Genomic DNA, 144,179 nt, shown 5'->3' with positions numbered 1-144,179 from the left:
CACGGTTGTCATCAGACTGGGGAGTAGCTGTGATCTCAGGTGGATGGGGAAGGTCCCGGAGTCTTACCGTAGATATCCCCCCTGCAGCTGGGAAGCATGGTGAGGGTCTGAGGCTGTGGGATGGATGTCATTGCTGAAGAAGAGAGAACACTATGATTGCTATTTGCTCTTAGAGACTCTGCCAGACAGCATCCCAGTGTTTCCTTTTTATATATAAAAATAGTATTTATTTATTTGTGTGTGAGTGTGTGCATTGGTGCATGCACATGGATGTGCACAGATGTCTCCACAGGAGCCTGAAGAAGGTACCAGAACTGGAGTTGACGTTACAGGCATTTATGGGACCCGGGAACTGAACTCCAGCCTCTGCAATAGCAGCAAGCCCTCTAAATCTCTAAGCCCTTGCCCCAATATTTCTTAATAAATATTTCCTATACTCATTTCCTTAATTATTTTCATACCTATTCTTAATAGTGATAAGTATGTTACAGGTGAGAAGACAGTAAATGAGCTATGAGGGCTAGAGAGGAAGAGAGAGAGAGAGAGAGAGAGAGAGAGAGAGAGAGAGAGAGAGAGAGAGAGAAAGACCCTGAAAATGTAGCAGGCAAACAGAGGCAGCGGTGAACCTGGTAAACCTGGAGGAGTCCACACCATGACAACTCGAGATCTACCCCGGATGCCCGGGTAAAAGCTGTGTGCAGTGCATTTCTGTAATCTCAGTACTGAGGCGGCAGAAAGAGGATCCCTGGGGGATGCTGGCCTGCTGGTCTACCCAAACCACTGAGTCCCTGGCTCAGTGGGAGGCGTGTCTCAAAATAAATAAATAAATAAATAAAATGGAGGGCTTGCAAAATGGTTCAGTGGGTAAACCCTGACAACCTTAGCTCAATCGCCAAAACACAGACACACACAAAAGTGCACAAATGAGTGCATACACACACACACATAAACACACATAAGCACAATCACATGCTCACACACACTCACATACACATATACATATTCATACACAAACACATACACAAAATCACGCACAGACACACACAGACATGCACTCACATAAACACAAACACACACAGACATGCACTCACATTCATAAGCATACTCATACACATATACTCACTTAGGTGCACACACACATGCACACTCACACACATACACAAATATACACATATACACACAAAATCACACACATGCACTCACACACACACACACACACACACACATATATATACAAATAAATACACACAGATAAGCACTCACTCACCCTCATACATACACACATACAAACATACACATGCACTCACACAGGTGCACACACACATACACTCACACAAGTGCACACACACATACACACACTCACACAGGTGCACATATACATACACACACTCACACAGGTGCACACACACTTACACAGGTGCACACACACACATACACACACATCAGAATGAACTTAGAGGAGAAATAAAAGTAAGCATGCTTTTCCTTATTCAGTAGCAGCAGAAACTTAAGATGAACTGTTCTGCCCCCTTTCCCACCACACGCACTGTCCCCAGTCTTTCCTCCTACAACATTTCTGACTCTTATCATGATCAAGAAGTCTGCGGCGGGAGAGCAGAAGCCGAGGGAAAGGTCAAGAAAAAGATGCTGCTCTCAAGCCTGACACAAGTCCTCCAAACAACAAGCCGAAAGGGAATGAATCGCTCTACCGTTTCTGCTTGAAGCAGGCTTTATACACCAGTTCCGCTGCCGGGCCTTTGACTAGAAGATGCTAAAGGACACTGGGACCTGTGTGTGGCCCTAACAGATGAACTTCCAAACTCTGGTATTTCTCAGCAGGCCCAGAGATTCCGAAGGTCTGATCACAAAGCTCTAGCATAGCTTCATTTGGGGCTCACTCAAAGCTGTAACGTTTCCTTTCTCAGAGGTGCTGAGAGAGGCTCGTGCGTGCTTCCTCCGTGTCCAGTTTCCCACACTATCATTTTCAACGCCGTTCATGTCTATCTAAACACCGCTCCCCTCCCCCGTCCTTAATGGCAAAGAAAATTAGCTGAGAGAGGCTGCTGAACTATTCACTTTTTAATTTCTACTTGGGAACTCATTTCATTGAATATGCCAGAAGCAGCAAAGCCTCAAAAATAAAATCCATTTCTTGTTTTAACCAAGTACTGCACTGGAAGGAACTAACTGTGAAATTATTAGATTTTTTTTTTTCTGGGAAATGACAGTGGCGGGGAAAGGGGTTGACATTTTTCAATGGGTATTGGAGATGCTTTGGTGCCCTTTACTATAAATCACATACTCCCCAAAGGCCCTGTAGTTTCCAAACAGACACCAGGAGACCTAGTATTAAACAAATTTATAACCAGCCCAAGAATGTGAATGCAGAATATCACACTCCCCTGCAGTTCTTTCACAGATGCTGGAAGATATTATGGGCATTACGGTAGCCAAACTCAAGATTCTGGGAGATATTACAGGTATTACGGTAGCCAAACTCAAGATACTGGGAGATATTACAGGCATTACGGTAGCCATACTCAAGATATATTTATTCAGGAAGGTTTTAAGAGCAGGGCTGAAATATAACTCCAATGGTCTGAGTCAAGGAGCATTTGGAACAACAAAGCAGAGAAGATATTTTATGGAACAGCAGAGCATAAACAGCTTACTTCCCAGACTCTGCAGTTAGATTCCTAAATCCAGAGTTAGAAAACTATCTGGTGTACTGATTTTGTTTCCATTGTCATGACAAACACTGTGACCAGCAGCAAACTTGAGGGGGAGAGGGTTTATTTCATCTTATTGGCCACAGGTCTTCATCGAGGGAACTCAGGGAAGACTCAAGCAGGAACCTGAGGCAGGAACTGAAGCAGAGACCATGGAGGTGTTCCTCACAGATTACTTGCTCTGTTTTCTTACACAACTCAAGGCCACTACGCAGGTGTGGTACCATATGTAGCAGGCTGGGCCCTTGCACATCAAGCACTAATTAAGAAAATGTCCCACTGGATTACACATAGACTAATCTAGTGGGGGCATTTGTCAACTGAGGCTCTCTCTTCCCTGATGATCAAGTTTGGCAAAAAAGCAGCAAACTGGGCTGTCAAAATTTCCATCTTTCTAGAAATTCAATGAGAAAAATCCTAAGGTAATTTGTACAACAAACAGTTCCTTAAGGTGTACATATCATTGGGACATCTTAGCTGAGCCATCAGAAAAGCAGACTAGAGTTTTTGACCCACAATATTCTGCAGCACTGGACCTAAAGCATACAGAAATTATTTTTTACCCATTTTTCTACAAGGTATAGTCCTGGAAATGTCCATGTCCTAGGAATTACAGATCTTGGAAGGCAATGGTCCAAGCTCATATTTTTGTTAAAGTCTTTTTTAATCTCTTGTGGAATTGTCATCTCAGAAGTTTACTGCCTCTGTCTGCTAACCTAGGCCTAGTCTTGAAAGCTTCTAGCCTCTGTAGAATCTAATCTAGGCCTGGAATGTTTTCAGCGTCTGAGACTTACTGCTCAATAAGCTCACCCTTTCTATTCTTTCTGGGCTCTGGCTGGCTGATTCAATTTGGCTGTTCTTGCTCAAACCCTTCTCCAAGCTGACTGATTCAATCTGGCTACTCTAGGCTTCCCCTGAATTGCTCATCTTGGCCTCAAATTAACCGACAATTTGTCCTAATTGTCTGGCTCCTTCTCATTGTCTGGCTCATTTTGTTTGCACCCTGTGTCTAACTTGTTCTCTCTTCAGCCTGTCTCTCTATCACTGTCCCGGTAAATCTCTCTCTCTCTCTCTCTCTCTCTCTCTCTCTCTCTCTCTCTCTCTCTCTCTCTCTCTCTCTCTTTCTCTCTCTCTCTCTCTCTCTCTCTCTATATATATATATATATATGTATATATATATATATGTCAAATCTTTCTCTGACTCATCACTTTGCCTGCTACTCCATTAGATATCACATTCAAACATGGCTGCTTCCTTCTATAAACTAACTTTACCTTCACTGTTTGGGATTAAAGGGGCATACTAAGGGGCATGTCTATGTTCCAGCCAGAGGGATTTAAAGTGTGTATTAAGGACTGAGTCACACAAAAACACAATCTCGGGGTTCACCGAGTGATTAAATATCCTGCACCATATCTTAATGATTCAATACTAACACACTGAAGGGACAATTTTCTATCAGATAGATATCTTCACAGAGAGCAATTACTGTTATGATTGTGTGTGTATGTGTTGTGTTGTATGTCTATGTGCACATGCATGTGCATGTTTGGGGGCCAGAGGTCAATGACAAGTATCTTTCTAAATCACTTTCCACCACTTTATTTTTTATAGATTGCTGTTACATTTGTGTGGGCAATTGCATGCGCAGGTGCCATGGTGCAGGTTTGAGACCAGAGGACAACCTACAGGAGTCGGTCCTCTCCTTCCCCTGTGTTTGTCTGTCAGGCTTGATGACAAAGGCCTTCATACTCACTGACCCACCTCAACGCCCCACCATGTACACATGTAGTATGACTTCCAACTCTACAGTGAGATAAGACTTGCACATTCTAATATCCTTGGATTCAAACACCAAATTCATTCATAAATGTGGAACTAAGCCAAGATCTGTCTTATAAGACCCATGCTTCCAAGCAGCCACTGAGTGCCTTCCACAGTGAGCTTCCAGATAGATTCCTATCTATTTTTCAATCTCCTATGTGCAAGAATATTGATTCATTCAGTTAATGTCTACTGAGAACATTCCATGTGCCAGCCTCTATATTCAGCACTAGAAACGCAAAAAGAAATAAAAAAAACAGTTTACCTGTTTGTAAGTAGGTCTCCACTGAGCAGGGGACAATGCAGGCAAAAAGCCAATCACATAAGTAGCAACACACATCACCCTCTAGGAAAGAAATAGAGGCCATCAAAGAAAGCTGGTACAGTGGCCACTGCCATAACCTCCTGTAGTGGACACACCTCTTGCTGCTAGGAGCCATACTAGGGTCAAACTCACGACCTCATCCCCTTCCCACTAGCAGCTCACACAGACTGAACCACACTGGAAAAAAAACCCATGATGTCCTAACACACACACACACACATGTTCACACAAACACAAACACATATTCACATATGTTCACACAAACACATGCAAGCACACACACACAACATTAGATCAAGACTGCATTGTAACACGCCTCAGTTTCCAAGCATCATGTAGGACTAGCTAAGTCTTTGCTATGACTGACTCTGCAATCCCTCCACCCACTTCCTACCCAGGAATAGTCAAATCTTTCTAAAGAAGGCGGGTAATAAATTTAGCCTTCACAAACCACAAAAAGTAAAGCTCTGTTCACAATATATTTTTCTTTTTTCGTAATTTTCTAAAAAGTTTATACATAACAAAAAATTCTCTCTTAGCTCCAAATCATCCACAAACAAGCTAGGGACCACCAAAAGTGGTTTGCTGAAGTCTCCTCCACACAAAATAGACTATGGCTGCTCGTCTCAGAAACAGCCCAATAAAAGCCTGTAAGCTAATCTCGGCCTAGAAGCTACCTCTGGGAGCCTGCCTGTCTGTGACAGAGGAAAGTCATGGTGATGGGCAGGTTCCTCAAAAGTTTGCTAGTCAGCAGTGGTGCTGACAATGATGAACTTGTCCTGAACCCTGCTGCCCTAGAAAATAAGAGGTAATTGTCTTTACTCCTTATCCCCCCCCCCAAAAAAAAATCTGTCTCCTTTATAGTGCTCCAAGAAAGAGTTTTCTGTAGTGAACCATTTCCTGAGATACCTGGACCAAAACTTCTTAAAGTTTGTTCATTCGTGACTCCTTCCCTCCTGAGAAACTTTTACATGACCTCAGGTATATAGGCACATAGCAAACAAACAAAATGTTGACTGATGGTCAGTTACAAACTTATTTTAAAGCAATTCTTTAGTATACATGTAATTCTATCATTTATTAAAGATTAACAATTTGCATACTGTCTTAGTGTTTTACTGCTATCTTCATGGTGCCAAACCTCAAATTCTTTGCATGACCACTTCAGTCCTAGACTGTCAACTGCAACTTAGGCTGTACCCACCAATGGCCTTCCCTGGCCTCTCACAGTGCCAAGCCTCAGTTGTTCTCCATGACCCCTTTTTGCCTTCAAACCAAGCACCACCTAGGTGACTCTTACACATTACTAAGTAGAGCTGTAGCAGGAGGCACAACCTTGGCTATCTCTGGAACACAGCTTCTTGGTGCTCTCAGAAAACATACCCCAGAATATTTCACCTCAGTAATGCTGGTTTCTTAATCACTGCTAATTTCTTAGCTCCAGCTGACCAGCATCAATTGTCCCAGCAGTCCCTTCCATTTATTACTCTAAAGCCAGAACCACATGGTTAGAGCTGCCATGTTCTGCTTCTTGCTGGGACTGAAACATGACCCCCCCCACACACACACACCCTCATTCTATTACCAGCTTTCTATTCTCCAATTCCTTTTCTGCTGAAGCTTGGGTGTCCTGGAACTTGCTCTGTAGACGACTTTGAACTCAGATATCTGCAAGCCTGTCCCCTAAGCACTGGGATTAAAGGTGTGGGCCACCATGTGTGGATCTAAATTTAGCTGGGAAGGATCTTTCCCCAAAGTCCTACTCCCTTAATCTGCTATAAGCTCCATTTCACTTCCTGGATCCCCTTTAATAAATGAACCATATATTTTATATTTTTTCCTTTCTCAGCTTGCTACACTTGCTTAAAATGCTCTTCATAAGGCTTAACCAGAGAATAAAGTCTATAATGTGTGTTTTTGAGACTTCCTTTGTCATTGCAATTAATCTGAGTCTCTTCACCTTAGCCTCAGACAGACTCTTCGGACAAGAGCAAAAAGTAGTCATATTCTTTACCAAAATATCACAAAAACAGTCTCTAGGTCACATATTGAAATTCTCCACTGAAACCTCTTGGGCCAGGTCTGCACAATTCAAATCACTCTCAGTAACAAAGTCTTCCATATTCCCACTAGGTTAGCCTATTAAGCCCCATTTAAAGCATTGCACTGCGTTCCAAATCCAAAGCCGAAAAACCCACATTCATTCCCAAAAATGCATGGTCAGGCCTATCACTGCAATACCTCACTTCTGGTACCAACTTCTGTCTTAGGGCTTTACTGCTGTGAACAGACACCATGACCAAGGAAACACTATACGGACAATATTTAATTAGGGCTGACTGACAGGTGCGGGGGTTCAGTCCATTATCATTAAGGTGAGAGCAGAGCATCATCCAGGCAGGGATGGCACAGGAGGAGCTGAGAGTTCTCCATATTCATTTGAAGGCTGCTAGCAGAAGACTGGCTTCTAGGCAGTTGAGATGAAGGTCTTAAAGCCCACCCTCAGTGATGCGCCTGCTCCAACAGGACCACACCTTCTAACAGTGCCACTCCCTGGACCCAGCATATACAAACCATCACACATACTAATGAGATGCAAGTGCTTGTTTAGCAACACAGGACAGCATGAAGATATGTTATACTTGCAGACCAAGGACTGATAGTAGCAAAATGTTGAAGTCCTCGTCCTCCATGATGACATTACTTTATAAAAGTTTAGGAAGCTTTACATGTATAACGGAAACCCTGCCGTCCCCGACATACCTCGATCTCTATTCTGAGCTGCATCTCAGGCAGTTTGTGTTGGTGTTGTGTGCCATGCTGGTGTTGTGTGGTGTGTTGGTGCTGTGTGGTGTGATGGTGTGCAGAGTACAAAGTACACATGCATGTTCACACCTAAAGCTGCCTGTTGTATGTTCAGACCTGAGGTTCCATTGATTCCCCGTGATGCAAGCGCAACAGCCACTACCAGAGACCCTTCCATTTATTTCGTGTTTTATTTTGAAATAATCTGGGGGCTCTGTGCCTCCAGAAACCTTTCACACTTGCCAAATTTTTACAACTCTGACATTCAGTTAAGCAACCCAAGATGGGGGTCATGACCCACAGTTAAAGAAGCTTTGAGTTCAGTAAGATATACAATTCAACTCTTTCCCCTTACTCTCCCCAGACATAGACAACTCTTTTTCCCTTATGGGTCACAAGGCCAGACACTGACGTTAACAACTCCCATTCTTTACCTCCTATGTGATAAGTTGTGAATCCCTGAACCCTAAAGAACACCAGCATGGCCCAGGGAATGAGCATCCCTTATTCATCTATCTGAAAGCCCTCTCTGATGACATAAACAACCATATCTGGCAAACCGTCCGAGCTGTAGCCTGTGTGCTCTTCCCTATCAAGTCTAAGGCAAAGCCTCCCTCCCAGAACATTCTGCCCCTCAGCTCTGGGCAGCTCACTCTAGGACCAATATTCTGGAAATTTCCCATTCGTTGTGTGTTCTGGTTTGCTCCTTGAATAGTCTGCAGACATAACTGCAGAAACATAGTGTACTGAGACAAGAGGTACCAAGGGTCAGATTGACCAAAAACACTGAGCACTTTGATGTTCTGGACACAGAGCTCTGGCCCCAGCCAGAGCTCAAGGGCTTTTAGGGTGGACAACAAAGATGAGAACCTTGCATACTGAAGTTAGCTTTTGATCTTTAAGCTGTGGTGTTTCTGCCTTCATCCCAGCCCTTCTTGAAGAATAAGCGATTTGGCCACCAGCAGAGAACAGGTCCTTCAAGGGAGGAAAAAAATAGATATTAAAGCTGTCACCAAAAAGAACACTGTACCCTAAGGTGGAAGCCTGTGGCTGACAAATCCTTAAAATCTTCAGGAAAAAAAAAATCAGAAAAAAACTGTATGTCCGCTAGTACATTTTTAACTCAATATTGACACTACAGTCTCTTTCCCAGGTGCTGGGATTACCGACGTGCACCGCTGTGCCTAGATACAAGATTTTCTTTAAAAGTTTAAAGAGTTCTGTAGAATTTGTGGATTTTAAGGATTTGCCAGGTGAGTACAGTGCATATTAAAGCAAGCACACCCTTTAGTGAATAGAAATGAGGACTTTTCTTATGATAATGTCACTCAGTTCTTTAAATCCTATTGCATGTTTTAAAGTTTTACTACAATCACTTACTGTGTACATGGGGGGTGGGATACATTTATGCCAAGCAACTGCACATATGTGGAGGTCAAAGGGCAACTCGGAGGAGGTCATTCTTTCTTCACCCTGTAGTTCCAGGAGTGACAAATTCTGGTTGTCAGGTTTAGCAACAATCACTTATTTTTACCCATTGAGCCATCTTTCCAACCTATGATTGTATTTTACACACACACACACAAATTTCTAAAATAATGTTAAATGTCAACTTTTCAGGACCCATTCTATTGCACTGACCACAAAAAAAAAAAAAAAAAAAAAATCGAAGCTGTCTTGATGTACAAGGTACTCTTATCCCATCGTTAAAATTAATATTCTAAGTTTAGAGCATGAAAAAAAAATCAGGACTCTTTCACACCCAGACTCATGCCTGTAACTCATTCACTCCTGACTTATTTAATCCAGTCTAAGCAGACTAAGAAGGAAGTAACTATAATATTGCATCTAATCTATCTTTGAAACACATCAAAATCCAGAAATATCAGGGTCAGCTTGCTCAACTAGTGGGAAAATAGACTAAGCACCTCATCTGTGCAAAACCAAACCATATTATTAAACCAAAAGCTAAATATGGGAGCTGGGGCAGGGGCAAAAGTGGTGAGGTTTAAGTTTTCGTCCATTAACTGCTTATTTATGCATACTTTCAGAAATACAAAATTCAGGACTGCTCAGATAATAGAAGCATGCACAAAGCCCTTGTGGGTCAACTTCATCACAATACAAAACTTCACTCACGAGGTAGAGATGGGGAATGAGAGGCCCAACAGCATTTTACTATAGAGTTTAAGGTGAACGAGAGACCCTGTCTTAATCAGACAAGAAATATTTTAAAAAATCATTCTGAAATAATCAGACCCTTTAATATTTACTAGAAGCCATCAAGACTAAGCATTTCATATCACATATAACATGATTTATCCATAGTCTGACAAATTGGAAAAAGCAAAAAAAAAAAAAAAATTTGCTTGTCTATGATGGACAGCTAGATTTAAAAGTGATTGATGATATGAGACTAGTCTCAAGTGATTAATGGTCCTTTGATCTTCGTTTTTCTTGGGTAAATCAGCAGTAGACCCAGAGCCAAAGTTGCTCTGCCTTTTATGACAGAAATTATATGAACTGCTAAAAGTATTTCATCTAGAAGTTAGCATATTTTTGTTAGCTGAAGTAGAAAGCATTCAATATTTTATAGATTAATAAAAACAGAGTAAATATTTTATAAAGTTGGGCATGGAAGCTGTGGCCTATAATCCCAGCACTAGGGAGACTGAGGCAGGAGGATTACCGTGAGTCCTCAGGGCAGCCTGGGATGTGGAGTAAGTAGCAGACAAAAAGAATGTATACCTTATGAAGCAGCTTAGAAGTAAATTTACTTGAGCAAAGGATGAATCCCATCTGGGAGAAATAAGATGTTTACCCACAGTTTGCAGATAGCAACCTTCAAAACCTTCATAGTTCCAATTTGAGCACCATGTAAAAACGTGTAAAAGAAGCGTTTAACAAACAGGAGATGAACTCCTGGTTTCAGTCCTTGACTCTTCATCTTGAGCAGTGAATATATTTGTGAATACCTTGGGAATTACTGACAAGAAGCCCTTAGTTTTTCCCAGAAGTCTTTGTTCTTAAGGTTCTCCTTCCTCCTCTCCTGCCCCTCCTCCCCTCTCCTTCTCCTCCACTTCTTCTTCCCCTTTTCCTGCTCCTCCCCTTCCGTCCTCTCTAAAACCTTTTTTTTTTTTTTTTTTTTTTTTTTTTTGCTGTTGTCATTTGTGTTTTGTTTTCTTTTGTTTTTGAGACAGGTCTGCACTAAAGGAGCCTTGGCTGACCTGGAATTCACTAGGCAGACAGACACCAGACGGGCCTCAAATTCCCAGACATCCACCTGCCTCCACCTCCCCAGTGCTGGGATTAAACACATGTGCCAATGCACCCATCATGCGCTCTCTTTAGAAAGGTGCATTCTACAATACTCAAAGCAGTGGAAGAGGCTCATTGGGGCCTGCACAGGCCCAGTTCAGAGCACAGACAACACTCGGGTGTTCTCAGGATCTAGAACTTTTGAAGATCTGAAGAAATGCACCTTAGTGGTGGTGGGGGCTGTGAAGAGGAAGGTCGAAACAGACAGTTTTCTTGAACAACGTGGGCTGTTCTTTGCAGACAGGACACAGGGAAAGTGTCATATGTAGAAATCAGGCCTCTAAGAATTATCTTTTACTTTTCTTCATAAACATAATTTTCATCCAGTCTGAACATTGATGCAGTCTGCCTTCTCTAAGGTGATCAGTCTGTCCCTGGGAGCTAGTCTTCTAATAGAGAGATGTGGAGATGACAAAGGGTGGGATGGGGTGGATAGGGTGGGGTGGGATGGGGTAATAGGAGAGGAGAGGAGGGAACAGGAAGGAAAAGGGTAGAGTAGGAGGGGAGGGGAGGAAGGAGGAAAAAAGGTGTGGGGTAGGAGGGGAGGAAAGAGGAAGGGAAGAGGAGAATAGGAGGGGAGGGAAGAGGAAAGGAAGGACTGGAATAGGAGGGGAGGGGAGGGAAGAGAAAGAGGTGGGATAGGAGGGGAGGGAAAAGGAGGGGATGGAGGTGGGAGAAGATTACTGGAGTCAGCAGCAGGAACATCGATTGCTGTTCGAACATAGCAAACAAAGACTGAGAAGCCTTCTGAAAATGTAAGTGAATATTCAGCTCGTTAGTAATAGTTCTCTTATTGATCAGCATTAGACCTGAGTATACAACAAATAAAGCAGATTTGCATGGAAAACTCAGTGGTGGAACGTGTCTCCACACCGACTGGAGTCAGTGCCCACCCTTTAGTTTTGTGTACTTGACGTTATCATTTGACTCAAGTATAGTAGGTCCTTTGTGAATTTTGTTCTTATCGTAGAAAAATATTATCAATTTGCCTGATATGTTTGCCTTGAATATCTCCCAAACGTTGCCTAATGAAGGATGTTAACAAATAATTCTGACCATTGATTAATCAACATGCTCTTGGAATGATTCTTTTTTTTTCTGTTATTAGAAATAGAATTTTTCCTCACACAATAAATTGTATTGTTCCCTTTCCTGTGCTCCCCTTATTTTCTATCCTCCCATTGGTCTTCACCCCCTTTCTGTTTCTCACCAGAAAATAAACATACTTCTAATGGATAGTAAACCATATAGTAAGAAGAAAAAAATAACTTCAGGTAAGACTGTGTCCCTTTATTGGAACAGTACAAGAGCATGCTTGTAATCCCAACACTGAGGAAGCAGAAAAGTGAATCCCTGGAACTCACTGCCTAGAGAACCTACCTCAGAAAGGACCCTGAGGAGCAACACATACACCACACACATGTACACACATGCACACACACACACACACACACACACATACACACAGGCACACATACACACACATGCCAGTTGAAAGTAGAAGGTGGAGGATAAAAGAGACCAGCAAGAGGGGACTGGGGGTAATCAGGACAAAGCATGAAGACACGTTTGAGAACTTGCCACATGAAGCTCTGGAGGCTAAGTTCATTTTTTTAAGCCTTTAAATATTGCTTTGTTTATTGCTTAGCTTTTTTTTACAAGAAAATAAAAGAGATTTAAAATAAAAATTTCAAGCAAATGTTTGCATTTTAGAATCATGTCTATTGAAGTAATTGGCATCTAGAGAGACATTTAAAATATTTTGTGCATGTAAAATAGGAAGGGGCCTCTTTTTTGGCTAATGATCTACCTAAGTTAGGTGACACATAACTTTATATCTTTCAAACTATCGTACATATGTATATAAAATTTTATATACATAAAATAAGTTATAAGAAGGAATCTGACTGTGAAACTGTTGAAGAAGAGTATGCATTATTCACATTAATGATGGTAAAACTTTAAGGAAAAGGAACAGGACAGCTTTGTACAGAAAAACCAAGCAGAAAAATTACTTGAGTGGTTTAATTTCCATTTTAAAAATTAATCTTGCAACATTTCCTACTGAATCTTATAATTGGTTCTATAGTTAATTAAAATTTCATTAGTGAGCAGATATGAAAAGCACTGCTTACTTAAAGTATTTATTAATCCTCCTCGGATGGCTAATGAATTAAAGCCTCAAGTGCCTCTGTTTGAAAGTAACCACCCTTCTCATCTACTCCCAGAGAGTAATAAGTTAAAACTACGAAGGTCCCATATATTTGGTACCACTATTTTTCAGAACTAAATTGCAAGGGTAAATTAATTCCATGGTACATTCTGAAAAATTAACTACTATTTCAGCTAACACCATTTGTTCTGTTCCAGTCACCTCGGTGATTAAGATTCTATTCCAATCTTATTTCCACTTAAGCATGTTAGACATTTTCCCCTTTGCCAATGGTCTAGACAAAGTCGTATCAACAGCATTCACCTTTTTGACCTTTAGGCTTTCCACAGAATGAGATGCTACGTCACTGTCTGGCATTCAGATCACGTTCCATGACCTGCCCTAAAACATTTCTATCCATCAGTAGAAAACTTGGTGCTTCTGAGGATACTTAGTGAAATGATTTGGGTCTGAAGCACTCACCACCGCCACTGCCTCTCCAGAGGTTCTACACCAAAGCTTTGGTTCCCAATGCAGCCCTGTAGAGAGGTGAGGTATTTGTGGCTGTTTGGCTCCTGAGGTTTTGAAATTATTATTAGGTTGATCCGGTTAGCGCAGTCATGTTTAATGGATTACTGGGAGGTGGTAGAAACCTTTGGAGATGGGCGGTCTTAGCTAAAGCAAGCAGATCATTGAGAGTGAGTCCTTAAAGAATTCACTCTCTCGTACTCTCTCGCTCTCTCGATCTAGCTCTTTGTCCCTCCCCCATCCCCCTTAGCCCTTTTAGTTTATCACACATCTCCTCACAGGCCCCAGAAACCACAGAATTGAGTAACCATGGACTGAAATACAAGCCGAACAAAGAAACTCTCCTTAGAGTTAATTCTAAAGTGTATTTCTTCACCAAAAACAAAAAGCAAATATTTTTCTTAATAGCACATGCCCTATTAAAATGGATTCAATCATCTGCAAAGGAAGAACAGGTAAGAGATGCTGATGAGCCCTATTTATAGTAGCCAGGATTTGGAGAGAATCCAGATGTCCTTCATCAGAGGAATGGATACAGAAAATGTGGTACATTTTCACAATGAAGTACTACTCAGCTATTAAAAATAATGGGTTCATGAAATTCTTAGGCAATTGGATGGATCTAGAAAATATCATCCTGAGTAAGTTAAATTAATCACAAAAATACACCCATGGTATGCACTCACTGATAAGCCCACAAGCTCGGAATACCCAAGATACAGTTCACAAATAACATGAAGCTCAAGAAAATAGGACGCCCGGAGAGCAGATGCTTCAGTCCTTAGAAGGGGGAACAAAAATATTCTCAGGAGGAAAGATGGAGACAAAACCTGGAGCTGAGACTGAAGGAAAGTCATCCAGAGACTGTCCCACCAGGGATCCAGCCCATATTCAGCCACCAAACCCAAACAGTATTGCTGATGCCAAGAAGTGCTTGCTGACAGGAGCCTGATATAGCTGCCTCCTGAGGGGCATGACAAATACAGAGGCAGATGCTTGAAGAAAACCATAGAACTGAGAACGGGATCCTTAATGGAGGAGTTAGAGAAAGAATTGAAGAAGTTGAAGGGGTTTGCAACCCCATAAGAACAACAATACCAACCAACCAGAGCTCCCATGGACTAAATCACCATCCAAAGAGGGACCCATGTCTCCAGCTGCACATGTAGCAGAGGATGGCCGTATTGGACATTAATGGGAAGAGAAGCCAATGGTCCTGCCAAGGCTTGATGCTGTAGTTTAGGGGAATTTCAGTGTGGAGAGGCGTGAGGAGGTGTGTGGGTGGGAGAACACTCTCACATAAGCAGGGGGAGGGGTGATGGGATAGGGCACATGAAGGGGAAACCAGAAAAGGGCATAACATTTGAAATGTAAATAAAATATATCCACTAAAATCAGTTTATAAAACGAATTTAAAAATAAAACAGAGATGCTGATGTTTTCACTAGTGCTGAGTTTTATTCAGAAAACCATGAGAAACATTCCTTACGGGCTTAAGTCTTTTCCTGTTGTGAATGCTTCTTACTGCTAATTAAAAGTCAATTTAGGGAGACTGCTGTAATTATGAGCATTAGAGCAGGCTTACTAAGCTTAATATAAGAAATGATTTTTCCCACCCAAAGTGGAAGTTAGACATTTTAGTGAAAGGCAAGTAGCTTTCCTGATACTCTACACACACATGCACATATTCAAACATATACTATAACCTCAAATTCTAGATCCATTTACAAGAACAATTCTTCCCCCCCCCCAAAAAAACCAATTTTATTGGAAATTTTCTGCATTTACATTTCAGATGTTATCTCTTTCCCACAATCCCATCCCCCCTGTCTCTCCCATTGCCTCCATGAAGGTGCTCCCTCTCCCAACCATGATCTCCCACCTCAGCACCTTGGCATTCCCCTACACTGGAAGAATGATCCTTTGCTGGACCAAAGGCCTCTGCTCTCATTGATGCCAGAGAATGCCATCCTCTGCTGCATATGCACCTGGAGCCATGGGTCTCTCCATGCGAACTCATGGTTGGTGTTTTAGTCCCTGGAAGCTGTGGTGGGTTTGGATAGTTGATAATTTTTTCTTCCCATGTAGTTGCAGACCATTTCAGCTCCTTCATTGGGGTCCCCGTGTTCAGTCCCATGGTTAGCTGCAAGCATCCTCTGTATCAGTATGGCTCTGGCAGAACCTCTGAAAAAGCATACATATCAGGTTCCTGCCAGTAAGTACTACTTGGTGTCAGCAATAGTGCATGGGTTTATTGGGTGCATATGGGGTGTATCTCCAGGTGAAGTTCGAAGTCTCTACACTGCTTCCTGTGGAAGGCTCTAGGGAGCTGTCACTGTCCAGCCAGATAGTCTGATCTGCTCTCTTTCCTATTATGAGCAGCTAATAAAACACTTTAAGAGAAAGGAGAATTAGCCTTCCAAGAATAATTTTGAAAAATTCCTACCTACAGGAAGGAGAAGAGGCAAATATGGTCAGAGTACATGATGTAGGAAGATGCCTTCTTAAAGACAATTACCAAAGACGATGAATGGACCACAAATGACTCCCACGATAAAATGGTTGTTGACCAAGCATGGGGACTTGAGTTCGAACCCTAGCACCCACACAGAAGGTCCTTGTGATAGTGCATGTCTGTAAACTTTAGTGGGGAGGCAGAGATTAAGGACCACCTGGAGCACTCTGACCAGCCTGCCTAGCCAAATTAGTGAGTTCCAGGCTCAGTGAAAAACCCTGTTTCAAAAACACAAACAGGAGAGCAATCAAGAAAGACAGCCAAGTGTTAGCTTCTGACCTCTGCATGCCCATATATGAACACCCACCTGCACACGTGTGCACACACACACTCAATAATGAAAAACATAAATTAAAATTCGCCAAAGCTTCTTAGAGGCATTACAGCATCACAAAAAGATACTGAAATCACGCATAATAAAACGCAGTGACTTCATCCAGTATCTGCACCTTTGGGTAGTCGCTATGGCCCCAAGAGAAATATTGTTGCCAAGGCAGCAGGATGACTCTTTAGCAAAGCCATCATAGGACTCAACCTCTTCAGTTCTGTCTCACCTCTCTTCACCGTGCCATTAAATAGAATTATTGCCTCACAGTGATATGACCAAAGCTCTCCAGTTCCTAAGCCTTAACTCTAGTCCCTTCACGCACATTTCCTCTCCCAACAGTCCATATTCTCAAGTTCCTTCCTGATAGAAAGTATGTGCGGTTGGCATATCAGAAGTATTTTAACCAGTGTCTACTTCCATTTCTCTCTCCGCCCATAGTTGTTTTACTCTTGACCTACCAGAAGTAGAAGGTCAAATGTCAGGTCTCATTTCTCAAGGCTGTTCCCATGTTTCTGCCACTTTCCAGACTAATGGAAACAAGTCTACAAAAAAAAAAAAAAAAAAAAAAAAAATCAGAAAAGGGAGTTGGAGCATCCAGAATGAGAGTGACATGAGCATTCTGGGTACAGAAATGAACTGTATCATCATCACAAAGAAACTCCCAGCAAATGCCCCACAAAGCACAGCTCAACCAAGAGCTTTAAAATGAAAATTACAGCTTATTTCCCTAACGGAAGCACACCGCTCCCAGACAGCACTCGTGAGAGCGCATCTTGATGGAAATAAAGCACCATCTTTAACTATGTGGGCTGCTCTCGGAATGCAGCAGTTACAGAATCCAGTGTAAAGCCTACAGGCTAGAGCATCTGGAGGTGATCTATGCCTGGGAGGTTCACTAGTCCTGTGAGTTGATGCTGTGTGAGTCCTCAAGGGGACAGTTCTGAAAGGAAACACCAAGTATGTGGTTTTGTCAGCCACTAAGAGCAGACGGGCTATTCAGAAATGCAAAGCACTCAAGTCATTATAGTTTGACGGGCAGGTAATTTACGTGGGAGGGAGTGGTTCGTACTGAAATCTAAAACAACGACAATAATTGCAAAATCACAAGTGTTCAAGCAATCTGCTCAAAAAACAGAGATGTTCAGAGAATTATACAATGTATTGGTAAGGTCGAGAGACAAACAGAATCTAAAACAAAACACGTTTCCCCTAAGGTCTTTGTGTTGGTATAATTAAGCTTTCATCTATCTGGACTTTACCTTGTCCATTTGTGTGAAATTGGAATCAAAATAAGTGTTCTTGCACACACAGAGCAATGGTGCCATGACCCTTATGCATACACTTAAGTCCTGGGTGTGCTTGTGTCTGTTTTGTCTTTCCGTTGCCCTTCCCATAAGTCCCTGTCACATGCTTCCAAAACTGTAGCACTACAGTGTTGTCATGGTTCTTTGCCGAAAGGTCAGGACCACCTCCATGTTGTTGCTTTCCACTCAGCTCCCTCTAGAACCTTTGTCAGAATTAGTTCTCAGTTAAATTGGAGCTCCGTTAAGTTATCACGTTTGGGGAAACTAACATTCTCACTGTGATCTCCGAAACATTGTATTACAGGAAGTAAAAACCTCTGCGACTCAATTTACTCACGTGAACCCTCGGAAGAATCACATTTATCACTAGCATACAAATAGCAAAAGTGAGTGAGTTTAAGGAATCTTTCTCCTCTTTTCTCATTTAATTGGATGCGTTCTGCATTTTATTTATTCTGAGAGAGTGACTCATGTTGCTTAGGCAGGGCTCAAACATGTACTCAAACATGTCTTCAGACATTTGAAGACTCGCCTCCACCTCTCCACTGACACACCTAGTATTATTGGAGACGGGGTGTCACAGCAAGGCTTCATTCATGACAGACTATGTGAGCTTGGAGCATTCTCAACAGCTAGAAACTGAGCCTGAGTCTGTTTGGTAGTAAGCCAGGATCTTAAATCCTTGTGGGAACCCCCTCTGCTGTGAAGAGTCGTCTGAAACCGTGGTCTCACATAGCCCCTGTGGCATCTCTGCACCCAAGCTGAGAGTAAGGTAAACATGCCTTCCCTCTCATTCCTTCATTGCCGGGTTTCCCACGGGTGAACCCAGGGTGCAGCATCCTTCCAGAAATGCACCCATGAGGAGAGTGGGTGGGTCTGAGGGGCACACAGGTTTTCGGCTCTCAGCAAAGGGCGGACTGCACTGTTCCTGGAACATTCAGATGGGAGTTTCAAAGACTCCATGACTTTGGAGACTGTATTTTTAGATAATTGACACATTTTAACATTTCCTTCCTAATGATTACACTAGAAAGGTTTTCTACATCTTTAGTGAATTTTAATACTTTGGCCTTCAGAAAGTTATTCCTGTCATTGAAATTTTCACGTCTGCTTCGATGTGCTGAAACCTCTTAGGATTTTATTCTCCGCTCTCCATTGCTAATTTCTCCTTCAGATTTCCAAGAGCACTCATATTCCTTTTTTTTTTTCAGTTTTTTTTTAATTCATTCATCATATTGGGATTCCATTTCCTAATTTTCTTATTTTTAATTTATACAGTTGTGCATATAGTACTCACACTGGTATCGTCTGAGACTTTTCTCGTTCCTGTTGCTGTTGTTGCATATTTTATTCCAATCTTCGAGATTTTTTAAAGACCTAGATGAATGAAAAACTCTTATTAAAATCATAATCTTAATGCCAATTTTACTTCTAAGAAACAGAGAATATCTCCTCAGTGGTCTCTGCCTTTCTGGAGACACCCATTACCCTGTATTTAATGGTTATCATTTTCACATTTTTAATTATCTTTATTTTTAACTGTGTGCATGTCTGTTTGCAGGTGTGCTCACATGAGTACGGGCATCCGCGAGCCCCTGAAGCTGCCAAAGCAGTATATACTTTTAACCACTGAGCTATCTCTCCAGCCCCTCATGATTTTTATCATTTAAACCGCTCTTGCTTAAGAATTTCCAGCAGAGACAACTTTTAAAAAGCATCCAAGGGCTGGAGAGAGATGGTTCAGTGGTTAAGAGCACTTCCGGAGGTCCTGAGTTCAATTCCCAACAACCACATGGTGACTCAACCATCTGTAATGGGATCTGATGTCCTCTTCTGGTGTGTCTGAGGACAGCTACAGTGTACTTCTATATAATTAATAAATAAATAAATAAATAAATAAATAAATAAATAAATAAATGAGTGAGTGAGTGAGTGAGTGAGTGAGTGAGTGAATGAATGAATGAATGAATGAATGAATGAATGAATCTTTACACACACACCCCCAAAAAGCATCCAAGCACAGGACACAGAACTGCAGCATTCTTACGGGCAGCTAAACGGCTATGAGAACCTCCGCCCTTCTTTGAGACGCCCGAGCTCACTGGTGAACTCTGCTCCCAATTCTTCCTGCAAAGCACACCGCAGTCCGTGTTCGAGGCCTGCCGGCGTCAGCTCACGTTCCCAGTCTTCCCGATCAGTAACGGGAAAGGTCTCCCTACAGCATTCGCTGCAGCTGACTGGAGAGGGAGAACAAGCATTATTTTATTTAACACACTCAGCTGAAGTGGGTTTTCAAAGAACGATGGTGAGAGTCTTCCAACAGACATAGATTTCCTTTGAAGCAAAAACATTCGAACATTACTTGCTACGTTACTCTGCATTAACTCCCACCAAAGCCCCGGGATTGAGAGGCACATCTCACTGAGTTAAAGAGCAGCCATTTTTCCATCGCGTCTCTGTCTGTGCTCTCTTTTTCTCCCTCACATTATCCTTGCACGCTTCTGTACCACTATCGATCCCACGTGAGGCTTCTGAAAGCTCGCAGAGCCTTCTGGTTCCACGTCACAGCCTTGCATCCAGAGCGTGGACGCAACTCCATAAAACAAAGAATAGCTGATAAAATAACCGTCATCAACGAGCCAGCCCGCGCTGTGCGGTGACGAATTCTTGGATGAGAAACCCCAGAGGCAGGCGTCCTCCTATTTGCAGCACTGTTTTCAAGCAAGTGCTTCTTCCCCGAATGTTTCCAGTAAGATGAGCCGTGGAGAGTAAAAGAAAGATTCATATTATATCGGGCTTTCGTATGTGAAGGAAGACAAGCGTTCTCTACGAGCAAAGCCAGAAGAATGAAACACTGCGACATTAAGATCTTTCAAAGAGAAGCGTTCCTAAGGATAAAATCCATAGGGAGTGATACAAATTTAAGTAAGGAGGAAAGGATGTAATCCTACCCAATGGTTTCTACTTTGAACATGCAAAGAATTCACTTCAGAAATCCAATGGCAGAATATCACAAAGAAGCCTTCTGAGATACATTGCAGGGTGCCCAATTGGGCAACCTGAAGGTCACATCCAGCCACCCAATAGTTTAACTCTTTATGTAACGAAACATAAAATCCTTTTAGCTTTTCCTGAAGAAATGTTCCCCCCCGCCAAAAAAAAAATCACCGAATGTACTTCACACTGAATAAACCAATTTGAAATTTTAGCACCTATGCACTTTACATTATATACTCACCATGCAGTTTGAAAATTTTGAATTCCCACAATTCTATAGGAACCAACCAACCAAATCCTACTGCCTACATTCCTCAGCTGGAGACCTGACTGATTCTGCTAACAAGCTAACATGCCCATAAGTCAGCTTAGCCAAAGCTGTCAGTACTGGATTAATCCTGAAGGTTCCAAAGTTCAACCCTCCATCTTACCACTCCAGTGATTTCCCAGGCAAGTTCCACCCCCTCAACTGTTACCAAGCCCACCCTGAATTCCCAAGGCCACCCGGGTTACCACCAAATCTTCAGCTTCTTACTGTCTATTGCTATTGTCCTTAGGTTCAACGCTGGATATATGCACACTGATTCCTTTAGTGATCAGATCCTCTCCACAAAGAGATTATACAATAAATGCAGCAACGGCAAAGCCTAGAATTGTAAAAGTATCTTTTCTTTGCCTGATGTAATTGCCATCTCAGGGATTTACTGTGATAGAAGCTCACCTTCTCTAGTTCTGAACTCTGGCTGGCTGGTTCAACTCAACTGTTCTGGCTTAAACTCCTCTCCAAGCTGACTGAATCAATGTGGATTCTCTCAGCTTCTCACTGAATTGTTCTGCTTGGCCTCAAATTAGCACTGGCAATTTGTTCTAATCTTCTGTCTCCTTCTTATTCTCTGGCTTCCATTGCCTCTGCTGACCTGCACTGAACTGCAACCGCATTTCATCATCTTCTGTTGGTGTTCCATGAGCTCTTCACTCTCATTTTCTGATACCCAAATATATTCAGACACCTTTGCTGCTGCCATGAAGTGTGACAGGGAGACAGACAGGGGAGGATCTGTTATCATGTTATATCTGTTATCTTCATGCCCACAAAATTCAGTTTCTCATTTTTAAAGTGTATCATTACTGTATTACCAAAATATACTGATGTGTTTTAAGATTGATATGAATAGCATGTTCTTTCCTTTATAAGCTAGTATTTTTGCTAAATCACAGTTTTGGATCCATCCATGGCTGCTTACTCTCAGAGTCCACTTATCTGAACTGCTGCGGAGTTTTCTGTGCTCACTTATAACCTATGAGCCATGAACAACTATTCTATAGACGGAAGGACACTTTGTACCCCACAGTTTGCAAGGACCTGTGATACCACAGTGCTCAGTTGTGCCTCTCTTTTTGCAAGAAAAGGAGAGTTGTCACATTGCACCTAAGGCTGTAAACAGCAGTGACAGGTAGAGCACATTCTCACCTTTGAATAATGCCAATTATTGCAAGCTGCATCGCTTCTGCTTTTGATAAGTTTTTTTTTTTTTTTGAAGGTTTTCTTGAGTTTTGGCCTATGTTTAGATTTCATTTGAGTATGTGATCTTTTGAAAAATAAGCACCTTTTCTTCATGAGTTGCAAAATTATATACCAAACTATGAACTCAATCAGGTTATTCAATATTTTATATTATACATATATATAAAATTATATATTGTACACATATATAATATTATATACATACACATACTATATATATATATAGTTGTATAATATATATATAACCATATTGTCTTCTAACCTGGAATTTGGGAGAGTGTTAAAGTCTCTGCTGTATTCTTTATTAGTGTGTAGGGGGGTGTGCATGCATGTGTGCTCATGTGCATGCATGTGTGCATATAGGCATTTGCATGGCATGGTACACATGTGGAAAGGAACTTGTGGAAGTTGATTCTCCTCTTCCATCATGTGTATCCTTTGTCTTCAGGCTTGACAGCAAGAGCCTTTACCAATTCAGTCATCTTGCTTACCCAAGCTCCCCTACTATTTTATTTGTGTGTTCCATTTTATACTTTTATTACATTAGGATACTTTGTTTCAACTTAAATGTATTTATTGACATTGTGAACTAACCATTTTGTTATAGTCTTTATTGTTACTTGCATATTGTGACTAATATCATCCTTGAGGTTTTTTTTTTTTTTTAAATTTGCCTCTGTTTAAGTTTATAATGATAAGTTCCTGCATGAAGAAGTTCTCTCAGCTAAAAAAAAAATTCCCCATTAGATGGAACTTTATTAATATGGAGATTTAATCCACTTACATTAACCATAATAATTGCTTTTTTTGCTTAGACTTCAACCAGGTTATTCTGTGCATTCTTTTCCTGGTTTTCTTATTATTCTCTGCAGAAATTATTTTAAAAGTCAGCTTGTTTCTAATGGTAAATCTGATAAAAGATTTGCAATGACCTATATTAAATTAACATCCACACTCATCAACAGAGTAATATGATTTTACTTTCCTTTTTGAAAAGTAAAAGCTCAAACACTTGAGTGTCTGTCCTTCTTCCCAATCCCTCTACAATTGACTAAGATTATTATTATTATTATTATTATTATTATTATTATTATTATTATTATTATACCACTGATAAAATGGCTATTTTTTGAATACCTACCTAACTTACAATGGTTGCTGTTAAGGACTTCATATGTTGTTCAGTTTACCCATACCACAATCCTACAAATTGTTATTCTCATTCCTAAATAAAATGGGAAAATCGTGCTGCAGAGAGTTTAGTTTGCCTTGCTATGAAACCTACTATGTGTCAGAGTCAGTCTTAGAACTAGTTACTTTGGAATCGGACCCACACACTTAACTACTACTCTGAAATGAGCCCATGGGATTTGGTAACCCATCGTTCTGTTTGATTGTCTAGATCATAAGGGAAAACTCAGTAATAATTTCATGTATTTAAACAGTTATTACAAGTAGCTTGATCAAACACCTCATTCATACTCCTAGTCAAATGCTACCATCACCTTCTCACCCTCGACTTTCATATCTAGGATAACAGATAGCATCATATATAATAGATAATAAAATAATAGTGTTCCACTAACCCTCTTTTCCCCTCCCACACTGAGATCATCTGTCACAGTTACCCTCATCTGCTTTTGCGTACAACATCCTTGATTATCTTCCCCATTCATCTTCTCCACTGGAAGGTAGGCTTCATGGGGAAGTGTGCTCACAGCTGTGTCCTAAGCACCTCAAACAATGCCCGAGACACAGTCTTCATGTGCAAACTCCGACTGAGTGATCAGCTCAGGGCTCTCGCTGTGGTTAGCGCATCACTCCCAAGCTTATGTCTGGTGCACTTTTTCCTCCTTCTTGCGGAGCTGAGGACCTCGGGTCCACAATGAAAATGTCGAGTTGTAACATTATTTAATGTACTTTTCCCTAGAACTGTGTATCTTTTTGCCATTATCTTCTAATAGGCACTGACATGGAGCCAAATTCTAAGGATAATTTTATTTTTATCTCCTTATATGCAATTATCAAAATCATGTTCATGCAAAATGGCTTTTTCAAAAGGAATATGTATCCTACCTAGAAATCTCCCATTACGATGGAGAACCAAATGTGGTGTTTGAGAAGTTCACCCACTGAGATGCAAATGGAGAAAAAAACAGAAATGAAATAGTTTAATTTTCATTCATGAGCAAATAAAAAAATTACCAATGGAACAAACCAAAAAAAATTAACTAAGGTAAGAAGCTAAATTTTTCTGTAAAAAAAAAAAAAAAAAAAAAAAAAAAAAAAAAAAGATTAGATTACAAACTAATTTGAAGGTGCTATTGCTTGTAACCCTTTACTTAACATTGATGACATCAGCGACCACAAGCAAGGTTTGCTGTCTGCATCGACTGTGACTGCACAGCAGAGCCTGTGACCATTTAATCAGTATGAATGCTACAGGGGACGCAAAACGACATCCAGCGCACAGGCAACCTCATACCAGGTTCCTGCAACGGCGACAACACTGAACCTTAACTGCACAGAGGTGGTCAAAAGTAGAGCTGCCTCCTCTCAGCGAAGAGAAGAGTTCCAGTTGCATGGACTCACCGTCTCTGTGCCTGCCAAGTTCCACCGACCAGATCTTCCAATGGCCTGCATGTATTGCCTTGGACTTCTGGAAGGGTTGGCAGGGCTGTGCTCCTTACAGGGGTTTGAGAGGAATCTACTTTCTGGTAGAGGCAGCCTGCTTCCCTGGGACCTCACCTCTGACTGACTGTATCGCCCAGTCTCCTCAGACTCAGCCCCTCACTCCCTCTTATCAGGACCCTCCATGTCATCTGCCTGTCAGGATAATTCAGAATGTTCTCCTTTTGGAAACCTTCAGTTGAGGGTCTGGGAGGCACCTCAGTTTGTAAAGTGTCTGCTATACAAGTATTAGGTCCTGAGTTCTATCCCCAGAATCCATGTAAAAAACAAACAAACAAACAAACAAAACACATATAGACAGGTATGGAAAGGTATGGTAGACTACATGTGTAACACCAGCACTGAGGCAGGGGGATGGATCCCTGGGGCTCGTTAACTAGCCAAGTTAGACGGCTCAGTGAGCTACAGGCCAGTGTGTGTGTGAGTGTGTGTGTGTGTGTGTGTGTGTGTGTGTGTGCGCGCGCGCGCGAGTATGAGAGAGAGAGAGAGAGCGAGAGAGAGAGAGAGAGAGAGAGAGAGAGAGAGCCTGAGAAATACACATGGACTCTCACACAGGTGCTCAAAGGAAAAGACGGTAATAAAGACTTAAAAATATTCCTGCGAAATATCATTTAAGAGAAAAAAATGATTACACATCCCAATCTAAGCCCCTGTGAGACTGAGGCCAGAGGGTCAAGAATTTGAAGTGAGAATGGCAGGATGGCTGGGTGGTTAAGGACACTGGTGGTTCTGCCAGAAAGCCTGGCTTTGGTTCTCAGCACCTAGAGTGACACTCAGGAGACAGTGCTCTCCTCTGGCCTCTAAATGCACCAGACACACATGTTTAGCAGACATACATGCAGGCAAAACTGCTTGCATACATGATATAAATGTTTTAAAGTATTTTTTAAGAGAATCCAAGATGACCTCTCAGCTCACAGTAACTTCAAGGCCAACTTGGGCTACACGAAGATCTGTCTTTTTAAAAAGGGAAAGAAAAAGGGAAAAAGTAAGAGCAGGGATGTCAAAATATTAGAACGGCAAGTCTAAACGAAACACACTAAAATTCATAAGATTTTGCTGAAAGTAATAGCTAAAAGAAAATATAGCTTTTTAAATCTTAAGAGGAAAGTCAGAGTTGGAAGAAGCAGAGACAGGAACATGTGGGAATAAGAAGAAAAGATCAGTACAAATTGATCAGCATACCTGAGCTGGAAGGGTCAGCACGCAGACTCTATCTATTCTCTCCAGACCAGGGATGGGACAACCCTCAGCTCTCACCCACCTCTGGCTTCTTCCTGGTTGGCTGAACATCTGGGCTAGAAGAGAGCTTTCTTCTCAAAAAGCCTTTAGCAGGAAGCCCCTGGTCAATAGGACAGGACTTCTGAGAGAACAGGAGTTGTCAGTTCAGAGGGAGCTGTTTCCAGATCTGGCATTTCCCACCTGCACTATTACCTCATCTGCGGACCCCTGTCCTGAGCCGGTGGCAGGGGTGACAACAAACATCCGGCCTCTTTGTTGCCTCTGAACATCTTGATTCCTCATGGTCGTGGTATTCCTTACTAAAGCTACAACCAGGCAAGACTCGAGACAGGGTGGGTGCGGTTTTTCACTTCAGTCCTATGTATCATAGACTGGTAACTATTTCCCAGAGGAAAACCCCAAGACCATTGACAAATACTAGGTCAGATAAAGCAAATCATCACTTAAAGGTCATTAAGAGTAGGACATGGCAATCCCAATACATGAGATGCTAAAGCAGGAATATCATGAGTTTGACACCAGCCAGAACTACATAGTAAAACCATGTCTCCAAATAATAATAATAATAATAATAATAATAATAATAATAATAATAATAATAATAATGGGGCTAGATCGACAAGCTCAGTAGTTAAGAGTATGTGCTGCCCTTGGGGGTGACCCAAGTTCAGTTCTCCACACCTACATCCAGCTCCTCACAACCATCTCAAGGGGATTTAACGACTTCTTCTGGTCTCCAAAGGTACCCACATGTGTACACACACATGAACACGCACATACCTATAGATACTTAATATAATACATTGTGTAAGTCATTTAGATAATGCCAAATATCCTCAACTGATCCTAACTGGAGAACTAAATGACATTGGTAACTATTTACAAAAACAGAACTTCTAATAAAGTAACAAAAATGGCCACACAGATGAAAACCATGAGACAAATATCAGTACTTGCTACATAGTATCACCTTGCCATAGAACGGTTGCCAAGATCTGTTACATTTTCAAAACTAATAGAGTCATAAGAATAGCCCAGAATCATTCAAAAATACACAAGCAAAAGCTTTCCTGTGAGGCAAGCACTGCTTTAGTTGCAAATTCTAAAAAGGAAATGCCAGAAAAAGTTTCTTAGACTAATCTTAAACATTCCAGAATAAAAATTGCCAGTGGTCCTGCTGGGACTTCAAATCAATGCACCACAGGGAAATTAATCAGTGTGACTCACCATTTTAGCAAAAAACATTGTTGACAAAAATTCAGTTCCAATATTGTCTAAAGGAAAAATTTCAAGAATCATTTTTAACTGACCTTCAAAGGGGATTGCTAGTTCAAGTTCTATGTTGGTTGCTAAGCACACACAGTCTGTGGGGTTAAGTTCCAGTAACACACACACACACACACACACACATACCACACACACTCACACACCACACACACTCAGACCACATACACACACACACATATACAACATACCACACACACACACACACACACACACAAGCACATATCACACACCACACATACACATACACACACACCACAGTTCAAGTTATATGTTAACATACTTAATACAGATTTATTTGAGTCATTTCTTTAAAACAAATCAATGAATGGAGAACTCAATCTTTCTACTATATACTAGGAATTGCTGTCAGATCATGTGATGATTTTTATAAGACTGCATTAGTATTGTTTTATTTTATGTATATGAGTATTCTATGTATGTTTGTGTATCACATGCTTGCAGTGATCACAGAGTCCAGAAGAGGACATCAGAACCCTTGGAGCTGGGCTTACAAGTGGTTATGAACTACCATGTGGATGGACACTACTCCTAACCATTGAGCCATCTCTCCAGCCTGCCCCCATGTGTTCACGGTTACTGTATTACTTACATGAGGGGACAAAGTGAGGGACACGCTTAAGAAGGACGATATAAATAAATCAGATCTTTAGCTAAGCTAGAGTGATAAGTTCTTAGAAAGACAAAGGCAGAATTCAAGCGATGGAACTATTAAGAGAAACAATAACCCACCAAGTTCTAAGTCGCAAATTGAATTGCATCTCTTTATGAAATGATCCATGGTTAGCATAGCTGAAGCTCTGAATGGGATTCACTGATAATAGATTCAACGTATCAAAACAATCAAATGTTCATTTAATTTAGGTCACCAGGTTTCGGGCTTTTGTTTTGAAACATGACAAAAAAGACTCAAAACCTGTCACCATACACTATAATCCTGCTTGGGAATGTTAAGTAGAGAGAATGCCAATATCCCATTGGCTGTTTTATAAAATAAATTAATGACAATAATGAATTATACTTATGACTTAATTTGTGGCATTGTTATGTAATGGGCTTCAACTGTTTTCTACTCAATCTAAACTGAATTCAAACTCCCACTTTATAGACAAGGAAATTAAGCACAGAAAGAGCAAAAGTCATTGTAGTTTGACTGTGAAATGTCCTCCAAAGAGTCCAGAGTTTGAACACTATCCCCAGCTGATGCTGTTTGGGGAGACTGCAGGTTTAGAGAAAGTGGGTCACTGGGCAGGGGTGGGGCTTGGAGGTCCACTTGTTTACTTTCTGAGTACGTATACCATGTGGTCAGCCACCTTCTGATTCTGCCTCCATGTCTTCCCTGCCTGTTGCATGCCTCCAGTCACGATGGGCTCTACCCCTCTGTAACTAAGCGAAGGTAAACCCTTCTCCCTTAAGTTGCTTGTGTCTGGGTATTTTATCACAGCAAAGATTTAAAAAATAATAGAAATTTGCCACCAAGAAATGGACCTGTGGTTGTGTGACAGGCTAGACCTTGTGGATCTTAGGCCTTTGGTTCTAGTTTGCTGGAAGAATGTGGATGGCTTCAGGAGTCTGGGCTAAAAGATCCTTGAAAGCCTGTAGTCTGACTAAGTGATACTTTTTTAGAATATCTATAAATTCTAGTCAGTCATGTGACTAAGAAAATACTTCATCTATGATTAGTATGTCAGTACCATGTGACAGAGGCTGAACTCAAATGACCTTTCAGGCATCCTCATATAAACTGGTAGTACCCCACTGCCCCCCAAAAAAGGACCAATGGCAAACTGACATCATCTCTGGGTATGCAACTGGGCTAAAGAATCCAAGACAGCATCGCTCCAATGTCAGTATGACAAATGTGACTAGAAGGCTAAGCACTATGGAGATAGTAGCAGAGCCTCTACATACAGCTTCTCCATCATGGATGCTTCAGGGAAAAGAGAAAAACCTCTTCCCCAACACAACACATTTCTTGACTTTTATCCTGAGGTCTAACAAATTCTTTGGGTATGTATGCTGATCTAATTCAGAAATCCTTCCCAAAAATCCAGCGCTTTGTTTGTTGATTTGGTTTTGCAGCTGTGTTACCTGCCCTGTTGACATTTAAGAAATTCTGAAGTCGTTGAAGCATCATTTATCCCACCTGCTTAGAGTAGTTGAGAAAGGAAACACCAGCTAATCTATGTGACCTGCATATAGAAGCCTAGAGAAGTCTAGCTAGGAGAGAGCATTTTGGGGGGAGTGGTGGTGTTAGATGCTCTTAGTATTTGAAAGTTATCAGAATTTTTGTAAAGAGGAAGCCAGAGGTGTCAGATTCCCTGAAAGTGTAGTTAGAGGAGGTATGTGGGCCTGGCATGGGTGGTGATGAGAATTAATCTCAGGTCCTCTACAGCTTCGTTAGACTCTCTTAACCACTGGGCCATACCTCCGCCTTGTGCTGTCTTTTACTGTTAATTCAATGACGTAAACCCTGGGCTGCAAGCTATCTGAGCAGCCGGTACTGCCAAAACAGCCCCAGAAATAAGAGTCAACACCGCAACCAGCCAAAGTTCGTGAAGAGCAGAGAAGGCAGAATTGAAGGGAAGAAAACAAAACCCACAGTCAAAAGGCAGCACCAAAGAAGGGCCCCGAGAAGCTTCCTGGCATCACGTAGATGTTTTTGTACAAGTGTCGTTCATTAGTGCCTCTAGTGTCTGTGTAAACATTTGAAGATAACTCCCATAGGTAACCATGATTTACTGTGGACTGCATTCTCAATAGTGAAGGTAGCTAAAGGCTCAGGAATCGTTTCGATATGCTGATTTTAAAACTGAAGTAAAAATCTCTGTCATCATGCTACTTATAAAAAAAAAAAAAAAAGAAGGGCCCTGTGCAAGCCTAGAGGCAAAGTGGTACACACACCAGAGCCGTCAGACTCCTCTCTCTAGAGGCACGTCTGGGATGTTCAAGGTGTTAGAGCTTCAACCCATAGGCAAACCTTGAAGTCTTAGCTTCAAGAGGCTCCAAGTGTGGTCACATTTGGAAATAAGGTTCTTGTAGATGCAATTTGTTCATGTGGGATAATACAGAAGTAGAGTGGGCTCCTTGCGCCATATTCCGCTGTCCTTCAGATGTCTGAGACGTCTTCAGCCTCCTGTGGGGAGGCTATGTTAAGGCAGAGTTGGTGTGATGCTTCCAGAACCAATAACTACTGTAGCAAGCCAGAGAGACAACAGAACAAGGTGAGCGCCACATCCTCACAGGCTGCAGGCAACCAACCCCGAATCCTCCAGAACACCGAGGCAATCAATTCTTGTTGTTTAAGCGGCTCAGCCTCTGTCACTTTGTGACAGCAGCGTTGGAAACTAATCTAACCCCACGTCCACAGGAGCTCATCAGACTGGCTTCCCGTTCCCTGAAAGCAATTGTAACGGGAATCTAAGCAAGCTGGCATCCACTCACTGCGCTCTGAGCCTAGGGAGCACCCTGCCAGAACCAGGCCTCTGCTCCGAGATTTATTTTTAATCTCCTCCGGGACAGAGATAAATGAACAGGCAAAGTTTAGAAGTTCTCTTCTAAGAACAGGATGAAAATAGTTTTAGCCCAAAAGAACTTTGAGAGCAGATAAAACCAAACGCCTGCCTTGGGGTAAGATATTCTCAACAAGGCATGTGCAGATGCCCAGTATTTCTCTGGAATAAAGTTTTCACCAGATGCATAAGTCATTTATCCATGGGTTTTCTGTCCACTGCCCCAATAAAAACTAGAGAACTCGTTTAAAAACATCTCTAATTTTAGACTACAGGGATAGATTACTTTTTCCCCAATAAATCGAACTAGCAAAGCTATGCTGTCTGCACATTTCAAACCTGGGTCTTTTGTCTTTGGTCCCAAGTATGTGCCTCCGGGCCACACTAAAGTTGTGCCCTCTGCCAACATCCAAAACCAGAGCAGACTGTTGCTCAGGCCACAGTGCCTGCAACAGCGTTTTCCCTTCCTCAGCCCCACAAATACAGCACACACCCTTCTGAAAGTCCTGTCTGTGAATCTTTAACCAATAGACCTCCTGACCTTGGGATTTCTCAGAGGCAGAAGTGAGTCTGCATGCTCAAGCCCCATCAAAGAGGGTTAAGTGACCATTTCACCTCTCTTTCCCACCGACTCCCCTGATGCATTCTGGGAAAGCCGAAACGCAGACTTTACTCAAATCTCAGTAAATGAAAGGGTGCAGGTGATATGACCCTAAGGGCATAATCAAGGGAGAGCTGGCTCCCCCTCACATCTGTCCTGAAGTGGAGTGGACATGGGGGTGATGCCCTCCTCCCCCCACCTTTTGCCACCTGCAGTAGTCAGGAGATCTGACCCCATGAGATCATGAGAGTGTGACAGGGGGCCCTGCCCATCACTTTCTCGGGAAAGTGGGTCCTGTACCTCACCTGGGCAACAGTGGAGCTGGCACTGACGGCAAAGGCCTGGGTAAGCCAGCCCAGAGGATGTAAGAGCAGAGCTGCCCCAGCCCCTGATCAGCCGCGGTACTTGGGAGAGTGGGCCCCAGATTCAAGAGGGAAGCACAGTGGAGGAGCCGGGGCTGGAGGCATAGATGCGGATGAGCCAGCTCCTAGGGCAAGGGAAGGGGGATGCTGGGGGGTGGGACTGACCCTGCGTCCTGCCAGCCATGACTTTGGGTGGCCTTGCCTGGACAGCACTGAAGAGCTCACTTTTGTGTTGCAGATCAGGAAGAATCACCCTGTCAACCAGTCCAGCTACTGCTCAGACCCTGCTCAGACCCAGATCCAAGGCTTTGAGTTGATCCACCTCAAAATCTACATCGTTTGGGAATTGTTGGGGCTCATAGAAGGGCCGGTCCTGCTGATCCAGAGCTGTAGGCTGTAGGGAGCCGTTTGTGCCGCACCCAAACATGGCGCCGGCTTCCCACCGAGAACTCAGCAAACAGCTGTTGCCCAGCCAAGAGACTTAATGCGCATGCGCCATATACATCACAGCCCGCTCTCGGGGCATACTATTGAGTTACTGGAGGGCGCACCAATCAGGTAGCGACACGAGTCTCCTGGGCATATATAAGCAATGCTTTTCTCTCCCACGTGGAGAAGTCCCCTGCTCAAAGGAGAAATCCCCTGCTCAAAGGAGAAGTCCCCTGCTCAAAGGAGAAGTCCCCTGCTCAGGGAGATCCCCTGCACAGAGTATTGTACAATAAAGGTTGTTCACAGAAGAATCCTATTGTTGCACGCCCTTTCCTGCCGGCGGGAAGTGGGGTGCATGACAGTAGGCTCTCCGTGACACAGAACAGCAACAGCAGGATAACCAGGAGGAGTCCCGATGAGGACCCAATATTGATGGTGTCACAGAAGCCAGAAACCTGAACCAGACCAGTGACTCATTTCGATGAATGTTTGGAAGTGAAGGTATGTGGACAGAGGGATATATTGTTGGACATACTGTGACAACTTCTACAATGGGAATTGTCATGCACATGCTTACACTATCATACACACACACACACACACACACACACACACACACTATCACTTTATAATTGTATACATTTAGTGTGTGCAATGTTTTTTACAGTTGTCTACTAATCTACCAACATGATGTATCTTTCTAATTTCACTCAGCAATGTTTTGCAGTTTTCTGCGTATATTTTGCAAATTTCCTGATAACCTTGTCCATAAGAATTTCATGAGTTTCCGTGCCACCGTGGATTATGGTTTTGATTTCATTTTCCGGTTGTTTTGGCTAGCATGTAGACACGTCACCCTGATAAACTAGAACTTAGCTCAATTTACTTCCAAACCACCTTCGTCCCTCTGGGCACTGTTCAGGGTTTTCTATGCTAAAAACAAAGTTGTCCAAGAGTAAGTAGCTTTGATTCCTTCCAACCTTGGCCCTCCTGCTGCCTGGCCTTGTTGCTCTGAGAAGCCTTCCAGCGCAGGGCAGAGCATAAATAACTGAGCAGATCTCCTCGCCTTGCTCCTGGTCCCATTAGAGAGGAACCCAGTCCTTCCCAGTTACACATGATGTTTACTGTGACTGTGCTTACCCCGGTAATGAGACAGATCGCTGCTTTTGTCCTAAAAACACTTTCATCCCTAATCCAAACATAGCCTGAATTGCCTGGCTTCTGTTGCTACTCTGAGCTCATGAGGCACCTCCCTATCAGCAGCAGGCTACATTGGTGTTTGGAGTTCAGATATGTCGTGCCCCACGACACATGCTCTATATTTATATTTGGCTGCTGCCAGAAGTATGATGCCAGAATAATAGGGCTCTCTCCCTCTGGTCTTCTCTTAAATGTCACCATATGACTGAGAGGCCTTTCTGAACACCTTAAAGAAAAGAAGCATACACACACACACACACACACACACACACACACACACTACAGATAAAAATAGTCACGTATTATTACAATGTCCCTGATTTGCTAGATGACTTATACACGCTGTGTCTGGGATGTAGAAACTGACAAGGTGCCATTTTCTGGCTCTTAATGCTCTGGGGACTGTGTGCAGTGCTAGGCTTCCAGCTGGTGGCACTGGTCAGAGCTTTGTGGTAGAGGCAGGCTGGGCTCTGAGAGTGTGTCTAAAAAGGGACTGGGAATCCTGATGCCCTTTTCTCTGCCTTTGTTTCCTAGCCTCCATGAGGTAAGAAGTTTTCTTGCCTCCAGTGACTTCACCATGACATCTGGCCCCACCATAGACCCCACAGCTACAGGGTCAAGTGACCATGGACTGAAACATTTGTTTATTTCAGGAGTTTTGTCAAAGGGACAGGAAGCCCATTGTCTGGTGTGGCTGAAGTCCCGGACTCTTGGAAAGAGAAGAAATAATATCAGGCTCAGAAGGATTTATTGAAGAGAAACCTGACTATCGTGGAAGCACAGAAGAGCAAGGGGTGGTGGTTTGAATGAGATGTCCCCCATAGAGTAGAGGTTACAAGGGTTAACACCACACACTTGCAGAAGAAACCTCCATCTTAGAAACTGCATCTTCATTGTTCCAACATTACATGCAATATAAATTTATTATGAAAATGAATGCACAAAGCGTTCTTACGCTGATAGAATTAAGTATTGAATGCAAGCTACTAACACTTTCTGATTATTACAATGATATGCAAAAGAGATTAACTAATCAGAAAATTAAAATAACCTTTTCCTTTGATAAAACTGCCCCTTTTTCTTAATCTTTTTTTCCTGGGGAAAAAAAAATGATAATTTACCAGCTGGTACAGTCAAAGCCATATCTTGAGAGTCGGTGTCCACACAAGATTACATACAGCAACATGGGATATTCTAGACAAAACCTTAGAAAATGTAGCATCTCACTTCATCCAAAACATGCAGATTCACAGTAGATCTTGGGAACTTGAAGGAATGTGGGGTGCAGCCAAGGTGTGGTATCATTTAGATGAGGGGTCTGAGCTAGCCAGCCGGAGCCAGGCTGACTTCATGACAGGCTGCGAACGGGCAGTTTGGGAGACTACGCCTAAAACTGGGAAAGAAAATAGATCAATTCCAGGGGGGAAAAAAAAAACACTATAACTCACTGGCAGCCAATCAGGAGATGCCCCACCACCTAGCTTAAGCCAACTATAGTTAATTAGCAAAAGTTCCCCAGATCCCCCAGAGCCTTAACCAATCACAAAGATACCTATGCCTCTGGAGATATAGCCAACCAATTCAAGGAAAGAAAGAAAAAGCCACCCACTGCTACCCTGTCAGGCTGCAAATTGACCCTGCGAAGTCCACACCTCTGTCTTCCATCCCAGTGTATGGTAGACCCTCATGCAGGCTCCCTGAAAAACAAATGCTCTTGGCTGTTGCAGACTATTTTTTCCTGGGGTATCATTCTTCACAAATCACTGACCCTTACAAAATAAATTGCAGTTATTAGCACTGTTCGTTAGAATGTGGTTGCCTACACTTGAATTCACGGTTACACTTCTAACGCTGGCTGTTATACGGATTAAGTCCCCGTTCTTTTAAAGACCTTTCTTCTGACAGGACTTAATCAATGCCCATGTTAAAAGTTTATCACATCTCCTCACTTGAAACTGCATATCAGCCAGGCACGGTCATTCACACCTATGACTTCTGCATTCAGGAGACCGGCACAGAAGGATTGTGAGTTTGGAGACAGCCTAAGCTATGTGTAAGAATCTGTTTCTAAACAAACAAAAAAAGAAAGAATGAATGAAATTAAGAAAGAAAGAAAGAGAAAGGAAGAAAGAAAGAAAGAAAGAAAGAGAGAAAGAAAGAAAGAAAGAAAGAAAGAAAGAAAGAAAGAAAGGAGAGAGAAAAATAAAAAAAGTTAAATTCAAGGCAAGGCAAGCCTAGGCAGCATAAAACCTGACACACACACACACACAAAGAGATAGACACACAGAGACACAGACACACACTAACAGACACACACACAGAAACATACACAGACACAGGCACACACAGAGATACACACACAGACACAGATACACAGACACAGATACAGACACACACACATAGACACACACACAGAGACACAGACACACACTAACAGACACACACACAGATACACACACAGACACATACAGAGAGACACATACAGACACACACACACATGCACATCTTTAGCTGGAAAACTAAAGCTTGTATAACAGGTAGACATTATTTATCTAAACTCAGAATACTGCCTTTCCATCATAGACAACCATTTGGCTACTGTTTTTATTGGGGTGCATGATCCATCTATGTTTATCACATTCTACAAAGAGTCAAAGCAGCAGTGAGAGCACTCTACATACTTACACAACGCAGAGGTGTTTGGGGTCCTGCTCTTGAGACCGGTTATTAGACAAAACAAATCTGGCAACCTTAACCAAATAATCAAAACCATTAAGCTCAATTCCCCCTAAATCTTGGGACTTAAAGCCCCGTCTTCACCTATGGAAGACAGCATGGTCTATGTAATCTCCAGTCAGTTACAGAAAACAAAATGATTTGATTTTTAAAAGCTATAAACAACTAATCCTGTCTTCAGCCAAGTCTTTGGTGATTATTTCCCTGAATTTACTTCCTTTCTTTCAGATTTTACTGCTTTATCTTTGGTGCATGGCTCTGGTCCAGATTGTCAGTCCTTATCACCTAAAATGATGAATACCAGTTCACCTATAGGGATTTTTTTTAAGCAGCAAACCCTCAGAGTACGTCATAAAACTTTTCACCCTTTATTGTACAACCATTTTAGTCAGTGCTCGAGAAAAATTCTGAACCAATTACGTTACAAGCATCGGGCAATCTGGACACCTGATACAGAGTCAGAATCCTAATTTAACCTCATCTAGTGTTTATACGATGACTAAAGAGCTCAAAATTAATCTAAAAAAAAATGTGCCCATTATTCATACCCAGTTGGTGCTCTGCTGACGCTGGAGAGAAAGTGATTGATTCATGGGAAGCAACAAGGTCAAGTTTATTTTGGAAACAACACCCTATGGCATTATGTTTATATTCGGTGACAGTTTAGACAGTGCCTATGCTCTGACTGGGCTACTTGGTAGAGCCAATGGGAGCCATACAATAACAAAAAAAGGTCACCGCCCAGTGACATTTTAAATACGTTATGAAAGGGAAAAAAATATTGTACATTTCTTTAGCATATTTTAAGAGCACAGTAATTTCTCCGTGTTAGTAGCCTGACCCGTGGGGGAAATACACTGTCATTTCCACTTCTAATCTCTCTCTATTTTCAAATAACCTTAGCATAACACAGCTTTAGCTCATTAACTATAGATATCCATCACTTTTCAAATTAGATATGCTTCATTGAATCTGGCCGCAGTGTGAATTTATACAGAATAAGGCTAGTTTTTTTTTTTTTTTTTTTTTCAGTGACCTCCCAAATATAATAGAAAAGTGATAACATTGAAAAGTTCTTTCCAGAAACTTTTGGCCCAAGAGAGGTAAAAGAGGAAGAGTTGGGCCACAAGAGACTCCCTTGGGGTAGAACCCTGCGTGGGTCTGTCTGTCTGTCATCAGCTTGAGAGCGATCTGCAGGACTGATGCTCTCTCTCTCCTCCAGTTCTCTAAGTGACGGGGTACTATGGGAGAAGGCTGGGCTAGAGGCTGTTTGCTGGAGTGGAACACTCCACTTCAGCTCCAGGTCTGTTTCACCCTCTGTATGAACCACCCCAGGCTGCCCCTGTGTAAATACCACCCCTGGCCACTGCAGTTGGTGGAGCTCTTTTGAGAGACTGCTGAACTTCCAGAAGGTAAAGACTTACTGGAGGAAGTAAGCCACCTTGTGCGTGTGCCCCCAAATCTACTCCATGTCCTCCCCGCAGTGAGGTGAGGAGGTAAGGATTCCCAGAAGCAAGCTCCTGCCAGCATGCAGTCTAAGCCATGATACCCTGTATCCTCTCATACTAGAAGACAAGATAAGCCGTCTGTCCCTCCAATGTCCTCTTGTCAGGTCTTCCAATGCAGCAATGAGGAAAGTCCTTCTGTGAAGCCCTCTCAAAACTCACCCACTAGACATGCGAGTGCTCAGTTCTTAAATGCTCAGCCCCGAAAACCAGGAAGACCTTATGTCCACAGATTTTTTTTTTAACAAAACAGAACTGACCTGGGTCATCTGGCTTCAAAATGTGGCCTGTAGCACAGAGAGGTTATTTATAGACTCAATTAATGCCAGTTTGGGTGAATATTCATATTTCTATGCCAAGCTATGAGTCTATTTGTACCCTAGAGAAACTTAGTAATTTGATTAAATTGCACATCTGTAAAAAATATGAGTAAAAAAATTTTAAGATCTATTTAGAAACTAATAAACCAGGAGTGCTGGCTTGTGCCTGTAATTTCAGCACACAGTAAACTGAGACATTGATACTCGCTGCAAGTTCAAGGCCAGTCTAGACTACAGCGTGAAACCCCATCCGGCAAGAGCAAACAATTAGCTGTGGGCATAGCTCTGTTGTAGAGTGACCAGCATAAATGAAGCCCTGGGTTCAATTCCCCACACAAGCCTGTAGAGGCAGCATTCATGAGGTGGAGACTCAGAAGTTCAATGTCATTCTCAACACCATAGCTCAAGATTTGAATGTCCGATGTACTTATACATATGGCCGAGTATATTTTTATCTTCTAGAAACTTACATTTTCTCTGCTGGGAAACCTTCAGGAATCTGAATTTTATGTATACTTTTTGAGTCTTCCACTAGTGATGACTGCTCAGAAGGAACCATGCTGAGTGTCTGGGTGGGTGAGCTCTAACCAAAGAAGCCTTCTACTGTGGTACTTGACACTTGGTATGACTGTGGAGGACACAGGTTTTCTTGGAAGAGAATTACTCACAGAAAGACAGAATACGTTACAAATATCCCGCTTCTTCACTTGAATTTTCTTCTATTTTCTGATACTTAGCTCATTCCAATTAGAAAACTCCTTCTTCTGTTTTCTTATTTACACCAACTTGCTCATTCCTTCCTAGAACTGTGCATCCCTCTGCTAAGTTCTCATGCGGCAAAACCCTTTCCATTTTCGAGCCTCTTTGGAAGCCTTCTGTTGTAGTTCATGTGCTTGGTTCTTTGGATTTTCTTTGTGCCTGCTGTCTGCGTACTCTTTCCTTCAAACTACGAGATATACTTATTAACACGTGTCCACGTTATCTTCAGGTGGGAGAACCCTTCTCCCCATGGAACAGCTAAGAGCAAGCAGATCAAACATTAGGGGGTGATTATTTGAATTACAGAAGACATCTTTAAAAGTGACTCCCTTGGTCACTTTAAGTGTTTATTACTTGACACCTGGACCTCTTTTAAGGAAAATGGTTAAGGTAGCCACTGAGAAATAAAGGTCACTCCTCAGAGAAATGCCCCCAGGACCATCAGGGTAGTCTTGGGAAAATGTCATTACAAGGCTAATAGTGTTCACCTCATCATTTAGACAAAGCAGAGCATTCTGGCAAGAGATAGCAGGGGCCCAGGGCATTGTAATTGATAAACACTCTACTGGCTACAGGTATAAAATAAACCTGCTATTTCTAATTAATTAAACAGCATCCACTAAAATACAGTTTAATTGTTACTAAGAATCTGGGGGAAAAGCAACTTTAATTAAACTCGGTGGGTAATGAAAATATTAAAAACAAAAACAATAATTAAAAGGGCAGGGAACTAGGAAGAGGACTGGGCAGACGGAAGCTCAGCAGAGTGGGGTAGAAATGACTGGGAAACAGAGCTGAATGTGATCAAGATGCACACGCACACAGGCAGGGAACTGTCAAAGTATCTTCAAGGACTAAAAACAACCACACAACGAGCCCATTCAACAGCTCAGTCACGGCTGGAAAGATGGCTCAGCAGGTCAGAGACCTTCTTACGCAATCATGAGAACGAGAGTTCAGGTTTCAGCACCTGCATAACAAGCCCTTGGCAGCCCATGTGTGCCTGTAACCACTCCCAGGCTTGCAGCGCAGCCAGGAAACATAGGGGGCAAGTTCAGTGAGAGACCCTGCTTCAAAGAAATAGAAAGAATGGGCTACATAAGGACACCCAACAACTTCTCTCTCATACACACAGAGACAAGGATGCAACACAGAAAGACAAATATTTTTAAAACTCTATAGAATACTGCAGTGTGTTTTTATGGGTCAAATTTAAAAAGGGTTTTCATTTAAAAAAAAACAAATTGATTTATTTTTTATTAGTGTGTATATATACATGCATGTGTGTTTGTGTGTCTGATTATGTGGGTGAAAGTATGTATGTGTGTTTTTATGTGTTTATGTGTGTGTGTGTGTGTGTGTGTGTGTGTGTACACGCGAGCTCACATGTGTGGACCATGCCATAGCATCCTTGTGGATAAAAAAGAACAATTCTGAGGAGTCCACTCTTTCTTTCCATAAGGTGAGTTCGGAGAATTTGAGCTTAGTTTGTGAGGTAAGTTTGTCTGCCTTTACCTGCAGAGCCATCCTACCAATCACAGCAGTTTCTTCAATATTTCTAATGATCCAACCTACCGCAAGGTCTACTGAAGTAATTGTCATAGATTCTTGCTCCACAAGGTGAGTAATAATTATCACCAGCTTTTATAACATATCATTTATCTCAGAGAACTAAGGTCACACTGACAAATGGATTCACTTCGTCCCAGAGATTAACGCATTTGTTAGAAAAACATGTTTAGTAACATGTTGCACACAAACGTGTTATACTGTGAATGTGGGGAAAGGAGATGTTTGTGACATTGCTCATCTGGCTTTCATGTCACTGGTTAGCTTCCAGAGTAACTGTGTAGGTTCTTAGAATGGGGCTGAGTAGGGACTGTGGCTGGGGGCAGAGCCATGGAGAGTGAATGAGTCTTAGCAGACTTTCAGTGGAAAGGAGACTCAGGAGCAGGGCATGAACCAATGAGGTGAGAAAAGACCACTCCAAGTTGCCCACTGAATATTTATTTTTAATACAGAAATATACCATTATTACTTCTCAGAGCTTTGAATTGTTTTTAGCAAAACAAAGATCAGACTCATGACTGGCTAGTTGGATCGACATTCAGGTTTTACTAACCAGAGACTCTAGCTGCTATAGGTCATTCATTTAGGTCCAAGGAACCTCAACTCTAAGGAGAAATTTCTAGATAGAGCAAACACAGAAGGAGTGACTGGGGCCCTGTTGATGTACCCCAAGGAAATACTGAGAGTGAGATAAATATTAATAGCTGATAGTATAAGAGAATTAACTGGAAGCCCTTTTATTGGGCTTGATTTCAGAAGCCAGAATCATCAGCGTCACTCTCGAAGTCTCTGGGAGGCTGTTTCACAACCGTAAAACCCTGGATACCAGCCTGCTGAGTCCCAGAAGTTTGCATAAGGAATCCATGCCTAGCGATAAGCACAGGAACAGATGTCCCTCTCTGTGTTTCTGTTAGAGGGAATGCTACCGAGAGCCATCCAGTCAGGAGAATTAGAATTGGTTAGGTCAATCAGAAAAAAAAAAAAAATGATAGCTTTACCCAAATTCCTTATTCGAAAGTTCCCAGTGTCATTGTGATAACTGAAGCCTGCATATACGTTGAACTTAGGAAGTCCATAAGAACCGAGGTGACGCTAAAGTTCTTTGGGATGAAACCTAAGAAATGTTTAAACCTTGAGTCGTCTGGGTGGCTGATGTCTACACAGAGGAAGACATAGCAATGTGAGTCCTGGCACAGCTCTGGGTGGGTGAGTGCTTTAGCAGGCACGGCGAATGGAGTGCATTCCAACAAGGCAGCAGGGATGTGTGGTGTTGCTTCTCTATTCCCGGTTGCAATGGTATGAAATGGTTGACACCGCCAAACCTACAGCTAGACAGGACAGTTATTTAGCAGGTAAACCTGTGGGTTAGCATCTTGGAGAAAACAACTTGGTAGTTGGGTCTTAACTGAGCTCACTCACATGTCTGGCAGTCCACTACAGGTCAGCAGATGCTCTGGAACCAGAGCAGCTCAGCTGTACCTCCTCTGCAACAAGCCAACATTTCTCAATGCAAGGTCAGAGCAGTAAAGGCAACAAAACCCAGGCAATGCGTCTTCCAGACTCTGTTTATACGGAATGTGCTAACCTCCCATTGCTCACAATCAAGTCTGATGGTTGCCTTGCTGTGCACTGAGTCTTTGAAGGCCGTCCTACAGGCAGACTTAAGAGGTGGTGATACGAACTATGCTTCATGAGTCAGAGGAAACACAGAGTAACATGCCTGGAGTGGCTGGTTATCTGTTATGTCTCCATCCAAAACCATCCCACACCTACAATGAAACAACCGCCATCTAACTCACTTCCTGTCCAGATGAGTCTTCTACGGCTCTTTCCCTAGCGCAGAAACACTCCTGCTGAGGCTAGGTCATCTCCAATGTTCTTACACAATGGCTGGCAGTTAGTTGGTCTCCTATCAGCAGGGTCATATATATGAATACACTAACCCAGGATGCCTTTGGTAAAAGATGGCAAGAACCAAGGCATAAAAAAACAAACAAACAAAAAAAAAAAAAAAAAAAAAAAACTATAGGACAAGCCCATGATCAGTGTTGGAGGAGATTGTTTTTTTTTTTTAACTTTATTTTAAAAAACAAAGATAAAAGAAAAAAATTTAAACATTTTTACATAAATGTATACAAATACATTTTTGTCAGTGCTTGGCTTTTTTTTTTCTTTTTTTTTAAGGTTTGATACTCTGCATTAAGGTCTTACTAGTTACAATGAGCAAAAATTACATGAAAAACAGGATGTAACCCGTAATTAGTCAACGTTTTCTTGGTGTGTAAGGATTGAGCATAATGTTTTATTTGTTTGTTTGTTTTCTTTTTTTCTTGAACTTCACACAGTCTATGAGTTGTTTCTGGGGCAGTCCGAGCCTCTGGGGTTAGCATCCCACTATCAGTGACTGCATATTATATCTGTTCTTTTGTGACTGGGTTATCTCACTCAGGATGATATTCTCTAGATGCAACCATTTTCTTAAGAATTTGGTTAAGTCATTGTTTCTGATAGCTGAGTAGTATTCCATTGTGTAAATGTACCACAATTTTTGTATCCATTCATCTATTGGAGAAGATTGTGCTAGCAAGGATACAGGAATGATTACTGATAATTATTAGTTTACTGAATTACAAATGATATAAAAGCAACCTAGGAGATCAGTCTAATGGCATTATCAATGCGATGGCTATCTCATAGAAGACAGGAGCTTGCAGACTCTCTGGTGTTGTTGTGTCTTACGGTATTTCGGTAAACAGTAATTTTAAAAATAACATTTAAGAAATTTTGTTCTAGACTGGAGAAATGGCTCCAAAGTAAAGAGTGTATACTGTTCTGGCCAAGAACTCAAGCTCAATTCCCAGCCCCCAGCTCGAGCAGTCTGTAACTGCCTTCAGCCTTGGTTCCAGGAAGTCTAATGCGCTCCTCTGATCTCCACGGGCATCGTGTTCACATACACGAACCCATGCACAGACATGCACATGTACTTAAAATTAGACAAGTAAATACATGTGGGGATCCTTTCACCTGTCAAATCACCAAGAAAATGATCAGATGAGGTAAGAATGAGAATCTAATTTCTAAAGTTTAAGCCTCACTTAGTGAGCCATCACTGGTTCATACTTCTAGAGTCAGACACCAGGCAGTTTATTTTAGCCATATTTAAGCATAGCCCAGTTTTGGAAAATGGTTTTCTGGTGATAATTAACCCAGTCCTGTGTGTAAAACAAAGCTTGAGACATGTTTATATTGAAACTCTTTACAAAGTTCATATGGCTTCTCCCAGGAAGATGGGAACCATTGACCCAGAAACAGTGTTCAAGATTTAGGGTCTAGGGATAATGACTAAGGTAAACATATGTCTGGCTTGGCTCGGTCCTGAGATAACACAGAAGTCAGTCAGGCTGTTCAGAGTACAAGAGACACATCTCATTAGGATGGTTTAATGAACTTCAGAGCAATGCTCACGACTCAAGTGGGGGCTCGAATTTGGAATAAGTACAACACAAATTCTGAGGGATATGGGTGAAGCCCGGCTCTACAGCCAGCAAAGCTTCCCTAGGTTGTAAACGACATCCCTTCTGAGCATTCCAAGAGGAAGAACAGTAGTACCTCCTTCCTTCGAAGGATGCTTGTGTGCTTAACGTTTTCTGTCCTCCCCAGTGCTTAAGCACAAGGACCTCCTGCTCTCTATAAAGACAACCTTTAAAAAGAAAAGTTTTGGTGAGATTTTACTAAATAATGTAATGTTTCCCCTCAATTAATATAGTTTTCAACACTGATAACATAAAGGATTTGGAGTGGTCTTCGTTAATCCAGTTAGAGGTAAATCTTTAGCTGCGGAAGATGTTTCTTGAGTCATGAATCATCCAGAGTTGGACTTTCAACATCTTCAGTTTCTATTCATTGCACACTGTTAGGCTGGTTTAAATGTGTGAAAATAACCAGCATTTTCAGTCATTTTTTTTCCCTGAAAGATGCATACAACCACAAAGCTCTAAAAACTAGTGTCTTCATGAAAACTAAGGAAAATACAGTAACCAAGTATTTCCAAGGCTGACTCCCAGATTTCACCATCATCTGGTTACAGCTGAGATAGAGTCTCCAAGGTCAAGTGTGAAACGAGATCTGTCTGCTTTGGCGTGTGGATGGACTGAGCAAAGACATCTGGCCTAAGACTCTCTCCATCCTGGGAAATCAGATTCTGAGAGGGGAATTCCGGAGTGGGAAGGCTGATAGTTGGAACTGAAGCAGGTGGCGCATGTCACTCCCCCTAAACTCTCTGACACCTGCCACCTTCCTGCCTACTTTACACTGGCTTGGATTTTATGAACATTTGCAGATTTTGTGTCCAACAACCCCTCTCCTCTCTTTCCCCTTCATAAACCAATTAGAAAAATCACATACATAGCAAACGGCACAGTGGCCACTGAGCACACCTTTCGGCGCTGAGACACTCACTTCTCTTGACAAGGCAGAGTGACAAATGCCTCCCAAACTACTCTGGGTGAAGGGAGCTGTCTCATGCTCTCCCTGGGGCACCATGGGCTATATTATTGTTTCGGGAAAAAAAAAAAAACCTGGGACGGCTATTTGGTGGCAAATTGATCTCTCTGAACTCTTCACTTCTCAAACATATAGCCACACTAAGTGGCCAGAATCGGTGCATATTTCAAGCATGAGATTCCATGCCTTGTTGGCAGATCTCAGACAGTCCTACTCTACAAAGACCTACGAGTATCTGGTCCCTTGGCACCTTCTTAATGCTCCGTGTGTTGAGGTGCATTTTCTAGAAGAGCATTACTGTCAGGGGCTACAACAGTGAGATCTTGTTGTGGTCCTAACTGTCCTGACAGAAGTGAAGCCAGTCTGCAGGGAGACACCCATGTCTTTTCATTCAGCTCTAATGGACTCCATTGAGTTGAGAGTTTCTCTCAGGAAGCTCATGGTAGCTGTTAGGAAAGACTGAAGCCCTGACAGCAAGAAAAGGAACTTGTGTCCAGGGAGGAAATTCCACATGGTTCTGACCCTTTACAACATAGACACAAAGAATTAATAATTAGGACCACATTTGACAAGGACTGACTAGCTGTGTCCACCTCTTCCCTTCATTTCAACCTCTCATGATCAGAATCCTAAAGACTTAGCTTGGAGTCTGCAGATCTCCACACTTGTCCACAACGATGAAGTCACCTCTTTCTGCTTTTCGTTACAACTTGTCTGTATAACTGGTGTACTGAGGGCAGGTGGGGGGTGCCTTGCTTGTCCAGCTTTCCAGGCCTACGCACATGCCCTGAAAGTATTGAACACTTCATCACAAGCTACATCACCAAAAGCTAGTAGGTTGATGGGGCAGCAGAGCCATCTCTGAAGGCACAGGCGAGGAAGCCGACAGAAGATGCTGTGAGGAGAGGGCCCGATTACTGAGGACACAGAAGCTGCACTAAAGCAGGGACACATGGGACACTAGAACATGGCAGCACACATGGCTCTGTCTACCATCCCTACCACAGACCACTTGGAGAAGGTCTGTGCTTCCTCGATACCAGGCTGGTCCCTGCTAGTATAGAAGACCTGGTCCTAAGAGTCTGAGTATATCTTACCGAGCAACCCAGACTCCGTGTCCCAAGGGACAGGCACCAGGAAAAGTGTTTTCCACGGAATGGAGCAACCCTAAGCTTTAGGAGGAAGCAGCTGTTTGCACATATTTGGATAGCAAGAGTACATCCACAGTGGACTATCTCCTAGATCTTACTTATCAGTTGAGAGTGTGCATGTGTATGTGTGTGTGATGTTTATGTTATGCACATATTTGCATCTAGGACGTGTACAATCAGAAGATACAAGATGCCTTCCTGTATAGATCCCCACATGACTTTGGGGGGCAGAGTCTTTCTCTCAACCTGGGGGATCATACTTTCATCTGGATTTGCTTACTTTCTATTAAGAGAAAGTGGGAGTGGCTCGAAGAAACACTATTGACTAGACAAGGCAGTTGATTGCATTTTGTCATAGAGTCCTGGAGGTTTGATAACCTGAGGTACTTGTGACTGCCTGAATTTGGCTGACTTGGGGCGGGGGATGTGGTTCCAAGTGCAGTTACTACGCCACCTCTTTCCTGGGCTGAAACTGGAAAGGTAAAAATAAACACTCCTTCCGTGTCCTTCTAGAAGCTCTCTGTGCACAGAGCACACATTAAAGCCAAGACAAGATGCTGTCACCAAAGCCCCACACCTCTTTTCTTCACCGATGGCGAACTCTGGGAAGGTGCTCTACAGATGTAACTGAAGGTCACCAGGTACATCGTAAATATGGGGACATGGTTTCTTTTGTTATTTTGTTTTTGTTTGAAAATGGCGGGATTACTGATGAATTATACAGAGGGCATTTCTCTTTATCCACAATTTGATCCACTATGGCAGGGAGGGAAGACAGGACAGAAGGAACAGTCATAAGCAGAAGGGAAGGGAGAAAGGAGATAAAGCTGTTACCATCATTCTCTCTGAAAGCAGAATTGCAGGATGTCCTTTTTCGTTCCTGAGTGTTCTGTGTTTACAAGAATTCTTTGTGGGAAATCAAATCAAGCATAAGAAAGGACTTACAATTTACTGGTGAGAAACACACAGGGAAGAACAGGTGGGTGTTACACTGAGGCCTCAGGGTTGCCTAAAATGAAAGAAGCTGGGTCATTATGAGGTCAAGTCACTCCATCCAAAGATGGAAAAGTTAATAGAAAACAGTCTTCATGGCTTCCCATCCAGCTGAGTCTGTTCTTCCTTGGTGAAATGCTGGACCAACTGTGTATCAGCCAAACTGATGGCATTCACAAGCACAGATTAGAAGTCTGACGGACAGTAAACCCATCCCTTTTATCAGAAATCGTCAGTGTCCATTTTAAAAAACGATTAACAACCAAGTCAATGCTGTCCTTAAGAGGCAAAATTTGGAAACCAATTTGCATAAAAGTTCCCGAAAAAAGAAAAAAGTCAAAGTAATTGGTCACCAAGCATGCTGCTGTCTCTGCCAACACATCTCTAGAGTTTATTTGACCAAATTGCATGCTCAATCTGCCCAGATATTTACAGCTTTTTATATATACAGCAAGTCATTGATGTGACCTTCCGAAATGAACTGACTACGTAATTGTCTTGGCATGAGACAGTCCCAGCCTCAAGTCTGTTTAAGGACAGAACTGTGATTTCAGCTTTATATTATTTACAATTTATCCCTCCACGCTATATTCCAAAATACACTTTTCCGTCTAATTCAGAAGAGGAAAAAAAATTATTAGAAACAAGCCCCAGCCTGTCAAGTAAAATTTGAGGTAGCTATCTTTGAGCTGTCCTTGGTTCCGAAGGGTGAATGAACCCAGAAGGTGACTGGATAATGAGAGCTTCCGATCCTGAGCTCATTTTTAAAAACACGAGCTGCTTGATGCTTGCTGATTGCCATCTCCAACATTCCGTTGTCCCCAGTACACACCTACGGTTTGTGAACTAAATTCTGCCTTGCCCCGGAGAACACTTAAGGAGCAAGACTCAGCAGCTGAGTTTCAGTTTCCAGGAAAACAAGAAGACACACCTCAAAATTAATTCTCAAAGACATATTTACAGTGTGCTCTCTTCCTATTCCAGAGATGAGTTTGGAATAGGAAATAGGTTTGAAATGAAAGAATCTTAATGAAGTGAAGAAGACGGTTGCTCCTGTGGACTATTTCATCTCAAATACACACCACACGGGTGTCCTGGGGAAAGGCTTCCCCCTTCCACAAGAGGTAATAAAAACAGAGGCAGTATTGTAACGATAGAGAAGTGGTCCTCAACTGAATCGCATCCTCTGGCACCATCTCCTTAACTGATGCTCCACGGTTAAGAGTTTGTGGGTAAAGCGCTGCTGTGCACACACAAGGACCTGAGTTCAATCTCTACAATCTGCAGAAAAATCTAAACATGGCAGTGTACAAATGCAAACTCGGGACTTTGAATTGGAAATGGGTTGATCCCTGAGGCTTCCTGGACCAGCCAACTAGCCAATCAGCAAATTCCAGATCCCAGTAAGAGAGCCATTTTTAAATCTCAGAGAACAAGGCCTGAGAAAAGATGTTTGAGACTTACCTCTGACCTTACACACACACACACACACAATTCACACACACACACACACACACACACACACACTCACATATGCACATGCACATGCACACACCATAGGAACACATACTTGGACATGCATAAATTAAAAAAATGTTCTGAAGTTTTCTTAGGATTGCAACTCTGCAATTTTGTGCTTGTTTTAGAAAAACCATAAATTTTTTATCTTCAATTTAAAATATAAAAACAGCAATACACTGCACTCTAAAGCTTGCTATGGTTGCCAGGAGCCATGTACAAACTCTCACCTTTTTCTCACCAAAGCAGAGAGCAACAATTTGGCAAGAGAAAGGACAGCTAGCCCAAAGTCTAGGTACTCGGAGAATGGAAAAGCTCAACTCAGGAAGGACTCTTCTGCAAAAACTAGACAATGAAGATGCTCCCGTATGCTTCAAGGTTATCTCTCCATCTCCTGGACCTCAGCTGTTTATCGCTTGTCACTTTGGAGATGCTCATTAATCAGAATACCTGTCTCTCCAGCCAATAAATAACCTACCGGCTTCTTAAAAACAGAACTAGCTACATCAATAAAGTGTGGCCATAGGAAAGGAAAATGGGCCATGCATCATAACCCGAGCGGCAGGAAGATGACTGGTGTGTAAAGTTGAGTGTGCAGGCATTGGTATCTCAAGTATAAGAGGTGGTAAGGAAACAAACACTTGAATCGATCCTTGAAAAGCACAGAGGGAGGCTGGGGAGATAACTCAACAGGTTAAAGTACTTGCCACACAAGTATTGGGAGATAATTTGATTCCCAACACCCATGTCAAAAGTGTGCACTTTTAATGTCACCGCTGGGGAGGCAGAGACAGAAGGATCCTTGGGGTTAGCTATCCAGAAATTCTAAGCTTGTCAGTAAGTTGCAACCTCAGTGATAAATGTTGATTTAAAAGCCAATGGGGTCAGGGATGCAGAGATGGCTCAGCAAGTAAGAGCACTGACTACTCTTCAGAGGATCTGAGTTCAACTCCCAGAGACCACTCTGGGCAGCTTGCAACCATCCGTTGTAACTCCATCTCCAGGAGATCCAATGCCTCTGGCCCCTGAGAACCTGAATTTCTATATGCAGAAACCTCCACATAGACATGCATGCATACACATAATTAAGGAGAATATATAATCTTTAAAAGAAATAAAACAAGGTGCATAGCTCTTGAGGAATCATCCATGACTAATCAAAGGTGTGCTCGGGTATAAACACAGATGTGTATCTACTTGCTACTCTAACAGCCCTGGTTCGTAGGGGTTTCACTGACAGAAACTCACTAGCCACATCTAGTACTATCAGATCTCTGTAGAGTTTTATTAACTTACTTTTTGCTGATCTAGCAGCTGGACTTAGTTCTTTAGAGCACAGAGGCATCCAATCATATCCAGTTCTCTAACATACTATCCAAACTCAAAAATAGATATCCCTACCAAGCTTGGTGGCTCAATCCTGTAGAATGCAAGATGATTTCTGTGCATTCAAGGCCAGCAGTTAAAGTGTGTGTGTGTGTGTGTGTGTGTGTGTGTGTGTGTGTGTGTGTGTGAATGAATGTGTATATGTGTATATCTAGTGTGTGTGTATGTGTATATGTGTATGTGTGTATGTCTAGTGTGTACGTGCACGTGTGCAAAGGTATATTGTAGGGTGTGTAGGTCTGTGTGTGTAATTGAAGGTTTTGTGGAAGGATAGATAGCAAAGGGTATGTGTGTTTCCTATGGTTTAGATTAATATTTATTTTATTCCAAAATATCCTCTCTCAGTGCATCTGTCAGTCTACCTCCTCCTCTGAGTCCTGGGCTTCTGCCGTGGTTAAACTCTAAGACCTTGACCTGGGTCCCTTTTCTCACCTAAAGTGATGAATTCATCAGATCTCTTGTGATGACGTTTACCTTGCTTTCCTAGAAAGTAGGAAAACAAGTTTATTTTCTCTTTACTTTTAAAAACCTGAAAGTAGGGGCGTAGGATATGATTCACTGAGTAAAGACTTCTTGCTATCAAATCTAAAGATATGAATTCAATCCCCATGACCCCATGGCCCACATAGTGGAAAGAGAAAGCTGACTCTCATGGGTTGTTCTCTGTCCCCTACATCTGCCCCATGGCATGCAAGTACCTACACACACACACACACACACACACACACACACACACACACACACACACATACACACACACATACACACACACACACACACACACACACACACACACACCAAATGTGTTTTTTTAAGAATATGCAAGTGTCACAAGAATACTAATGGGCAGCCTTAAAAACTGAACAAGATTCAAAAGTAGAAATGTCACCAGAAGCCCAAGACGACACCTCACACTGCCCGTCTACACTCTTCTCTCCTAGTCTTCTCTCCCAGCCTTCCTCAGAGAACAGCATCTTTTCAAGCCTATTGAACATCACTCTTTTCCTAATCGAGAATGTCTTTTTCTGAGACTTGTTTGCAAAAGTTATGATTTCAGGAGTCTGATTGAAAAAAATCTATATTTAAATGTTCCCTACATGGCTAAGAAAATGCAAAGAGCACCTTTCCTAAAAACAGTCTCGGAAATAAGAAAGAAGTGGATTTCTTGCTCATTTGCATCCTGACACAAGAGAGCGTGATTGACAGGGTCATTCGAGGTTGCCAAGTCACCAGAGAGTCCACTGTTCTGTCTCACTCAGGAAGAACCAAGAAGCACTTGCAAGCATTTTCCAGAATCTTACTCTTCTCAACAATGAGGACAGAAGTCTTCCACACTTACAATCCTTCATGCCCATCCTTTCTATGACGGTTGTGGGAATCTTTGTCTGGAAAAGTCTGTGGTTGTATTATCTGTCTGTCTGAAGAGGTAATGAAGACCACATTTGCTAAAACTGGAGCTACTCTCACAGCAGTCCAGAGATAAGAATGGAGAGGCTGGGTGGGGCGAGTGCTATGCCAACACAACATTGTGTCTGAAAAAATAAGATGAGTAGGTGCTTGGGATTGTCCTCTGTCCTCCACATGCATGCATGCCTATACGCATATGTGCCTCTACACAAGGGAAACACATACACACATACATGCATACAAAGAATTAAAGGTGCATAACAGACCTGTGTTCCCAGCATCAATAAAAGATTGTGTTTGTTTGTTTGTATACAGAAGTTAAAACTAAATGTGGCATGGGAGGCTGGAGTTGAGTTCCTTCCCAGTGGTGGTGACAGATTTGTGCTTGTTCATTTGCAATCTCTGCTTCTGTCTGTGGTGATCAATGGTACCCATTTGCAAGATGACAGTCCAGAGCCAACCTGTGGTCACGGAACTGAACAAAGTCAACTGGCCCGTGTGGAAATAGAATTAATGATGTGGCGCTGATAGGCACGGGACTCAGATGAGCTGAAATAACTGAACACGGGCTGTCATCATGAAGACACAGACTAAAGGCGATAAGACTCGGGGAAGAGCAATCTCTCTGTGTTCCTTTCATAAGCCCATTCATTAAAAGCTTGCAAGTAAAACTGGCTGACTTGATAGCCCATGCCTTCATGCTATAAACAAAATTAAGATGGATTCCAGCACACGCTGCACACATTCCCATTTCGTACCCCACTCAGAACCGTCAGACAAGGCACAGCACATGATTTCTCCCATAGCGCTGGTGGGTGTCCCTCTCCTCTGCAAAAAAAGCAGAAATGTTTGGGGTAGGGAAAAAGTAAATCTGATTGGAGACTCGAAGACTTCACATTTAACTAGCAGCCAGATGCCTTTTCCTATAACTGGACCAGAGTTTTCTATAACACAAAAGGAGCCAACAGAGGAGCTTCCTTCTCCTGCGGGTTATAAACCAGCCATTGAGAACTTGTAACATTAATTTTTTTTTCCACTTACTGGATCCATTTAGGGTGGTTAACACAAAGAATGTTTTGCTGTTAGGGACACACATCCTAAGTGTCTCTGGCACTAGCTACTCCCTTGCCCGGGTCTGAATTCAGTTCCAAATGTTGAGATTAAACCATGAAGTTAGGTGGATCAGAAAATTTTCCACCTTATGAAATAAGCCACAGAGCAGCGATTTAGATCCCTGAAGCAGTAGCTAAAATCCCACAGTTACTCACAGCCCTTCTAAGTCTGTTTGGTGGCTAAGCTGGGGAACTAATGGGCAAACTGGAGAACAGAAAAAGGGCCTCAGGGCTTTGATGAGTAGCTGGAAAACAGGGGTCGTTCTCAGCCCGGCTGTGTGCAGAATAGACCACAGGAGACAATGACAATTACAGAAGTGTTTTGATAAACATGCGAAATAGCTTCATGAGAGTAAGGCCTTCATCCTGCCTAGGCAAGAAAAAAAATACATACATGACTCAATTTTTTAATAAAAATCAGTTCTTTAATAGCTACAGGGATCATAAGCTAGAAAGGTTGAGAATAGAGAGCACAGTTCTTCCAGGAGCACTTGGTGTTCTTGCAAAGAACCTATGTTTCGTTCCCAAACCACCTCAGAGTCCTCACAACCACTCCAACTCCAGGGGACTCTGACACCCTCTTACAATCTCTGCAGGCATCTACTCACAGATGGCATCCTTGCATATAGACACACACACACACACACACACACACACACACACACTACATAAATAAACAATAAAAAAGATACTTGAAGTGAGTTTAGTCCTCTGAAAGTCCTACAGCCTTTTCCGGCCTTTATAGGCACCCACTCGAAGATGGCATCCTCACATGTAGACATACAGACACAGAGATACACACACGCACACACACAAACCCACAAACAACCAATACATAAAAATACAAGCATACTTGAAACAAGTTCACTCCTCTTAAAGTAGGGCAGACCTGTCTAGCGATGTGACATGTGGTCTGTCCTAGAACATGTCCCTGTAAGCATAGAATACAGACCGTGCTGCACGGGGTAGAATGTTCCTTGTATGTCTCTTAGGTCCGTTTGTCTACTATGTAGATCAGTCCTAGTCTTTCCTTATTGATTTTCTGCCTAGATGATCTATTGTAGATAGTATGGTATCAGCGTCTCCTGTTATTGCATTGCCATTTCCTTCCCCCTGTCATTATTTGCTTCTGACACACAGGCAATCTGATATTAGGCGCATGATAATTAGGTTCATAATATCAGATCCATAATAATTACAACTTCCTGTTGGATAGAACTTTTACCATTACATAATACCTTCATTGGCATTGGCGACAATCTCTGACTGTGTGTTTCGTCTAAATTTAGCCAGCCCTGCCTTCTGTTTCACCGAATATATTTTCCATCTGTTTTACCTACTCTTCTGTTGCTTTGACAAAATGCCATGGCCAAAAGCAATTTAATAAACAGGAGAATTTATTTGGGCTTCCGGTTCCAGAGGGAGAGTTCACCATCATGGCAGGGGGTCATGAGCAGGAAGCACAAAGATCACATTTCATCTGCACACAGGAAGCAGGGGGAGGAGGACAGGGGGGGCGGGACGGAGGCAGAGGCGGGGGAGGGAGAGAAAGAGGGAGAACAGGAAGTGAAGCCAGGCTATAATCCCTCAAAGTCCACACCCACTGATGTACTCCAGCAAGACCCAAATTCCTAGCGATTCCATTGCCTCCCTAAACAGCGCCACCAACTGGGGACCAGGTATTCAAACATATGCGCGTCTGGGGGACACTTCTCATTGAGACCTTAGCAACGAGTATGCTGAAGTCCAAGCTCAGGCATCTTCAACTTGACGGTTTGTTTGTTTGTTGTTGTTGTTGTTTTGTTTTTGTTTTTTTGTTTTTTTTTTTTGTTTTGTTTTTTTTTATCCACTCACCGATTCTACAGCTTTTGATAGGAGTGTTTGGTCCACATGTACTGAAAATAAGAATAGGTGGAGAATATTAGCATTCTTTTGTTTCCCGCTTTGGCATTCTTTCATCTCTTCCTGCTAACTTTCTATGATGACATCTTATAGGGTGGAGTTTGATTTTTTTTTTAATCTGTTGTTTACTATACATTTTTTTGTGGTTATTATGGACTCAACTTTCTTGTGGCTACCATGGGGCTCTAAGGTCAGATTTCACTTCTTTCTCGATTGTGTCTTCATTAACAAATCCCTACTGCTGTGTCCTGACTCGGTTGTCCTTTCCTTCCCCTGTTCAGTGGGCCTTAGATGCTGACCTTCCTGCCTTCTGCGCTGTGTCGTTATCTTTAGTGATGAGATTTATGCTTCCTTATGCTGCTTTTCCTTTCATATCCATCCGTTCTGATCTGAAAACTCTCTTTAGCTCCTCTGGTAAGACATGGTAAGTCTGAATTTCTGGAGAAAGTCATTTTATGGGTCTTTATTTTTTAAAAAGGTGTATTTGTCTTTATGCATATGAGTGACTGTCTGCCTGCCTATTTGTCTGTATGCACTGAAGTTCCAGACACTTGTGAGCTAGTGGATACTGGGAACAAACTCTGGCTCTTCTGCAAGAGCCGCTAAAGCTCGGAAGTTCTGAGCCACCTCTCTAACCCAGAATACCTTTTCATGTGGTCGTGGGCCTTTTAGTCTTGTTTGTCTATGCTGGGGAGTCAAACTCAGATCCCTGTACTTGCTAGCTGAGCTCTCTACCAATTACACTTAGTTCATCGCCAATACTGAATATCTGTTTTTGAAAGTTTTATTTAAATATTGGGTATTTTCTATAACTTTTCTGTGGTTGAAATCAAAAGAGGGCAGGCACAAGATAAAACAAGACCTGTGATTGGACAGTAAAAAGAAAGGCAGGGACAGAGTTTTGAAAAGGAGAGAGAAGCCAGGAGAGGAGGAAGAGGGGCAAGATGGAGGAAGACGAAGAAGATCAATCTCTGAGTGGCTTTAATTAACCGTAGGTACCAATGAATGTCTTGAAAGGGATGGATTATTAAAGTAAGTTTTTTTTTGACTAGGTGGGCAAATTATATCATGTTAATTGGATCTGAGTTTATTGTGTGGATGTGTTGTGGAGTGTTAATTTATTGAGATAAATCTGATTGTTAAATTACAAGCTTCTGGAGTTTTGATTTTGTTGGGCTGGTGAGAGTTGTGATGGTGACCTCAGGGGGCAGGTTCAGGGAATGTGACAGAGAGCTGCTGGGACCTCTAGAGTCATGATTTTACCGGGCTGCCGGGAATGTGAGCAGAGTTCCTGGTTGGCAGAGAGACAGCCTGGAGAGGGCAGCTAGCAATAGGGGCAGAGACCACCAGGATCAGAGTACCTGGGGGTAAGCATAGCATGGCGCCACGCTGGAACCCGTCTCGGCTTTGTTAATATCTAACACAGCACTTTCCCGTCTTTTCCAATCGTATCACTTTACTGAAGTTCAGACAGCAGAGCTTTAATTAGATGTCCATCTAGTAAAGACCTCGTCCATTCTTTGAGTTCACTATGTGGATCCTGTAAAGAATAGACCACCTCAGTATTAGCACAGTTAATTTATCACTTTTTCTCTTCACGGTCAGCTCCCAACACCAGCTACACTGGACTCCCTGTTATTCTTCACCCTAGGATCTTCTCACTCCTTTTCAAGTACACGCATACTCAAGTAGCCCACCCCCATCCTTTGTGATGCTTTGTTGAAATATGTCTTTTTGCAGCCAGAAAGATAGTTCACTGAGTAAGGGTGCTTGCCACCAATTCTGCCCTAATTTCAGTTCTCAGAATCTACATGGTAGAAAGAAAGAACTGGCTCCTGCAAATTTTTGTCCAATCTCCCTGTACATGCTATGGCATAAACGTACACACACACACACACACATACATCCTACACATCCACACACTGACAACAAATTGAGCTGAAGTGAAGATAACAAAGATTAGTAAAATAAAGCATGCCCTGTGAAGAACATCTTCCCTCGGGCTACCTTGTTCCTTTTTGGTTCCGCCTTTTCTCGCTGATGCTATTATTTATTGAATTCTGTTTTCATATCTCATCTTGAGTTCCTTGTTTCCTTCTTTTCTTTGGTTTTATTCTCTTGAAGTGTGTCCATGCCTTCTGCTTTCTAAATTCTTTTTCTGGAAGTTACCCCAGGTTGTTTTGTGTCATTATTGTGGGATAAGCAATGCTTTGGGTGAGACACATTGGTTTTGTGTTGTTATTGACTCTGTGCTGACACCTTGCAAGTCAGGAGAAGTTTATTGGTTGAGTTTTTCTTTCTTTGTCTTTGAATCTTTGTTCAGGTTGCCAAACATGTCTTCATGACTGAGGAAGGGAGAGTTGTTTATCTTTAAGAATCTGGCGACTGGTAAGTCCTCATGCTTCTGGAGATGACTCCATACCTGTGAACACTGGAAAACACTAACTGGATTCTGTGTGTTGAAATTAATTTTTTAATTTGTATAAAATGAAGATATGAAATTGGAAGGGTGGTGTAACAGGGGGTCCTGGGAGGAGGAGGAGAGACAGATATAATCAAGGTGCATTGTATACAGGCATGACATTTCAAAGGACAAATTAATTTTTTTAAAAAAGAAGAAAGAGCCAGGTGGTAGTGGTACATGCCTTTAATACTAACACTAGGGTGACAAAGGCTGGTAGATCTCTGAGTTCAAGGCTGGCCTGGTCTACAGAACAAGTTCCATAATAGCAGGGCTACTCAGAGAAATTCTTTCTCAAAAAACTAAAATTAAAAAAAAAGAAGAAAAAATTTAAATATATTTAGTTCAATTAAATGTCTCTTTTATTTCCTAGTCCCAAATTCAGGATTTACAAAACAACTACAGTAGCTAGAACATTTCAGACACATAGGAATTTTCTCTTCCTGTATATTTTCTGAGCCCTGCTTAGTTTCTGCTTATAAATAACGCATGCTGGGCTATTTTGGTTTGATGTGTGACTGTGTTGTGGATTTCTTTTATTCTTGTAACACATGAGCATTTACTGTAGGAAAGACACTTTAAATGGAATATAAGGAACTGTGATTGTCAAACTTCACAATAAAAATAAATGGATTTCTCCCTAGAGGGCAAATGACAGAACTATTGTGAGAAAGATCAACCTGACCCATTTCAAGCTCCTTTAGAAGTTATTGGATTCTGGTTGACACCAATACGATATCTAAAGGGCAGTTTGTGCTCTACCACTGACAATCAATACGCTGGAGATGTATAACATCAAACCATAACACGACCACATACAGAAATTCTGTTAGAGATAGATTCATGTAAGTTTCTTATTTTAAAATTTTATTTTCTATTTTTATCTGTATGGGTGTCTATGTGTGTGAGCGTGTGAGTATATGTGCCATGTGTGTGCAGGTAACTGTGGAAGCTGTAGAAGGGCATTAGATACCCTGGAGCTGGAGCTACAAGTCGTTGTGAGCTGCCCCATATATGTGGTGGGACCCAAACCCAAGTGGTCTGCAAGAGCAACACTTATTCTTTACCACTGAGCCATCTCTCCAGCCTCCTAAGTTCTTGGGCTTATATATATATATATATATATATATATATATATATATATATATATATATATATATATATATATATGTTGTATTTTGTGCAAGTATTAATGAATGTGCATGTAAACCACATGTGCCACGTCTTAGTCAGAGTTTCTATTCCTGCATAAACATTATGACTAAGAAGCAAGTTGGGGAGGAAAGAGTTCATTCAGCTTACACTTCCACATCGCTGTTTATTACCAGAGGAAGTCAGGACTGGACTCAAGCAGGTCAGGAAACAGGAGCTGATGCAGAGGCCATGGAGGGATGTTACTTACTGGCTTGCTTCCCCTGGCTTGCTCAGCCTGCTTTCTTATAGAACCCAGGTCTACCAGCCCAGGGATGGCACCACTACAATGGGCTGGGCCAGGGATGGCACCACCCACAATGGGCTGGGCCAGGGATGGCTCCACCCACAATGGGCTGGGCCCTCCCCCTTGATCACTAGATGAGAAAATGCCTTACAGCTGGATCTCATGGAGGCATTTCCCCAACTGAGGCTCCTTTATAATAGTTCCAGCTTGTGTCAAGTTGACACAAAACCAGGCAGGACACATGGGGAGGTCAGAGGACAACATGCCTACAGTTCTCTCTCTCTCTCTCTCCTCTCTCTCTCTCTCTCTCTCTCTCTCTCTCTCTCTCTCTCTCTCTCTCTCTCTCTCTCTCTCCTGTCTGCATCCCAAGAATCAAACTCAGCTTGTTGGGCTTGGTAACAAGCACCTTTACCCATTGAGCCATCCTGCCAGCTCCAATAGCAAAGTTCTTAAGTAACCCATTAATATATATGCCATATGATTTGTTTTTTATATTCTGACTCAGATTACTTTGGCTTTATTTATGTTCCATTATTTTCTCTTTTTTTTTTTTCAATTTTATTGGATACTCTCTGTATTTATATTTCAAATGTTATATATACCCCCCACTCCCCTCCCTCCTCCCCCTCAACTTGCTTCCATGAAGGTGCTCCCTCTCCCAGTCACCCTTTCCACCTCAGTACCTTATGCCACATGATTTTATACATACAATATATCCTCCAGTTCTCTTAGGAACAAAGTTTTTTTGTGTATGCATCTGTGTTCAGTACTTCAAATTGATCATTCTAGAAAATTAGTTTAGTAAATATTGACTCTAAGTAGCTTAGCTAGACAGGATATATCTATTCCCCCAAAGCATTGCCTATTGTATAACTATGTTTTCATCCACATGTCACCAACTGCAGTTACTTCCTGCATTTAGCTACTGCAATTGGCACTGCAAGATGCCAGCCGAAAGCACGAAGCTCTTGCCACATTGGAGCCAGAAATGTGCAAGTGAGATGCTTCTACTTTGAATCCCGGATTGAAGCAAGTTTGTCCACAAGCCCCCAGGTTCTCATTCTTCCATGTTCTAACCACTGTCAACACTCACGGTGAGTCATCACCGAATGAAAAGAAGAAAGACAGTTGTGAGCAAAGCCATTACCCTACAGAAATTCTAAAGTCACCAGAAGGAAGCTGGTAATTCTGCTAATGACCTTATCCTTCAGAAAGAACTTTACATGTCACATCTCCTTTGGTCTAGCCTGCTCTTCTGGTGTTTTTCACAGAGAGATTGTAAGTTGTTAACAGTCGATGAAGATCAAGATGGTTGAAACGTTTGAGTAAGGCACACTTGTACAGCAAAGAATGCATCAGATGCTGTTCAAAGGAGGGTGGAGGGGGAGGAAGATGGAAATTAGCTTTCATGTGTTGGTTTCCACAATGCCTCCCATACTGAAAGACTTTTAAATGTTCTTTTAGCCTGCACTTAACGGACCAAAATGGACCACTTAATATCCTGAGATAAAGGAAGGGCTGGAAGATAATCCAAGGACAAAGTGCTACTTTGGAAAAGAAACAGAATTTGATAATAAAAATTTATGCTAAGCTTTACAACCATGTGGGGCGGCTCATTCTTAACCAGCTACAAAATGGCTGTTGGGATCAATACCTGATTCTACAAACAAACAAGACATAATCCATCCAGTATTTCCATCCTGCTTCTTTTATTTCAAGGCTTTAAATCTTTCAAAGTGGGTGAGAGGCAGGGTGACAAGCAAAGCCAGCCAAATATTCTTATCCCAAATTGTGTTACCCAGCATGGGACGTGACCCATGAATCACGGTGACAAACTCAAGCAAGTGGCCCAGCTTTGTTCCTACCATGAGAATAGGCCATCTGCTCTTTGTCCTTGAGAGCTAAACTTCCCTCCAACGGATCTTTCATCCCAGCAGTGATATTTCACTTTGACCAGATTAGCATGTAGTTTGTCTCTTTACTATAAAGCTCCTATCTGGGCACCCAGATGCTGTTTCCTCTCTGGCTCCATGTGAACCTTCATCCCTCTTCGCATTCCAAGAACCTTTTGCGGTGCCAATTAGAAGAACAAACTGTAAGATGATAATGGCCTCTCACATCAGAAATCACACAAAGATTAGTTTCTTCCAGCTATTAGCCAATTACAAAGTAATTTGGGGAATCAAATTTCCTCCTCAGATTGCGAATGATCATCATGCCTAAGCCATATAAAATTTCCAAAATTCAATTATTTGACTTTTGAAAATGACAATTTCATATCACTGCATCGAATTGTACTAAGTCAGATAGGGCAACCCATTAGATTCTAAGGAAATGGCCTAGCTGTGTCTGGAGATTTCTAGCCATTTCAGATCTCAAGAGTATAAGACGTAAAGTTTTCTGTTGATCTTTTGTCTGCAGAATCCAAGTATAGTTTCCAAAAAATTAAACATGTCTCCCACACAAATACTAATGAACACATGTCAAAATTGTATTGCCTCATCAGCAGAGACCCAGCAGGATTGTAAAGCTGTTTCTGAGGCCACCCTGAGGACATTGCCTCTATAAAGCATTTGGATAGATGGGAGTGTAAGACCACAAACAAGATTGCTAGCTCAGATACAAATTTGATTGCTGTCCTGAAGGATAATAAAACTATGAACACTGGTTTTATCTTCTCTTTATCTCTTATCTCTTCCCTTTGAACAGAAACCTTCAAGTTAGCATGTGTCTGGCCTCCCAGAAAATAGCCAAGTCAGACACGTTGCCCTGGATCAAATACCCCTTGATTGGTTACCCATAATGCCTCAGTGTGACAATAAATGCACTATTGGCTTCTTCCCCACCCTGCTTATTCCCTAGGTTTGAGTAATGTTTCCCAGTGGTGACATCAAAGGGAAAGCATCATCATAGACGCTGGAAACAATGGCGTAGATGAAATGTTCCATGTTGCGGCTGTTGTTATTGATGCTGATGTTGTTGTTGATACTGTTGTTTAAACTCCAGTCTCTTCTTTCTGAGGATCTCTTTTTGATCCTGGCATCTCTGCACCAGCAAGCAGACTACTCTGTAAAAAGTCACCTTGACAAATTCAAAAGTTGAATACATTCATGTTCTTCCAAATGATCTGAGAGAGTCTTGTCTGTCCATTTGCTGAACTGGCTTATTACGATTTGTGCCTGTCCTCCCTGTCTTTTTAATACAAAGACAAAAACATGTGAAAATTATGTGAACTGTTTGATGCATTTATTTCCATGAATATGCCTAGTATTTTCAATACCATAAAATCTTCAAATGGAAGAAAAAGCTTTCAAATATCCCAGTCCCTTCTTTCTCTCTCACTTTTTATAAAAGAGTAACTTTTTCTCCAGTTTCTGGAGCAGAAACTTAGGAGATTAAGCATGCTAGGCAAATCCTGTCACTGAGCCATGTGCCCAGTCTCTTGTCTGTCTACCTATACAGTCTGTCACCATAGTCTTCACACAAAGAAAATATGGTTCACATTCTTATCCTGATGAAACTATAATCTCAGTCAGACATGGTGGTTCATGACTGTAATCCAAAAACTATGGAGGCCGAGGCAGGTAGATTGACATGAGCTCCAGGACAGCCTGGTTTACATAGTTAGAACTTATACAAGAAGAAATGGGAGGAGGGAGGACAAAAGGGAAGGAGAGGGGAAGGAAGGAAGTGGAATCACACAGACTCACAGGTTCAATATTCTTTGTAAGTTTGTTGCATTTAATATAAAAGTTTGTAATGCTGTTGACTACCTCAAGTTGACTGTTTCAAGTCCTCATCATCTAGAGACAAGGAGGCACTACAACATCCTTTCATGCAAATATTTCATTGTGAAATTTAATAGGCAGTTTTATTTTAATCTAAGAGAATGACCTATGTAATATATGTAATACATAAATACATATATGATATATACTATACAGCTCATTCAGTATATATACATATATGTGCATATATCATTTATATATACATATTATACAGCTCATTCATATATTAATAAGTGCTATAGACTCATTATATGTAATGTATATATGTATATGTGTATATTGTATTTTGTATATATACATGTGTATGTGTGCATATATGTATATGTGTATATATGTATATTGTATGTGTGCATATATGTATATGTGTATATGTGTATATATGTATATGTGTATATATGTATATGTGTATGTGTATATATGTATATGTGTATATGTATATATATGTGTGTATATATGTATATGTGTATATATATATATGTATGTGTATATGTGTATATATATGTATATGTGTATATATGTATATATAATGAGTCTATAGCACTTACTAGTGACCATCTTTGAACAAGGCCCTCACATCTGCCTGACACACTGTAAAGTATTTCTTGAAGAAGCTAAAGAATGAAATGGTGTCGCCTTCTGTTGATTCTGCCTTCGGTCCTGCCTTCACAGTAACCGAATTGCTTGTATAACGTGTTCAGTAAAGCAAATGTGAAGACCTTGTGCAAAGACAGGCACGCTCATCCAGTCTTGAGCTTCTGTTTCAAGCAGGTAGCTGCAAATAAAAACATGTAATAAGACTCTGCCTCTTATAAAAGGAATTATTTCAGCACACACAACATGACACGTCCAATTAAGCTGGGAGCTGAAGATCTTTTTTGACAGAGCTCCCAAGTCTGGCCCATGAGGGTAATAATATAGTAGCTATTATATATCTAGACTTCATAAGGGCTGAGTGGCCCAACATTTTTTTAATACCTCCAAGAAAATGACAGAGAGAGATTGAAGGCTGCACAGTGGGAAGGGTTCACAATGATCTGGAAAGCATTTGTTCAGGATGCTGATTAATGAAATGATGTCACCTTCTGTGGACTTTGCCTTCTGTTTTCACAGCAGTTTGAACAGAGACAGGAAATAGATGTGTGTGTTTCATTTGCAAGTAGGTCAAAGATTGTAAGGCTGGGTGATGGTATGCCAGCATCATGAGACAAAAAAGATCTTGACAGGCCTGAGAGATCAGCCAGACCTGACTAAATGAGATGTAACAGGAATGGATGTCAGTCAGTAAGACAACAACAACAAAAGAACCAGATGAAATATGCTATCCAAATGCATTCTGGGTAATGGCTCGTGGCAGTGGATGGAGTAAGGGCCAAACAAGGGAGCCCAGGAGCAGTAAGTGAAGCAAACGTTCTTAGGGGCTTTTGCTTTTGAGTCCAAAGGATGGAAACTCTCAACCTTGGTTTGACTGACAGCTGTCACCAAACCTGAGACTTCTTCCATAAGAAATGACAATGATCAATAAAATACTCCACAACACAGCCACATGCTGCCTTTTTAAAAAGATGTGTTTTGTTATTTTTGAATTATGAGTCTAAACAGAGGGTGTGCCTTCAGTGTTCCTGAAGCTCAAAAGGGACATATGAGTCCCCAGAGCAGGAGGAATGGATAGCTATGAGTTACCTAACATGGACATTAAGAACCAAACTCTGATCCTCCAAAAGATCAGTGCACACTCTTAATTGATGAACTGTCTTTCCAGACCCATTCTTTTTTAATTTAGGGTCTGTGTACTATTCTGTGTGTGTGTGTGTGTGTGTGTGTGTGTGTGTGTGTGTGTGTGTGTGTGTATTGCCTGAGTACATGATGTAGGTGTAATATCCAATGTGTCCTGCAGAGGGAGTCTGATTCTCTAAACCCAGAATTACAAGTGATTGTGAGCTACCACGTGGATGCCAGAAGCTGAACCCGGATCCTCATGAAAAGTGCTCTTAACCACTGAACCATCTCACCAGCCCCCTCCACTACTGCTTGATTAAATGCAAGCACAGAGTTCCAGTTTCCGAATTTCTAACATGCACTGAGCCTGTCCTTAAGTGCGGCACAGCATCTTTCCCCATATCATCTCACGGGAGGAGAAAGAGAAAGGGAAACACGAAGGAGCTAAAAGGAGATGGAAGAGAAGCTGCTTCAGAAATGGAAGAGGTTACACTATCTTAGCCAACTTGGTTGTCCAGACAAGGTTACACTGTGTGAATAAATCCACTCAATTCTCAGACCAAAATATAGGAAAGTGTCTCCATCTCTGACACAAGAAAGCTGAGACTGAGGAAGAGCACTCTCTCTGAAAGTCAAAGCACAGTAAGTAGGGACAGGAGAGAAAGCTCAGCAGTTAAGAGTGTGTACTGCTCTTGCAGAGGACACAGCTTTTGTTCCCAGCATCTACACTTGCTGCTCACAGTCGCCCATAACTCCAGTTCCAGGGGATCTGATGTCCTCTTTGGGGCATCACAGACACCTGCATTCATGTGCATATACACACAAACAGACACACACATACACACACACACACACACATGCACACACACACACACACACACAGAGAGAGAGAGAGAGAGAGAGAGAGAGAGAGAGAGAGAGAGAGAGAATTTGAATGTAAGTCTATAACAGTAGAAAAACTAGAACGTCTATCTGTACTTTCAAAGCAAGGTCCTTCCTACCTCCCATTCTCCCTCAACACCATCCTTACGGCTTCCGCAGTGAAAACATTATTATTCCATTAGCATAATTCCATCTTATCTTCATACTATTCAACTTGAAATATTGCTCTATTGTCACTTTCGCATTGTTATGAGGTTGGGTTTAACCTGTGAGAATTTACGTTGACAGATGAAAGTATGTGTGTGACTCAACTTGCCTGATTAAAGCAGTTCAGCCAGCAAAATGGCTGCTAGATAAGCAAGTGTCTATCTCGTAATCAGTAACCCTCACCATCACTGGTTCCTGAAAAGCTTTCTTTTCTGCGCCTAACTCTGCCCCCTTTGTATTTCAAGGCCATTTCCTTTTTATTTTCTGTCGCACCCAACCTGGATCAGCAAGGAAGACACGACCCGGGGAAGATCTTCTTCAAGCAATTTATTCAGGAACCTTGAACAAGCTTCTTCTTCAGCTTCTGCTTCTGACTCCACCCCCGGGGAACACCCACACAGGCTTAAATCTCCTTGTGCCTACCAACCCCTGTAAGCCACGTGGGCCCTGCAGATAGGCTGCTTCAATGTGGAAGCAGGCAAGCTGAACAGGCATAGCCACATTAGGCCTTGTTTACTACTCAGAGCCCTCATCATCAAGGAAGTGGAAGGCGGAAACCAGTGCCATCTTCAGGGCGCAGCACCTCGCAGCTCTCTACAGTTCACCCTTTTTTTATTTTTGGCCAAGAGAATGCCTGTCCTAGGTTGCCCCCTGTGGCAGTGCCCCTTACCCGTATTTGGGAGATGAACAGCATTGGTTCGATCCCTGTCTTAGGTTGGTGACACACCCAGGGGGTCTTACCCATCACTGACTACTTTTCTAGCATACCAATTTTATCCTTGGTGCATGACTGTAAACCATGCTTGGGGGGGACTGTCCTGCCTCAATGGCTATGAATGCCTGGACAACCATAGCTGCATGCCGTTTCTGAGCAACCTTATCCTGCAAAGGCACCACAGGCCCACAAAGGAGGCAAGCAACAAGAGGTCAGCCATGGCTCCCATTCCTGCCCACTCTTTTAGATGATTCATGGTGGCAGCAATCCAAGATGACAGTTCAGTAGCCAATCGCTAGAGCAATGGGGAGCCCACTTAGGCTGGCGGGGTACTGGCTCCTCAAGCGTACTTTTAGCAGGCCACCATCCACTCACCCAGGAAGCATTGACTTGGTACCTGGTATTAGTAGTAGGAACATAAAACCAAGCTGAAGAGTCATTATATAAGGATATGTACTTACTACTATCACTAATATTCCTTACCCTACAAAAACATAAGCTCCCTGTCAAACTAAAACTTCTATTTTCATTAATGCTAGCAAGCTCTCTATCTAAAAACAAGGACAAATCTAAACTCTTATTGGTACTAAAGAAGCGGGGATACACTTTTGCATATTGGCATGGATCTCGGGAACATGGACAGAATCCCCCATTGGGGCTCCACTTGAGTCTGCAGTTGATTCATGCTGAGTAGCATCAACCACAGTAGCATCTTCATTCTTGTTGTACTTCCTGGTTAGTCTCTCAGGAACCCACAGTGGATCTTGTTGGTCCTGGGGAAACACACAAACAGACCGTCTCGCCCACACCAACACAGGGTCTGGCCCGTGCCACAAACCTGTAATCACATGTTTCCATTTGATGTAGCCTTTCAACGTGCTCGCTTGACATTGATGTTGATCAGCGGCAGTGAGGCCATCATCATCCAAAATTTAAAAATTCAAAAAGGATTTGAAAGAATGGGCAGTGTACGCTGGGCCATTATTAGTTTTTAAGTGCTGGGGCTTTCCCCAGGCAGCCCAGGCTTCTAGGCAGTGTCCAATGACGTTACGTGCCTTTTCTCCACTCATGGGTGTAGCATGAATGATACCTGAGCAGGTATGTACAGAAACATGAACATATTTTAGAGTCCAAAAACTAGAAATATGAGTGACGTCCATTTGCCATACTTTGAGTGGCAAGAGACCTCTGGGATTAACTTCTATTCCAGGAGTGTGATGGGAGGTTGACATTCTAAGACAATTTGGCAAGCATCAACTCTAGATAACTTAAATTTCTGCTGTAAAGTCTTGGATGGTACATGAAATTGTTGATGAAACTGTCTTGCCTGATCAAGAGAGGAGCTAAGGAAAACATACTCTCTTCGGGTACATTTATCTACTTTATCATTTCCTGCACTCAGTGGTCCGGGCAGTCCAGTATGTGCTCTAACATGCTGAACAAAAAATTTCTGATCCCTATGCCAAATCAAATTTTGTAATTCCTGCAACAGGGCACTCACTGTGATGCTAGGTTTAATTGGCCCAGTCACTTCCAATATTTTAATACCATTAACAACATAGGCTGAATCTGAAATTAAATTAAAAGGAAAGGAACAATTCTTGAACACTTCTATTACAATCTTACACTCAACAACTTTCAGAGAACCCGGGTGATATTGGTATAACACAGACTCTTGTTGCTCTACCATGTAGGCCCCACAGCCTGTCTTAGATCCATCAGTAAAGATATTAGGGGCTCCACTAATGGGAACAGTGGAGGTAACCTTTGGAAAGATTACTGGATGTTCCTTGAAAAACATCAATAATGGATGTTTTGGATAATGGTTATCTATTTCTCCTGGGAATCCACAACGGAGAATGGCCCAGTCATCCACAGTGCCACATAGGACTTTCACCTGCTGGCTGGTATAAGGCACTATAATGGAGGCAGGAGTTGTGCCAAAAAATTGTATGCACTGTTGAACTCCACTCTGAGCCAACTCTGAGACAGATGTAGGGTAGTGCTCTACTGACTTACCTGGGGAAGTTTTTGGATATATCCAAAATAGAGGGCCATCCTGCCACAACAGCCCTGTAGGTTGCAAATAAGTGGCTAATATGCAGAGCTTAATATCCACACTCTCTTTCCATCGATTTAAGGTAGCGTTTTGTAACTTTTTTTCAACTTTCCTTAAAGCTTCCTTTGCTTCAGCAGTCAATTGCCTGGGAGAATCTAGAGCCGAATCTCCAGCCAAAACATTATACAATGGCTTTAATTCATAATTTGGTAATTTTAAATAACATCTAATCCAATTGATATCTCCCAATAATTTTTAGAAATCATTAAGCGTTTTAAGATTATCTTTTCTTATCTCCACCTTTTGCAAACGAAATCCATATCTTTCCTTAACTTATCCCAGCACGCCACAGTTAGGTTTCCTGAGACTGTGAACCAGGGTGCAACGGTATCGAATTCGCTCAAAAACCTTTCTAGGGTGCTCTTCTTCATTTTGAGGTTTACTTTGACAAGGGTAGCTCTTGAAGAGGCAGAAAAATTGGATGAGACTGAGAGGTTCCCATCCTAAATCTTTTAATTTCGGTTTGGTGCTGCAGGGAGAACCCTTTTACTTTTGGTTTGCTACTGTTGCAAACTTCCTCGCTCAATATGGGAGCCCTTACTGAGGGTTTTCTCCATGGTCCTTATTGTCCCAACTTACCTTGGAACTTTCCAGCACTGCCTTGACTGCAAGAAGTTCTGATCTTGAGCGGAGAATCCCGGATTCCGGCACCAGTTGTCGCACCCAACCTGGACCAGCAAGGAAGACACGACCCGGGAAAGATCTTCAAGCAGTTTATTCAGGATCCTTGAACAAGCTTCTGCTTCTGCTTCTGCCTCTGCCTCTGCCTCTGCCCCCAGGGGAATGTCAGCACAGGCTTAAATCCCCTTGTGTCCTCCAACCCCTGTAAACCACGTGGGCCCTGCAGATAAGCTGCTTCAATGCGGAAGCAGGCAAGCTGAACAGACACAGCCACATAAGGTCTTGTTTACTACTGAGAGCACTTACCATCAAGGAGGTGGAAGGCGGAAACCAGCGCCATCTTCAGGGCGCGGCACCTCACAGCTCTCTACAATTTTCCATGACTTCACACAAGCAAATCACAAGGCAAAACAGAAGCAGCTGCGGCACAAATACTTTCTATATAAACCAAAAGAGGAGAAAGGCAGAGGGGACGGGAGGCTTGGGCAAGAGTGTTAAACTGCAGTGTTGTGGATTTGCAGGTAGAACCTATGCAGGAATAGCTCAGAAAGAAGCTGGTAAATGAGTCCTAGCTGCCGACAGCATTAGGTGCTCTTGGACGGCTATGTTCCACTCAGGTCCCACCTACTTCCCTCTAGTGCTCACAGTGAGAATCACATTCCCTGTGACTTCCTGCCTAACCACATCACTGCCCCAGGTGAGACTGGGTCCTGGCTTCCCTTGCTGCAGTCCCCCTGTTATTCCTCTCACAAGGCACACATTATACCACAATGCAAATATTCGATGATGTAACCACATGCTGTGCTCCAATACAATGATGTTTTGTCATTTAAGAAATATTTTTAGGTACTTTACTAAAAACAATACTCGGATCCCTACATAATACTGGCAACATAAAACGGACAACCATGGAGTTAAAGGAGAGGTATTCTGGGCGGCTTTCTCTGCAATTTGTAGTTTACATTTCTTATCTCACTGTCATGGCAAATACTTGAGACAAAATAAGGCACGGGAAGTTTATTTTGGCTTACGGTGTAAAGGGATACAGTCCATCCTGGAATGGATGGCATAGCATTGTGGCATTAGTGTGGGGTTGCTGGTCACACTGCTCCTGAGACCAGGAAGCAAAGAGCAGACAGGAAGGAATAAGGCCAGTCTATCAAACCTCAAGGCCCATCCCCAGTGACTTACTTACTTCCTCCAGCAAGCTTCCACCTCCTGAATGTTTGGGGACAGGACCAGTAGCTCGGAACCTAGGATTCAAACATTCTGGTGGAAATTCCATCATCAAAACACAATAAAATTCCATCTTCCGGTACTGGGATACTCTTAGGCCTAACGAGGAAGTATCAGTGAGTTAATTTGTGAAGCTGAAAGCATGTCAGCCCTGAAGTAAAGAGGTGGCTGGTGTGTGACATCTGTACATGAAATCTGTGCTCAAGAGAAGTGGTATAATGAGGAATGAGAGCTACACTAATGGCAACACTGTTGCTGTTGCTAAGTAGGGAGGTTTGCAATGCCAGTCTGCAGAGAATAAGGATATTTTCCCAGCCAGCGCATCCTCACTTCAAAATGTACCTTTTAGAAAACACTCTAATTAGCTAATTTATTTTATGCATATGTGGTGTATGAGTGAATGTTATATGTACCATGTGAGTGCAGTGACCACGGAGGCCAGAAGAGGGCATCAAATTCCCTGGAACTGGAATAGCAGGCGGTTGTAAGCCTGCTAGTGTGAGTGCTGGAAACTAAGGGGCTGCTCCGCAAGAGTGTTGTGAAATTCTGAGCAAAGAGATGGAGGAACGGAGGCCTCCCCAGGAGAACAGCTTTCACATTCATATGCACACTTGATTAAACTATTTTTCTAGGGGGAGAAAATATCAGCTATAAGTACAGTGAGATAGATCTGTTGATCAATTTTGCTTTGTTGTCTCCTGTAATTACTAACTTTTGATTTTACTGGTTGTTTTAAAACCTTAATGTAGATTCTAATGATGCCTGCATGTAGAAGGAGGTAGGACCACTCTGGGGATGCAGTAAAGTCTTAGGTAAGCAATTATGATGGTCTCTTTGTCCTTCTTTCAAAGACTCCCAGAAACTTACAATAATGGGCAATGAAGCCCATGTACATTCAAGAGCATCATGCAGCCCACATGGCTATTTTTTTTTACTCTGGGTTTTCTGGGTAACACAAGAGCAGCATGCACTCTTATCCACAGACCCATCTCTCCAGCCCCAAGATGCTCTTCTTAAACCTCAAATTACCGCCCCTACACTGACAAAGTCGAGAGCCCCCCTCAATCTTTGTGGTGACTTGATTTCTCTAAATGATTTAGCATTTATTTCTTATTCAAACTCAAACCTCTCCTGGTCTCTGTCTCATTCTATAAGATAACATTCAATAAAACACAGTATAACATCATTCAGTTAGAGACTATGTGAGAAGGATGAGTTTTGATGTTGAGCAGATCTAAATTTGGTTTAGTGCAGTCGATAAGTGCTTGCTGAATGGAGAGTATTACCCGGGACTAACCTAGATTCTGGACATCAAGACTAAACAATGTAGACAAAGAATAGTGTCACACATAGAATGTTCTCACTGTCTTCATACTTTTCTCAGTGACACCAGTATCTAGCATTATTAAGATGAGAATATTAATTGTTAAATTACCCAAACATTGACGGGGGGTGGGACAATTTATTTGTGGAGAATAAAGCAAATTATGTGTACTGTCTATCAATTTTTTTCTTTTATTCTTTATTTACTTTTTTTTTGAGACAAGGTCTCCCTATAGAGCCCCTGAGAGTTTACCAAAATTGCTAGGCTAAGACTGTATACAGTGTTCTGTACCTGTAACCCATGTGGGGTTTGAATAAAAATGTTAGCAATAGGCCCATAGGGAGTGGCTCTATTAGGAGTGACCCTGTTGGAAGAAGTGTGTCACGAGGGGTGGACTTTGAGGTTTCAGAAGCTCAAATGAAGTCTCTTGGTTCACTGTCCTTTCCTGCTGCCTTCATATCCAGATGTAGAACATTCAGCTCCTTCCCAGCACCGTGTCTGCCTGGACGCCATCATACTTCCCGTCATGATGACAGTGGACTCAACTTTTGAAACCGTAAGCCAGCCCCAGTTAAATGTTCATCTTTATAAGAGGCGCCATGATCATGATGTCCCTTAACAACAATAGAAACCCTAAAACACCCCAACACCCGGGAGGCAGACTCAGGTGAACTACTGTGAGTTCTAGTCCAGCCTGATCTACATGATAAGTTCCAGGAGAGTCAGGGCTATGTAGAAAGATCCCATCAAGCACTTCATATTCCCATTTACCCATCACTGTCACCCACGCCCTGGTTACCCTTCCATTCCCTATGCTCTCATTATACCAATCCTACCATAACAACCTTCTATGAGATGCCTGCATTACCCAAGGATTTCCCTGCTCTGTCTTGCCTCATCTGTTTCCATCTCCCTAAGGGAGCTCATTCCTTCCCTTGGTATCAGCTACCACCCCCCTCACAATTGCTGCTCTGAGCTAAGCCTTCCAATGTGATCTCTATTTTTCCTGCAATGTTCCCATGCTACCTGTATCTGAGTGTCTAAAGATAAACTCGCCATACTTGGCACCTTCTGTTCTAGCATGCATGCCGCTCTTGCAAGTTAAGTGTATTAAATAAGTACTTACTGAGCACCTAGTATTTGTGTGACTTTTCTGGGGACGGGAACTCTTCAGACTATACTATCAAAAACTATTACACAAATTCTTTAAGACAGGGCCAGTATCCTTCACAGGCTGGGACTATTTACTCTTCAAAACCAAGGAACTGAAAAACAATCATTAAAAGATTCTTGTCTATAAATCAGTTGCTTATACCAAGGAAGGAGCCATATTAAGTTAGATGAATTCTACTTAAATTACTGGCATAAATACAGAAAGTCTTAAAGGGTAAATTGTACAAGGCATGATAAATTATACAGAAGCCTAGTATGAACCTATGTGAGAGGTGGGAGGTGAATCTGAAAAGACAGACTGAGATTCCAGATGCTATAGCAAAGAAGGCATGCCCAAGTGAAGAGTTGGGTGAACATGATTTTTAGTAGAGCTCCCCAACTGATAAGAATCAAGAGTCTATCAACTAAGAACCTGGAGATAAATGGGTTATAGCACAACCAGGGGCAACCATAGCCTGGAATACAATCAACAATACAAGGGAAAGCAGCTGCCTACAGAAATATGGACGGCAAATGACTCCATGTTACATTCTAGAAAAGTCAAAACTATGAGGCCTGGAAATGGATGCCAGGACACAAGACTTGGAAGAAGGTGTTGACTGAACAAGACAGTAATGTGAGGTTCTGGAAGTCATCTATACATGGATCATATTGGTGACTACATGATGTATACATTTGTCAAAACTCACTGAATTCTGTACTTTAAGAGAGAGTTTTATGCAGACTTCAAATCTTACCTTCTCAGAAAACTGGGGCAGGAGAATCACAAATTAAAGACCTGCCTGGTCTACGGTGTCAGTCCTAAGCCAACCTGTATAACCTAGTGACTGACTCAGAATAAAGAACAAAGAAGCAGATGGAGGGGGGCTGGGTGTATAGCTGACTGGTAAAGCACTTGACTAATATTTGGGAGCCCTGGGTTTAATCTTGAATAACCCACCCTCAGAAAAACTGAGGATGAAGTCTGTTCCCCTGGGCTTGAAAGACCCCCAGACTGGGTAAGGCCCTCACTCTAGTACCGGGAGAAGGCAAACCCAAGAACTCACCGAGATCCAATCTTGCTGCAATCAGGCAAGAGGTTTATTTAAGAGGGAGTGAGACCAGAGCTCTGGGGACGACACATATCTCACGCAGGAGATAGAGGAGTCGACCCCAAACTCAATTAGGGGGACATATTTATAGGGAAAATTACATAGGCAGTTAGCAACAGGCACATAACAATTTCATTGGTTCATTCAAAGTGGCACATTCTGACTGATTTTAGATATGATTCAACTCCAGACCACTCTGTTTTGGGGCACACTGACCTTCATACTAGTTTTTCTCAGAACTGCAGAGTCAGACCTTATCGAGACCAGGTGGTCTGCGGTATTTGTTCTCAGCCTTGAGACATACTTGTCCTCAAGGCAGGGTTTGTGGGGGCTAACTTGAAAATTTAACTCTTTCAGTCTCCTGTCCAGTTTCTTGAGCACCATTTTGTGTTGTAGGACATTTGATCACACTGTGAACCCCCAAGATTGTGTTATTTACTGACAAAATATGTTTTTAGTTGTAGTGTGACTCGGCCTCAGCACACACCCTTAATCAAGGAGCTTTCTGCCTGAATATTGTGAACAGGATTAAGTCAATAGTAGGACAAGAGGTGGAGCAAGCAACCAGTTGACAGGAAGTGAATATAGAAAAAAAAACAAGAGAGTAAGAAACATCTGGAGGATGGATGGAAATGTACAAGAAGTTTAAAGGAGGCACATTCAGTTTGAAGAAGTGTTGTTGTTTGTTTGTTGAGACAATTTGAGGGAAGAAATTCCTTCTGGGATGTCAGCTGAGGAGCAAGGTCAGCTGGGTGATTTCTCTGCTTTTCTGGGATAGCAGGCATTCCTCTGGCTTCCACGACTTTATTGGTAAAATCCAACTATTGAGATTTTATTTAAAAAAACAACACATGTGTTTTGGGATGAAGTCAATGTCACCATCTCATTATGACAGTCCATTCCCTCTTGACCAAACCCCTGTCAACTGTCCTAGACTTACAGCTGTGCTAGAGGACCACACAATGACAAAACTGTCCTAGACTAATAACTGTGCTCGAGCACCACACAAAGAAGTAGCATATAACCAGTCTCTCCATCTTTCAAGTTCACATGTTTTATTTCTACTCTATAAAATGCATCAACTTGTCTTCAACAGCATAGCTAACAACCTCACTTGGTACCTTAGTGCCTGCCATAGATACAGGGTTAGGGAAAGGATTAGGAACAGCACTTACCTATGTCCAGGAAAAGGAGGTGTCCAGTCTTGTTAGTAGGCAAACGTCAACACTAACCTCATACCAGCAATGCTACACTCGATAACTATTTGTGCCTGACTCTGATGACTCTTCTTACCATGTTTTTAATAAGCAAATTTAAAAAAAAAAAGAACTGGAAAAGATATTTGGTATGTTTCTCATCCTATTTGTGCAATTGTGAAACTTTCCCTCAAAAGAAAATAAGTAACTGATTTTTAAAGTATATGTTATTGAACAAAATTTATGCCTAGATAAACCTAACTTTAAAAAAAATTACTTTTATGTTGGGCATGGTAGTGGATACCTGTAATCCCAGTAATTAAGAGATTAAGTTAGGAGGACTGTGAATTTGCAAGTCAGTCCAGACTGCTCAGAAAGCCTCCAGGACAGCCTGTGCCACCTAGCAAAACCCTCTGTCTCAGAAATTTTCCTCAAAAGAATTCAAATTAAATCCAATGACCTATAAGTAGAAATAATGAAACTAATTCTCAAGGGGTAGCAAATTAACATCAGCAACAGTTGTTGAGAAAACTTATTCTGGAAACGTGGAAGAATTACTTCTTTAGCTCTTAATCGTCAACTTGCCACAAGCTAGAATCACCAGAGAAGAGAAACTCGACTGATATACCATCTGTCTCAAGTTGGCCTATAGGCATGTTGCTAGAGCAACTATCTTGCTTGGTAATTGATGTGCGAAGACTCGGTTCATCACGGGAGGCACCATTTCCTTGGAAGGGTGGCCTCAAGTAACTAGATGAGAGCAATCAGACCATGTGGGTGCATCCTTTCCTCTCCGTTCATGACTGTAAATTTGAAGTCAGTAATTGACTGAGTTCCTGCTTTGAATTTACAGAAATCACTCACTCTCTAACCTACAACTGATCACCTTAGGTGGTTTAACTAGGAATAGCCTCCACGGGCTATATTTGAATATTCATATATTTACATATGTTCAAAAATTCATAGAAAAGACTGAGGAGCTGATGTGGTTTACAACCCCATAAGAACAACATTACCAACCAACCAGAGCTCCCAGGGACTAAACCACCATCCAAAGAGTACCCATAGAAGGACCCATGACTCCAGCTGTATATGTAGCAGAGGATGGCCTTGTTGGGCATCAATGGGAGGAGAAGCCATTGGTCCTGCCAAAGCTCAATGCCCCCATGTAGAGGAATGTCTGGGCAGGGAGGCTGGAGGAAGTGGGGGGCACCCTTATAGAAGCAGGGGGAGGGGATAGGATAGAGGGTTTCTGGAGAAGAAAGGGGATAATATTTGAAATGTAAATAAAAATATCCAGTAAAAATAATTTCACTACAAAAAAATTCATATATTGTAATGCCCGGTCCTTAGGGATGACACTACCTAAGAGTGACTAAAAGGTGTGTCCTTGTTGAAGCAAGTGTTGCCTTGTTGGAAAAAGTGTGTCACAGGGGGTGGGCTTGGGGATTTCAAGAGCCCAAGCCAGGACTAGTGGTGTTCTCTCTTCCTGTTGCCTGCAGTTCAGGATGTAGAGCCCTCAAATCCCCAATATCATGTCTGCCTGCGTGCTGCCATGCTCCCCACCATGACAAGAGGCCACAGAGTCCTCTGAAACTGTAAGCCAGCCCCAGTTAAATACTTTGCTTTATATGACTCGAGAGGCCAAGGCGTCAAGGTGTCTATTGACAGCAAGAGGACTCTGGCTAAGCTACTGTCCCCGCAGGTGCTTTTGCTCAGGGTATGTGTCCTGTCAAGAGAAACAAAGCAATCAACTAGGCCAACACTCTACCCCTAACTCCATGCCAGACATTTCATTTATTTATTTATTTGTTTGTTTATTGGTTAGGTTTTATTTTATATTCTTGGTGTTTCTAGAGACTAAACACAGAGTCTGGTGAAGGTTCATCAAGTACATGGTAAATTCATCAGAAGAAATCAAGATGCCCAGTCAGGTAGGTTCGGGCCAGCCACATGTAAAAGTCGGGCAGTGGGTGAGAGGCAGAGGAGAGTAATTAAAACAGGAAGCAGAGTTGGCTATCAGTGATGTCCAAATAGTTTCCACATCACTTACATCTGTATTTGGGGAATTAAATGAGACTTAGTGACAATATGGACAATATGGAAAAGCTGCTGCATTTTGACCACCCACCATTAGGCAATACACGGAAAACAGGAAGCATCAGCTGATGCAGCAGTGCAAGCCTGTAAGCCAGCACCGGGGAGACTGAGGCAAGCAGATCAGAAACTCAAGTGGGTCAGCCTAAACAGGGAGCGAGAGGTCAGCCTGGACTCTGTGAGACTCTCTTTTATAAACACAAGCAGTATGATAGTGTGTGGATAGAGGACAGACAGAAAGACAGACAGATAACCTCTAATGTTTCATAGCCAAATATTTTAAAAGTCAAATGTTTAATCAATGTGGGTTCCAGCACTATCTGGGGATCTTAAGCAGTTATAATTTTGATGGGAAAGAAGGGTGAGAAGTTAGATAGTAAGACTTTAGGAGCAAAAGCTTTCAGTGATGTGAAAAGAGAAAAAGGTTCCTTTTGCTTTTGCAAACACTGAAATCAGCACAATGTATTTTTTTTCCTGATTGCCTAGAGACAGTCACTGATAATCTGTATTCTTGGCCAGCCAAAAAGGAATATGATAAAGAAAGAATAACTTTTAATACTCAAATACTTGTTTCTAGACTGCAAAATTTCAATCAGTCACTATCACGGCTAGAGAGAGGAATCAGTGATTAGGAGGGCACACTGCTCTTGAAAAGGGCCTGAATTTGGTTCCCAGAATCCACATGAGGCAGCTCATAGCTGTTTATAATCCCGGCTTGAAGAGATCCTGGGCTGGAGAGATGGCACTGACTGCTCTTCCAGAGGACCTGAGTTCATATTCCCAAGCAACTGCATGATGGCTCACAACCTTCTGAAATGAAATCCAATGCCCTCTTCTCATGTGTCTAAAGATAGCTACAGTGTACTTATATGTAATAAATAAATAAATGAATTTTTTAAGAAAAGAGATCCCACAACTTCTTTTAACCCCTGAAGGTACCTGTACACATACACACTCTCTCTCTCTCACACACACACACATACACACACCACATCATACCACACACACATACACACCACACCACACACACACATACACACCACACACATACACACACCACACCACACACACACACATACACACACCATACCACACACACACATACACATACATACATACATACATACACACACACACACACACACACACCTGTACACACACTTGTACACACACCTGTACACTGTGTACACAAAAAGGGGCAGAAAGGTAGAATTAAATTTTTTAAAAGAACAAATAAATATTTCTGGGTAAAGGGCTAAATATCAGCATTCAGTTACCTAGGGAGCACCAGACCCTGGGAGATGTTAGATTCTACGTTGATAACCCAAAGTCACATGAGATTAATTTATACCATAAGCCAATTAAATAATTGATAATCAAACATCCACTGTTTTATGTTGGCTCATCCTCACCATTAGTGTCCAGAAGAAACAAAAACACAAGGTTGAAACTACAATGTCTTCCTCACCTCCCTATCTTCCCTCTTTGGCATTGATTGAAAAACAAATTAGACACAGACACCATTGAAAACAGGATGCCTGTGTGCATGTGACTTTCTGACTGCTGCTTAAGCTGAACTAGATTTTGCAAGAATGAGACCCAGAAACCTGCACCAAGAGGAGTTTAATTTCAAAAGCAACGTGGTCATTGCCTTCATGCTGAGGGTCCCCTGAGCTCCCTAAGGAAGCCAAGGGCTGCTGCTTCCCACAAGCCAGGTCTGCTTATGTCTCACCATTTCTCCAGGACCAGCCCACCTCAGGGTGTGGTCAGACCCACATCTGCCCCAAGCTGTCTCTCTGATCCCTAGAGCCTGTCCATTGGAGCACTGAGAGGCGTGTCAGTGGTCTGCCCTTTCTCCTGCTTCCAGCAGCACATCAGAATCTTTGTTCTGCTGGTCACAACCTGGCCACAGCCCTCACTACCCAGTCACTGGGGCCTTGGCTGTGTTGTTACTATGTTCTTGGGGACACAGCGCAGACAGGGCAATGTCAGTGTTAACCTTCTCTGGGCTTGGCGTTTTCAGTTGTCACTGTGAGCATCTGCATAGCTGTGCAACCTCTGGCTTTCTCAGCCTAAGGCCCTATGAAATGATAGGATTATTTGTCTCACCTGAAAGGCAGCTCAGCTCCTGATAAAAAGAAACTATGGGCAAGTCCTGTGGCAGGCACCTGTGCTCATGCAAACACATATGCACACATGCACACATGCATGCACACACCTATGCACACACATGTGCACATACCCACATAAGACATGTTCATAATTAATATCTAGATATATTATGGGTCTTGAGACTCAACAAACACCTGTGTGCACATGCATGTGGAGGCCAGAAGTTACCATTCATTAAGTCTGCCTCAATCACTTCCCACCTTATTCTCTGAGGCAAGTTCGGTCAACTGAACTCAGAACTCTCCTGTCCAGCAGCCTAAATAGCCATCTTGCTGTGAGGTTGCCAATGCCGTTCTCTGAGCACCAGGACAGCAGACAGGCTGCCGCACGCACCTGAATTTACATGGGTGATGATCATCATCTCAGCCTCAAGTGAGTGGCAAGTAAGCTAGCTCCAACGCTCTTTGTAAAACATCATTTTGGGTTTACTTATTTTTGATCCTGAGTGTCTTTTCTATATGTGCTCACACCGTGTGTGGTCACTATGTGTGTGCCTGTTGCCTGTAAAGGCCAGAAGAGAGCTTTGGGTCCTCTGGGACCAGAGTTAAAGATGCTCAAGAGCCACAGTGGGATGCTGAAATTAAACTTAAGGCCTCTTCAAGAGCAATAAGAACTCTAAACTGGGGAGATCCAGGGACGCAGGCCTGGTGAGACTGTGCTGCAAATAGCCAGGACACAGAAAGGTCTGGGCTGAGCTCACAGAAAGCACACCCCACCATTGGTTCAGGGGAGCAGTAACTCTGACTTAGTGACTCGGTTTCCACCCAGAGGCCCCATGCATGCAGAAAAAATTCTCAGGCTATCTGCCACCAGGAGCAGTGGAGATCCAGGGACACAGGCAAGGTACATGGGAGACACAGGAGCCAATCACTAACAACAAGGTCATGTATAACCACAGACAACAAAATGACAAGAGGAAAGCAAAAGAACTTACCCAATGGAAACCAAGACAACCTGGCAACACCAGAACCCAATTTCCCCATCACAGCAAACAGCAGAATGCCAAACACTCCAGAAAAAAAAGACTCAGACATGAAATCCTACCACAAGATGATGATAAAGATTCTTAAACAAGAATGGGAGGAAAAGCATAAAGAAATAAAGGCTTTTAAAGAGGAAACAAGAAAAACACTCAAATCAAAGAAATAGAGGAAAACAGAACCAAAGAGTTGAAGAAATTGATGATGGAATTTAAAATGGAAATGGAAACAATAAAAAAAAAGAACACTAAAAGACACAAACCTGGAGGTAGAAAACCTAAAAAGGAAATCAGTAGTCACAAATGCAAGCATCTCAAACAGACTACAAAAGTCGGGAGAATCTCAGGGGCCAAAGACAACATGGAAAACATAGACAAAACAGTCAGAGAAGATACAAAAGCCAAAAAGCTCCTAACTAAAAATATCCAGGAGATCCAGGACACAATGAGAAGACTAAACCTAAGGATAATAGGAATAGAAGAGTACGAATAATATCAACTAAGAGGCACAATAAATATCTTCAACAAAATTGTAGAAGAGAACTTCCCTACCCTTAAGAATGAGATGACCATAAGCATAAAAGAAGCCTACAGAACTCCAAATAGAGTGGACCAGAAAAGAAATACCTCCCAACATATAATAGTCAAAATGCCAAGTGCCCAAAGCAAAGAAAGAATGCTAAAAGCAGTAAGGGGAAAAGCTCATGTAACATATAAAGGCAGACCAATCAGAATAACACCCGACTTCTCAACAGAGACTATGAAAGCTAGAAGATCCTGACAGACATCATGCAGAGGCCAAAAGAATACAAATTTCAGCCTAAGCTGCTATACCCAGCAAAACTCTCAATCACCATAGATGAAGAGACCAAGATATTACAGGACAAAACTAAATTTACAAGATATCTGACCACAAACTCAGCACTAAAATGAATTATAGGTGGAAAACCCAATACAAGGAGGGAAACTACATCCTAGTAAAAACAAGAAATACCTAAGCAAGGAAACCAAAAGAAGAAAGACACATAGGCACAATTCTACCCCAAAAGCAAAAATAGCAGGAAACAGCAACCACTATTCCTTAATATCTGTTAACATAAATGAATTCAATTCCGCAATAAAAAGACATAGGCTATCAGACTGGATACATAAACAGAATTCAGCATTTTGCTGCACACAGGAAGCTGATTTCAGAGACAAAGACAGACACTATCTCATAGTGAAAGGTTAGGAAAAAAAACTTCCAAGCAAACATCCCCAAGAAGCAAGCTGATGTGGTATTTCTAATATTGAATAAAGTAGATTTTCAACCAAAAGTTATCAAAAAATATAAAGAAGAACACTTCTTACTCATTACAGAAAAAATTTGTCAGGAGGAACTCTCAATCCTTAACATATATGCTCCAAATACAAAAGCACCCATATTCATAAAAGAAACCCTACTAAAGCTCAAAAAATACATTGCACCCCAAACAATAATAGTGGGAGATCTCAACACCCCACTCTCATCAATGGACAGATCACGGAAACAGAAACTGAACAAGGATGCAGTGAAACTAGCAGAGGTTATGAAACAATGGGAATTAAAAGACATCTACAGAACATTTCATCCTAAAACAAAAGAATACGCCTTCTTCTCAGCACCTTATAGCACCTTCTCCAAAACTGACCATATAATCAGTCACAGAACAAGCCTCAGTAAATATAAGGAGATTGAAATTCTTCCATGCATCCTATCAGACCTCCGTAGTCTAAGGCTCGTCTTTAATAACAACAAAGACAACAAAAAGCCCATATACACATGAAAACTAAACAATGAGCTATTAAACGAAAACAGGGTCAAAGAAGAAATAAAAAAAGAAATTAAGGATTTTCTAGAATTTAATGAAAATGAAAACACAATATACCCAAACCTATAAGATGCAAAGAAAGCACCAATGAAAGGAAAACTCATATCTCTGAGTGCTTCCAAAAAGAAAATGGAGAGAGCATACACTAGCAACTTGACAGCACAGTTGAAAGCTCTAGAACATAAGGAAGGAGATATACCCAAGAAGAGTAGACAGCAAGAAATTATCAAACTTAGAGCAGATATTGACCAAATAAAATCAAAAAGGACTATTCAAAGAATCAACAAAATGAAGAACTGGTTCTTTGAGAAAATTAACATGATTGATAAACCCTTAACCACACTAACTAGAGGGCAAAGAAAGAGTATCCAAATTAACAAAATCAGAAAGGAAAGTGGAGACATAACTGAAACTGAGTAATTTAAGAAATCATCAGATCCTACTACAAAAGCCTATACTCAACAAAGCTGGAAAATCTGGAGGAAATGGATGAATTCCTAGACAGATACCAAATACTAAAGTTAAACTAGGACCAGATAAACCATTTGAATAATCCCATAACATCTAAAGAAATAGAAGCAGTCATCAAAAGCCTCTCAAGCAAAAAAAAAGCCCAGGTCTAAATGGGTTTGGTGCAGAATTCTATCAGACATTTATTGACGACCTAATACCAATACTCTCCAAACTATTCCAAAATATAGAGTCAGATGGACCACTACCTAACTCATTTTTGAGGCCACAATAACCCTCATTCCTAAACCACACAAAGATCCTACAAGGAAAAAGAACTTCAGACCAATCTCCCTTATGAACATTGATGCAAAAATACTCAACAAAATCTTTGCAAACTGAATCCAAGAACACATCAAGATGATCATTTACCATGATCAAGTAGGCTTCATCCCTGGGATGCAGCGATGGTTTAATATATGGAAATCCATCAATGTAATCTACCATATAAACAAACTCAAAGAAAAAAACCACATGGTCATCTCACTAGATGTTGAGAAAGCATTTGACAAAATTCAACACCCCTTCATGTTAAAAGTCTTAGAAATAACAGGAATCCAAGGCCCATACCTAAACATAATAAAAGCAATATACAGCAAATCAATAGCCAACATCAAACTTAACGGTGAGAAAGTTGAAGCAATACCACTAAAATCAGGGACTAGACAAGGCTGCTCACTCTCCCACTACCTATTCAACATAGTACTGGAAGTCCTGGCCAGAGCAATTAGACAGCAAAAGGAAATCAAAGGGATAAAAATTGGAAAGGAAGAAGTAAAAGCATCACTGTTTGCAGATGACATGATAGTGTACGTAAGTGACCCCAAAAATTCCACCAGAGAAGTCCTACAGCTGAAAAACAAGGTCAGCAAAGTGGCTGGATATAAAATTAACTCAAACAAATCAGTAGCCTTCATCTATTCAAAGGACAAACATAAGGAGAAAGATATTAGGGGAAAGATACCCTTCACAATAGTAACAAACAATATGAAATACTTTGGTGTGACTCTAACTAAGCAAGTGAAGGACCTGGATGACAAGAACTTCAAATCTCTAAAAAAGGAAATCAAGGCAGATCTCAGAAAATGGAAAGATCTGCCATGATAATGGATTGGAAGGATCAACAGAGTAAAAATGTCCATCTTAACAAAAGCAATCTACAGATTCAATGAAATCCCCATCAAAATTCCAACCCAGTTCTTCATGGAGTTGGAAAGAGCAATGTATAATTTCATCTGGAATGACAAAAGACCTAGAATAGCGAAATCTATCCTCAACAATAAGAAAACATCTGCAGGAATCACCATCCCTGACCTCAAGCTACATTACAAGGCAATTATCTTAAACACTGGATGGTACTGGTACAGAGATAGGCATGTGGATCATTTGAATAGAATAGAAGATCCAGAAATGAGCCCTCACATATATGGTCACTTGATTTTTGACAAAGGAGCTGTAAACATTCAATGGAAAAAGGACAGCCTATTCACCAAATGGTGTTGGTCCAACTGGCACTCAGCATGCACAAGAATGAAAATAGACCCTTTCTTATCTCTTTGTACAAATCTCAAGTTCAAGTGGATCAAATATCTTTACATTAAACCAGGTACACTGAAACTATTAGAAGAGAAAATAGGGAAAACCTTAGAACACATAGGCACAGGAGAAAATTTCCTGAACAGAACACCAATGGCTCATGCTCTAAGGTCAAAGATTGAAAAATGGGACTTAATGAGATTTCAAAGTTTCTGTAAGGCTAAGGTCTCTGTCAAGAAAACAAAATGGCAGTCAACAGATTGGGAAAAGATCTTTACCAAACCCACCTCTGATAGAGGCCTAATATCCAAGGTATACAAAGAACTTAATAAGTTAGACACCAGAGAATCAAACAAACCTATTAAAAATGGGATACAGAGCTAAACAAAAAGTTCTCAATTGAGGAATATTGAATGGCAGTGAAGCATCTAAGGAAGTGTTTGACATCCTTAGCCATCAGGGAAATGCATATTAAAACAACCCAGAGATTCCACCTCACACCAGTCAGAATGGCTAAGATCAAAAATTTAGATGACAGTAGATGCTGGCAAGGATGGGAAGAACACTTCTCCAGTGTTGGTGGGGTTGTAAACTGGTACAACCACTCTGGAAATCAGTCTGGTGGTTCCACAGAAAATTGGACATAGTACTATCTTAAGAACCAATTATTCCACTTCTGGGCATATACCCCAGAGACACAACATACAACAAAGAAACATGCACCACAATGTTCATAGCTTCCCTATTTATTTATAATAGCCAGAAGCTGGAAAGAACCCAGATGTCCTTCAGTAGATGAATGGATACAAAAATTGTGGTATATTTACACAATGGAGATCTACTCAGCTATCAGAAACAATGACTTTATGAAATTATTAAGAAAATGGATGCATCTAGAGAATATCATCCTGAGTGAGATAATCCAGTCACAAAAGAACAGACATAATATGCATTCACTGATAATTGGATACTAACCCCAGAAAGCTCTGAACACCCCAGAAACAACTCACAGACTATATGAAGTTCAAGAAAAACAAAGGCCAAAAAAAAAAATGGAAAGTCATTATGCTTAGTTTTTCCAGACCAAGAAAACTTTGACTATTTTCAGGTTACATCTTGTTTTACATGTACTTTATGCTCATTGTAACTAGCAAGATTTCAAGCATACTATTATACCTTTAAAAAAATCAAGTACTGGCAAAAATGTATTCATATACTGTTATGCAACAATGCTTTAAAAAACTGTACATTTATCTTTGTTTTTAAAAATAAAGTTGTTAAATTTAAAAAAAAGAACTCTAAACTGGTGAGCCCCCAGCCATTTGTAATATGTCAGTTTCTTTGTGTATGTTATACACATGTGTTTGTGTGTGAGAACATGTGTGGAGGTGTATGCTTGTGTGTGCATAGGAATGAAGAAATCAGAGATCAGTCTCAAGTGTCTCTATCAATTAAACTTCTCTCCACCTCATTATTTGAGGCAATAATATCTTTTTGAGGTAATAATGCACTAATCCTTGATCTTGTTGACTAGACCAGACCTGACCAGGCCCCAGGGATCCTTCTGTCTTTATCTTCCCAGAGCTGTGGTTCCAGACAAAGGACAGTGCACCAAGGTGTTGTTGCTGTTGTTTCGTTGTTTGTTTTATTGTTGCTTTTGGCTTTGGTTTTTTGGCATGGGTCCTGTCCTGGGGTTTCAAATGCATGTCCTCATTTTGAGCAGAAGGTACCTTACTAATGGAGTCAGCTACCCATCCGTCTCTTAACGAGGTTTCTGCTATTGTCACATGATCAAACTTCAGTATCAGTCCTGAACATAATGGACAAAGCAAAATATTCAACTCGTGAGTGAAGACTGTGTGCATAAAATTAGACAATGTTTTAAGCTCTGCAGATGTCTCTCTGTTAACTTGACAGCAGCTGCGCGTGATCACCTATCTAGGGAAATCTGTAATCAGGGGTCGCTGCTGCACTTTATGGATCTTTGAATCCAAGGAGAGTCGGGAGCACTTCTGAATTTACAGAATTTTTATCTAGAGACTTTGTCTACCTCGCATATGTGTCCAAATATGACAGATTTCAAACAGACGCCATCCTCAAATGTGTTTGACTTGTCCTAAAATAAACTGTCCGAAAATAAGAAGCCACAAGAAAATATTTTCTCACTGTCAAAATTGCTAATGTGAAAACGTACTCTAGGAAAAGAAATTTAAATATGCACATGGAGCCATTTGAAAATGATTTTGACGCACTTCAGAGCATCTGAGGTAGGCTTGATGCCCGCTCCCACCTCCTCACCTCGTGTGTGATTCACAGAAATCACCAGCCACATCAGGATTTTCAGCTCCAACCGTCCAATGCTAATTAACTGTACTGAGGCAGCAATAGCATTTTTGCTATTCTCTCCCTCCCGTCCTCCCTTCCTCCCTCCCTCCCTCCCCTTGTCTCCCTCCTTCTCTCTTCCTCCTCCTCCTCTTCTCTCTCTCTCTCTCTTTCTCTCTCTCTCTCTGTGTGTATACATATCATATCATATCTATCTACTTCTAGAGTACTAGTTCCTTCGAGGTTTCCCGATTTGCTGAAGTCCATGGAGCCCTTCTTACTGAATTCCCTTCTGAGAGCCTTGAGCTATACCTCCTGTGCTCTGTTCTTATTTTTATTGTTATGCTTTCTTATGTAAGGACCTCAATCATTCTATTGACTTTTATGGAATTCTTACCCATGCTTACTACTGTCAGTGCTCAATAGCAGGGCAGACAGTTGCTTCCAGGAAGCTGAAAAGTTTGAGGAGTGTCAGAAAAGGCCTCGGGTGTCACTGTTCGCACCAAGTCTGAGAAATGCTGGGGAAGGATTCATCCCCTTGTGACAGCAATCTGAGGTGGCACACAGTTGTCCACACGGCAGCAAACAAGGGAAGACTGGCCAGAACCAGAGGTGAAAACCTTCTAAGGACCACTTATCATAACCTATTTCTATCAGAAAGGACTCATATCCTAATGGCTCCATGCTCCATGAAAGTAGTGCTTCCACCTGGGGTGGAGGATCCGCAGACTCAAGTCACAATGGCCTTTCTTCGGGATTTACTGAGAAGGGGCAGCACATGATACCAACAGCTCCGTACCAAGTTACGGGTTAATTACTAACACTAGGACCCTTGGCCTTGAGAATTGTCGAAAGCTTAAATGTCTGTCAAAGAAGTCTTATTTCTTATAAGATTTTTTATGAGAAATAAACAATATAGATTTTTTAACAAGGCTCAAACTTTGACCATTCAAGCCACAAATAATTTCATACACCCATCCACCACTACACACATAGAGTGCATTTCTCTTGTTCTTCATCCTATCTGTGGCTGAATTTGTCTGAAAAAGGACACGATGTTTCAAAATCAGAAGCTTTAAATGCATTCAAGTCCAAGTGTAATGCAAAAACAAAACATTTATTTTTTCTTCCAGGGATACGATGAGATTTTAAAATGTACATCCAATTTTAATTCAGCTAATACAAACAACAGCAAGCATTAGATAAATAGATAGCAATGGCTGTGGAAGATACCTGGTAGATTAGATATTAGTAGATGACCTGACCGTGCTAGGTGACAGATAGATATATAGATACACAAATACACAAAGATAGAAATCATTTCCTTTGATAAGTAAATAAAATGTTCTGGGTGGCATTTTGTTTTGTTTTGTTTGTGTTGTTTGGTTTTGGTTTTGGTTTTTTTGTTTTTCAAGATAGGGTGTGTAGCCCTGGCTGTCCTAGAACTCAATCTGTAGAACTCCCAGGGATCTGCCTGCCTCTGCCTCCCAAGTGCTGGGATTAGAAGCGTGCACAGCTATCACCACTGGGCTACACACATAGATTCTAACTCAAAGCTTCCACCTACCCTTTCTTCTTTCCTTTCTCTCTATGGTGCTTGCCTGAATGTATGTGCGCCACGTGTGCCTGATGCCTGCGAAGGCCAGAAGGAAGCACTGGATCTCCTGAACCTGGAGTTGTGAGACGGCCCTGAGAACCAAATATGAGTCCTCTGAAGAGCACCCTGCCCTCCTAACCACTGAGCCATCTCCCCAGTCCTTTCTCTCTCTCTCTTGAAAACTTCCTATTCTATCCTATGAAGTATCTGAGACTTTTTATTTTCAACTTTTACTTAGCACTTCTAATATAGTAGAAACTGGAATTTCCTGGGGAGATGTGGACAAATGACTAAGCGACAGACCAAAGAGGTAACTCAACTCCAGCCCAGCTTGGTGAACCAAGTGATTACCTGGGATTCTTACAGAAGCATGAGTGATGGGACACTCTCAGGAACATTGGTGAACAGAGAGGAGCCACACTGCTAAAGAGTTCCACCCCAGCATAGACAGTAAGGTCACTATGAACACTAATGGGTCAGCAGAGTCTCACCTTCATAGACCTTATATATCCTATACACTCAAGCACACTGAGGACTGCCAAAGCAGTAGTAGTGGCTAGATCCTCAGATGAGCATATGATGACACCCTTCTACAATGGAGTGTTGACAGCCTCATCACCATCGACATCTACCTAGCTAGATGTAGCCAGTCCTTCATTGTTTTATTATTTCACTTCATGACCCAGGAGCCAAGATATTCTGCACGTCACCACGGCAACCTGTGCTGCAATTGACAATGGTTATGTTATGCCTGGAGGAAACATGACTGCGGTCAACTCGACATGCAAGGACACTCTGGTGGAACATGGACAGACTATGTGATGGTGGTCCAGGAAGATCACAATGGAACTGTAGAGCTACTGTCACCTAATGGTGGCGGCAGCTGTTGTGAAGTCATAATGCATCGCTCATGTTTTGAAACATGATGATGTTGATGCTGGCACACCCACTTTACAGTTGCTTATGTGAAAGGATAGTAAATGTATTTATGTGTGGTACATAATACTTGAAAGATTCTTACCAACTACACTACTGGATTACAATGTTATATTTATATAAAACATAATATATATATACTATATTATACTTTTTGTTATTCTAGAACATATACTTTATATTTCTTTATAAACAATATTTCACTGGAAAACCAACAGAAGTCATTTTACATTTCCCATGTAAGATGACTTACATTTCCATGTATCCTAATGGCATCATTTTCTTCTATATTTATTTAAATCCATGCTAAACTGCATATGTTGTGTATGTGGTCATACTATCAATTGTGTGTGAGGTTGTGATGCTCACACAATGACAAAATTGCATGAAGGTGAATTTCTCAGAATATGTCATTATCAAGAGGTATGTGACACTTGCAAATTAAAAGCAAAGTTAACCATTGTAGCTTGGTAGTTGGATTTCACACTTCATAGCCACTTTTAAAAGAGTCTGCTAACTGTCCATTGTGGGAGATATTACATAGACTTATGCAGTCACAGAACAAGATAAAGTCATAAATCAATGCTTTTTATCAAATACCTTGGTGAGAACTTGAGGTAGGCAGGTTATAGCAGGGTAGGGAAATCTACAGATATTTTAGGGTTGGTGGAAGCTAGGTTGATTATAGAAATACCTTTCAAAAGTTTTGCCTATAAGCCACTAAGATGCCAGAGAAATTTGGAGGTGTTAGCAAATGGCTGCCAAAGAGACTGAAGACAAACCAAGATCATCTGTCTACAATGTTTTATATTTATAATTAGGAAGTCTGGTCATCTCATTACCATACTGAATTCAACCCGGATATGGTTTCTCCAGAGAAGCTCAGATGTCAGCAAAGAGAAACTTTTGAAGGTGAAGAAGCTTTATAATTTTGTATCTAATTTCTTCGACTAAATTGAAAGGTTTCAGGCTAGAGAGAATAACTTTTGGTCGAGATTTATACCTCAATATAGTTCTCACTGAAATAATTCCCAACAGTATCGTTGATTCAGTTTATTTATTACTAAAGTAAGCACTGCTCACAAGATTCAGTGTTAACTGAAGATTTTTTTTTGATCTAGACAAAGGGAATTAATATGAAGATCATAATATTTTGCAGCATCTCAGAACTATCTAGCAGAACTAATGGGCAATTATACCCCATTTCATTATCTCCACCAAGCTCAGTGAGTACAGCAAATGGGCCAGAGGAAATTTATCACACTAATAGTAAGTACCTGATCATTTATCCATGTTTCATGATACCTGGATCTATTAATCAAGATTCAGGCTGTGCAGGTATGGCAAGAAGCACATTAAAATGCAATATATTAATAACACAAAAGTTTGAAGTCTGGGTGGGTAGTCCAAGTCTCTGCTGTGAATGAGTATGCCAAACACCGTGCATTCGTCTTATTATTCTCTTACTCCTGTCTTGTCAACTTCCAACCTAAAGTGACTCTCCAATTCCTGTGTTTACATTTGCTTCCAACAGAGAAAGGAGAATAAGGAAGAGCTGAAAACACACACTTGCATTTCCTAAGGGCATTGTCTGGAAATTGTATATGATATGGTTCTCGTTTCTCTGAAGACTCGGTTTGTATCATGTGATGTTTTCTGGGTATCTGAATATGAGAGGATGTTTTGTAAAAGCAGACACCTGAGAGGATGTGTGATGGTTAGAAAGAGTATAAGTAGGACCCAACAGACAATGAACGATGCTCTTGCGTTGGTTCGCCTTGCAAAGCTTTGCTGGTCTTCACTTCATAGAGACAACCATGCCCAAGAATTCCTCGTGGCATTCCAGCTGCTTCTTGCCACTTTCACAGACTCTGATGAATTTGAGAATCATTTACATCATTTCTACCCCCTCTCTATCCCCATACAACTCCTACTGTGTGCTCCCTTCTCTCTCTTGCTCTCTCTCTCTCTCTTGCTCTCTCTCTCTCTCTCTCTCTCTCTCTCTCTCTCTCTCTCTCTCTCTCTCTCTCTCTCTCAAATTATTGACTTCTTCCTTAACTTTGACCATTAAGGAAACAGATGCACACACACCTGCTGACTCAACTTAATGTTGTTCATATTCATATGTGTTTAGGGCTGATTCCTTCCCATTCGATAATTAGAGAGCTCATCCCTGGACAAGATTGATTCTCCCTCTCTCAGAATCCATGAATTGCCTGTAGATCTTCATATTGGAATGGAGCTTAGAATGTGTATAACAGAAGTTATGCCCTTTTGGCTGAGCATCTGTGTGATCTGTGTGAGCATTTAGTTTAGGTGATTCTTAGGTTCCTCACCTGCCTATGAGAGCATCCACGGACACATGAAGTCTATGTGCTTCTCTCCTATCAACTTAACTTTCAGTCCTTAAGAACAATAGAATTTTACTTCCCGTATATTGACACATGTGGATGCTTAATATAACTCAAAACAATTGTAATTAGCCAAAAGTCAATTAAGACCATAGATACATCTGTCCTACAGAAAGATTAGTACTTTCCTCAGTAAACTCAATTAGCAGCTTTCCCATCCATTCTTATTTTTATTATGCTTCTAATTTTTTTTATCATTATAGAACCTACATCTTGGACTTTTTTTTTTTAACTTTTCTAGAAAGGAAGAAAATAATGCCAAAGTTTGGTTTAAAATAAAACAAAATCTTGTCCAGACATGGTGGTGGTCACCTTTAAGCTCAGCATTTCAGATACAGAGACAGATCTCTGTGAGTTTGAAGCCAGCCTGGGTCACAGAAAATGCTAGGCCAGCCAGAGCTACATAATGAGACCTTACACATAAAATTCTCATTCATGTGCACCATTTATGGAAATGCTTCCACGGAGCTCGGTTCCTCACTTTTGTGTACAAATTCCAGCTCACAAGTCATTGAAATGTCTTCCCCTGATATTTTTACTTACAATGCATTTAGAACATTTTCCCACTATATAGTTCAGTTGCATGTATTCATATGTTTTTTAAATGTGGCTCTTGTTTTAGCCGAAAGAACGTGTCCAGAAGGACTGTCTTTTCTAACTCGGCAACTGAGCTATCATTGTGAGCTGAAAGCAGTAGGCCCTTGAGTCTTAATGAACCCTTGGCAGTCAGGAGACCTACACACTCAGTAGTTCTCCTGGTGCGGCACCACACATCAAAATTTTCCTCTTTCCACACTCACCTGTCATCCTCCCTAGTCCACCTGAAATGCTGGGGCCTCTCTCCCTGAAATCTGTGTGTCCCACCCAGGAAGTCCAGCATGACCGGTACTGAGATGCCCACAGGCCATGGACAAAATGCACGTTATTTTCCTAGGCCACGGGTTGCTCCCTTTTCCTCCTCTCTAACATCCAGCTCCTTCTCCTTATGGCCTGTTCAGCCCAAATGTGTGCACGCCTTGTACAGGTCCTTCCCGGGGCTATTCCCAGGTAGTCCGTGCCTTTCTCACCTCTTTCCTTTAGCAGACAGTAGTCACTGGAAGGCTATTTCATTCCTAGAAGAGTTCACAAAAGTTGCTAAAGTATCTCCTTTAAAAGTTTTGTTGGCATCCAGATATGGTGGTACACACCTTTAATTGTAGCACTTGGGAGGCAGAGGCAGTCAGACCTCTGAGTGTTTGAAGTCAGATGACCGAGTGTGTGTGTGTGTGTATGTGGTATGTGTGTGGTGTGTGTGGTGTGTGTGTACAAGTGTGTGTGGTGTGTGTAGAATGTGTGTGTGTGGTGTGTGTTTTGTGTGTGTGTGTGTGTGTGTGTGTGTGTGTGTGTGTAGGCCAGAGGCTGACATTGGAAATCTTCCTCAACCGCACTCTCCTTGGACACTGAGACAGGCTCTCTCACTGGGACCCACAGCTCTTATATTCAGCTCTCTGCCTCCCCTGTGCTGACATTATGAACCATCTGCCATGCTGGAAATCCTAGCTCAGGTTCTCGCACTGTGCGGCAGGAGCTTTATTTCCCTTGGGCTGCATCTTCAGCCCGAAGATTTTATTTTCTCAAGGTAGGTAAATTCAAATTCATACCTTAACATTGTCCTCGATAAACTTTGGAAAGATATCTTCATAAGGAAAACATATCATTGTTTCAAATGTTTTTAAAACATTTAAATATGACTTAAATTATAAAAGTATGTAAAGCATAACACCTAATCACACCAAAATATATGAACAGAAATTATAAAATGTATTTATAAATGTAAATTTGTAGATATATATTTATGTACCTTAAACTATTTTTTAAAGGTGTTTTTGTTGGGAGAGAGGACGGCGGAGCTGGGGTGGATTTGATTAGAGCACAAACATACACTGTCAAAGAATGAATTTTAAAACTACTTAAAAAACAAATTATTTTTGTAGGGTGTTTTTTGTTGGTTCCTTCAAATTTGATTTATGTATGTAGCCCCACAACATAGTGTTGGAGGAAAAGATGTATGTGCCACCCTAGAAACATGACTTTCCCCCTGGGTTAACTCCCATCCTCAGTTTCTGCAGCCAGCCTCCCCAGCGGGTATCATCAGGACTGTGGCTTTCTTCACTACACGTGTCATGGGAATCTGTTTTGAAATTAGCACTCCGTTTCTAATTCTATAAATTCGTTTTCATGGCCTTTGCCTTGTTTTCCTCATGGCTCTGCTTTTACCACCATTAACTCGTAGATACTCTCTATGTATGTTTGATACTAATCCTTTTATAGCTGTATATGCACCAACTTCTTGCAGCCTTGGTCTTCTGTCCTCATTATTCCTGGTATTTTACAGGAAGGTTGTGATCAAATATTAACACTCTTCATAACAGTCTGAGCTTTAGCACCAAATATAAGTAGCACCTCATACAATTAAAATACTATTCTCCCGTCTTTCTCCTACATTCTTAATTATTTTACTTTAAGTTTAGACCTTGAATGGCTGGAGCTGTAACTCAGTCACTAGAGAGCTTTCTAATATGTACAAATATAAAATAAATTATATATTATAGCTAGCCTGCATAAAAGACACACAATCCTGGTATTTTATTTACAAACTGGAAGCCTAGATTGAACAAGGTCTGAGCTATTCTAACTTAGACAGCAGCCATCTTCCCCTTGTCACTTACTGTTTCTCCTGGTTACATGTTTATGGTCCATCTCCTCTCATGGCTGCCTCCTCTGCTCTTGGTCCCCTTCCTTCTCCTCTTGCTCTCTCCTGAGACCCCCACTCAATCTTCAAGCCCCACCTTTCTCTCCCTAACTGTCCAATCATCCGTTAACTTTAAGTTGGGGAGCAGGGTTTCCATGGCACCACTTGGTGTAGGAGAGGATCTCTTTACAGTGGATAAACAGATCCTGGAGGCCAGTGTTTAGCATTCGAATACATGCCATCACCATACCAATCCCCAACTCCTTGGGTTTGATCCCTAACATTGCATAAGGCAATGGGGTGGTACAGGCCTGTACAGTTCATTCTGAGGGGGTGGAAGCAGGAGAATCAGGAGTTAAGCCCAGTCTCAACTATACAGCAAGAGCAGCACTCGCCTGGGGCATGTAAAACTATTTTTCGATAGATAGGTAGGTAGGTAGGTAGACAGACAGACAGACAGATAGATAGATAGGTAGAGAGATAGATAAATAGACAGACTGATCCTGAGTCAGTCTAGGGTTAGATTTGTATAAACACAGACAGGGTTTTTCAAATTAATGACTAAAATTGTCACATGACATTTATTTAATTGTTCATCCTGTTCCCACCAAAACTCTGCCACCCTTGTTAAATACATAGATTAAAATTTTAATCCCATGTTGTTTTCCTTTGCCTTGTGCAATTCTTTTTCAAACTTCACAGTTTTTTTTTTCACATAGACTTATGGAGATTTAAATATGTGAGTGGGAAAGTCTACCATTATGATTGCTTTTCAGTGTAATGTTGACTATTCTTGATTATTATATTCTTTTTAATGTAAAGAACAGATTGTCGAACCCCACTCATAAAATGATTTGTTACTGAGAAAAAATAGAATTTACTGATTCAGGTACATTTATTTACCATCATGCATTCAGGTCTTTTACCACATATTGTTACTTTTAAATCCTATCTTTCCAACATTTATGACCCTCTTAATGAAGTAATACATTGTTTTCTGTGAAAATCTATTGTTCTTTGTATTTTCTGGATATATTGCAAATGCATTTGTTGCAATCTGTAAAGATTGTATAGTACATTTCCCAAAGAAGACAGCAGAACAAATGATCATCAGTACAAGTTGAGCAATAAAAGGTAAATACGTAAATGAAAATCCCATTTGTGTCATAACCATAGCAAGGTTTCAACCTTTCTGTGTCTCTGTTAAGTATGGTTTACTCTTCTGTCAAATCTAAAAATTGTTTTCATGGATTTTGTAGTGAGCAGAGAGAGACAAAAGGCTTAGAACTATGCCTGGCATATGGGAGCAATAAATTGGTTGTATCAGATGGGATGGGTTAGGAAATGCTTTGTAACAAATAATTATGTGTGTATGTAAGTAGATATATATGTATATGTGACGTATATGTATGTGTATGTGCATGTGTATGTGTAATGTATGAGTATGTGTATACATACATATATGTATGTGTAATATATGTGTATATGTATATGTATACATATGTATATGATTGTGTAATGTATGTGTATGTGTATATGTATGTGTATACATATGTATACATATACGTATGTGTATGTGTAAATACACATATATATATATGTATATGTATGGGCAACATAACTGAGTTCCCAGACTTAGTTACAAAGACAGAGAGAGTATCAAAAGAAAGGAAGGAAGGAAGAGGAAGGAAGGAAGGAAGGAAGGAAGGAAGGAAGAGAAAGAAAGAAAGAAAGAAAGAAAGAAAGAAAGAAAGAAAGAAAAAGAAATTTCAAGGTTTTCTCTCCTTTCAAAGTCCATTTCCTTCCACTTTCTTTGGACCACAAAATCATTTAGTGTTTTAAAAGACTGAAGGATCAATTCATACAGTGAGATTTTTAGGACTAAGCTACATCCTGTAAATTGATAATGGCTCCAATAGAAGGTCATGACAACTAGCTTTTAAATGCACAGACAAGCTACCTCGTTTACATGTAACCACGATTTTATGGTGACTTTTCAGGTCAAAACATGTTAGGATTCAAGTCATGTAGGCCCAGTTCAGTCCTTATTAAAGCTTATACCGAGCAAGCTGTTTTCCCTGCCTCTGTTGGGGCATAATAACAGCTGCTGCACAGGCCTGTGCGGAAGTTATGGGGAGTTACATAACAAAAGCTCCGAACTGGTCCCTTAAAAGGGTGAAAATATTGGTTCCCTTTGGCTGCACACCATCTACCTGCCTTATAGGATGTCCTCCAAGAAACCACTACCCCCCAACACTTAGTTTTCCCTTTTTCTCTTTTAGCCTGCCTTTGTTGGTAACACTAGGACCTTATATACAAACAGATATCCTGTTATTAATTATGACTAGGTTCAGCCCAGTATGGTTAAATTAGTTCCGTAAGGTGGAGCTGGTGCCAGAATGAGTCACCAACACAGGGAGTCGCTCCCTCCTCCTGCAGGCTTGGTTCTGCAGTGGCCTCGGCTACCTTCTGGTCTCTGAGGTCAGGGCATCATTGAGTGATGGGGACAGGGACCTCGAATATCTTCTTGCTTCTGCTCCTTTAACCTCCCAGAAATGAACAAGCTGGCATTTACCCGGGAACCGTCAGGTTGTCAGGTCACATTAGGACAACAACAACAACAACAAAAAAAAAAAAAAAAAAAATGTCACATTGATCTCTGTCTCTGATTCTACTACTCAGACCTGCTTCTCTTGCGTGAGGTTCTCTGTTTCTCTCGTTCCGTTTCGTCTCCAGCCGGAATCCCTCAGCTCCAACATACGATCATCTCCACCCGTTAATGATTCTCCTCTTCATCCCCTCCCCCCCATGCATTCAAAATTAATGATAATGGCATCCACAACAATAATAAGCAGTTGCGGGCTGGATACACAGCAGGAACACAGAGTGCTTCTCCCCAGAGTGATCGCAGGTGGTTTCCTGAGACCCACCAGCCTGGTCCCTGAATGGCTGAGCCACAGAGAGGCATGTGGGAGAGTGTGGGTGGTACCCAGTAAGGCTCCCACCAGAACCATTTTGCTGCCAGTCCTTCTGACAAAGAAATGTTTGATACAGTCAAGTGCACCGTGGCTCATGAGGTTTGTGTGCCGATGCGCTCAGTGCCTCGCAATATGGTTTCCAGAGGAAACTCTCAAAGGCAGTCTGTGGGAGAGATAAAAAGGAAATTAATGAGTTCCACTTGGTGTTTTCCTAAAATCGTGGCAGTCTCTGGATTTTGTGTCTGGCCACATCTTGGTATAAGAAGAAGTAAAGCAGACTTGTGCTTTTCAGACCAATGTCATAATTGTTAAAAATGACACCAGAATGCCCGGTGATGCCTGCATGAGCTAGGTAAATCGTATGCCATAAACATCCAGTGTAGTTAACTCAAGTGTGCTCTTACCCTTTGTGTGTGTGTGCGTGCATGTGTGCATGCATGTGTGTGGGTGTGGGTGGGTAGGTGTTAGGTTTTTTGGATTTATTTTTAAAGGATGGGTGTTTTGTCTGTGTGCATGTCTGGGAGGCCAGAAGAGGGCATCAGATCCCATATGGGTCTGGAGTTACAGAGGGTTGTGAGCCACCATATGCTTGCTGGTCACTGAACCCTGGACCTCTGGAAGAACTGCCAGTCTCTCAACCTCTGAGCCATCTCTGCAGCCCTAGCTAGCACTTACCTTCCATAATGAGAAATCTGAAAATGGATGCAGAGACATGGGTACCCCCAAACTCTTTACTTAATTCTGCCTATGAGTTAGGCTTTATGCTTCTAATTTTTATTTACTTACTATTTTCCCCTTTAAATTTTTTTGATGTTCTCAATATATCTGTATGTGTTTTTAAGCTACTCAAGTCCTTTGAGAAATAAAACAAGTTTTAGAAGAAACAAATGAAGCTGTAAACCCTGCCTCTGCACAGCCATCCACTCCATGATCTGTAATGTGAGTTCTAGCTCAGAGAATATTTTCAGCTTGTCACCTCATTTACAGATTGACTTCACGAAAGCATTTTATTAAAATGTCATAAAAAGAACTGGTCATGGTTGGTAAAGTCGCTTGTCGACAAGCCTGACAATCCGAACTCGCTCCCCACGGCTCACCTAGGAGGAGAAAGAAGCCCACACTTCTATACGCACCTTGTGGCAAGTGATGTCTCCAGACCCATATGCACACAGAAGAAAGAAATAACAGATGATTGGTTGATAGATGATAAAAGATAGACAGATACATGACAGATATATAGACAGATGGACAGATAGATGACAGAAGATAGATTAGATAGATAGATAGATAGATAGATAGATAGATAGATAGATAGATGATAGATAGATTGTTTTACTTGAATTATCCTTACACATAATTTCATCCCAAGCTAAGTTTAGGTCATAAATAAAGCAAGCACTTACTGATCATCTGACCTCGAGTTGTTCAAGGCCCTGAAGTAACTGATCCATCACAAGGATGGCAGTTTCTTCTTCCACTTTCAACCAGCAGGGTAATGTTTTAAAAAATCATTGTATTTGTGACTAAAGCAGTGTTTCTTTTTCTTTTTAAGATTTATTTTTAATCTGTGGGGTGGATGTGTGGGTGTGTGTGGAATGGGGTAAATTAGCATATGTGGGGTGAGTATGTGGAGTATGGAGGGTTATGTGTGGGGTCTGTGTACAGGAAATGAATAGGGGGTGGCTATATGGGCAATCAGTGGAAGGAGCTGGGAATGAGGGTGGGTGGGGGTGTGATGCAAATGGCCCAGTGTTTGTCGATACAATTTCATATTATACCTAATCATCACTAGGACACTACACACTGTAGGTGTATGAAATCTGATGACTCACTTTCAAAAGTACCTCAAGCCCGGGGCAGGTCAAATACAGGTAAACAGAAAACACTGCTAGAGTTAGCTAGTCTAACTAGTCTCCCAGTTCTGCTTAGCCCACCCCCCATCACATACACATCTGAATGCTGCAAATCTATCTACAGTGCCCCCAAAACCAGAAGCTACAGTGGAAAATATCTAACAGCCAGGTTTGCCTAAAGTCCTTTGAATATGACCAAGTTAGGGCCTGTGAAGTTCAAAATACCAACATGTAGTGATAATCCACATGTGCTGGATGTTGGAAAAAAATAACAGGTATCAACAGCAGCGGGGCAGGCAAGATAGGGATGGGTTCCCTACCAACTACTCGGCCTCAAGGCAAAGGAAGGAAGGGACTTGCTGCTAAGGTTTGTGAACTGTTTCCCCCAATCAATCAGGGACCTCATGCTTTGCAAGGTCATAAACGATACCATAGTCAATGCTCTGGGCACTGATGTTGTTATTGTGAAGTGCTCTCATCTGTTTCACACAATATGGGCATCCTTCACACACCCACACACACACACACACACACACACACACTCACAGAGAGATATGGGCACACAAATCAGCAATATGGTCTACTGGTGGGCTTGCCATTATTCCTGGTCCAAGGTACCATATTTTTCCTACTTACCATCATTATGAACAGTAAGCCTTGATTTCCCTTTGTAAAATGGGGTACTTTCTACACCAAGGGCTAGTAATTATTAAGATGTATCCGAAATTAAGTGCAAATTACCAGCCTTGTTCCCGATGCAAATGAAGCCTTAGTTATATAGGAATTACCATTGTTACTATTATTATTAAAACCTCAAATTCTTTTAAAAATTTTTATTAAAGAGATCTGAAACTGATTACAAAAAAAATAAAGGGAAAAAAACCTTTGTTATTCAAAAGAAGTTTCACAACTCTAATCCTTCACAGAATTTCTGATGTTGCTCCTGTCACCTAATATGCCCTAAAACCCAAAAGGGTGATAAAATCACATCAATTTGTGTTACAGATAAAAGCTCAAAGTACTAATTAGATAAGAGGCTGCCATGACTTTTCTAGGTGACTGGGTTGTAGTGAGTAGTCACTCAGATAGCATTATCATTAATAATGATAATAATTATCAAGCCTTTTAATGGCTCATGATTGTAAGTGAATATTCCACAAAAAAAAAATGCCACATGGTTTTTAAAATTCTTTTTGTAGATGAATCTGTTTCTTGGTTCACCATCAAGCACAGTCTACAGATGTCTGTACCAGGGACTTTCTGCTTGGGCAGTTTCCTGCAGACACTTGGCTGATGGATGATGGGCTACGTAATGTTTCTATATACCTTCAAGGGAAAAGGAGTGCCTGGCAGGGAGAGACTGGGGGAACTCGAGTTCAATCCAGAGGAAAAGCGAGTCAATAAGATTTTATTTGCAGTATAAAATCTTATAAAGGATTCATTTGCCTGGATGTATTGAAGAGGGTCTTTGGCTTTTTCAAGACAACTTGAAAGGCAATCTGAGGACAAATCAGAAAAGCACATCTGACTCTCTTCCAAAAGGAAATATTATATCAGGATGTAACAACGTGGGTTGCAGAGAAGGCCTGTAAAGAAAACATAATGTACTCAAGTGTCTTTGGCTGCTTACCAAGCCCAGGTTACCGTGGTAATGATTCCGTCCTCATTTATTTGTCTGACTTCAAATTGGAGACTCGCTCGGTGTTCCTGTATTTAAAAAAAAAAAAAAAAAAAAAAACAAAAAAAAAAAAAAACCCACACTAACTCCTAGTTTCACTTTGCAAATGTTTTTGGTTCCATTTGCAATTCTTACTCGGGGGAGACAGTCACTTAGCAAATTCTGGAGATAGTTAGGTGCTCGGACAGAAAAATCGGAGCTTGACAAGGTAGCCAGATTTGTCACCATCCTGTTTTCAATGGCCAGTAGCATCCTTCAGGAATGCCATGCTTCCTGCTTTGATAACAGTAACTGCAAAAAGCCAGCCTTCATTGGCCACCCATCCTGCCATTCCAAGCCTGGAGCCTTCTGGGTCTTCATGGTTTCAGACATTCCCAGTGTCTTCCTCCAGCAGCTTCAGACATAGCTCAACTATCTGTGAATTAGAGAAACCTATTTCAAAATCTCCACCATCCTGGTCCGGGCTGTCAAGGTGGTTAAAAAAACAAAGGGGGAAAATGACAGAGAATTTCAGAATCTAGGGGCTCCAAAAAAGAGATGTAGGGTTTAAAAGCTCTCCATCCAGAGTATTGAAAATTCTGGTCTTAAAAGAAGCTCAGTGAAACCCCTTATCCAGTGCACCCCAGGGAGGATGGCTGCTGAGGAAGCAGAATGTCTCGTAGCTTTACAGTTCATGGAGAATATAAGGGTAGATGATCTAAATGTTTTGTGGTCATTTTTAGGCTCATCGATATTTATTAAAGCTACCGCGGTGATGAAGAAATGTTGGTTTTCGTAGTCTGTTTGAAGTGAAGGAGTGAAGTCTAGCACACACTGTTCCCAGCGACAGATCCCTGGCGGCTTAGAAATCTCTCGTAAGTGATTCCATGGTCCTCATTACATTCTGATGGGGCTTTAAAGACCATCAATGTCTACTTACACTGTAGACATCACTTCTAAGTGCCCTGGGTATAGGAGTAACTCAACGGAGACACCTTTTCTCTCTTGGGCTCTGGTTACTTCCTGCCACAGGTATATCTTGGGTTGTGTTGTCCTTTGGATTTGTTTGCGTGTGTGATGCCAGGATCAAATACAGGGTGTGGTTTGTGCTCTGCACTGACCTGACAATGAGCAGCACCACAGCCATAACCGATATTTAATAAAAACCTAAGGAAGACCAAGCCTGCAGCGCCCAGTCTCTGAGAATTAGAAATGGGTTATAATGGTTTACTCAACATCAAGCACGGGCTTGTAAGGCTGTTATTTTAAAATAATAAATAAAGTAAAACAAAAATGTTTCTGAATAAATATCAGTTTTATAACTACATAGAAGCTTGGTTATATTTTCTGTGGTCTTGAATTGTTTTTTACAAGATTGTAGAATTTTTTTTATTTAAATACTAAATCGAATAAGAATAATGCATGTGGATTTACCCCATTTCAATTGAGAGTCTTAAAGACCTACTGCTGCTTATGAAAATCTCTATAAAATGCACATATAATTACTTTTGTTGTCTTACGGATATGATTTGAATATGAAATGTTCCCTGTAGGCTTATATGATGTTGTAAGCCTGGTCTCCAGATGGTGGCACCATTTTGAGAGGTGATACAAATTTTGGAATTAAAACTTAGCTGAAAACCATATATGATTAAGGATAGGGGTAAACCTATGGCAGTATCTTGTTGGTGGCACCTTCCTGTCTCCCTTTTCTCTACTTCTGGACCGTCACAGTGTGAACCCTTCTGTTCTATGCCCCGCCTCACACTCCCCATGATTGACAGATACCTTGAGCCAAAACAGACCCTTGCTCCCTTAGGTGATTTCTGTCAGGCATTTTATCACAGTGATGACAACTATAATTTGTTCGTTTGTCTGGGATAGGAAGAGCATTTAGGTTGCTGTTTTAAGAACTTAATCAAAAGCTTGTATCATCTGATGCTGCGTACTCATCTTAGAGGCGTAAAATGAAAATATATAAAGAAGCATTGTGACTGTTCATGTCAGTGTCAACTTGACCAAATCTAGACTTCCCTAGGAGACAGGCCTCTGGGCATGGCCATGGGGGATTATGTTGACTGTAACCTTCCTATACTATATCCACAGTCAGCCATTCAAACACACATACATAGACATTAAAGACTAGCATCCACATAGAGCAGTCCATATATGGCATTTGTCTTTCTAAGTTTTCCTTAATTACTCCTCCTCCTATTCCTCCTGCTCCTCCTCCTCCTGTGTGTGGGCATTTTGCCTGCATGTTTGTCTGAGTGCCATGTGTGACCTGGTGCCCTGTGAGATCAGAAAGGCTTGGATTCCTAAGAGCTGGAATTACAAATGGTTGTGAGCCACTGTGTGGATGCTGGGAATCGAACCCAGGTCCTCCAGAAAAATCAGCCAGTGCTCCTAAATGTTGAGCCATCTCTCCAGTCTTCTTGCTCTTAATTCGTTCTGGTTCTTTCCGGCTATACTTCTCGCTTGCCTTGATCAGCTTTTGATCCATATTTGAAGTCACTGAAATATTGAGTATTCTAGGCCAGTGGTCTGCATGTCCTAATTTTGGACATCTCTGCTTCTCAACTCTTAGAATTTGAAGTTTGAGTTGTAGTAATCCTAGAGCATAAATTCAGGATACTTCTGAAATGTATTTGTTAAATTTAAGATTATTTCCAGTTGAGGAAAATTTGAGAGAGTTTGCCATTAACAGATCTTCACTAAACAAACCCTGATGCTACATGGTTCACAGGCAAGAAGATAGTCCTGTAAGTGCTTCATGTAAATAACATAGATGGTTATGAAGGTGGCATAAACGGGTAAATTACACAGCACAAAACTGTACGTGGTAAGAAGAAAATTTACAAGAGACAAAGCTCTTCCTGTGTAGTAGAGACTATGGGGCTTGAGAGCCAGACAGTGGGTAGCAGGACTCTGTTAAATCTTTAACCTTCTTGATGTTCAATGCAGAACAGAGATGTATTAGCATGCATCTTACGTTGCCCGTGGAAACGGATGCAGATCTGACTACAAATGCAGCACGATTGTTAGTTAGCTTCCTATCATATCACAGTAAGTGTATCCTAAGGACAACTTTGAAGGACACAGACTACAGACTTTTCTAACTATGCTGCAAAACATTGTTTCCAGGGATAAATCTGTAAGGCAGGTGCAGAGAAACCCTTTTTACACTAGTGACTAATATTTGATGTGTAATGTAGGACTTCCTATAGCTGCTCTTAGCTACTTTCTGATTTTTTTTCCTTTTTCCTACCCTTCATCCTCTTAGTTTTACCTGCTATCACTAGCTTGGAGAGAACAAATAACAGGGGGGAGGGGGAGAGACAGAGACACAGACACACAGAGATAGAGAGATCTGTAAATCTAACCTCTTTCTCCTTGTTGCTTTTTGCTTACAGCCAATCTCTATTTTGTGGGCTCTTTATTTATCTGGGTTTACCCTTTATCCCCCACACCAGGTTTAGTCACTTATCATTGGAAAAAAAGAAGGATAGAGAGGAGAAAGAGGTCCCTGAATCTAATTTCTTTCTTCTTGTTTCTTCTTTGAGCGTGACCACCAATAAACTGCAGCCAACTACCCTGGGCTATCAACAACCACCAACACCACCTCTTAGGGCCCGGACATTTACATAGACCCTGTAATAAGTTCCCAGAATTCCAAATGTCACACAATCACAGAAACTATCTGCAACTGGCCAAACCACGCTTCTGTTAGAACACGAGGCAAATTATAGACAGCTGCTGCAAAGTAATCCCATATCCCCACGTATGGGATTAAAATAAAACATATTATAATATTTTGGGTTTTTTTAATGAAACCAAAATTACAGAGTTTTTACTATATTTATACTTTATATGTAATATGAATGTAATGTAATATGAAATAAAATTCAACGCTGGCTAAAGTAGGTAACACTCCGTCCTATATCCATGAGTATGAAGTAACATGTGCTTAAGTGTATATAGACAAATGGATAGATATATTTTATATGAGCATATACAGGTATAAATTAAACTGGGATGTTGCTCCTTTATAAACATTTCATTTATATAATGTTCACCAAATACACACAAAGCCCTGGTTCAATCCGCAGCATTGACTAGCCAAGCTTGGTGTTGCATACCTTTAAGTCTAGCACTCAGGATGTGGAGGTCGGAGGATCTGAGGGTCAAGGTCATCATTGGCCATGTGAAGTGATGTGAAATGTAACCTACCAAAAGACAAGTGAACCAAGACTGAGAGCTAAGAATTAGCTTTTTTGAGTATAACAATAAGAATGTCTCAGGGGCTGAGTATAAGGCTCAGTCAGTGAGTACTTGAGTACAGAAGGTAGGGAACTTGGCCTCCACATGTACCTGCACAGGCACCTACACCCCCATGCATGCGTACACATGCATACAACACACACACACACACACACACACACATTCACACACTGCCATCTCCTGATGTTCTGAGCAGTCTTTGAAAGTAGGAGAGCAAAGGGATGAATGCTCTCTCCCTGCAACTCCATCTGAAAGATGTTGCAGTCCCTGGGTGAGGTCTGTGCCTATGGTCTGTGAATGCACATAAGCAACATGGAGATTCATATCAGGTTCTGTGTGCTCTCTCACACAGACCAAACAAATATTCATGGGGTGAACTGATAAGATGCCAGCGTGGCCCCAGAGTGAAGCTCAGGAAGGGGACAAGGAAGTCTGAGCCAACTAGGAAAAGAACCATGATGTTGGAAAACCCAGCCTTTAGCATTTCTACTTAGTCCCTGACACCCACCCTTAACATTCTACTCAGCTCATCTCCTACTCCATTTCTTGTTCATCCTTATCCCCCAGCCACAAATATATTCACCTCTGACCTCTTCCTCTCAGCCTTACTCTAGCTAATTCATTCGTGTCCAGATCACACCCAGATAAAACTAAGAAATTTGACATTACTTTCCCCGAGGCGTAACAAGAAAGATAAGGGTAACAATCACAGTTATACTATTCTGTTATTTGCCACAAGTTTTTCTTCAAAAGTGAGGTCCCTCTTCCAGAACATCTATAACCAGAATGAGAATATAAAATGACCTCCAATGTGGCAAGAAATCATACATTTATGAGTCGACTAACGCAACCATGATTCCCTGACACTCAACAAAGAAGGGAACTGTGATGTAGGTATTTATACCTATACCATGTTGAAAACCATCCAAATATAAGCTGAGTGCTCAGCCATAAAGGGGACATCTATGTCACCATCATGACCACCCTACTCACTACCAACCCCCTAATACTCAGGAAATATTGGGGAAGAGAGGGCAAGGCAAATGTAAGAGCCAAAGATGTGGTGGAATGCTGTCTTCCGGCCCTGACAGAGTAACATGACCATGTACTCATGCAAAAAACCTGCACAAGATCCAGCCAGTCAGCGTGGATGAGGTGGAAGGTACTTGTGACCCTACCCCTAGCTGAGGAGCTATTTGCATGCACTTCATGAATTCTAGGAGAGCCATTTTTCTTCAAAGGTCAACTGCCCATCTAGTAAATTACCCCCATGTTCCTGCATGCACAAAAGCCCAATGGAACTCAGAGTGTTAGAAAAAGAAGAAACTGGAAGACATGAACGTAGAAGGAGACTTGATTAGAAGAAAAAAGATGTGGGGAGATGGGGAGGGAGATTAAGACAGGGCGATGGAAAATGAGAACTAGGCACAGATATAACTTGTCCAATGACTACATTTTAAATGATTTGAGAGAGAGAGGGAGAAACTCTAACCATGTGTACCAACTGCATAATCAAGTATCCTCCTAAGACAGACTCTCTCTCTCGACTCTATAGGAATTGGCTGTCTATCAGCACACCAAGAGATGTTGAGCTGGAATTGGCAGCCTCCTCTCCCACCGTTTCCCACCGTGTAGATGTAGAAAGAACACTGATTCAGGAGGCAGACGATGATACTTTGAACAAATTGTTTGGCAGCTCTGACTCAACTTTCCTTGCTAGGACAAGGCAGAGTTGGGTGGTTGGGAAAAGCTTAAGAACATGAGAAGAGAAAAGACTCCGAGGCTCCAGATGCAACACTATGGTCCACAGCAGACTGGAACCCTGCCAGGACCATGGAGAGAGCCGGCTTCATTCAAAAACCCTGTAGAGTTTCCATTCCCATATCAATACACAAAATTAAAAGTTCGATTTCTACATTTCTTTTTACTTGGCTAATTTTAGTAGCATATATTTTTTATCAATAATAATGAGTTTTCTGTGACAGTGTCAAACTGAAAACTGTGTATTTCGAAATATGGTGTATTTCGGGCACATTCATCCTCTTTCCCCTTCTTGTTTTATTCCTGCTCATCCCTAGCTCTTCCCACTTTCTGAGCATACTCTATGGTGTGTGTGCATGTGTGTGTGTGTGTGTGTGTGTGTGTGTGTGTCTGTGTCTGTGTGTGTATGTGTGTGTGTGTGCTCACATGTCCGTGCATGATGTTTACACATATGTACTGTTATGGTTTTGGTTTTATGGCTGTTTGGGGTGTGTTTTTGTTTCTCACTGAACATGAAGCACACAGGTTTGTCTAGGACGACTGGACATCCTAATTCACCCATGTCCACCTGCCAACACCATGATCACAGGTACATGTGGACAAGCTCAGTCTTCACGTGGGTGCTGGGGAGTTGAACTCGAGTTCTCCTTTCACGACAAGCACTCTTACCTACCATGCCATGCTCCCAGCGCCCCACTTCCTACTTCATGAAGCTTTCCCCTATCTTTCTTAGTCTATAAATGTGAGGGGGGTTGCTTACAGAAACATGGGCTACAACAGTGAAGAAAATATCTCTCCCATCCCCAGCCATCATTAGCTTCCTTCAGATCCTCAGCGGAAGGGCCTCATGAACCCCTTCTCTATCCACGAGGAAGAGTTGTTGGGCCCTGGCTCATCCAGGTCTCTGTGGATATACCCAACCACTGAGATGTTAAGTGTAGCAGCCTGAGCACACCCAGCAGATAGCACTGCCCAGCACCCAGCCCCTCCTTCCAGCTCTTGCAGTCTTTCTTTGAAAGCATATTTTGTCCCCAAGGACGAGATGAGAAAGTCAGTTTAAGAAAGAATATTACTGCGGAGGACAGGGTGAATACATGTTTAAAAGGCATTGATTAGATTGGCTTACATCATATGGTTTCAGGAATCTATAACAGCTGTCTCATAGTAAAGGGAAAGCCAATCTGATTTCTCAGTCCGTGAGGACAGGTGCCCAAGAAGTACCAGTCTGACACTAAAGGCCAGTATAGTCCTAGAGAGCTGCCCATCGATCCAATGTTCAAAGACAGAAGAATCTGGATCCTGATATGAGCCAAGGAATGCAGCTGATGCAGCAACCGAGTAGATGAACTTGCCAATGAGAGTGAAGACGAAGAGGCAAAGGAAAAGCTTCCTTCTTTCATCTGGTGTGTTTCTGGGCAACCACCAAAAGGTGCCACCCATAACTAGTGAGGGCCTTCCCACTTCAGAAAACCTGGAGAAAAGTCCTCACGCTTATGCCCAGAGGCTTGCCTTTGAGCTGATTGCAGATCCAGACAAGTAGACAATGCAGATTAATCACAGGAAGTAACAGTGAGGGTGTGATTTAAATGTAGAGCTCCTGCCCAATGCGCTCATGCCTCTGGATTCAACCCCAAGCATCACAAAAAGAAAATGATGCAGGATGTATTGTCCAGTCACAGAGCATCACAGACAAGATGCAAACTCTCTTTTAGTTGAGGGGAAGGGGGACTAGCTTAAAATCTAACAGTAAGGCTATGGATCTTGTTCTGCCCTTAAAACACAGCTTGTGGAAGGAAACATCAGCCATTGTCTGGGTCACAAAAAAAAAGTCACAGTTCTTCATCTTGCCACACAAGCTCTGTGCCTTTTAAAAGGCAGCTAATTTGAAATGTGCATTGCAGCTGCTGAAGCAGGCTAGGACTGTTTCTATAAAGTCACCTGGGAAAATCTGCTGGCCAACAGGAAACCTCGCTTAGTGCATCTCGGGAGGGAATAGTGGCCAATTACGCTCCCAGAATGAACTGCCTGCCGATTCCTGTCCATTCCTTAAACAAACTTCCTTTCTGGCTTATTTTCTATAATGTGACTAACCATTCTGGGCCACCACAAGCTGGGCTCATTCAGACCACATTAAACTTTGCACATGGGGGGAAAAGGAGAGATCGGTTATTCATCTAGGTCCACATAGAAAAGAAAAAGACTATTTTTGCTTCTAAAAGCTTTAAGGGGGGGGACTAACCTAGCTCCTTGGAACTTCTTTGTAGCTTTGCAGGAAGCCGAACTGGAGCAGAGAGAGGCAAGAAAAGGCAGGCTTACATCACAGGTGTAAGGAAGAGCTTTAACAACTGCCATCCCAGCATCCCGGAGCCTGCAGCAAATGATGGGGAGACAAGAGTTTGAACCCATCCTGAACTACTTAGTCATAGTCCAAACAGAGCCACACAAGCCCTGTTTCCAAAACATACAAACTTACAAAACCCAGAGTTCACAGATTTGCTGTGGGCTGTCTCTATCTGGTGTCTTCAGCCAGAGCCAGGAGAGTTTTGTAACTGACATAGACATTCATGAAAAAGCAAACACGCTGTGCATTTATGCATGACTTCTGCTTAACAGGCCTGAAGCAAGAGAGCCAAAAATATGCCAGAACTTCATAAAAACAAGAGAAAATAAAATAAATAAATGTATTTTATTTAAAAAAAAAAAAAAAAAAAAAAACTGGCTCTTTGGCAGTCCCAGTACCTAGAGATATGAATGTGTTCAGCTTGAAGGTAATGTGAAATTTTCGCAGCTTCTCAAAGGCAGAAATGATAAAGCAAGGTTGACCTTCTTGACAAGCTCTGTTGTGGCAGATCCTCTGTCCCCAGGTGGCCACTGGAATCAGGGGCTCAGGGTCATCATTTGATGAATGAGGAGCTTGGTCTCTAGGATGGGCCTCTGTGGGAGGAAAGCCAAGGGCTTGCCTTCAGAGGGATGACAGGCTCGCCTACGCTTACCGCTTACGTACCCTGGAGCTTGGTGTGAGCTCTGCCCCTGAGCCAGATCCCAGCCTGGGGCCACACTGCCTTTTTCATAAGTCCTTCCCCACACCCCTCAAAGGAAATGTGACAGCTTAGAAAAGCACAATGTCTCAAATCTATAAACAAAACAATCGTCTTAATAATAACTTATGATACTGTTACCTAAACTGATCCAGAAAAAAAAAAAAAAGAAAAACTTGTACACAAACTAACTTTTTAGGGGTTTTATTTGTATTTTATGTACATCTTGGGGTCAGGGAACATAACTTGAAAATAGAACCTATGGAGTCACAAACACTTTATGGAGATAAGGCCATTGAGAGACCAGGAAGGGAACAGGTCCCCAGAGAAAGCCTAGACCAGAAGGCTTCCCCCAACCATAGAATTATAGCCTCATAGCCTGGGATGTCTGAGCCGCCGAGTCAGCAGCCCGTCAAAATTATGTGCAACGTGATGCTGCAGAGTTCCACCCTGACCTGACAATGACAAAAAGTTCACTTGGCCACCCACAGAGTCCTAAACACCCAGCAGGGAAATATAACCAAAGAGTAAAATAATTAGTAAAATCACAAAATGAGTCCCTACTAGGCCCCAACCAGGATTGTCATGTGACCCAGCTCAGCCAGGTACCTGGTATTTCTAAAGACCTACAAAGGCTGTCACCAGATACCAACTATAGCCAATTAAAAAGGACCCCTTGGGTCACCAACAGGCAACTTGTACATTCTAATTGACCATGAGTAAACACATCTCCCGTTGTGACTTTCTCCTATCTAATGGGGGCTTCTCAGCCCCAGAACGAAGCAGCTTCCCTCTGCTGCTTGCTTCCCTAATCTCTATGTTATCTTCCTCCTCACTGCCAAGTTTCCCAATTATCACTGAGATGAGTAGTGTGTCTGTGGTGGGAGGTTATGGGTGCCATTTTTTCCATCTCAAGATTCCTTCTTCTCTTCCACATTTTAAGTCTCTGGGTCTTTCAATGGCTAATCACATTTACTTCTGAAATTAAATAGATTCAACTTATAATGGTTAGGAACTGCCCAGTGGAGAGCTAGGCTGAGAGTCTCTGGGAACCTGCTCATCTGAAGACAAACCCCTTCCATGGGCACTTAGCCTTCTTGCAGGGACGGCCATGGACCCAACTTTCTTAGGCTCCATGAAAAACATTTTCTATCTTTAGGATTTATTTTTTTATACATTTTGTATACAAGAGTGTTTTGCCTGCATATGTATATATGCACCACATGTATACCTGGTGCCTGCAAAGAGTATGTTGGCTCCCCTAACACAGGAGTTTTAGATGGTTGTGAGCCGCAATATGGTTCTGGGAGCAGAACCAAACCTAAGCCCTCTCCAAGAGTAGCAAGTGATGTTAACTTCCAAGCCATCTCTCCAGCTTCAAAAGAACCTCTACAGTTCAATCTTTCCTTTGTCTATTTAAATCCCGGGCATCCTGTGTATGCTCTTTGAGGACTTGAACCATCTCTGCCTCCCCATTACTGACAGAATTATGCGCCTTAGCTCCACCCTCTCAAGGTCACATCTACTCAGAATGTACCCTACCATCAAACCTTCCTGAGCAAACCAAAGGAGTAGCTACTACATCCCTGTCAACAGCTGGAACCTTCACTCTCCACACAAACTGAACTGCACCAACCAAGGAATTTTCAGTAATAGAAGAACAGATGAATTACCTTGTAGTGCGTGGATTTCAGAGTTGAGCACATGTGATGATTTGAATGAGAAATGACCTGTATAGGTTCATGTATTTGGTCTCTAGTTCATGATGCTGTTTGGGGAGCTCTTGGGAATTTAGGAACATTAGTAAGTGGAGCCTGGCTGAGGGACAGAAATCACTGGGGGGTACAGCTTTAAGAGTACAACCCTGCCCCTCTTCCTCATCTACTTCCTGCGTGCAAACAAATATGTGATAATCTGCCAGCATGATTACCTACAGCTCCTCCTGCATGATGGACTCACTACTCTAAAACAAGAAAGAAAGAAAGAAAGAAAGAAAGAAAGAAAGAAAGAAAGAAAGAAAGAAAGAAAGAAGGAAAGAAAGAAAGAAAGAAAGAAAGAAAGAAAGAAAGAAAGAAAGAAAGAAAGAAACAGAAAACTTGTTCTCCTCTAATTGTTTTCAGCTGAGGTATTTTATCTCTGCAATGCGAAAGTAGCTGCTGCAGCCGCTCGAAGTCAAAGCCATACCTTGCTAAAGAAATAACACTGCTTTTATGCAGACTGGGAAAGCACAAGAAAATCTTCAAACCATCATCCAGTGCACCAGGAATCCGTGGAGACGAGGGACAAAAGGAAGAGATGGGTGGCGGGATCTCAAAGCAAATGTGGTTATCTTGAGCTCTTTGGAAATCACTTGTAGGCCTTTGTTCAAACCCCAAAAATGGGGGGGAGGAGATATTGAAATTAAATAATTCTTTGGCTGGGAGTATAGTATCTATCATTGGGTAAAAAGTAAGGAAGGGAGAGAGGGAGAGAGGGAGGGAGGGAGGGAGGGAGGGAGGGAGGGAGGGAGGGAGGGATGGGGAAGGGGGAGGGAGGAGTGAGAGAAGGAGAGGGAGGGAGGGAAGAAGGAGGGAGGGAGAAAGAAAGGAGGGAAGGAGTTCCCTTGAAGGATCCAAAGCTATCTCAGAATGTGTTCAGAGCAAGGCACTAGGTCTGGAAAAGCAGATCTGATCAGACAGTCTCCGTCTTAGCCATCTCATTCTGTTATCCCACAAGAAGGACCAGACCCACCCAGAGCCGAATCACTGACTTTGCCTCTATCATTTCTTCCCTCTGCTCTTCCCAGAGCTCCAGCTCTGCCTCCCCGCCCTCCCCACACATACATAAATTGTCTCCTTATCAAGTTCTGATAAGAAAGCCAGCCCAGGTGCTATTTCCTGCCCTGTGTGTTTGTGCTCAAAGGCACATGTGCACTTGGGGGACAGGCTGGAGTGCTACAGTGGGAAGACTTCCATGACAGCAACACACACACAACATCCTGGAGAATTCTTAGATACCTACCTCCACTATAACATTTACTGAAACTGCTCGTTCTGCTAGCCCTGTTGATCTTTCAAGGGAGGATGAGTGAAACCGTGTAGCCCCTCAAGGGGATGTTCTCCTAGGTCTTCATATAGAGTAGCTTTAAATAATAGTTATGTGTGTGATCTGCTTCTGTGTATGTGTACGTGAATTTGGAGAACAGAGGATCCCCTTGAGCTGGAATTGAAGGTGGTACAGAGTCACGTGACATTAAAAACAAACTTTGGGTTATCTTTTTCTTTCTTTTTTCAGATACTCTCTGTATTTACATTTGAAATGCTATCTCCCCTCCCCCTCAACTTGTCTTCACAAAGGTGCACTGGCTCCCAATTACCCTCTCCACCCCACTGCCTTGGCTTCCCCTACATTGGGAAAACGTGCCCTCTCTGGGCCAAAGGCCTCTTCTCACACTGATGCCAGAAACTGCTATTCTCTGCTGCATATGCTACTGGAGCCATGGGTCTACCAATGTGTGCTCAGTGGTTGGTGTTCTAGTCCATAAGAGCTGTGGAGGATTTGGTTGGCCAACAATATTGTTCTTCCCATGAGGTTGCAATCCCTTTCACCTCCATCAATCCTTTCTCTAACTCCTTCATTGGGGACCCCGTGTTCTGTCCAATGGTTAACTGCAGAACTCCTGAGGAGGCACTCCTATCTGGTTCCTATCAGCAAGCACCTCCCAGCATCTGTGATAGTGCTTGGGCCCGGTGGCTGCACATGGGATGGATCCCCAGGTAAGGCAGCCCCTGAAAGTTCCCCCTCTTCAATCCCTGCTCTTCTACTTGATCCTGTACCTCCTCCTGTGAGTGTTTTGTTCTCCTTTCTAAGAATGACTGAGGCTTCCACATTTTGACCTTCCTTCTTATTGAGCTTCATAAAGTCTGTGAATTGTTTCTTGGGTATTCAGAGCTTTCTGAAGCTAGTATCCAATCATATTATATATTTTGTGACTGGGTTACCTCACTCAGGATGATATTCTCTAGTTCCATCCATTTGCCTAGGAATTTTGTAAAGTCATTGTTTCTAATAGCTGAATTGTACTCCATTATATAAATGTACCACACTTTCTGTGTCCATTCCTCTGTTGAAGGACATCTGGGTTCTTTCCAGCTTCTGAATATTATAAATATTGCTGCTATGAACATGGTGGAGCATGTGTTCTTATTATATGTAGGAGCATCTTTGGGTTATATACACAGGAGTAATACTTCAGGTACTACTATGTCCAATTTTTGGAGGAACTGCCAGACTTATTTCCAGAGTGGTTGTACCAGCATGCAATCCCCACCAACAGTGGAGGAGTGTTCCTCTTTCTCCACATCCTCGCCGGAATCTTCTGTCACCTGAATTTTTGATTTTGGGTTTTCTAAGAGAATATCAAATGCTCTGAACCACTAAGTTATCTCTCTAGCCCCTGGGATAAAATTTGTATGTGGGTGTGTGGGTGTTTATATTTATCCATTATTTTACATGTATGAATGCTTGGCTTACATGTATGGATGTGCATCACATGCATACAGGTCAAAAGAAGGCATACAATGTCCTAGAACTGAAGTTACAGGTGCTGTGAACCTTCATATAGATTGAACTGAACCCAGATCCCCTGCAAGAGAAGCCAGTGCTCTTAACTACCGAGCCATCTGCCCAGCTCTGGTAATGTCCTGATGGTGCATTTGTGCTGTGTGGTGGATTTATTCCCTCCACCTTCATGGACAGCTTGGTATTAGGCTTTGTAAATGTTTCTTAAGTTAATAAACACATGAGCACAAATATAGAAATATTTTATGATGAAGAAACTAAAATGTCATGTAAAAATAGAAAGTATAATTTTTGTTGTTAGAGAGCAGCTGTACTGATGCTGTTTATATCAAAAACCTGTTCTCAGGAAGGAAACAGTGGACAGGTTGTCTCCCACAAGGTGCCCTGACATAGTCCCTGCCCTTTAAAGCTACATGGATCTCAGCTCTTCCTGTGTTTCTCCGTGTACAAGCAGAGCTTGCCCGGTTTCCAGATAGTTAAATTTATCCTTCTGCCTCATTATGGGCACAGTGTGGGTAAAAGAACCTATAGGGAAAACAAGAAATGAATCTATGAGGCATAGTGACCTAGATTTCTTTTACCTAGATCACCTTCTTTTTAGGGCCCCTCAGGCCTGTACCTTATATAGGTCATTTGGCTTGATTGACAGGCACAGCAGTGAATGATATTAGAATGTCTATATGTTGCAAATTGTATGTCATAGTTAATTATACTTTGTTTTAAGGAGAAGGGCTTGGAACAGGGTCTGCTTGGGGAATCTAGCAAAAAATAAAAGGGCAATTAGCGTGTGTGAACTTGAATACAGCTTCTAATGGATGAGAACACAAGAGGAAAGGTGCAGTCCTCTTCCTTTCTAGCAGTGTGCACACAGAGAGATGGTTTCCCAGGTAAAAGCGTTTGTCTAACTCAGCTAACACTTTATATTACTCTTCTCAGAGCTGTGGGGGAAAAAATCCCGACAAAAGCAACTTGAGGAAGGAGGGTTTTTTTTTTTTTTTTTTTTTTTTTTTTGGCTTATGGTTTGAAGGGACACAGTCCATAGTGAAGCGGAAGTCATACAACAAGTTTCAAACAGCTGGTCTCAGGAAGCAGGAAGAGAGGGACGCTGCTCAGCTCTCTTCTGTTTATACAGTGCGGGACTTCTAGCCCGTGGGATGGCGCTACCCACCTTTAGAGGGGGTCTTCTTGCCCCCATCAGCCTTCTCCAATCTTCCTCCAAAACATTCTACATTCTGTCAAATTGATTAATGTGAACCACCACAGGTTGTCGTAAACAATGCACGAAACACATCTGGATCTCATTCTCTCACTTCTATGGACACCGGAGAAGCCTCCGATTCGCTGCGAGTGGCTACGTTCTCTCCCCAAGTACAACCGCGCCCAGCCCTACTTTAGCTTCCGAGCTGAGGCAAAAGCTGGTGTGTTGAGGTTGGTATGGCTGGCCACAGACAAGCCTGCCTTCCCAAGTCACCCTTTCTGTGTACCCCGATGACTGGACACTTCTGGTATCTCTGCACAAACATGTCTTCTTCCTACAAAGCTAGCCACCAGACTGGATTAGGGCCAACCCTACCACCTCTTTGAAACGAACTGTTTTTTAAAGGCTTTCTCTGCTGCTGTCATATTCTGAAGGCCCCGGGACTTGAGCTACAGTGTGCAAATTTGTGGAGCACAATTATGTCATAATGGAGTTGCATTTTAGGTGGTTTGAATTTAGAGACCATGGTGCCTGCACCCCTGATCAGTAGCTTGGTTTATCACCATATTCAAGCTAGTTGGAGAACTAAGTGTAACATTGAAAAAATAAAATAAAAAATCAGGAACTATTTTCGAGGAAAAGCAGGTAGCATGGCAGGCCGCAGAGCAAAGAGTTGGGACTATTTGAAGGATTGGGGAGGAGTGGGAAAGCACTTCACATTCAGCTAAACATAGGGCAACAAAATCAAATGCTTTCTAATCCAGCGGTTTAAAGGGGTCAAAGGGAATAACAGGATGTTAGCAAGCCGCGCCTCTTCCAGCAATCAAATGCAACAGCCAGTATCTGCACCCTAGACCAGACACTGAAAGGCCTCTCTCTCTGTGTTACACACTCAAAAACTGTCCTGCCCAAACCGCAAGACTTCAAGCTTCATGTTTACAGTAAGCAGGTCACAGCTGTCTGCCATGCTGCTCCTAGTCCTGCTAGTCATGACAACACCCTCCCACACACACACACACACACACACACACACACACACACACACACACACACACACAACACACAGCTGCCTCCTTTCAATGCTCTCTGGACTTGACTATTACTTGGACAACAGCCTGCTCAGAGCCTGAAGGAAATGTTAGAAGCCAAAGGCCAGACCATGTGCACACACGATGGGGCTTGTAAAACATGGATGCCAATCTGAAATCTGTTAATCTGTTCTGATTAGATATAAAGGTAATTTACGATCCTCATGGTAAGGATAAATGAAATGATAGCAATTTATAGCATCCCGTGGCAGTGAGTACTTACATTATGGCTTGAAGACGCCTGCACCTAAATGCCTAGAGACATCAAGGCTCTGTGTGGGTAATCAGGTTGCAGAATTCATCTAATTCGTATACGAAATGAATAAAATAAATATGGCATGGTTGTTTGTAAGCTTGAAGAAAGAAAATCATCACCCCAGAGCTTTAAAATTCCTGTTATGACAATCATGACACAGGAGAGAATCAAAAGAGACATCTGTCATTCCTCAGAGGGAAATCTTAGCTCCTCTACACACAAGGTTAATTATTCTAAAAACGAAGCCAATGATGGAATCCACCGACAACTAGGTTGAGATATGAACTGAATTTGGCCTTGAAAGGCCTCTTGGATTAAGTTCAGGTAGCAACTGGAAAGCAGGAATGAAGTCCTAAAGGACAGGGTGGGTTTTAAGAAACTGGTTATCCAAATTCTTCCAAGTCTCCTTTTCCCAAAGGAACAGCTCTTCTTCTCCTGTCTTCACTGAAGAGTCGTGGCAGCACTTGCAAAGGGCTCACAGGGGATAACAACCTCCCTGAAGACACACCACTGCCAGCAACCAATACAGAGCCTCCTGGCAGTCAATGTGCTGAGAACAGGAGACTGTGAGTGGTTAATACTAAGTGGGACAATTTCACACGTGCACACACACACACTTGAGCATACACACAAGTACACATACATGCACAAACATAAACACACACATTCAAGCATACACACACATCACACACACATTCAAGCATACACACAGGTACACATACATGCACAAACATATAAATACACACATAACACTCATAGACACACACACACACACACACACACACACACACACACACACCTGCCAAGGCTCAGTAAACACTGGAAGAGAACAGTTAGAAAAAAAATAGAAGAACTAAAGGATACAGGGAAATAACTGTGAAATAACATTTTCTGGTCACTCTTGCACTCACAGCCCCTGGGATATCTGAGCAGGATCTGCACAAGATCAAGACAGACAAATGTTGGTGTAAACAGAGACAGTCACCTGGCCCTGCCCTTTACTGTGGTGATATTGAAATCTGACTGCTACTGGGGAGGGAGAATTATTCTTCACTGAGGGTATGATTGACCACTGCCTTCATGCTCCATTACAAGACCCTGCACCACATGTGGAATAGCATTAATTAGACGTAGTAGGTTAGAGATCCTAGGGTGTGGTAGGAAGAGAAAGTGAGGTAGACAGACAGAAAGAGGCAGACAGACAGAAGGACACAGAAGAGGGGGGAAGAGGGAGAGAGAATATGAAGTTGGGGAGGGGTGTGTTTAGGGATTACTTAAAAGTTGGGGGTGGGGAAGGTGGATATGATCATATTTCATTGTGCACATATATCAAATTCTCCAAAGAACAAGAAATAGAAATAAAAAGGCCTGCCCCTCCTGTTGCTCTTAGATATAATAAGCCACAAATCCCAGTAGCTCCGGGAGCTGGAGACCAAGAAGAGTCACTAAGACAGTAATCTCATGAGTCTGGAATTAATTACTAGTTTTCACCAATTTATTCTGATGGTAGCCTGGGGAATATGGACAAGAATGGATTTAGAATTGTTTGATCAGGAACTAAAGAATCTGAGGTTAAACTGTGATATACCTATAAATCAGGTACATGTGTGTTAATTAGGTACATACAAAACCAGAGATTCTGGCTTTGGTATGTGGTATGTTTAAATGAGAACGGCCCCACACACTCATATATTTGAATACTTGGCTCCAATTGGGGGAACTGTTTGGGAATTATTAGGAGGGATGGCCTTGTTGGAGAAGGAGGGATGGCCTTGTTGGAGGAGGAGGCATGGCCTTGTTGGAGGAGTTAAGTGTGTTACCGTAAGTTGGATTCAAGGTTTGGAAAGACTCATGCAATTTCCAGTGTTCTCTCTATGTGTCTCCTGATTGTGGATCAAAATGTGAGCTCTCAGCTTTTCACTTGACCATCATGGACTCTGCCTTGATCATGTCATTTTTATCACAACAATAGAAAAAAACTAAGAAAGCATGTGTCACTTTGACCATCTTGGTATTAGTCTAATAGACTGTTCATGAAAGATGTCCTAACGTGTTCTACCAGTCAGAGTACAGAATAGTAGAAGTTAGGCTACTATAGAAACTCAGCCTGGATTCCTCTCAGAACAGACTCAGTGATGTGATGTACCCTGGCCATTTCCCAAGCTCCAGACCATAACTTGCAAAGTAACTTCTAGCGACCGAATGAACTATGTTCGCAAACTGACCCATCTTGAGTGAATGTGAGGGCTGAGAGGCTCTGCGCTGGCTCAGGGCATCGTGTAAACATCGTGTAAACTGTGCTGCCACGTGTCCTAGTGGATCCACATCCACAGGAATGTGAGGTGAAACACGGGGCTGACAATTATACGTGAATCACAAACTAAGCTTCTAGTATTTTGGAGCTAAATTGTGCCACTTTCTACAAAGGATTTTGCTTCTGAGAAACAACCTCTGGCTCATCCACAGACTCCATAAATACTAGACATTAGAAAAAGATACACCCATTTGTTATTCAAATAGAGCCACCTGTCACGCCTGAGTATTGTCTAATCTACCACAGCTGTTGAAGCACTAACCAGTAAACTAAAGAAGAAGCACCTCAACCTGTTTTACAAACAGCACATAATGAAGCCCTGAATTCTCAAGGTTGGTAGTGAAGGACAATAATGAAAGGGTATCTTTTAAAGGTCAAGTGCCCCGACCTAGAAAGCCAGGTGAATAGAGCTGGGAGAATCTGCCCGTGGTGAGGATGCCTGTGCCTTATGCAAAAGCTTACCACAAAGGAGACTCTTGGCAATCAAGCACTCCAGCTGTAGAAACCAGTCACTTCTGCAGTAACCTCCCTCAACCTTACCCGAATCATCTATTAAACGTGAGAGACAGAAGACAGGCGAGAGACTACCGAGGTTCGGTAATAGTCTAGCAACTAAAGGGGAAAAAAAAATGAGAGTAGATGGTCTTACAAAGAACAGTTTTTTCATCTAGAACTTGAACAAAGAAGAGGGATTGTTCCTACGCAGCTCCCCTTTGACTCTTCTCATGAAGCATCATGAATCAACACTAAGATCCAAGATGGTAACTAACAGTCTGTTGATTCTTTAACTAACATCACTGGGAGGCAGCATTTTTTTTTTCATGTTTTTTAATGGTTTTGCCCCATTTTCAATACCTCTGGCAAAGCTGCTGCTTCTGGTAAAAGGGATGACTTTATTTGTCTTCACGGGATTCCATAAGCATTATCTCTGACTCAAGGGTAAATTTAAATATATATATATGCATGCATTGGTGGAAAAGTATCATATCCCCTGAAACTGCAGTTACAAACAGCTTTGACCTGCCATGTGGGTGCTGGGAATTGAACCTGGGTCTTCTGGAAGAACATACAGTACTCTTATCCACTGAGCTATAACTCTAGACCCAAAGGGTAGATTTTAAAGGAATGAAATATGGTGCTACTCTTATAATCAGGGGACACTCTGGTCCCATCCTATTTTCCATCTTTCTGAAATGGCCAACTTAAAAGGGTCAGTGGGATGCCCCCAAGACTGGGAAACAACACTTCTTGAAGCCAGGTATTACCTTCTAGGGGTCCATGACAAAACAGGATAGCTTTTCTACCATAGCGAGGACTCATGGCCTAGGAATGTTAGCAACTTGTCTTGGAGTTGCATCTAATGATCCATAAGTAAAAGTTTTGTTTCTACAACTTTGGGCTATTCTTCTTCAGAAGTTTTATTTCCCAAAGGATGGTTTTTACCAGATAGCACAATATTAGATTCACAGAATTGGAAGCTGAGATTGCTTCCCAGACACTTTGCGCTCTATGCTGCTGAAATAACAGGCAAAGAAAGGGCCTAGTATGCTAGCTGGAATTGTTGGATCTGGATATGATGGAAAATTGGAGCTCTCCTCTTACTATGTAGGCAGGGAATGGTGTACTAGAGCCTTGAAATTTCTCTGTGGATCCACTTAGCATCTCACAATCTATGGTATTTCTTCATAGACAATTATAGCTATGTCATAACAGCAAGATTGTTAATACCAGAGGTTTTCTGGTATTATTTCACTGTGTTGCGGGATATTTTATCACATTGTGAACTCTGGGATTTTGTTGTTTACTGAAAAAAAAACTGTTCCTATATGTGGTGTGCCTCAGTTTTAGCACACACCTTTAATCTCTCTGGCTAGAATACAGATATGCCATTAGTGCACACCTTTAATCTCAAATAGTGAAGGTAAAGTTAGTTTTTAGAAGGAAGCACCCATATTTGAAAGCAATGTCTGAGTGAGTGGCAGACAAAGTGACAAATCAGAGAAAGATTTGACAGAATAGGGCATCCCCATCTCTCAGGGTAAGAGAATGAAATGGAAGTTATTTAAGGAGCAGCGAAAAAAGAAAGAAGGAGGCAGATTTACCAAGGTCATGATACAGGGGCAGGTTGCAGAGAGAGCAAGCTAAACACAGGTGAAGACAATACATGACAGGAAATGAGAGGGGCCAGAAGATTAGAACACATTGACAGAGATAGTTTGAGGTCAAGCAGAGCAATTCAGGAGAAGCAGAGAGAAATCAGACTGAATCCATAGAGAGGAGTCTGAATAGAATGGCTAAGTTGAACCAGCCAGCCGGAGATCAGGAAGAACTAAAAAGGGCTAAGTTTATCCAGCATTAAGTCTCAGAGACTGAAAACATTCTAGACATAGATTGGATTCTACCAAGCCTAGAAGCTTCCATGACTAGTCCTAAATTACCAGAAAAAGGCAGTAAGCTTTGGAGATGACAGTTAATTCAGGAGAATAAGTTACTTTTACGGCACTGCATCATGAGGATTCTTGCCTGCTTGTGTGATTGGTAAAGGGCAAAGGAAATGCACTTGTTATGTTCTCGTTGCTAGGATAAAACACCTGTCAAAACCTTCCTAGGAGAGGAAGGGTCAACTTGGATTACAGTTCAAAGAAATAGTCCAGTATGAGAGGACAGCCATGGCATTGGGAGCTTGATGTAGCCAATCACACTGCATCCACGGTCAGGGAGCACAGAGATGAAAGCTGGTGCTCAACGTGCTTTCTTCTTCTTTAACTCCAGGATCCGAACCTGTACAGTGCTACCTACATTTTCAGTGGATCTTCCCATCCCATTAATCCAGTTCCAAAACTTTTTTTAGAAACATGCCCATAGGTTTATCTCCAAAATGACTCTAGATTTTATCCAGTTGTCAATCAATATTAACTACCACCGGTTTGAAAGATGAAATTTTTAAATACCAGCTTCAACTATTTATGAGTATCGATTCCTTGTTTTGGTGCTAATACAATCAAATAGATATGAGCCAATTTCCCCTTATCCTGTGTATACACTACTTATCAAAATAGTAGCTATTGGTTCTCTCAGAAGTGAATTATAATTATATTTAAAAGAAAGTGAGTTACAAGAATATTGTGTCTTTTTGTTTCGATGTGCACAGTCTTTTTACTGTCCCTACTCAGAAGCTAATCATAATTCTAAAAGTTGGATATCTAGAGGCTTTATTGAAAATGTAGATTTGCCCAGCAGAACTTTGACTATTGTTGTGTTGTTCCCTTCCTATGTGCATTCTGAGAATGCTCTGGATTAGAACCCATAGGTGGTGTGTGTATATGTGTAAGAAGTTTGATTAAGTAGAACTGAATTAGAAGAAATTGCCCCACTACCACCAGCTATGGAAATCTAAAATAATGTCACATGGTGGTTGTGGGTTGATGTTAAGGTGATACATGATTGGACAGTGGAGAGGTATGTGGGGAAAGAGGCTGGAGGCGCACAAAAAAGAGGAGGGATGGATGGAGGAAGAAGATATAAGCCAGTGTGTATATTTCTCTCAGAGCATCTCTAGCTTGATGAGGTTGTCATGATTATTTCTAAGGGTTTCTATGGGTCTAATTTATCTCATATAGATGGGAAGTTTATATCTTTGTAAGTTTATTGTGTAGAGGGTTTATGGGTTGAGAATTTAACATATAAACCTGTTTGATAAATTAATAATTGTGGAGTCATGTTTTTACCGAGGACAGTGTGTGTAAACAATGACTGTGATGGATGGGTGAATTAAACTGCCTGGGAAGTAAATGGAGTGGAGGGGGTGGCTTGTAGATCCTGTGATAACGTCAGGGTTCCCAGCTCCCTCAGAGTGATACCTTGGTGCTGATAACAGTAGTACCACTTTTTAATATTTACCTCAACAGTGGTAGATTTGGTCTGGGAGCTGCTGGGTTATTTCCCAGGAGACCCAAGGCTACCGCAAAGTACTTGGCTGCAGGAGGCAATAACTTCCCATGATTTCTCTGTAGCTGGTCTTTGTTATGTCATGGTTTCTTCTTTTTTCTAACCTCTATCTTCCTACCCCACACCCCAGTTTCACTGTCTACACTAGATAGCAGAGAAACAAGGATAGAGGGAAAAGAGGAATTAGGAAAGTCACTGTTGTTTCTTCTTTGACCACAGTTCCTAACAACCCACAGTGAGCCTTTCTAAATGACCAACAACCACCAACACTGCCTAGTGGGACTCTAGCATTCAAATACCCTCTGGAATGTTTCCAGAATTCCAAATGTCACACAATCGAAGAAACAATCTGCAGCTGGACAAATCATGCCTTTGCTAGGGCACAAGGTAAATCATAGTCAGCTGTTGGGTGACAATTCAAAGCAGCCCCAAATCCTACCCCTGGGATTAAAACAAAACCAAGTTCTTATAATATCCCTGTGCTTTTTACTACATTCCCAACAAGCTTCTTTTTGCAATTACTCTCCAATGACCACACTGGCAGCTTCCAGAACTTTCCTGGAAAATTCCTAAAAATCATACAAGTGTCAAGCTGGGGGGGGGGCAGGTATTTGTTTGTTTGTTTTCCCATTTCTTTCTTATTTCAGACCTCTTTAAAAGCTACTGAAGAACCCAGAGGACTTTAATATGCATGTTACATGTCAATCAATATTATCAGCTAAAACTGAGAAGCTTTTAAAGCAGCAAACTGTGCGAACACACACATAACTCCCAACATGATATTTGGTCTCAAATCACACAGCCTCCCAAAACTCCCACTTTATCTTCAGTGGAGGGTTTTTAATGTTTCTATCAGAAGTCAGTATTATTATTAAAATCTTTTCGACCTAGTAAATATAAAAAAAGTATCCTGGATAACCATTTAAAGATTTCAAGAATGCTGCTATTTCCCCACACGTAGAGAACCCCTAAGACTGTCAGGATTAGTGGCTTTTTCTTATCCTGCACTTCATTTCATCTTTTAAACAGTTGGTAATCTCTACTTTCTATAGATTTTCTATACAGTTTTTGTCAAAGCAAAATACCACAGACTGCATACTTTTAACAGAAGACATTCATTCTTTCCACAGCTATGGACATGCGGTGTCCTCTCTTTGACATGGCCTTCTCTCAGTGAACAATTGTTAGTGTCTCTTTATGTGCTCAAATTCCTGTCTCTTGTGAGGACATTTAATAAGCTGGATTAGTGTTACTATAGTTCGAAACCTGGATCTCCTCTAAAATTTACATCAAAACGAAACCTTCCATGAAATTCAACGATAGGAAAATATTGAAAAACTGGGTCTCCCACTGAACCTAAAACTCACTGACTGGTTAAGACTGGTTAGCCGAAGAGTTCCAGGAATCTACTTGTTCCCCGAGCCCCCAGCACTGTGATCATAGATGTACGCTGGCATGCCCAGCTATGGGTGCTAGGAATCTAAGCCTCACGACTGTAAAGTAAACTCTTCGGTAGCTGAACCACTGAGCCATACTACCATCATCACCACCGTTTGACTTGCCTTCCTCTGACATACATCACAGCTCTCTTCAAGATGGAACATTCCAGAAGCCACTTTGGAAGCAGAGACCAGACTGTCAGCACACACCAAATGATGCCTTTGATTTGTCTCTAGCGTGGCAAAGACATAGCTTATCGTTGTTTATAATTACCCAGCACCATATATTTTGTCAGAGTAACACAAATGGACTAAGATAAGGACCCACCCTAATAGCTTCATTTTAACTTAATTGTCACTTCAAATGTCCATTTACAAATACTGTCTCATCTGTTAGGAATTTTACATCTGAATTCTGCAAGTACACAATTCAGACCAAAATACTACCTTTGGATACTGTTTCCCTAATGAAACCATGATTATAATTTTATATGCAGTTTTACCACTTAGTCATTAAAAGTCAAGATTAATAACTTGTAGTGAACCTACCATGGTCACAAATCATCTCTTATATATAATAGTGTGTGTGTGTGTGTGTGTGTGGTGTGTGTGTGTGTGTGTGTGTGTGTGTGTGTGTGTAAAACCAACAAATAGTCTCTAATAATGACTACACAAAAATCGTGTTTCTGATAATCCAACCTCGAGCAATTTCATTAGAGATTGAAAACAGTCTAACTCTGTGACTTAGTTTAACCAAAAAATTCAACAAAATGATCCTGTACCAATTTCAGAATTAAAACATTATAAACCTAGAAAGCATTTGACTTTGTGTTTTGGGGAAACCTAGGGCATGACAATGGGTCATGCTGGGGAGGCTCATAGGCAGATGCACACAGAGGCCAGGTTCAGAAACCCCCTGGGCATCCATCCTTCACATCCAGCTGACCCTACCCTTCCAGCCATCAACAGTCACATTAGCAAGCTGGACCAGATGACAAGCTCAATCAAGGCCCCCCCGCTTGAGATCATACAGAAGAGCTGACTTCACTAAATGGACAGAAAGACAATAAAATGGATGTGTGTTTATGGGGTGGATATTGAAAATAAATATTGGGTTCCTCTGAAAGTCATCTGCAAATGAAACATGCCAGGGCCCTTACACTCACTGAGAAGCTCTGAAATATTTCTATGAACATGCCAGAGGCGAAATAGCATTGTGTGAGGGTTTCAAACAAAAGTCTATCGATCTGTAAGGCTACATTTGCACAGTTACCAGTGGCCCTGTTGAAATATCCAGGAGAGTAGCTGGGTTTGCCTCCACACCACACCTCTGACCTTCACTTCCATTCCATGAAACCAAAGGGAAGAGTTCCTTTTCCTTCTCTTAGCCAAATTACCAACATTCCGTGGGTTGTTAGCTGGCAAAAGGTTATGAATTGTGCTTAGTGTCTCAGCTAGGATTTTACTGCTATGAACAGACACCATGACTAAGGCAACTCTTATAAGGACAACATTTAATTGGGGCTGGCTTACAGGTTCAGAGGTCCATTATCATCAAGGTGGGAATATGGCAGCATCTAGACAGGCATGGGGCAGGAGGAGCTGAGAGTTCTACATCTTTATCTGAAGGCTACTAGCAGAGTACTGACTTCCAGGCAGTTAGGATGAGGGTCTTAAGGCCCACACCCACAGTAATACACCTACTCCAACAGGGTCACACCTTCGAATAGTGCCACTCCCTAGGCTGAGCATATAGAAACCGTAACATTTAGTTTCAGCTTATTTCGTTTATTCCAATTATAGTTTGGGAAAGACAGGAATGTGGTTCATAAAGCAGAGACCAAATTTTATAGTACATTAAATTCCCATTCCCAAGTCTTGATGGTCTCCTTTGGTAAATCTTTATTTTCAGTAAACTGCTCTTATAAGGCAGAAATTTTACTTAACCTTGGAGGTTTGCACGGGCAAGAAAGAAAATACGGATTAAGTGGCTATAAATTCCAGAACATTCTACATAAGGGTATTTAATGAATGAACAGAGTAATAGGAATAAAATTTTAAAGCCACTTCTTAAGCTTTTCTTTTATGTGTATGTATGTTTACTTGAATGCGTGGATGCATGCACCATGTATGTGTGGTGCACATGGAGGCCAAAGAGTGTATCAGATACCTTGGAACTGTAGTTACAGATGGTTGTGAACCACCATGTAGGTGCTAGAGATCATGTCTGAGTCCTCTTCAAGACCACGGGGCCATCACTCCAGCCCCTAAAATCTGCCTTTTTATATCCCTACCTCCCCAACCCACCCTGGGATCACAACCTTCTGACATAACCCATGAAATGAGGAATGGTAGGACTCTAATTCAGAATCCATCCTCTTCTCTTCCCACATCGATGTCTTCCTAAACCTTTTAAAATCCCAGAAATGACCCGAGGACTGAGGTCAGAGAACACTGCAGCTTATAAGAAATACTTTATTCACATTATTAAGCAGTGGATTATTGTTCCGCTGAATATTTGTTCATCAGTGAACCAAAGGTTAATTCTTTGTCTGTAAATGAAATGGATTTGTAATTAGAGCCTTTGTTTAATTTGCTTTAAGGATCATTCTTGTTTATGTGTGGGCTACATTTCCATCTTTGACTGGAATTGCTTCTAAAACCCAAAGGGTGCTAATGTGCATCCAGACCAGTGCATTATAATACCTGGAATTAAGATTAATGATTAGCAATGCAGATTTTTATAAAGAAAGCTAAACGCAGCTTTTTCTGGTGGCTCTTCTGTTGGAGGCCTGAAAATTTGACCTCCAGAAGCCGAGTAATCTGTTTCCCCAGGGACATTTGCCGTGGGTGTGGCTGAAATCCTGACTCCTCAGTCAGGTAGAGCCTGGGAAGAACCAGGGAACAATGACAGCTCACTAAGTCCCTCCTCCTCCATTTCTGCATTGAGCCTCTGCAGAAAACCATCTCCAAAGGTGAGGGAATCCTTTCAGCTGAGCTCAGGATATTTCGATTATTGGGTCAGGCCTGTGCTGAAAAATGGCTGATTCAAATTTTTCATATCGATAACTAGTGCCGTGAGCCAGACCACGGAGAGGCTGGGCAATGGCACGGACTGGCCATTGCAAGGGTCATTTTGAGGCAGAGGAAAGAAGCAAAGCACAGAAATGGTTTGATATTTAAGTTCTTCTTTGAGATAAGTGCTGAGGTGGAAGGAATAAAGTTCCCAGAAGGTACCTGGATAAGAGGAATTGGGGAGCCTGGGCACTCTTGAGGCCCACCCAGCAGACTTTGCCTCCCGAGGAAGTTGCAACTGTGGGTCACGTGTTTGGGATTTTGCTTTTGTTTTTTTGTGAAAGCCTGACTTTCTGGTGGTTAACATTAATTAATTAATTATTGATAAATTGTTAATAATTAATAAACATAATTAATTTGTTATTTTATCTTCTCTATCTTCTCTCACCTATTCAATACCATCTCAGAATAAATGTTGAGGGACATCAGAGACTAGCAACCTAAGGAACTACCATATTGTATTACTCACCACTGCCTCCTTTACCTGTGGCATGAAGGGGTTAGAACGTGCCCCCCAGCCTTGCCTAAGAGAGTACCTCAATGCACAGGTGCACACTTGTAAACACTACACTCCAGAGACTGACCTGGGACTGAGTTCCAGGGCAGCCGGGCCCACATAGTAAGACCCAGTTGTAAACAAAATGAAAATAATAAGTACCACATGGAAATTGTTTATACATGTCAGATATATTTTATTAAAAACAGTGTCAGCAAGGTGGCTCAGTGGGTTAAAGTGTTTGGTATCCAACCTGACAATCTGACTTGAATGCCCAGATTCTACAGAAGAGAAAGTTGTCCAATGACCCACAATGAGCCCATAATCACATATACAGCTAATATATACATAATAACATGTATTTTTACAGTTACAGTTATTCTCTAAGCTCAGTATTTGGGGATAGAGACAGGAGGACACAGAGTTCAAAGCCTTCATGGCTACATAGTGAATTCAAGGCCAGTCTGGGTTTCATGAGACCCTGTCTTTAACAAACAAACAAACAAACAAATCCGTATCATGGAGGTTAACGAGAGAAATTGAGAAACATCTAGAATGGTTCTCCCATGAAAGAGCAGAAAAAACAAAATTACAGTCCATTCCAGAATTGACACATAGGAAACACTGAGCACATGAAAGCAGAATTAAAGTAGGCATGGATTTTATCTCTGTGTGGTAGAGGATGTGCCTTTTGTGATCCGCAGTGTCTGCATGGTTAAATTGTCAGCTTGTAGTATTATAACAGTACTTAATAGAAAGTAGATCAGCTGCAGAGAAGAAAGCTCATAGGCAGAGATGCAAAAGGAAACGGAAGACAAGTCCTTCAGAAACTTAATCACAGTGAACCCCCACCTGGATAATTAAGAGGGAAATGAGAAAACTCTTCTGCAATTTTGTCTTTTTCAGATAAATTAGCAGGGTAATTGCCTTGACTCCCCACTTCCCCCAGTGGGTGGAGACACAGCTGGTCTAGGTGTGGGAGCCAAGCCAACCTTGATCTGAATGAAGGGTGAATCACAGCAGGGCAAAAATTCATCTCTAACCTCTACCTCTTCCCTCTTGCAATCTGTCTTCATAGAAGAGCTCTGCTTTGGGGTTGGGGTATAATTAAAGCTTATCAAATTACCCCACCCATTTTCTCATACACAACTGCACTCTATTGCATTTCTTACTAATGTACCCAGGTGCCTTCAAATGTTTCTCTGATACTATTTTAGGGTAAGTCTTTAAGAGATTGGGATCCTTCACATTCCCAGCTTTCTGGTCAACCTCAGCTCTTCTGATCCTCTGTGTGTGACTCTGCTGTAGTCTGAGAGTTTGCTGTCTTCATTCACTCCTTGGTTCAACCTGCCCATATGCTCCTTGAATAAGTTAATCCATGAATTTCTGTTGAATGAGAGAGGGGATGAGTGAATGTCTTCCCTTAGCTGTGGCAGCAACAAGAGTTGGTGACCAAAAGACAACAGGAGTTGGTGACAGACAGAAAACAAAAGGCATCTTATAAATCTATCTTTATAAAGTACCTTGTCATTAGATGTTGGTCCCACAGTGTTGAAGAAGGTCACTGTGTTTTAAGCATGGTTCCCACCAAAACTCAGATGTGGTCAACATGGGGAGAGGGTAGGAGACAACTGAGCAGTGTGGGCTTCTTTCTCAGAGTAAGGCTGGATGCCTAATCAAAGGCTTAGCCGGAGGTCATCTCTTCTTAACCTTCCATCTGTCGCTATCTGATGACACACCATTTCCCTTCAGAAGAAGCAGACCTCACCAGACTGAACCACTGGATATCTTTATGTTTGCCTCCTATCCGATAGAAAGGTGAAAAATCAATGTGTGGTCTTTACAATTACACAGTCTTGGGCACTTTGTTATAGCAACACAAGCACACTAGAACTGAAGGAGTTCAGCAAAAACGATGTGCAGCTCCTTCTCACCCGTGCTCTGAGACTGGACTCCATACAGTTCCCTTAAACAGAGAGAAAACTGTAGACACGTTTACATGGACCTTATGTATGGACGTGTAATTTTCTAAGCAATTGTGATTGTCATTGTATTTCCTAAACTTTACCTTCAGAATATTTACAAATTTCAAAAAAAAAATAAGGGTTAAATATCCAGAATTACACAGTAATCAATTCCAAAGTTGCAAAATCAAGAATCTCTGTTGCTTGTGACAGATATGCTTGCACAATATGAGGATTGACTACTACAGCACAACTGTTATATGATTTGCTACCATCTTCAATTCTTCCAAATACACTTGTCTCACTTTAGGGCTGAAGAAACGGCTCAGTGTTAGGCGCACTCGCTGCTCACACTGAGGACCAGATTCAGTGCCTGGTACCTGCAAGGTACCTCCCAACCATTCATAACTCCAGCTTCAGGGGATGCGGTGGCCTTGTCTGGCCTCCGTGACTACTGTACCTGGTGGCTCCACAAACCTAAATGCAGACACCATTCACACATAAAATAAAAATACGTAATCTTAAAGAACAGGTCGTTGCTGTTGCCGCTGCCCATCGGTACTAAGTTTCTGGCAGTAGATGGGTTTTTCTCATGTTGTCGGTATTCATGACCTCCTCTAGCATAACATCAACTCCCCATCTGGAGTCATTTTGCTGCACTTGGAATTCATGAGTTTCAAGGGAATAAATAATCAGTGCACCCATAATCCTAGCCAAAGCATATGTTATAGCCTGTGGTCAACAATTTATCTACAAGACTTTTTTTAAAAAACTTATCCTTGAGTGTTTTAAACAAAATCAATCTCCTTCAAGTAAGAGAATTAGCAAGTCTGTATAGAGATATAATGATTGAGGCTAAAGCTCAAATCAGGGGTGGTAGTTCACACCTTTGATCCCAATACTTAGGAGGCTCGGGCAGGCAGATCTCTGTAAGTTCAAGGACAGCCTGATCTACATAGCATGCTCCAGGCCAGCCAGGGCTGTACAGAATACTGTCTCAAAACAAACCAACTAAAATTCTGCAAGCCAAGCAAAAACGACGTTTTCTACAACTCATCAAAGTAAAAACATAAAAAGCCAACGAAATGTATAACTATTGGAATTTATTATTATTAACATGTAGCTAAGACAGCAAATATTTTGTGCACTTTGTAACCATTGTCAGTTGTTTTTTTTTAAACTGGCATTTGTCAAATGCATTTTTAAAACTGGTAATTTTAAAGTATTAACAGTAGTCATCCTAGACTCTGGGATCGTAGTAATTTGTAATCTATTTTATAAATTTTTCTATAATGAAACTGTATGGAATTGAAAATGCATTTTAAATCCAAGAAACCAAACATCTGTTTTTTTGTTTTAAAAGACTAAATAAATTTCTTATCTTCAGCATCTCTAAACATAAACTATTGGGCATTTTAAGAAAACCAGTTTCTTTGGCCACAATCAGCAAGCTTTATTTTATTTAATATAAGCAAGTAATTCCATAGAACATATTGATGCAAATTGGAAATAATGAAGTACATGTTGAAGCACATAATAAAAATACTAATTTACCAATAACCGTAACTCAGTAACTGAATATTAATTACATAATTCATTTATTAATACTTAACTCAATAATGAGTAGTGTCATAAAAAATCTAAATATCTTACAGACATAAAGATTTACCTTGTCTAGACTTTTTATTTTAATTTTTTGATTATTTGAAATGTAGTCTCATGTAGGAAAACTGGCCCTCAACTTCATATATAACCAAGAATTTACAGTCCAATCCTCCTGTTCCTGACTACACTTCTGTTTTAGGGCCAAAACTACAAGCCATTCCTCCATTTTTAACAAGTTTCAGAAGTGTCAGAAGTGTTCTCAATGTTAAATTCCCTCTAAAAATATATGTAATTATTGCTATTATTTCAGTAACTGGTACAACTGTGCATTAAGTGCCATGAAAGCTTGAGAAACTGACAATCTATAAAATTTAGAATCCATTTACCATAATACTGAAAGACTTAAATTTGCAAGGATTTTATTTTAGAGTTTTGGGAAAGAACCATGCTGTTAAGAAAGCAGGTAAACTAGATTCTCTAAATGAAGAAGTTCGATCAATCTCAAGAGGATGAGGAAGAACAGGGATTAGTTACCTAGCCTCTAGTACTGTATCTTCTTTCTAAATAGATGTACAGATGAACTGATGAATGGATGGATAAATGAATGGATGGATGGATGGATGGATGGATGGATGGATGGATGGATGGATGGAAGCAAGGATGGATGAAAGGCTGGCTGGCTGGCTGGCTGGATGGATGGATGGATGGATAGATGGATGGATGGATGGAAGCAAGGATGGATGAAAGGCTGGATGGATGGATGGGTGGATGTATGTATGTATGTATGTATGTATGTATGGATGGATGGATGGATGGATGGATGGAAGCAAGGATCGATGAAAGGCTGGATGGATGGATGGATGGATGGATGGATGGATGGATGGATGGGTGGATGGATGGTTGTATGGGTAGGTAGATGGGTGGGTGGATGGATGGCATATTTCACAGATGGAATTGACATGGTAAGAACCATAAGCCATTATTTTATGTTTCCAGATATATTAGAGATGTGAGAAGGAGAGGGGTGAGAAGGCCTGATAGTCAGGAACAAAGAAGGGAAGTGCAACAGACAGGGAAAGGGCTGGCAAGGTAGCTCAGACAAGCAAGGAGCTTGGCGGGCAAATCTGGTGGGCAGAGTTCCATTTCCAGAACTGACACACAGGTGAAAGGAAGAGCCAACTCCATCAGCCATTTCAAGGGGTGTGGTAGCACACATGTACACACAGAGAAGAGATGTGGGTGGGTGGGTGGAGGATGGATAAATAGATAGATAGATAGATAGATAGATAGATAGATAGATAGATAGATAGATAGATAGGTAGATAGATAGATAGATAGAGAGAGAGAGAGAGAGAGAGATAGGTGGATAATAGATACATTATAGATAATAGATAAATGGATAATAGATGCATGATAGATAATAGAATTATTATGTTAATATTAATAAATAATATCTTAAAGAGAAATGAGATAAGGGTATGTCCACTCCACTAGGTAAAGCAGATCAATGGGTCTGATATCTTTCAGGCAAGGGTCCTTGGTGCCCCCAAGAGAAACAGCATGGACTGAGATCACAAAATATCTACCTGAGTGTGGGGTGAACACAGACTGTTGGCTCAGATGGAGGCTTATTAAGGTCTGCACATTCAGACTAGCCTCCAAATATTTGCTTCATTTTAAAAGCGCCTGCTCTGGGATTCTATTTCCATCTTTGAGTCCCCTAACACTTTCTTGAGCTCCAGTTCAGGGTCCTTGTGCTCATTAAACCAGCTCCTCTGACTTCATCTTGGCACTGGGAATTTAATCTGACCACCAACCTATTCTATCAAATTTAGATGATTTGTAATTTGAAACTCTATGAATAGATAATGTGGTACATAGATGCTGTATTTATTTCAACTATTTGTGAGAAGCTTGGTGTTTGGGTCTTATGCAAATTTGCTGAATTAAAACTGTAATTTATGAGAGGAAGCTTGAATCTAATCTTTCCCATTTGGGAGCCAGAGAAAAATGACAGGAAATCACCGAAATGAATATGGATTTGTTTTGTGCAACGGAAACTCTTATGAGGAAATGGCCTAAAGAGCATTCAGTACAGCTTCCTGCCAATGTGGGATTGCTTCCTACCATAAAACTTCAGAGGTCAAGGCCAGACCATGTTAAAGTATGACTCAACTGCTGACAGCCATCAAGAAGTGTGTGTGTGATTCTCAGGCAATGACTCCTGTATAAAACCAGTGGCCCTTGGCTGTAAACTGTACAGTCTATCCCTGCCTAAACATATTTTCTGTGTGCAATTGGCTTTCAGAAACCAGAAAATAAAATATATAAATATAAAACACATATTCTCTCATGTATAACTAGCTTATTAAATAATCCCAGGAGAAATACATTTTTTTAAAAAGTTCTGTTCATGTACAGTTTTGCCCTGATTCAAAAATCCAGATAACCCCATTTCTTACACATTGATTGCCACATCAAAGCAAGCAGCAAACAACTCAGACTGCTTCAAGCAATTGCCTTTGACCTTTAATACGGCCCTGGTAAGATAACCCTAGCTAATAACACAGAGCCCAATATGTCAGCTACTTGCAAAAGCAGAATGAATAAATGAATGAATGAACAGACTCCAGTCCAAGCTTGAACTTGTCATGTCATTTTTTGGTCTAAAATGTCCATCTGTCCAGGCATCACCATAGCTTTTAAGATAATAACCAAATCTTCAGCATAGTCCATGAAATCACCAAAAGTCACTAGAAAAGGAAAAGATCATTTATTTATGTTTTTATATTTTTATATTATTATTTATTTATGAAGAGTATCAGAGGACAGGGGATATAACTCAGTGACAGATTGCCTGCCTAACACCTATAAGAACCTGAGTTCAGTCCCCAGAACTGAAAAAAAGTTTTTAAAGCATTAATAAAAAAGCATCTCAGATGGGCAGTGGTGGCACATGCTTTTAATACCAGCACTTGGGAGGCAGACGCAGGCAGATGTAGTTCGAAGCCAGCAAAATCTACAGAGAGAGTTCCAAGGACAGCTGGGATACATAGAGAAACGTTGTCTTGAAAAACTCAAACAGGAGGGGGGGAAGGTAAAGGGAGAGGGAGGAAGAGAGAGGAGATAGAGGGAGAAAAGGAAGGGGAAGGGAGAAGGGAAGGAGGGGGAAAAAGGGAAGGGGAGGGGAGGGGAGGGAGAGAGGGAAAGAGAGAGATAACTCAACCTTCTCATCATTGGTATTAGTGATTTTCTTGTCACTATAACCAACAACCTAACAGGCAGCAGCTTTAGAAGAAGGCCTTACCATGGCTTACAGTTTGAGGAGTGTGCTGACACAAGCTAGAGTCATCTGAGAAGAGGGTTATGTGGGGGAAAAAAAACTCAAGCTAAGCAAGCCATTGAGAGCAAGCCAGTAAGCAGCATTCCTCCATGATCTCTTCCTCTTCTCCTACCTTGAGTTCCTGCCTTGACTTCCCTGAGTGACAGACTGTTACTTGTAAGATGAAACAAATCACGTTCTCCCAAGTTGCTTTGGGTCATGGTGCTTTATCACAGCCATAGACAACAAACAAGGGCAGGAGGCTACAGTCACTCACAGTAGAAGGACAGACAGTCACGGGGCATCAGCAATCAAGAGGCACAAAGAGGGACACTGAGCACAGTTGGTTATCTCCTTTTTCTTCTTTACTCAGTCTGGAACCACAGCCCAGAGACAGACCCACATTCAAGTTGTCTGTTCCTTCCATAGGTAAGTTTCTCTGGAAACACTTTTTTGTAGTCATATCCAGAGGTTCTGAATCCTATCACCAGGACAATTGAGATTACCTGCCGCACCATTTATTTTCTCTCATTGAAGATAAAAGAATATACACAAAGAAATCCAGACACCTACAAGAAGAGCCAGTGCCAATGCAAGCTCCAACCTAAGGATGAGGGACACAGGACCTGATGCATGAAAGCCACCAACCCAAAGCTGCCTGAGCCCTAGGAAACCGGGATGGAAGACATGGGAGGTGAGCAAATGGTTGGCTCAGACAGGAAGCCCCAGGTTGGAGCTTGGAATCCATTTGTCAGCTACCATTTTCTCTCTAGAAGATTAAACTGTATCTGTCTTCCTATCCTTCATATCATCCCATCCCACCCCCTACCTTTATTCAGTACAGGGGACTGAACCTCATTCAGGCCTCATGGGAGTAAGGTGATCATCCTCAATCTTCACAGCCTATGATGATCTTGGTTGGAAAAGGGAACCTCAAATAAAGCACTGCCTCCATCAGACTGGCTTCTAGGCACATGTGTGGAGTATTTTCTGAATTGCTAATTGGTATATGTCGTTGGCCCAGCCCAGTGAGGGTGGTACACTCCTTAGGCAGGTGGACCTGGCCTGTATAAGAAACAAGTGGAAGTTGCCAGACCAGTGAACAACCCTCCTCTTGGTCTCTGCCTCAGTTCCTGCCTCCAGGTTTCTACCTGGAGTTCCTCCCTTGACTTCCTTCAGTGATAAACTGTAACCTGTAAGCTAAAATGAACCCTTTCTTCTCCCAAGTTGCTTTTGGCTGGTGTTCTATCACAACAACAAAACCTAATCTGAAGCTCTGACTTTTAATCATTTTGTTTTGTTTTTTAAGGTTTTTTTTTAATTTGTGAACATATCTGTGGTGTGTGTGTGTGTGTGTGAGAGAGAGAGAGAGAGAGAGAGAGAGAGAGAGAGAGAGAGAGAGAGAGATGTGCACCAAGGCCAGAGGCATTAGAAACCCTGGAGCTGGGCTTTTAGAAAATTATAAGTCTCTCTGAGTGGGTGCTAAGGAGGGAACTCAGATCCTCTGAGACGGCAATATGCATTCTTACCAACTGGACTTCCATCATGTGTTTGTAATAGAGATTTTACTTTGACACTGGACCAGATCTCTCTCAAGTGAACTAAATGCTGTGTGTTATCCCTAAAGCATCTGGACTCAGAGCAATGTTCCCTTAACCCCACCAGTTTCAGATTCACTCTGAAATAATAGGAGGCAGGACAACTCCTGACTTGTAGAAAACAGAATTCGGAAACTAAAGGAATCCCTGCATTTCAGCTGTCATTCTGTAAACCTTTCATTAGAAGTCCTGAGTACCATTGTCACTAATTAGTCAACAATGGTGTGTTATGAAACATGTAATTCCAAGAGAACCAACAGATGGATCCAGGTTTCAGAAGCTGCCTAAGAGCCACGTCACCTTGTCAAGAACCATCATTTCCACATTTTGCTCAATAGATACTGATGTAGTATATTAGGCTAATTATGACATAGAAAATGAGTAAAATCATTATAGTCAAGCCCTCACAATCAAGACCCAAGCCTTCCTGTTCCCACATCCTCCACCCACAAGTAATCTCATTTCTTCCATTCAGTATTCTCCAAGCAGCTTGCTAACTCCCAATCCTTTTGTTCATATAATTAAAAAAAAAAAAAAAAAAAAAAACTGGAATTGTCCCACTTGGCATTTAATTGTTTCAAGGACAGAAACCAAAACTAAGTGATCCTTGTATCCCTTACAGGTCCTTGTTCTGCACCTGCATATTTAAAGACACACAGTCAATGCCTGCCCAATGAGCTGAAATGTTACTACAGTCTTCAGTCACTATTAGCGTGATCCTTACATGACAGGGCTCATAAAAGCTTGTCCAGCCTGTGCAGTTGGCCTTGGTCCAACAGGAAAAACCAGTTTTTCAAGACAAGTAAATAAAAGGAGTCAAAGCCAGTGGGCAGACTGAGACAATAAAACCCAGACCATAAAAGCCAGTTCAATGGAAGAACGATTTTCTTAGTGCCTGTGAGCGTTCTGGTCAAACATACAGATGTTAGGTTAGAATCCCCATTTCATTAGTAGTTCATGTTAGACTTTGTCAGGATTAGTCTCTGTTCTTTCAAAGACCTTCTTGAGTTTGTCCAGCTTTGGTTTCGGGACATTTTAGACTTCCTTCTGTTGAGATTCCTTTTTCTTTCGCATCTAACTTCTCCCCAAGGTCTATTAGAAGGGTGATCGATTCTGCTTAGGAAAAAAAAGGGGGGGTACAGCATTCAATTTACTTATAGACATTCCTTAAATATGTGAAATGATTTCATTCAATTCACAGCTCATGTTTGTGCTGAGACAGATGGGCACATGTGTCGGCAGAGCTGGATCTAATTGAAATATCGCACACCTTCTTAGTCCCAGCAGTTTGAAAAGATGCAAACACTCCAAGCTTAAATGCTGATAATGAAGGCCTTTATCATTACCTCCCATGTGATGATGTTATGGATTCAATCTTAAACACCATGCACAGGTCCCTGTGCTAAGAGCTTGGTCCCCTATGGGGTACAAATTGAAGGTGAAAACTTTAGAAGGTAGGACCTAGTGAAAGGCATCATTAAATTAGGGTTATACCCTTAAAGAGAATATTCAAAATACAGATCCTCATCCTCCCCTTCCCTCTTTCACCTCCCCCCCAATTCTCCCCACTCAATTTTAAGTCCACCAACAACAACCACAATGTTCTGCCTTCCCACTGGCCCAAAACCAGTGAAACCAACTTATTTTGGACTCAGACCTCTAAATCTACAGGCCAAAATAAATCCTTCCTGCTTAGAAGGTGTTTGTCTGAGGCATTTTGTCACAGTGGTAGAAAGCTGACTACCAGAACCAGCATATGATAAATACTTACCCTGAGCTGATTCAGGATAGTGTTCTACAGCAAAAGTATTGTCTTCCTGTATAAGACGAGAAAACTCAAACTCAGAGACGTTAAATAGTTTGCCTAGAGCTCCAGAGTCAAGTAATAGAGCTGAACTTAGATACAAGAAAAATTCTATATCTCCTGCTCTAAAATACTATATTCTATCCCAAGCTAACAGTATGTTCCAACAAACAGTTGGCATCCCAGTATTTAAAAAATGTTGACCGCCTTGCTATTTAAAAATCTTCACTGATAATGACTTTTAAATGGGAAAGAAAGCAAATGGGTAATCCAGCCATGTTTTATAACTGGGAAATTTGTGAGAGATGAATGTTTATCAGTCAGTTTCTGAGGTGGAGAACCTACTACACTCTAGAAGCCAGAGACACCTTACCAAGACTGGATGGACAGTTACATGAGGAAGAGTCTGCCACCCATGGGCACCTCACCAACAGATACCATGTGTACACAAACAGCAATTGGCCTGTCACCACATTAAAAGAGTTTGTTCTGCTCTCTGCCTTTATGCTGACTTGATTCAGGACCACAGAGAGAAAAGATGAAATAAAAGACAGAGGATTAACTGCTTAGCTACTCGGTGCTCCATAAACATCCAACTGTTCAACAATTTAGCAACAATTTAAAAACGTAGACAACAGGCCCTGTTTTTAGGTGCCCTCAAATGTAAAGCTAATATCAACGTAATACCCTGAGATGTGCAGAAGTATTTATATTGTATTTTATTTAAAAAGGAAAGGAAGCCAGGGATATGTTTGATAGAGTAAGGTATGGTGAGGGGGAAGGGAGTGCCTCTATGGGCCCATCCTGAGGCATCTCTTCCCCCTGAGGTACCAGTCACATGACAGAAGGGGAGTTGGGAAAGGAGAGGAGAGCAAAGAGGGTGGAGGGGGGAGTAGAGACCAGCCATGAACACATGGAGAGGTGGGGGAGGGGAATGGGGAGAGAAGTGGCAGAGAGGGAAGAGGGTAAGAGAGTAAGAGAGAGAGGAGGGGGCGAGCAGCCCCTTTTATAGTGAGGCAGGTACACCTGGCTGTTGTCGGGTAACTGTGGGGCAGAGTCTAGAAGAAATGCTAACAGTTTTAGTAAGTCAGAATGAAAACAAACCATGTACCATTTAACAGATAAAATTATAAGGTTGTGAATTTAGATCAAGAACTGTAGTCATGAAACGGAGTGGCAGAGAGATGGATGAACTTTCTGCATCGAGGAGACCATGAAGGAGGGAGGCGACAGCTATGAGGCTTTGTCAACACTTGTAAGCAACACTAAATACCAACTCAGGATCTCTGTTGAGAGGTGACAAAAGCAAAGAAGGGATATGGTGTTGGTGTTTATTTAAGACCAAGTCCACACACACACACACACACACACACACACACACACTGCATTTGTGTTCTTGGTGCCAGAAAATACTTGCTATGAGTTGATTCAGTCTGATGCTCAAAAGCATGGACTCGAACAATCTGGAATTGTAAACCAAAATAAATTCTTACCTCTATAGATTGCCTTAATCATGGTGTTTTATTCTAGCAACAGAAAAGTAGCTAAAATACTAAGGAAAAGATACTGTGAAGGTTACATGTACATGTGGTGGCATAACCCTGAAATCTTAGTTCTAGGGAGACAGGACTACCAAGAGTTGGGGTCCAGCCCAACTTGAGACTTGTGTCATGAGAGAGAGAGAGCCCACCCCTGACACTATTAATGATGTTCTGCTGTGCTTACAGACAGGAGCCCAGCATAACTGCCCTTTGAGAGGCTCCACCCAGGAATCTGCAGAACCAGATGCAGAGACCCACAGCCCAACATTGGGCAGAAATTGAGAGATCCTATTGAAGAGGTGGAGGAAGGACTGAATGATCCAGAGAGGTCCAGGACACCACAAGGAAAACTACAGAATCAACTAACCTGGGCACATGGGGCCCACAAAGACTAAACCACCAAACAGAGAACTTGCATGAGACTGGCATAAATGTTCTCCACATAGGTAACTATTTCGTGGCTTGGTCTTTAAATGGATCTCCTGCCAGGAGGAACAGAAGCTGTCTCTGACACTGTCACCTGCTTTTGGATGCCTTTCCCCTAACTGGGTTGCCTTGCCTAGTCACAGTAGTAGAAGATGCGTCTAGTCCTACTGCAGCTTGATATGACAAGGTAGGTGGATACCCATGGGAGGCCTTTCTTTTTCTGAGGAGAAAGGAGTGTGAGAGGATGTGGGGAGAGACTGGGAAGAGAGGAGGGAGAGGAAGATGCATTTGGGATTTAAAGTAAATAAATTTAAAAGAAGAAGGAGAAGGAGGAGGAGAATTGGAGGCCAGTTCAGGCTACTTAGCAAGACCCTTTCTAAAAAAGCAAGTACATCCTGCACAGGACAGACCCCATTTCTAAAACCCCATTTCCCTGTCCCTATCTTCACTTCCCAGTGCTGTGAAAGTTGGAACTAATAGATAAAGAGCGTATGTTTCAGTGATTCCTTGGGATTTTTAAAGCTGAATGTTTGATGGTTCATTATTTTAGTCTTCACCCAATTTGTTAAAATAAGATCAGGCCAAAAGGCTCTCCACAGACATGCTCTGTTCACATGGGCCAAAGGAAGCATACTCAGGAACACATGTGCTGAGGAATGACATAAGCAAAGAGCTTGTAAAGGAGCAAAGGCGCTTTTGGTGTGCTAAGCCCAAGGATGGGAGGCGAAAGACCACTGGACCAAATCATCAGGGCCAAAATAGCCAAAACAAGAACTTAGTTATAGCAAGATTTTTTTAATAACAGCAAATAATCCATTTATTATTTTAAACCCAAGGCAGGTTTAAGAGGTCAGCTTTGCACATGAGGAAGACAGGGTTTTTATAAAGCTCAGAGGTAAGGGGCTTCCACATGAGGAATTTGGCAGGCAAAATAGGTGGGATTCCAGGAGCAGAATTAAGCATCACAAGGTCATTTCTCCTTACACAAAGACATGACAGCAATGTGGGTAAAGGACAGTAGTCAGCCGTCATCAAATAACCTTTGAAACAAAGGTAAGGTTGCAAGAGAGTCATACGTTTTTGGAACAGAGGCATAATGGCCATTCCTGAAACAGGGAGTTCAGAACCGTTTGTAGTTAAGGTCAGGGTGGGGCATAACCCAATTCTAGAGAAAGAGAAGTTTAATCATAAACAGTAATGAACCTAGTTTGTCTTTACTATAGGGTGGCTTTTAAGCCTAAGATGGAGACAGGATAATTCTTCATAAGCCGTTCTGAAGGTTGCTTGGTTATGGCTGTCTCTGGCAAGAGCTGGCCATTACTCAGTGTTAATGCTGATGGAGAGATGTTTTCATAGAACCAGCTTTTCTAAACTTTTCTATATGGTTGGAGCATTTTTTGAACTTTTTTTTTCCTGGCAGGCACATGGATCCTCAGAGACTCTGCAAAGGGTCTTATTGTCACATATTGTGAACATATATGAAAGCCTTCCTCTCGAATCTCCCTCTCTCCATTTCATTAGAGTTTGATGTCAATGACTCTTTCTTTGCAGGAGTGGTTGAGGTATGGTCCTACAAATGTCAACCGAAACTAGCCTTGAACTCACAGAAATTCCCCTGCCTCAACTTCTGAGCAGAAGAATTAAAGGCCTGAGTCACACTGCCCACCTAAATGAATCTATTTTAAAACTAATACATGAAGTTTGTTTTTTCATTTCTTTTAAATTTATTTTGCATTTGTGTATGAGTGGTCACCACTGTAAGATGTCAGAGGACAACTTGCAAGAACTGGTCCTCTCTGTTCTCCCATGTGGGTCTGGGAGATTCAATTCATGCCATGAGATTTGGAGGCAACAACCTTTAGCCACTGAGCCATCTCACGGGCCTTAAAGGGATGTTAAATATAACAACCCTATACAAAAATATTCCTGGGGTCAGAAGGTCTGAGTCCAGATACTTTATAAATAAATGATGTGGTCCAGAGGACTTTAGGATGGCTCATTTGCATAGACCAGCCAAAGCTGGCTATAGAAGGATTATGAGAAATTGAAGAAGTTGGAAGTGGGAAATTCTCTACCCTTTGCTTCCCCACCTTATACATTCCTTAAATTCTCCATTTTCTCCCCCCCCCCATGCAGAAACAATGGCCCAGTGGCCCATAATGCCTCGGCCTAAGGGAGTTCTTTGAGTAAATAATTCTCAGGAGAATCATAGAATGTGCTGTCTGTCCCAGACAGGGTCCTGACGCACATGCTCACTAACCAACAGATTTAAAGGTCAATATGCTTAGCCAATGAATTTAAATTATAACCTTGTTTATGCAACCTGCACCTCTAAAAAGTACAAAAACTGCTTGTAAACAGCCTTTTGGGGTGGCCTCTCTTCTGAATGTAGGCCACCCCAGTGCACTGGACTAATAAACCTCTTGCTTTTGCATTGATTGCTGCCTCCATGTCTCTTTGAGAGGGGGTCTCCCGGATACAAAGGCTCTCTGAGTCTTTCAAAATAATTGAAGAAACATTTTCAATCAAAAGGAGAGAATGTGGGGCTCATCAGAGAGTCTGGAGATCTGGCCAAGCCAGGGTACTGGAGAAAAGGAGGCATGCAGAGGTCTAACTACATCTACAACATAAGACTTAGGGATCGATGTACAAGAGGCAGGAGGAAGATTTAAGGGCCAGAGAAGCAGAGAGAGCTCACTGTGAGACTGTGTCTCTGAAAACTGTCAGAGAAGCTACACACACGAAATCTCACAGAAATGACTGCCCACATGTGACCTAAGCAAGGATAACACCTACAGACATGGTAACCAAGAAAGGAGAAAACTCGTGGGGCCTCAGCCCTAGACGAAGAACTACAAGCAATTAAGAAATGTCAAGAGTGGGAGACATAGTCCTCCCCAGGGAAGAACATATCAACTGGTTATCCGATACCAAATGGCCAGCCCTAAAACATACAAGTAACATTATACATGTTGAGCAGGTCGTACTTACATATTTAAGAATACAAACATACATATACATGTAACAGCTATTAAAGAAAATAGGTCATAAATTTGAAAATGAAAAAGGAGGATGTGTGGGCAGGGCTGGAGGAGGAAAGGGAAGTGGATAAATGTTGTAATTACATTATAGTCTCAAAAGCCTTTTACAAATTATAATTTCAAAATATACAAGACAAGAGATGAGAGGACCCGGAATAAAAGCTCCCCTGGGGAGGCCAGCACTACAGGAGGGTCCCCTCTGGCTGTCTGTGGACCAATCAACTGGTGGGATCAACAAGATTTCAGTGAGGTTCTTGGGAAGCTAAGAGTAGTTTCCTCACCGTGGCCACCCTTGGGGATGTTTTTGACTGCAGACTAGCTGCCCACCCTCTACCACCCCACCTTCCCACCCCCTCCTGCAATCAAGTGAAGCCAAACATTTGTTCTGAAGTCTCTGGGAAGCTCATGCCAGTCTCTGTGACTAACCACTCAAAGGCTGACACCCAAGGAAAAATGTTGATTCAGAACCAGGCTTAGTCCCACGCAAGGGAAAAAAGGTACCCATATTGTTTGAAGACAGAACTATTCTTTCAGACGCTTCTCACAGATTCCATGAAGTAGGAGCCAGCAATGGAGGTAATGGGAGGCCTAGGAAAGCTGTTTGCTTGCCAGTAGAAGGATAAAGACCATAGGCTCTCCAGGGGCTGCGGGTTCCTGTGTGCAGCCGGCAGGAACCGGAACCAGCAGAGCAGCAGCCAGGCAGTCAAGAACTCTGCCTGCCCAGGCCCCGTGTGTGCCCCCATTCGCTCCAGCTGTGGCCTCAGATACCATCTCAGTTTGACCTGGTTTGGACTCCAAATTCTGGCCTTTGGATTTGCTTCTGTTTCCATGACAACCTATTTCTGTTTCAGCCATGCTTACTCACTGGCTTCTGCATCTGGAGTCCTTTATGGTACCCCACCCTAGGGTTCCCACTCGTCAAAATCCCCGCAGTCCAGACTGAGGATGGACTACCCCAAATCTGGCTTCCTGACTCCACTGCTTCATGCCTACCCACAGACTTTGTTTCTGCCTAAGGGGGCAAACTGCTGCCTTCTTAAACAGGGTAAACCTTCTGATATTACAGCTTTCTACATGATATGATGAACAAGTTGCCTCCTGTTGAGTCCATTGGGAGAAATGTACAGCCATTAGAAGCATAGGTTGTGAATTCAAATCTCAACTGTGCAGCAGTAAGGGAGGTAGTTACTTTGGCTCTCCACACTCAAGTTCCAAACCAGTTATTGACAGCATACACTTGAATAATAAAGGTAGAAAATAAAGGTGAAAATAAT

The sequence above is a fragment of the Micromys minutus genome (genome assembly GCF_963924665.1).
Source record: "Micromys minutus genome assembly, chromosome: 3".
Taxonomy (NCBI): domain Eukaryota; kingdom Metazoa; phylum Chordata; class Mammalia; order Rodentia; family Muridae; genus Micromys; species Micromys minutus.
The sequence above is the reverse complement of the archived record's forward strand: the minus strand, read 5'-3'. Positions refer to the sequence as shown.